Below are 144,179 nucleotides of genomic sequence, written 5' to 3'. Positions count from 1 at the left end.
GTTAAACATGGTAGAAAATATTGGGAAGGTGTTTGAGAAAAGTACATGAAAAAGTTAAAATAATGCTTCCTCTTTCTCATGTAGTGAAACTCCTCTGGTCATAAAAGACACACTATAGCTGGATCTGCCATAGTGTGTGGTGCATGTTAGAACAATTACACACTCAATTTCATTTCTTTTTTTTTTTTTTTTTGGAGTTTCATATACAGTAAATGTGTGACAAATGCCTTTTGTCAGAGCTTGGAAGTTGAACTATGTTTGTGACTCAAACCCACATGACAAGGCAGATGGATAGTCGACCTCTGCATGTGAGGACGTGTGATAGTCCAAAAAAAAGAAAGGATTAGTCTCACTCTACTTGACATTCTTATCATTGTGCACACATTTGTTATTACTAAATCCATCCATCCAGTGTCACGTTGCAAGTCACATTTCTGAATTGAATTTGATCAACTTCTTTTTTTAGTCAGGGCAAATGTACTTGAAAAAACACTTTCAATTAATATGTTTTGCTTTGATCATTCCATACATGTTTTCTATATTTTTATTGGACTGTTTTATAACATATTTTCTGAGTTTTTTTAATGCCTTCCCATGTATGAGCAATGAAAATATACACATCTTATTAGCATGGTATTTTTTTTTTTAAATATCAGTAACGTAATTATATTAAAAAAACATGCTTTGCACCCTACACACGTTTACATTAGCAAGTAATGAGCAGCAATGACAAACAGAAAACACAGGAGCAGGTCTGGAGAACGTTGGCCATAGTTTCTGCATCAGCAATGAAAAAAGAGCAAATTTCTCAATCAATAGCCCAAAATTACGAGAAGCCACACATTGTGTCCTCTCTCTGGTTCTGACAAAGTTTTGATTTTGATTTGAATTTATAAAAATTCAAAAGACTTTTTTCTCCACAGGCACCATCTTCCACTGTTAAAGTTTATTTAAGTAGAAAAAAGCAACAGACTGCAATTTTATTTTCCTAATTTAGCCTATTGAGCGCCGCGCCACACTTTAATAGCTGTTATTGACCTACTATTGATGTTCTGGCACCTAGCGCCGTCTTCAGAGTTGATGACTGAAGTTCAAAAGATATGTCAAGATTTTTTCCAAAAAGTTATTCGTATTCAGAGTTGAGCTACAGACATGTCTAAGTCGATTTTCTGCAGTAGGAACATACGTATATTGAGCCAATATACTGCTTTATTAATAGTCCTAGCTGTGATTATCTCATTATTTGCTGCAAATGTAGTTTTAATTTAACAGCATGGCCTCCACAGCTTATAAAATAGCACTTGATCCAGCACATTATGTGATTTTGCATTATTATCTCATAATGTGGGTGAAATATTTTGCTTTTAATTTGCTTTGTTTGATTTGTAAAATAATGGCAATGTTTTTGTTAACACGATGCGCTCTTCTCTAAAGAAAACATGCAAACAGTTTGAAGGATAAGCTGACCAAGCACTCATCCGCTACACTTACAGTTTACAGTGCTCATAATTTTATCCAGAAAAAAATTCACTCTTCCACATTGTCTCCGCAGTGTCTTAGCTTAAGACTCTGTCCCCTCTGATGTCCTCTGTGGACTTTAAAGGGACGATACTCTTAATTAATTAATCATGTCATATTTAACATTGGCCTCAAATAGTAGCTCTGTAGTTTTTTAAAGTATATTTACAGTCCAGAATATAACTTTTAGTGTGACATATTGTGGTTATAACAAACAGGAAGTCAACCAGTTGTTCTGGACTTAATACTGGACACAACTCCTGAAGTAAAGCTTAAGTCCAGAGTTACGTCTGTTTTGTAAACATGTGCACAATTTCGGTATTAAATCCTCAACTCAACCCTAAACCCAACTCGGAATACTGCCCTCTATATTAAATCATTTGGCCTGTTTTATATTTTTACCCATAATATAATTCTCCTCCTGTGTTAAACCAGAAATCCTCTTGATCTAACTGTAGCTACAGGTACTGAAGTGATCAAATACAAGCTTCGCCAACAAAAAGAACAAAGAATACCCCACAATATTTCTGATTAAAACATTAGCGTGGTGAGACGTGTTGCTTTTCTGGGTGGTTTTCCATAGAAGCTTCATCATATACTCTGTGTATGTGTGTGTATGTGTGTGTATGTGTGTGTGTGTGTGTGGGTGCGAAAAAAGGCAGTTGCAATTACTTATTAATTTCTTGATGTCAGTAGAAGAATGGTTGTTTTCTTCATTCGCACGCTAATAGAGATGTTCTTTTCCAACCTAATCACCCACTATTTCATGACAGCTAGCAATTTAGAAGGTCGAAGGCTAATATATGCTTCCTACAAGACACGTGAAGCTACCACAACTTATCGACTTGCTTCTTATGCGACTCCAAAAGAATACAAACAATTTATGCTCTCATAGACCCTCAACTATGGATGACTTTTGGGTGACACTTTTACTATTGGATTTTTTTGACAATTTATTTTTTTTATACATGTAACGTCCTTTGGTAAACATTTAGTAACGTTTGGTGTCACTGAACACTGCCTGAATGTGACTGGTATGAATCATGTTCCACAGTTGTTTAGGAATCCTGTATGCAGTTGCTCATTCCACTCTTATGAGCCAGCAAACCCATTCATACATATTCACACACACACACACACACACATTTATTACAGTAGATCACACGAGGAATGAGTCACTTTTCCACAGGCTTAAGATTAAAGACATCAGGTGTGATCAGGTAGCAGTGCCACCTCACCGCTCCAGGGTTCAATCCTGATCTCGGGTTACTGTCTGTGTGGAGTTTGTTTCACACGTTCTCCCCGTGTCTGCGTGGGTTTCCTCTGGGTTCTCCGGTTTCTTCTGTATGCTAGTAGGTGGATTGGAGACTCTAAATTTGCCCCGTGTGTGAATGTGTGTGTGAATGTGTGTAGCCCTTCCAGGATGCATTCCTAATCCGGATCCAGCGTGACCCTGAGTGGGATAAAGTGGTTACCAGAAAAAAGAATGAACGAATGATCAGGTTGGTTTTTTATTGTGTGTGACTGAGCTTTTTCACAGACATCTTAAATTGTGTCTTAAAATGAAAGTGGTGGAAAATTGCACCTATTCATCTTTCTGTTTTGAAAGAAAGAATAGTTCTATAGCTAGTTACATTTATCACTGAAGCCTTCAGAAAGAAAAAAACAACAACTTTTTGAAATCACACCACCAAAAGTACCGAGTGCACTGGCCAAGTGTGTAATTCTTCCCCCTCGTCAGTAGACATTATGCCTGAGAACACACTCACGTCTCGTTCCTCCTCCTCAGAGTGCATGACCAGGCATCTGATGTGTGAATCATGGACGTGTCACTCCGATTTGATCTAATCTCTGAAACTGACACATATCTCTGTCCCTTATGCTTGCTTTCTCCTCCGGCATGGACATGAAACGTCTTTCATCTGGATCTCAGTCTGGATTGGACGAAGCGTCCACACGTGATCTCTCGTTCCTTTCCTTCTCTTCTGTCTTTTCCTCCATTAGCACATAGAGATCTAACTGTTATTCGAATAGTGGTAGGATATTTTGCTGTACATGATTAGCTATTTGCTAAGTTCATCCTTCATCATCCTTTCACTCATCATTCCTCTTCTCTCTTCCCTTTTCCTTTTCCTGTTCTTCTTTGTCCTTTTCTTTTCTCACCCTCATTAATCTCCTTTCTCGTTATCATCCCTCTTTTCTGCTCCATTACTTTCTGCTCCCTTTTTGCACTTCTCTTCATCCTTCACCTTTTCTGTTTGCCTTTTTCTCTTTCCTTCATTCCCATATTTTCTCTTTTATCATCTTTCTTTTTTTCCTTTGCCCTCCTCTCCTTCATTTCTCTCTTCTTTTCTCTTCTGTTCTCTTCTCTTCTCTTTCTTGCCTTTTCTCCTTGTTTCTTCTTTAAACCATTCATTTCTATCTTCATCTCTTCTCTCCTTCTTTCTTCTCTTCTAGTTTTTTCCCATGCCTTTGCTTTCCATGCCTTTGCCTTCTGCATTTTTTTCCCATGCCTTTGCTTTCTTTACCTTTGCTTCTCTTCATCTTTCATCTTTCTCTTTATGCTTCTCTCCTTCTCCCTACCCTTAATTCCCACATTTTCTCTGATATTGTTTTCTTATCTTTCTCTTTCTTACACTCCCTTATTTTTTCTTCATTCCTCTTTCCCCAACCCTTGTCATCTTTTCTCACATTACATCATTCTTCATATATTCCTTCTCTTCTCTTCTCTTGTATTTTCTCCTCATCCCTCTTTATCCTCTATGTCTCTTCTTCCCTCCTCCCTTTTATGTTTTCCACTTTTCCTACATGCCTCTCCTTTCTTTTCCTTTGCTTATAAACCGCACTTCACCAACATGCTGTTGCCTTCGTCATTCCTCCCCCATCTCTATTGTTTTCTTGTATTCCCTTCTTCTCCTTTGTTCCTCTCTCCTTCCACTTTTATCTTTGTTTTTCACCCTTTCTCTTTTTTTTTAATCTGTCTCCCTTTATTTCAATTTCATACTTTCTCATATTCTCTTTGTTCATCTTTTCTCTTCTATTATCCCCATTTCTTTCTTTCTCTTCTTTTCTTATATTATTCTTCATCCCTCTTTCCCCATGCCTTGCCTACTCTTTATTTCTTTCCTCCCATATTCCTTCGCTTGTCTTGTCTACTGTCTTCTCCTTTGCTTATAAATTACACTCCACCAGCATGATGATTCCTAACGCTTTCATTTGCTGAGCCACAAATAGTGTTGCAATTGAAATCAAACTCCCTACCTATTCTCTTTTTCCTTGCTGTCTCTATTAAACACCCACGAATCAGGCCTGGCTTGGCCATTGTTTTGAAGTAATGATACGTTTTCCCGAAAGAAATCAAATTTTGCTTTTGCATTGGAAAACATGGGCTAGAGCGGTAGCGTGCTTTTGAAAGCAGCTTCACAGACAGACTCAATTATGAACACAATTACACAGTATTCAGATCCTGCACAGGGGGAATTTTCCAGCCTGGTTTGCTGGGGTGAAGAGGATGATTATGAGGGTGATGGACTGAAAGAGTCTTTATTTGTGCCATTGTAGGGTTCTATATTATGTATCTCGAGATGCAGCCTGTTTTTTCCCCCTTCTTCGTGCATGTGCAATAAAGCTTGCGACCTTGAATTCGATGCAGCATAGCCCTCAGCCACTTCAAACAGCACACTCCAGTCCAGTCCCCCAGAAAACATATTATTGAACAAAAGCTGCATCATGGGGGCTCATTTAATATTCAAAAGGCCGCCTGAATGACCCTTGGGGCATGGTGCATTTCACACAGAGCCAAACCTAGATGAAAGAAGATGAAAAAAAAACAAGTTCATGCTTTTTCGTGCACCAGAGGGACTGACTTTGAGGGATTTTAGCCAAAGGACAATTCAGTGCAGAGGGAGAAAGTTAGTGTTGTGTCTGTGATTTAGCTAATCGCATTAGTAACACTGGGGACTGTAGGAATTTTTATTAACTCTTAAAAAGAAGCAGCTTCTAGTTGCAGAAAAAACACCCTCTGCACTGTCTGTATTTTTTTAAACAAGAAAAAAAGGCTTCCTCATCCAAGTGCTTTAGATCAAGCCCTACTTACATAACACACACCTGTGCAAGAACACTATACACCAATCCAGTGTGCTAAACCATTCGCATTTGTATTTGTATAATGTATTTCTTTCTATAGCGATACATTAGATATTTTTTAAAAATCTGTCACATAGACTATATTGGACTCCACAGAGATAAAGTAAAGGATTTTTGTTTATCTCTGTTTTCTTCTGTTTTCCTCACTATCTTTCTCTCGCTATATTTCTCTCATTACTCATTGTGAGAGTTACATTCATTTGGCAGACAGATTTATCCCAACTCCAAGTGAAGTGATGCAGGAACTGGCAGTGCTACAAGTGCGTCAGGATTACGGTTCCACCAACTGACCAGAAACGTGTGCAAGATAGTTCTGAGAAAGACGAGAGGTTTACAAATACACACAGCCCACTGACAAATCATGAAAAATGGGTGATTCTCCACTGCTGCCTCACATACTGCTGTGGATTATGATGATAAACTGAATCTGATTGCCAGAACACAGCCATGATATAAAATGGAACTTAGAAATGGGCCACTTTTGACTCAAAACTGATATTGCACACCAGCAGATGTCTAGATTTCACTACATGATCATATTTTTGTCACTGAAGTGGCCAATATCCGCCCCAGTGTCACAGTAAGAATCCATTTGACTGACATTACCGATGACCAACCACAGAGTTTTTTTTCTGTAGCCTGTCAGCCAGCATTTACTCAACACTAACTCCTTCAAACAAAACTCTTAAATAACTTTTAATGATAATAGCATGATGGTTAAACTTTTCTCCCTCACAGCTTCAGAGTCTCTGGTTCAATCCTGAAAGGTTTGTGCAGAGTTTCACATGTGTCCATGTGGGTTTCCTCCTGGTTCTCCTCCAAACTCTACAGAACATGCCTGTAGGTGGATTGGATTTGCTAAATTGTGCATGCATGTCTGTATGCATGGCATCCAGTGATGGAATACTGTCTCATCCAGGGTGGATTCTTACCTTACGCCCAACATTCCCAGGATAGGCTCTGGATCTACCCTAACTCTATGAGATGAGAAGAACTTTTGATGATGGAATGCTGTGAACTTATCTTGCTTGGAAAAGCTCATTGTGTTAAAATGACCCGTGGCCCGTGGCCCGTGGCTGAATGATCTGAAGCGTAGACTACACCGGCATTAAACATTGTTGGTTGCAGAATTTGGCCCAAATGCAATGTGATGTAAAAAGTGTCATCAACGTACATACATACACATGCCATAGCTATAACTGATCTTCCACTCTAAACTCTTTGAACTCTTGGATTTGGAATTATCTGCTATTTACGAGCCATAACAAAGCCATACTTGAGAGTGCTAGAGAGTCACAAGTATCTGATTTGTAGATATTGACACATTTCGCTTTTCTGTCGTGCTTTGAAATGGTGTATTGATTCACAGTAAATTGAAACCACAGTTTCTAATATATGAACCAAATATCATAGCCAGGTTTCAACAAATCAACCAAACATAAAGCTAATATCAATACTGCAATGAGGCAGTGAGTCTGAGAACTATTGCAATGTAGACTGTCTAATGGAATCCTGTACTCTAAAGGCTATAAAGAAGTGAAGCCATTTTATCCACAGCAGGGATTTAGTGCTTTCTATAGAACACTGTTAATAGTCTGTTGCTATTGATCTGCTGAGGTGGAGGCTGTTATGAGATTCAGTCAGTAGTGGGTTGTGACGAAATGGCATGTAATCTGATGTCTGGGTTACTTTATGTGGTTGCTGTAGCACAGACTCATTAGTGTAAATCAAATAAGTGTATATAAATAGAAATGTCATAGAGAAAAGGAAGTGAAGGAGTCTTCATTGTCCAGCCTTACGTGTTTCCTCAATACTTGTAGCATCGTTGTGCTAGAGTTCACTTATCCACAAGCATTTCAGCATTAAAGCCGTCATGCTAACTTGGCGGCAGAGAACTGCCAATATCTGTTGGCCAGATCCAGATTGGTGAAAAACATATCTCGCCAATCTTTTGGCAGATCAGTGGTTGGGGTTGGAGTTTTTTGTTACGGTCAGTAAGGATTTTTCTCTAATTTTACTTGAAGAATTGTTGGTATTCTTCACTGACAAAGCACTTTCTTTTTAAAAAAGTAACATGGCATAGGAATTCCTAATGTTTGAAGTTATCTATAATTGAAGTGTTGAAAGTTTTTGCTACACAATTGACAAGTGACAATCAACCAATCAATATTGTTACAGCCATTGGGTTTTACTCAAGTGAAATAATTACTTTTATTAATATCTTATTTATTTGTCACTTATTTATTTATTTGTTACTTTTGTTATGTTCCAGATACAATGTTATAATAGATATAATCACCGCTACATTAGCCAATCATGGGCATCATGTATGCAGAAGAGGGCAGATAGAGGGCAGAAGTGTGTCACGTAGCATGAGCAGCAGTTTGATGCGATGCGGCGGGCTTCAGGGGAAAGGTTTATCTGACCTGAAACAAACTGTTCATGGCCTCTAAAGAAACGGAAAACATCTTCAACAATGGAGATGGAACTAAATTGGACCTGCCTGATCCATCCTGCCTTACTTCTGGTTGGAGTTCTCATCAGCTGGAGGTCGCTCGCAGCTGCTGAGGGTGGCCCCACATGGACGGCCTGAAGATCATTGGGATTGCTGGAGATGATCAGGATCAGGATGCAACCTCAAGAAGTGCCCATCATGCATCTCACTCCTCTGAGCCATTGAATGAGACATTTCTTTCGATTACACTGAAACTCTTAGCCCTAACCATATACCTTCTGACCTGTCTCTATTAGTAAATGTAAAAGAAAACCAAACTTCCCTCGTACCCAACAGGATGTGTTACTCAGGGTGCAATTGCCTGCATTGAGAATTTCTGTCCTTAGTATATTTCTTCTAATAGGTGTCAGAGGTTTCAACTGGCTCAGATTTCCTACGGCACTCCAAGAACAGAGCCTTAGCAAGGTCCAAGTTCATGTAAACAGTTCTTTTAATGTTCTTCTCTGGACAACACATGAAACCTTGACTCTGTGCAGCCCTCGAAACAGAATGCCAATAGAGGGTGGAACACCAACAACTGGGCGAAAATATCAGCAGTGTTAGTCAGTGAGAATTAGTTTCCTTGTGTACTTGTTGGATATACGATGTGTTCCAATTCAGAAGTGTGAATTACAATCAATTGTGGCTAAAAGTGGAGGTTTTGAAGGCTCCTGTCAGCACAATATACAAAATATTTGAAGCCGTACTTTGGCGAAAACTATTTTTCCGCTGGCTATATTTTGGCTTGCCATCTAGAAAAATCAATTGAAAATTTATGTGACTTTTCTGTAAGAGTAGCTTCCTAACTACAAGTTTGTGGACACCTGACCATCACCATCCTATGTGTTTGTTGAACATCCCATTGCAAAACCATGGGTATTAATATGGAGTTGGTGTTGGAGCATTAGTGATGTTAGGGACTGATGTCAGGTGAGGAGGTCTGGGGTGCAGTCGGTGTTCCAGTTCATCCCAAAGGTGTTCAGTGGGGTTGAGGTCAGGACTCTGTGCAGGACATTCGAGTTCTTCCACTCCAACCTTGACAAACCATGACTTCATGGTCCTCGCTTTGCATACACAGGCATTGTCATGCTGGAATAGGTTTGGGCCTTTTAGTTCCAGTGAAGAAAAATCTAAATGCGACAGTATACATGGAAAGAAAGTTTCCATTTACAAACTTTGTGGGTTCCTTGGTTTGTCTTTCTGAGGGAGTGATTAAAAATTCTTTGAAGAACTCTATACCATAGGGTTTCCCTTTCAGAACAGATTCCAGGATCCAAAAGTTCCCTTTGTTTATAAGTGTAGATGAAGAAACAAACTACCAAATAAATAAAGCACATTTTAGATTTTTGAAATGTTTACATATTTCACTGCTAATTACATTTTAAAGCAGTTTCAAGTTTTCTTTCTGAAAAGGAAGCTGCATAATATCAATGTCTTTGGGCACATTCTGATCCTAACACTTATATGTGGACTTGATGGGCCTCCAGAGGCTCATCAAACAAACTTCACTTGTTTCATTTTACAAGTCTGGGAACATCTACGAAACAGCAGTGGCTTGGATTATATTCATCCTCACTTTGGGGAAAACATGTGTAATGATTAATGCATAAATGTAAATGACTTGGATTCTTTTAGCGGAAATGGGAGACCAGTGTTAAAAACAATATTGGACTGCAGCCATGGATGCTTTTAAAAAGAATGGGAAATTATGGTCCTGTTATCTTCTGGCTTTGTGCCTTGTGTTGTAGAGATTGTAAGAGACCTATTTTACGCTCACTGTCAGTGCAGTAGGTGGTTTTTAAGTGCAAAACTATACAAGGTATTATTCAGTTTGATACCTCGTTCCATACACTGTGAAGTGCTAGCCGCTCGGCCTTCATGTTCTCGTCCAGCCACCCAGACAGCTGGTGCTCTCACTGAATACTAAGCAGCCTTCTACAATGGAGGTTGCCAGAGCAGTGAGCATCTCTTGGAGGTGCCTGTGGAGCACGATAAGGTGATGAGACGTTCGTTCTCACGGTCCAATGAGGAGAACTGTTCCAGTCTCATGGCTGTTGGCAGGCGGACATCTTGGAAAGTGATGGAAGGGTGTCAACAATTCATCTGCATCAGTGCGGTTGCTATGACTGCAGAGCATACAGTGTGTTTGTGTCTTAATGTTTTTACACACTGAGTGGGTGTTTGTGTGATCCTGTGTGGATCTAAAGAGAACAGTGGGGTTGGAAGGTATTGAGACTTCCATAACAATAGAGGCACACAGTTCTGAGGGTCGTGTGTGTGTGTGTGTGTGTGTGTAATTATGTGTGTGTATATGTATGTGTGTGTATATCAAGAGATTTTAAAGATTGAATGAGAGTGGATCTCTGGTTAATGAAGCATCCTAAAGCATGGTCATGTACAGAGTCAGGTCAGGGTCGTGTGTGTGTGTGTGTGTGTGTATATCTTGTTTAACTCAAATGTGAATTTATATTTAATATAACCAACAAAATCAGCTTCATTCATGTGTATTCTCACATTGTCCATGTGCTCTGTGTGTTTGAGTGTGTGGTATAATAATATTGCTCTATAATATAGCAGGCTAATAAGCAGGATTGTTCAAGTCTAAAGGCAGCATACATGCATGCATTCAGCATTCCATGCACGGGAGCCTCATCTCGTTGTCATCATCATCTATAGGTAGGAAGTGCACCCAGGAGGATTTTGTGTTGTTTGGTTGCCATACCAACACTATGCTTTGCTGCTACCCGAGACAAGATGCAGAAAGATGAAGAAGCCTTGCTTACAGCGAAGGAGCAATAACAGCATACAGGAGAAGCACATGAGCTCGACCGATGCATTGAAGTCACCATGTCCACTGGGACAGGAAGAGCTTCCACCTCTGTACCACAGCAAAACAAAAACATACTATTACTGCTGCTTCTGCTCTATTAAAAAAAGTAAATAAACTCTTTATATGCCGTAGAACTTAACAACAAGCCTGAAATTGATCCACTAGGCTAAACCAAGAGCCCAAATATTTTGCTACTATAAAAAGATTTTCTGGAGATTGTCTTAAGTAATGTCTTTACATTCCTTGAATAACATACACTGAATACAAGATCAGAAAAGAATCAAATTGCTTTGTAGGCATTAAATGAGGCTCTTCTGTTTACTTCCTGTTGGTCTCCTTGCCATAATGGCCATGTTGTAGTCATGTGACCACAAGAGATAAACAAGTGTTCATTGTGATGTTAAACAGACAAAAAAAAAAAAAAATCTCACAAATGACAAAACTGCTGGTTTTTCGGCAGTTTTACAAATATATCATTTTTGAGTTATCACATTATTTAACAAGCATTTAATAATTATCATTAACAAATCATTAGTTACAGTTTTGCTAAAATAAAATTTCTTCTAGGTAGTTCTACTCCAGAACTCTAGAGAGATGTTTTCTCAATCTCTCGACCTTTTAAGGATTCAACTCGAGTTGTAAGAATGTGAGTTGAGCTGATAAAGTAATGGAAACATGGCAGCAGGGGTTCCCCCGAGGGGAAATGGAAATGGGAAGTGCACAAGGGTAATGTAAAAATGGCTTTGGAAAGAAAGATTTGTGTCTGGAAATCCAGCCCATCTAATCCAGCCATGTAAAATACAGCACATTTAGGAAAACAATGTAGGCCAGGACTTTTAAGTTTTGTGTTTTTCAAGTTTTCATGTTTATAATGTATATATACACTTGGACAGGGGTCAGCATGGGCACTCTGCCTGGTCTGTGGATATGGTCTACAGTCTGTGGATTGTGCTACAGTAGCTCTGCATTCTTTTTGTCTAACATGAAATATGACAAGGAATCTATACCTACTTTGATACCCTGAAAGATTACGTTAAAGATACTTTTTCATTTCCAAGCTACTAACATAATGCTAATGTTTTTAACTTTCCTACCCTGGTTTTTATCTAGCCTTGCAAATGCCACACTTCATTATCAAAAACACTGCATCACTTACACAAGTCTGGTTATCAGCTGCCATCTTGGAATGATGAAACGCCGTCCTTTCTGCGCAGACACGCAAGGCTATGTTTCTTGAGACAAAGCATTGAGCGTAGCGTATTATGATTGGCTGGATTGAAAACTCACATCTGGTTGGCTAAAGAAAACGTCTTTTAAAAAAAACCCTAATTCGTGAATTGGAGCCTGGCAGGAAAGTCTCAGTATAGGCACTCACAAATCCAAAGTGATATACACACAGACGATCTGCAAATTCAGATTCAACAATTAATTCATAAATGTAAAAACATTCCGAAATTTACAAACACAATTGTGTATTTATGAATTGTGTTTTGCATTTGTGAATATAAATTTATTTATGCATTTGTTAATCGTATTTTGTGAATATGAATGTGTGGATTGCTGTTTGCGAATATATTCAAGCTTTTTGTGAATGTGAATTAGCTTACACATTTGTGAATCGGATTGTATAAATTTATTCGTTTTGAGACTATTCTATCTCCATAAGAAATTGCTGTGCGTCGCTTATCTGGGGAAGAGATGGCACCAGGATGCACTATGGGAAGAAGTCAAGCTGGCGGAGGCAGTGTGATGCTCTGGGCAATGTTCTGCTGGGAAATTTTGGGTCCTGGCATTCATGTGGATGTTACTTTGACACGTACCACCTACCTAAACATTGTTGCAGACCAAGTACACCCCTTCATGGTAACGGTATTCCCTAATGACGATGGCCTCTTTCAGCAGGATAATGCGCCCTGCCACACTGCAAAAACTGTTCAGGAATGATTTGAGGAACATGACAAAGAGTTCAAGGTGTTGACTTGGCAGATCCTTTAAGTCGTGTAAGTTGCGAAATGGGGCCTCCATGGATCTGACTTGTTTGTCCAGCACATCTCACAGATGCTCGATCGGATTGAGATCTGGAGGATGTGCTGGACAAACAAATCCGATCCATGGAGGCCCCATTTCGCAACTTACACGACTTAAAGGATCTGCTGCTAACGTCTTCGTGCCAGATACCACAGCACACCTTCAGAGGTCTTGTGGAGTCCATGCTTCAACGGGTCAGAGCTGTTTTGGGGGGACTTACACAATATTAGGCAGGTGGTTTTAATGTTATGGCTGATTGATGTACATTTATTGTATTGTATATAAGTTTAATGTTTACATTTAAATCATTTCAGTATTGCAATGAAATGTTGCCTTGCATTGCTGAGAACAGCTTAAGCCAAAACCATTTGAAAACCAAAATGAACAAGTTTTTTTAAAAATCTATCTCATCACCAGTCAGAGGGAACCTGAAAGTATGATTGATGTTATACAATATATTCATGGAGAGTAAAGATGATTGAGCTTCACTACTCTGTATGATCATGTCTGCAATGCACATACCTCTGGAGACTGAAATGCTTTCTGTTCCATCTAAAAATTAGAGATTAAATTGATTTATAACTTTAAAATGAAAGTCCAAAAAGTGTAATTTTGGCTTTATGGGAGATGTTCAATATCACGACATACATCTTTAAATACATTCATAGAGTTGGATGAAATAGCAGCTTTTTACTTTCTCATAGGCAGAGCAGTATCACAGTATGTAATATCTCTCAATGTGAAATTAGTTTTTGGCCGTCTACATGCAGACAAAAGTTCGGCTGACAGCCCATTTTTTTCATCTGGCAAGAATAGTGAGATGAAGAAAACATCTTCAGGCATCACACATAATTTCTGCTGTCCTAATAAGGGTTTCTTATGAATGGTGGAACTCTGTGGCTAAATATTTACTTGTCAATAAGTATTGTACCTTCAGGGTCCCTGGTGGTCTAGTGGTCTCATCGCCATGCTCCGGGTTCAATTCCCGGGCAGGGAACCAAACCAGCCACTGGGAGTGTACTCTCAGTGCCGGTCCCAAACCCAGATACAATGGGAGGGTTGTGTCAGGAAGGGCATCTGGCGTAAAACCCGTGCCAAATCAAACATGTGGACCAGTGATCCGCTGTGGCAACCCCTAACAGGAGCAGCCAAAAGAACAAGAGCAAGTACTGTACCTTCACCATGGACAAGACTTTTATTTCTTTGTCTGAGAATATGGAAATTTAATTCATACTAACTAAGTCTAAAGGCAGTTATTGAATTCCATAAAAATATTTATACACAACACCTCAATCCCTCAATCTAACCCATTAGTAAATTTTAGATCATAGACGGAACTCCTTTTTGCAGAGGGAAGAATTTGTGGTTATGTCTTACCCGTATGGATACCGTAACACCTTCAGGCAGAAACAACCAAAAAAAAGTGGTCAGATAAATCTATATAAGAACATCTTTGGTAGGACTTTGATGTGTATAATCCTGAGAATTTTGTAGTTAGTTCTAGTTTTGAATTTATTATTTTATACCACAGCGCTTGAGTCTGATTCATGAGAAGGTGCTGATTAATTTTCTATAACAGCAGGTCTGACAGTAGTTTCAGCTACAACGCAAATCACAGGTTTATATTAATCATTCTAATGTAATATCCTTTCTATAGTAAAAGTTAATTCACCTGGACTTGTATGCCAGACACTCCACATAAGTCTAATAATAATCTAATTTAAAAATGTGCTATTTAACAAACAAAAATGTTAATCATTAATATGGTGAAGCATTCCGTTAGGAGACTTTTATATAACATTCAAGGAAGGAGTCACCGTTGTCAGTGTTTTGTAACAGTCAGTAAGTTTTCAGACACAGTAAAAGTCTTCAGGACTTTGTTATTTCCAGTTTATTGGTAACATGACAAGCTGCATGTTACCAATAAACTGTAACTTCAAGTGAGAGAAAAAAGAGAGGCTGGTGAGGGAACGACTGTTTACAGCTGCTATAATGTAAGTGATGACAGGACCCAACTTGTTTAGTGGATGTTCCACAACAATACATGTGACTGTAAATAAATAAAAGGTACAATGTGTCATTATTTAATTAATAAAAAATTATAAGCGTTGGTAAATTGCTATAGAATAAGAGGAATAAAACACTTCAGGATGTAGGAATATAATCAACTTCAGGGTGGTAACAGTAACTCTGCTTCACGTCGGATCACTCCACCCCTTCACTGATTATTTTTCTATGTGTGTTTAATTCATTACTTAAAATTATATTATTTCTTTTTTGATTGCTGTGTGATGACTGCTTGTAGCACTCCAGAGTACTAACACATACTCTAATCCTTGTGTTTAGTTATGGCTTTCTTTGTCTTAGCTCTTTTTTTTTATCAGATGTACTCTCACTTTCTAAACATTGTCTAAAGTCATTTTGGATAAACATGTCTGCCAAATGAAAAAGAGACCAAACCAATCATGCACACAGACATATAAAACATCGGTTCCCTGACCCAGAAAACCCCAACATCTTACACAGCTATAAATAAGGGTCTAAATGTGGCTTTGTCTTATTGCGTGGCATCTACTGTAAGAAGAATAGCCGTGCTGAGTAATTGCAGTACAGGGAGAGTTTAGTGAGAGACGTGATAAATAATAGAGGATAGGTTGTAATTTTTCCGAGGAGCAGAATTAGCGCCCGGAAGCAGAGGAGCTACACAAATAACCCTGACAACGTCACACTGACTGCTTATATATACAGTACATGCTCCATTACCTCCAAAAGTGTACCTCCCGTAAAGAATTAACAGTGACCCTGTGAGAAATTACTACAGCTCCGTAGCACTATGGCTTTGTGACAGCTAATCAAACTCTGTTATGATTGTGCTAATCTATAACTGTTCCAATTAAGCGGAGCCCACTTGCAGTTAGTTATAGAAATCAATGGCAGTGCAAAAAAGCCTAAGGTTTCACGTTACCTTACTTTTGGATTTCATAAATTATTTTCTACTTCAAATATTAAAGAAGAGAAATAATACAGAAGAAACTTTATTTGAAGTCCGTATTGATAAATCATAACTTTGCCAATAATGATTTGATTTAGTATTTCTTATTCTAGTAATGCCACTAAAGCTCTAGTGAAATACTTTATTCCACAGCACTGTAGACTTCTCAAGTCTAAGTTTATTAGTCAGAAAGTTTATTAATTTTCTATAACTGTGGCTCTGACAGTAGTTCCAGGTTTATATTAATGCGTTTGTTCTAATACATTATTTTTTCTGTTGTTCACAGGGACTTGTATGGCGGATGCTCCAAATAATCTAAGCCTAATGATTAACAGTTAATAAACATGCTGTTATTTTTACAAAGAAAATTGCATATTCATTGATATGGTGATGTTCTTTGTAATGAGACTTTTTCAGTTTATCTTCAGTAACTGATTTATCCTGGTCAGGGTCGTGGTGGATCTGGAACCTGTCCCGGGAACATTTGGTGCAAGGCAGGAGAATTTACAGAGCGGTCACCAGTTCATCATAGGGCACCATGCACAAGACACCGTTACATACTCAGTCACACTTGGGGCAATTTAATGGAGCCAATCCACCTACCTGCATGTTTTTGGACAGTAGGAGGAAACCAGAGGAAACCCCTATGAACATGGGGAGAACATGTGAAACTCCACACAGACAGTAACCCAAGCTCAGGATCGAACTCACATGGAGACATTGATGTTTATTTAATATTAGTGGAAGGAGTCTCCAGTATCAGCACTTTGCATCAGTCAGTAGGTTTTCCACCATATGAAAGTCTTCAGGACAGAACGCATTTTTGATTTCTTCTCGTCAACATGACAAGCTCATTAGAGGACAGCTGTTTACACTGTACTTGCTATAATGCACAGCATTAATCCGAGCAACTGATAAAAAATATGATGTGTTGTTCTTTAATTAATAACAAAATTAATTGTTGGCAAATCACGGTATAAGAGGAATAAAACTTGGGCATGTGTGGTTATAGGAAAATAATCAGCTTTACCTGATGGCCCTACTGACCTGACTTTCAGTTTTCACTTCAATGAATAAGAAATATAAACTAAACTATATGTTTCTGTCAGTCATAATAAAAGCACAGTATGCCCACAGGACATTTTGAGAAATTGTCACAACTGTTTCATAAGGCAAAAAGGATCTAATCATAGTACATTATCTTATTAGAACTCATGATCTAATTATGTTAAATTCTTGCATCTGATTGGTCAGAATGTGTTGATTCATTTTCTGTAACAGCAGGTCTCACAGTAGTGCTGGTGCAAGGCAAATCACAGTTTTATATTAATTTATTATATTATAATATGTTATCATTCCTATAGCTTACACAGGGACTTGTATGGTGGACTGTCCGTGTAATCTAATCCTAATCAAAAACAAAAGTGTCAGCACTTTGTAACAGTAGGTATGTTTTACACCACTGGAAAGTTTTCAGGATAGAAGACTTGTTTTGTGGACAGTCCACAACATTAAACATAACAATTAACCAATAAAAAGTTTGACATTATTGTTTAATTTATATTTTTAAAAAAAACTGTAATCTTTGTCAAATTGCTTTGGTCTAAGGGGAATATAACACCTCAAGACATGCTTTTATTCGAAAATAATCAATTTTTGGGTAGTAATAGCATAGATTTATGGATCAGAACAGCTTCATTTTTTTTTTTTACACACAAACACGGAGTGTAGTGTTAAATGTGTTTGTTCAGTGCTGTTTCAGATCCTAGATCCACTAGGTTTTGTAAGACACATCTGTAGTAGAGAAATGTGGTCTGGATATTAGCAGTGCTAGAGATCTGAAATCAGATGCCAGTGGGAGGCCTGGGGAATTGATGGGCTGCTTAGTGCTTCATTACAAGCTCTGCACAGTGGAAATCATGGAGACATGCCTCCATTAATAAGCACTGACTAGTCTTCCGATAATATTTCATCTCCTTAGTGCCATCAGACATGTTTAAAGTCAAGAGAGTGTCTGTGTATGTCTGCATTCTGGGCTGTACAGTGAAGGATTTAATATAAAAGCCCCTTTTTCAAGGACCTTTACACAGAATTCAAAAGTCTACTCTAAGTCCACTCTTAAGAACTGTTTTTATTTCATTGCTCCAACATGTGGACTGATACAAACATTTCCTGGATGATACCTATTGTTCAATTATTCAATTATTTAAACCCTCGGTGTAATGTAATATATAAAGTACAGATCTTAACTGCAAAAGAAAGTTAACATTAAGTATAACATTCTGTTATCACCTGATAACTAAGTGACATGGTGAATGATAGAATTCAGCATTATCACTGACACAATGACAACTTAGTCCAACATGTTTTTTCATCTGGTTTTTCAGTGCACAAACTAGGCAGCACATTGTGTAGCTGTTATTTTTAATAGGCTGTCAAGGAAATACTTTTTCAGTATGTGCCCTGTTAGCTGACTCCAGTAAATCACTGGTTTTCTCCATGAAATAATCTGTCTTAGTAATAAAAAGAGAAATGAAAATGCGATCTCATACATACAGTATGTGAGAGTGTGAGAAATCAGAACCAAATAAACTATATTCTCGAAAGAGAAAATATCTTTAGTGAAAAAAAAAAAAACAACAACGTAGGACACAGTAGGTTAAAGTGAACTGGAATGATTGGGAGGCACGTTTTGGCACCCTCAGTAACTTGGAGAGGGTAAATATTTGAGGGTAAAAATTGGTGAGTTAACTGTTCATGTTTGTCTAACCAAACTCTTAATGATATGTAAGTGTTGAAATCAAGTCATGGGTATATGTAGCTAGCTTGTTGACTTGGAGATTAGGTTAGCTAGCTAGTTGGTCTATAGTGTAATCTGATCTCACAAACTCACAAACACAAAGATTTGATGCTAGATGCATGAAAACTGCTAGTTACTGAATTGATTGAAGTCCAGCAAACAAACACGGAGTTTTATTGCAATGTTTAATTTACCTTCCATATTAACCCAGTTAATACATCCCAACTGATTTGATTATTATGAGCCAAAATGTAACAATGTAGGTTAACTGTACATTAATGTACAACCTCCTCTCTAATAACCACCATCCAAATTTCACAACCTTCCACTTTATCCCCAGACAATAGTTAATGTAAAGAAAAGTAAGATTTTCCCAACAAAGAGGAAGAAGTACCCCCAGTACAGCTAATCTTACACATGCAGTGAATTCAAAAGTTACATGTTGAGTGGATGTAGTGTGTTGCTACCCATCGTGATCCGTCCCAGCTGTGCTTCCCATCGACAGTGGCCGGAAATGACTGCTTAAATCTTGTGAATAATTAATACTGCTTTCCTCATCCTCTTGAACTAATTTTAAATGTGTTATCATTTTCCATATGTGGCAGCATCAACACCTCACAGCTCCAGGGTCTACAGTTCGATTCTGCACTTGGGTGTCTGTATGAATTTCCGCTGGGTTCTCCAGCTTCCTCCCACCTCATAAAAGCATTAGATTTGCTATGATAAATCGCTCCTACGTGTGAGTGAGTGTGTGAATGTGTATGCATGGTGCCTTGCGGTGGGCTGCCATCTAATTACTGATTAACCTTTAAAGGGGTTTCCCTTTCAGAAAAGTGTCCATGTAGAACCTCTTTAGAAAGGTAAAACTGTTAATCACCCAAGGAACCCTTGATAAGTCCTGTTTCTAAGAACGTATTACATCACAGTTTGGTGAGCTAGTAGTCCTAGTTCTTTGGGTTTTTGTCCCTTTAAACCTTACCCTAAGAGTGTTTCGCATTCCAAAAGGTTCCAAGTAGAACCCTTTTGGCCTTAAACTTCCTGAGAATCCTTAAAGAACCCCTTTAAAAAAGTGTGTAGTCACTGATTTTGACAGAAATTACCCGAAGCTACATTCAAACATTCACACACACACACACACACACACACAGACTATGCTAGGTGGAGCTTTCTGACTTGATAGGCAGCATGATTGCCAGGTAAATAGAGTCGCTTCCTTTTGAACATCTCGGCTGGATGATGATGGTCCATATCATTTAAATTTTTTTCCTGTTTACCGAGTCTAGGATGCTACAGACCAGAGTCTGTTAGACTTTTATTGCCAGTTACCAGAATGTGAGGAGAATTTCACCAAATATTACCAAAAGTGACTAAAAACACTGGCAGCCCTGACGTGTAACATTAAACATGGAGTGAGGACTTGTCAGACTAGCACAGACCTTCCTAAGAATTCAGTGACATGATTAAAAATAGTGTGTAGCTTAACAATCTGGATGATTCACTAGAATACTGAGGCGCTTTAACAAAACAGTTTTAAAACTAACGTCCAATGTTGGTCTTGTCTCCAGAACCTGGACATGTTTTTCAGTCTGGCTATTTACGACAGACAGAGTGGTAGTGAGTGGCTCGTCTCATGTTCCTAATCTACGAGTCATGCTCAGAGCACTTGGATCCTCCGCAGAACAAGCTGTACCACCAGAGATGCCCAGATGGCAGGGGGCTGGGCGTGCGTCACGGAACGCCATCTGATTGGCAATGCATCCACGCGGTCGCACAAAACAATCACACTTGACTATGATTGCATCTCATCTGCTTGTATCAGACTTGCCTGGATCAAACGAGTGGCCTGCAGCAACTGGGTTTTACATCTCACTCCAGTTGTACTGTCTTTGGTAGCAGTGCCTCAGTTTACTGCCAGCATGGTCGATGAACATTTATTTTGTTTCCCTCTCTATTTAAACACACTTTCTTGCTATTGTTCCCAAGGGCAGATGAGCATATTGCAGCTTTCGCTGTTATTCTAATCCTGCCTTTGGGACATCAAAAATCTGTATGGTGTGAGTCATTGACATTCATATCTCTCTAGCAGGAGAAGAGAAAGAGAGAGAGAGAGAGAGAGAGAGAGAGAAAGAGAGAGAGAGATCTGTACACCCCTGCCTAATGTGGGTCCAAGAGCAGCCGCCCACAGACTGTTGAAACGTCATTTACACAGGAGGAGGAACAGGAATGGTGTGCGTGCACACACACACACACACACACACGCACAGCCAATTAATCTTCTCTGTCTGATAAAACACAGACACATCACAGAATTCAGATTCACTATGTCTTGAAAGCTTGACAGTGGTTAATGTTCACCTGTATGTTCAGACTGAACTATGGTTTAGCGCTGCCATTCTTCTTTCGTCTCATTTTCGCTTTCTCACTTTCTGTTCACTGCTAACGCAATAAATAGGTGATACACACAACAAGGCAGCTTATTTTACTCGTGTTTATAGTAAAACAGTACTGCATGAGCATATTTTCTAACATAGAGATTTGTAACTGCCTTGTTGGTACTGTCTATTCTAAAGAAGCAGTCTATGAACATGGCTAAATGATGCACTATAAAATTATTATTATTATTATTATTATTATTATTATTATTATTATTATTATTATTATAGAGCTCCTGCATCCAGGCTGTGTGTGTTTGTGTCTGGAGCCATAAGGGCCTGAAGCAGGTAGGAAGCAAGCAAAGGACTTTGTCCTGAACTCTAAGGTCACTCACACACCATTATTCTGATCCACCTTGACCTATTGAATATCCAAACAAAAGGAATGTTAGTTATTTTAATATGCAATAATGTCATTAAAATCAAATAATGACTTTTAAAATAATTATTAAAAATATGAACTTCAGTGATTTTTTAAAATGTATTATTGTGACATTATCTTGCAAACCGTATGATCTCCCTTTACTTGAAAAATCACATCCATTTCACACGTACATCATACAGTATGTACGTCACATGTGACTATGTTGAACATGTTATGCTCTGAAATTGCAACGTACACACTTAAGTACACCCTACACTATATTGCCAAAAGTACGTGGACACCTGAACACCTTATTCCAGATTTATTCCTCCTCTGCTGTTATAATAAGCTCCACTCTTCTGGGAAGCTTTCCACTAGATTTTGGAGTGTGGCTGTGAGGATTTGTGATCATTCAGCTACAAGAGCATTAGTGAGATCAGGCGCTGATGTTGGTGAGGAGGTCTGGGGTTCAGTCGGTGTTCCAGTTCATCCCAAAGGTGTTCAGTGGGGTTGAGGTCAGGGCTCTGTGCAGGACACTCGAGTTCTTCCACTCCAGCCTTCACACACCATGTCTTCATGGAGCTCGCTTTGTGCACAGGGGCATTGTCATGCTGGAACAGGTTTGAGCTGCTTAGTTCCAGTGAAGGGAAATTGTAATGCTATGTACACAAATGCATCTTTTTTGGAAGCAGTTGTGTGCTTCCAACTTTGTAGAAACAGTATATCAGCTTGTGAACTGTGACCTATGCTAAGTATGTTAAATTTTCTAAAACCAAGCTGGGCACAATTTCCCAAAAAGCACCATAAAGTAATGAAAGATGATCTTTGTGCTGCGATGCATTGTGGAAAAGCGAATAAAATCCGTCCAGAAGCTTTTTTGTTTTACTTTTACACACAACTGAAGTGTAGTATTTGATAGTTAGCAGTGTTTCCAGTGCATTAAGATGATGAATGAGTGGCAATGACATTAACGCCATTATGTGATTGATGTGACTGATGATGCCTGAGAGTAAGCGTGAGCGTGTTAAGGCCACGCATACGGAGGCGCGCGCTCCGCCATACGTGGAAAAAAAGAGAAGACGTGAGTCTTTGGTGCGCAGCTGCAGCTCCCTCTCACTCCTGCACTTGTTGCCGCGCGGAGAGCACGTGACCGCGCTGCGCTCCGAAGAGGCGTCATAAATATGCAGAGAGCGCACGCGATACACAGCCCGGAGCCGCACACGCAGAGCGCGCGCTCCACTGTCGGTGCGCTAAAGAGTGCAGTCTGATTAGCGCCAGTGTTTTACACGTTCAACTGATTTGTACGATGTAAGCGCGCGCTTTTTCTTTTGTCGTTGTTTGCCAAGAGTTTTTTTTTTCCCCCTTCTCCTTGGTGTTTAATGTGATTGGATTAATCTTTGGATACGAGCGGAGAAACCGGACAGCACCCAACATCTGGGGGAACTATGTGAAGGTACAAAAAAAACAAACAAACAGAAAAACAGCAACACTTTTTTTCCTTTATAGATTGTGTAATTTGGGGTTAAAACATACTTTGTTTAATGCACTTTTTCTTGTCTGAAGTTTTGAATATTTTTTACTTATTCCTTACTATCACTTTTTAGAGATAAACTGATTTTATGTATTGTTTCCAAACAAGTGCATTATTATTATTATTATTATTATTATTATTATTAGTAGTAGTAGTAGTAGTAGTAGTAGTTAATTCTTGGTAATTCTTCTTTTCTTTTTACAATACAGCTATTTACTTAAACACCAGTGTATTTCAAAACATCTTTGAAAAAAAATTTTTTTCATAAAAATGTAACCAGTGATAACTTTCAAAACCCTACAGACAGAGTGACCCTAAATAAATAAATAAATAAATAGCCTAAACCAAATAGTGCATATCTGGTTAAATAAATAAATACTAATAAAAACCACCTCTTTTTGATTTGGTCGGACTGCGACCTCTTGTGGGTGTCTTAAACATGACGTATTGGCTGTAAATCCCAATAAACAACGCCGTCAATCAACAGTTAATACGGTTGAATTAACGGGAGGTAATCAGCTAAAATGATTCGCGTTGTTCTGATGTAATACAGCAATTAAAGTGATTGAAGTAGTATGTTCCGATAATTCAGAGCCGGCTGAGTCAGGAGTCGAGCCGCCTGTCTGTTGTGCGATAGAGACTCATTATTCACACAGACTGCATCTCATTTCTTTGAGTAGCAGCTGGTTAACGGTGATTCCCCAGGGTGCAGACCCTAGAGTTCCCCTCGGATGAGGACTGTTCCCTCAAAATAAAAAAAAAACTTGACTGCGACTTGACATTTAATCAGCTTGAATGTATCCGACACTATGTCCTTAGAGGTTGGCTCATAAAATCTGTTATGGAAAAAGTACTAAAAGCTTTAAGATACCATTTTCCTTGAGGTTTTGTGGTTATGCTCAATGTGTGTCCGAGATAAGACTCTAAATTCTAATTCATTGTCCACAATATTTTCTCCACCGCATACAACAGATTTCGCAACACATCCTTGGCCACAGTGTTCCCTCCTCAGCAGCAGACATGAAGTCTGTTCTGGATGGCGTGGCAGACACCACCTTCAGGACCATCACCTCCGGGCTTCAGTACCTTGGGTCCAATGACGCCAGCTACGATGACCCCAATATCGATGCTGATTTTGTCAAAGGCAGCTACTCCTTTCAGAAGCCACCATCTGCATTCCGCAGCAGCTCCTTCCCGGATAAAGTCGGGCCGGACGAGGAACTCATCATTAAAGGGCTTCCCTTTTATCCCACCAATGGCACAGATCTTTTTGGGAACCAGAGCCTGGGGGAGGAAGGGGCCAGTGTGCAGTGTGGGGAGAACTTCATGGACATGGAGTGCTTCATGATCCTGACTCCAAGCCAGCAGTTGGCCGTGGCGGTCATGTCTCTGACTCTGGGTACCTTCACAGTTCTGGAGAACCTAGTGGTTTTGTGTGTGATCTTGCATTCACGCACACTGCGCTGCAGACCTTCTTATCACTTCATTGGTAGCCTGGCTGTGGCAGATTTGTTGGGCAGTGTCATTTTTGTCTACAGTTTCTTGGACTTCCACATTTTTCACCGCAAAGATAGTCCCAACATATTTCTGTTTAAGCTTGGAGGTGTCACAGCGTCCTTTACTGCCTCTGTTGGGAGTCTCTTTCTCACAGCCATCGATCGATATATCTCAATCCATCGTCCGCTGGCCTACCGACGCATTGTGACGCGAACCAAGGCAGTGATCGCTTTCTGCATGATGTGGGCCATTTCCATCATCATTGCGGTGCTTCCACTTCTCGGGTGGAACTGCAGACGCTTGAACTCTGTGTGTTCGGACATTTTCCCACTCATTGATGAAAATTACCTGATGTTCTGGATTGGCGTGACCAGCATCCTTTTGATTTTCATCATCTACGCGTACATGTACATCCTGTGGAAGGCCCACCACCATGCCGTACGAATGCTTAGCCGGACCTCGCAGAAAAGTCTGGTGGTTTACTCCACGGATGGCACCAAGGTTCAGACCACCCGACCTGAGCAAGCCCGGATGGACATTCGCCTTGCCAAGACGCTCGTTCTCATTCTGGTGGTCCTGGTGATCTGCTGGGGTCCCTTGCTGGCCATCATGGTGTACGACCTTTTCTGGAAGATGAATGATGACATCAAGACAGTGTTTGCTTTCTGCAGCATGCTCTGCTTGCTTAACTCCACCGTGAACCCCATCATTTATGCACTGAGGAGTAAGGACCTGCGCCGGGCCTTTCTGGCCACCTGCCAAGGCTGCAGGAGCAGCAGCATCACGCAGCAGTTGGACAACAGCTTGGAGTCGGACTGCCAGAACCGCAACCTGCAGATCCATGCCCACCGAGCGGCTGAGAGCTGTGTCAAGACCACTGTGAAAATAGCCAAAGTGACCATGTCCGTCTCTACCGACACCTCGGCTGAAGCCGTCTAATGCCCCAGACAGTTCTGGGGCATGAAAAAGGGGAAGGAATGATAAAAGCCATGTGCTAAATATTGGCATGAGAGTGTGTCCATTTCAAGTTCAACTGTGGCTCAACTTGTCGAACAAGGGAATCCAATATTTAACTGAAGACAATAATGGACCAAGGGTTCAAATGCAGCACAAAAGGGGCAGTTCATTAATTTCCATTGTTGGATGATGTGTGCCACTGTGGCATCTTAGTATTAAAGTGCCAAAATCGTTCTCCAAAGTGAGAGCATCATTCTCAATCATGGCATCAGTTCTTGTATTGGGATTCTTACTGTGTTTGTTGTGCCATTCTTATCAGTCATATCAATCATGTGTGGATGTCGTGAATGTTCTCATGAAGGCTTACTATATTTTTATACTTTGAAAAAATCAGGTTCTTGAACAATTATATCTTCTCTCATTGGGACAAGGGGCTATTGATCTTTTTAGTATGAAAATGTTTAAGATGTACTGTATGTAGATATTGTAAATATCTGGTAATACACTGTACTATATGTATAATCCGTTCAGTAGTGCTCAAAAACGAATCGCAGATCTCTCACTATCTGTGAGATACGTCTGTTAGTAATGGTAGTGAAACATTCAAACAAAATATTTGAAAAAATTGGGGACTGTACTCCAGATCAAATATACGGTAACATGAAAAGTGTGAATATTGACTTGAATATTGTTTGTTATTGTGTTAAGTCTTAATTTATGTGGTGTTGTTCTGAGCTCTTTAGGACTCCTATCCCATTGTTGGTTTTGAGTCTCCTCACTTATCCTGAATGTTCCAGAGACAGAGTTTTTTTTTTTTTTGATGGATCGACTGTTTAGTAAAATGTGCTGTTTGCTTTGATACAGTTTGTCTTTTTAGTGCATGATGTGCTGGTTTCTTGGACCCAGGACTAGTCCAGGAGGAAGATGATGGCGAATCACCATTTCCCAGCCAGAACAAGGAATACTTTCTGTCTGGTTAACCGACCACATGGGTTACACTGAACAATAGGAGCAGAGAAAAGAAATGGACATCTTCTAGTTAAAAAAAAAAAAGTGTAAATCTTGCTATTCAGTAATAATATCAAACTGTAATGTGGTGTTTTTCTTGTGGTTTCTGTTACTGGTGTGGCCAAAAACAGGCCAGTTATGTCATTTTACGCAGAACATTTAGCAGTCTCTGGAATAATGACTAAGTTTAGGATTTGGACAGGAGATATTGATAGGTTTAAATGGCAATACCAATAATGATCTTAAGGAAATGTGAAAGAATATACGTCGGCCAGAGACTGAAAATAAAACAATCGAGTTGTACCATGTTTCGTGTATTGTGGTATTAATAGTGATGAGATCAATCCAAAACTGTTATGTATAGCATTTTTTCTTCTGTTTCCTAAAAAAGCAAAAATTTTGCAAGGTTGTGTTAACATTATGGTGTGCTGGCTACACCTAAGATAAATGTGTTAAAAAAATCAATTATGGCCGCAGTCGTGTCCTGAAATATACATTATAATTACATCTAATACACCTGTAAGAGCAACCTATTTTTACCTAACCATTCCACTGTATATATATATATTCATTTTAAGAAATAGATGACTCCCCAAAGCATGGTGAATTGAGTTCCTATGATAGGGCTGAGGTCCTATAGATGCAGATTGCAGTCACAAATTTTACATTGAATAGCACTTAATAAAAATAACCAGTTTAACCCATGATGCATTCTGTTAATCTTTCCTACGTGCTTTAAATAGTTATAAATTTGCACAAATGTGAGCCTAGCATCAGGCTAAATTACACCGTCAAAAAGGGGATCCTTCGTTGTGAATCATTTTTCAGTCAAGCTTAATCTGTGGCTCAGAACCAGCCATCTGTAAATCTGAATTTCAACATGTTTTATTAACATTATGAAGGATTTCAGTGCTGTTTATTGATAGTTACTGTATGCTGATTAGCTGACATCTACCATGATCCTTAACCTCCTTGCTGACTCTCTGCTTTTTCTGCCATTGTTGTGTGTGGAGTGGAGATTAAATACCACAAAACCTTCAAGTGGCTTCTGTTCCAAAGTGGCACATGACCTGTACATCTGAAAATATTGACGCTGTGACAACTTGTAATTAATGCTTTGCAATGTGGTCTGTTTTAAGATTTTCAATAAAGTCACAACTTACCATCAGATCTCTAATGGGTGTATTTGTGCTTTTTCCAAGTTTTCCCAGTACACGCTCTGGAGCTACTGGATAAAGTGGGTACTGAAGATTAATAAATGAGTTGACCTTTTTGGAATCTTGGGCATTTTTGCATCTGTGGAAAATACTCAGACTAATTCTTGGGCACTTCGTGTTTTATCCATATGTCCAAAGTCATCATGAAGGGCTTAATAATTACCTGCTATGCTAAATGATACTAACCACCCCCTAAAAAACTTAGTTAAAAGAAATCGTGGTTATTTCATGGACATTAAAGCACTGCATAAACATTATTAGCGGTGGAATCCATTCTCTGTCCATTTTGCTGCGTTAAGGCACCTGACTTGGGTTATAAAGAACAACTAATAAGTTAAACCAGATATGTTGGATTACTGAAACCGGTTATGAAGAGCAATGGATTCCCAGACCTAAGATTTTAAAATGTTTTAAAACTTATTTCCAATAGGAAAATGTATTGAGACATTATAATAATAACTGCTCAGTTGAGTCTAGTGTTCAGAGATAAACCTTCAAGCCGAAACTAAGCAGTCACTGTTAGTGCTTTTTGGCATCCTGATCAACAAAATTTATCTAGTATTCTTTGGTGAGCTGATTCAGATGTTAGAAAGCAAAAAAGAAAAAATAATAGGGAAAAATATCAGTGAAATATATGAAAATGAAAATGAAATAAGTAGAACTTGACACCACTGGCGTTGAAAGGGATAGCTTCACCACCACCAAGTCTAGTCCTTCTTGTTACTAATTTGTATGCATCAAATACCCTTAAAATATTCTACAAACAGGAAGAAAGCTAAACTATTTCAGACATTTGACCTTGCTGTGACCTTGATCCTGTTTGGATCAATTCCAAAATCTAATCAATTTGCTGGTTACACTGATAATTTCATATAAATCCTACAACCACTTGTTTTTGAGATATCGTGCTAATGAGACCCTCAGACAGACATGGATGGATGAATGGATGCATGAGCAACTCAAAAATATAGTATCTCTCCCACCTAGTGGCAGAGGCAAAAAATATCTTTTTAAGATCCAGATCAGTCTACTAAAAACATGCATGTGCCCTTTCCTGGCAAATTCCTTCACTTTAGACAAAATGAAAACATTTAAATGGTCATAATGAATCACTAGCATTAAAATGCAGCTTCAGTTGCTAATAGTTAGTCAAAGCTGTAGTATCGAATCAGCAGAAATGAGGTGGCAGACTCCATTCATCATGCTTTGGGGGAAATATGACACTCACAAAGGAGTCACACTCCATAACACTTTGCAGAGAGCAGCAACAAGAAGCTCATTCATCACAATCAAAATATAGCATTGCGCAGACAGCTAGGTTACATTTATAGTGCCATGAAAAAGTATTTGCCCCTTTTTGATTTCTTCTATTTTTACATATTTGTCACAGATAATTGTTTCAAATCCCTGAACAACATTTTGTATAAGACAAAATACAGTTTTTAAGTGATCACTATATTTACTGAAGGAAAAATATTTCTTCAGCATCAACTGGCCCTTTGTGAAAAGTAATTGCTCCCTTAGTTACTCAATCAACCAATTATTCAAATTGAATTGATAATTGGGTTCAATTTGAAAAGACACGCACAGGCTTGATTACTGCCTGCCCTGTTTAATCTATCACTTTAATAGAAGCTTTCCAGCAATGTGAAGTAGACTAGAAGTTTAGCACACTGCACTGCAGTCAAAAGAAATTCAGGAAGAGATGAGAAAGAAAGTTCTATCAGTCTGGAAAGGGTTACAAAATCATTTCTAAGGCTCTGGGACTCCAGTGAATCACAGTGAGAGCCATTATCTCCAAACGGAGAAAACCTAAAACAGTGGCGAATGCTCGCAGAAGTGTCTGGTCTATGAAAATTCCTCCAAGAGCACATCAACGACTTATCCAGGAAGTCAGCAAAGAACCCAGACGAACATCTATGGAACTGCAGATCTCGCTCGCCTCAGATAAGGTCAGTGTTCATGAATCCACATTTAGAGAAAGACTGGACAAAAAAACGGTATCCATGGGACAGTTGCAAAGTGAAAACCTCTGCTAACCAAGAAGAACATAAAGGCTTGTCTCACGTTTGCCAAAAACACTCTTATAACCCCCAAACTTTCTGGGATAATGTTCTGTGGACTGATAAGTGAAAGTGAAATTTTTTGGAAGGCTTGGAACATGGCTGCATTAAAGCATTTCTGTAAATTAGAGTGGTCCAAAATTCCTCCACATTGATGTGAAAGACTGATCTGCAGTTAGTGGAGTGTTTGAGGGGGCAGTTACTTTTTCATATGGGTGACATAGGTGTCGCATAACCTCTTTCCTTAAATAAATGAAATGATCACTTTTAAAAACTGTCTATACAATATATTATACACCAAACAACCATAACATAAAAACAACTGACAGGTGACGTGAATATCATTGATTATCTTGTTACAATGGCACCTGTCACCTATATTAGGCAGCAAGTGAACAGTCAGTTCTCAAAGTTGATGTGTTGGAAGCAGGAAAAATGAGCAAGTGTAAGGATCTGAGTGACTTTGATGAGGGCCAAATTGTGATGGCTAGACGACTGGATCAGAGCATCTCCAAAATGGTGGGTCTTGTGGGGTGTTCCCGGTATGCAGTGGTTAGTACCTACCAAAATTGGTCCAAGGAAGGACAATCAGTGAACCAGCGACAGGATCATGGGGGCCAGGGCCCACTGATGTGTGTGGGGAGCGAAGGCTAGCCCGTCTGGTCCAATCCCAAAGAAGAGCTACTGTAGCACAAACTTGTGAAAAAGTTAATGCTGGCTATGATAGAAAGGTGTCAGAACACACAGCGCATCGCAGCTTGCTGTGTATGGAGCTGCGTAGCTGCAGACCGGTCAGAGTGCCCATGCTGACCCCTGTCCACCACCGAAAGCGCCTACAATGGGCACGTGAGCATCAGACCTGGACCATGGAGCAATGGAAGAAGGTGGCCTGGTCTGATGAATCATCTTTTCTTTTACATCATGTGGACGGCCGGGTGCATGTACATCACTTATCTGGGGAAGAGATGGCACCAAGACGCACTATGGGAATAAGGCAAGCTGGCGGAGGCAGTGTGATGCTCTGGGCAATGTTCTGCTGGGAAATTTTGGGCCCTGGCATTCATGTGGATGTTACTTTGACACGTACCACCTGCCTAAACATTGTTGTAGACCAAGTACACCCCTACATGGTAAATGTATTCCGTAATGGAAGTGGCCTCTTTCAGCAGGATAATGCGCCCTGCCACACTGCAAAAACTGTTCAGGAATGGTTTGAGGAACAAACAAACAAAGTTCAAGGTGGTGACTTGGCCTCCAAATTCCCCAGATCTCAATCCAAACAAGCATCTGTGGGATGTGCTAGACAAAAAGTCCGATCCATGGAGGCCCCACCTCACAACTTACAGGACATAAAGGATCTGCTGTTAACGTCTTGGTGCCAGATACCACAGCACACCTTCAGAGGTCTTGTGGAGTCCATGCCTCGACGGGTCAGTGCTGTTTTGGTGGCACAAGGGGGACCTACACAATATTAGGCAATGGTGGTTTTAATGCTATGGCTGATCAGTGTATACATATATAATATGTACATACATGTTTATAATATATTTTGTATGCGGATCTGAAACAATTTATTGTGAAAAATAGACAAGGGATTCTTAAACTTTTTGCAACCAGTGACTCTTTTCAGAGTATTCAAAACTGTAGCACTTTTAATAGTTTCATTTAAAATTGTAGTTAGACTCAATGTGACATAGTTTATGGTTGTTTTTGCATCAATGAGACATGTCTTAGAAAATAAACAACTTCTGTTTTAATGTAGTTCAGTAAAAGTTTCTAATAAATTGGTGTTGGACTAAAACAACTATTATAAAATGTTGTTCATAATGATCTTCAGTGTTATAAAAAATATTGAATGAAGTAAAATTACTGTCACTGAGAACAAGAAGTCTCATAAAATAAACGAGCTGCTAAACCAAAGCTGAATGGAGTGTTATACCTCTCTATAGTGGACAAACACTGAACTGCAGCCATAAAGCTCAAACAGTACAGGCCTACAGTATGTAGTATCACATGTGGGATGTTACAGAGCATCTTTGTGTGTATTTCACCTTTTATGATAACATCAATATTATAATAATTTGCATAAATCTCTGTTTTACCAATTCCATATGTACAGTATACATATAGTAGGGTACTGTGTAGATCTCTGAGTTACTTCTAAAGTCTGTAAAGCAAAGATGCCTTCAAAAATAATGAATATTGTATCAGATAATTACCATGATGAATGACAAAGAGTAAAACAGCTAGTAAAATGAAATCAGATCATAAGTTGCTTAAAAAAATATATTGGGACAGTTTTTGAAGTCTCAGCTTGTCTAAGCTTTTTTGCCACTAATGAAACAAAAAATCCCCAACACACTTTTTTGAAACATTTCTGAAATCCTTAAGAAGTGGACTTCAAGATGTTGACTGGTTACATGTGTTGGAAAAATCATATTCTAAAAACCTCCAGGGTTGGGAGTTCGAATCCCGCCTCCACCCCGTGTGCACGGAGTCCAAAGACACGCACTGTAGGCTGATTGGCATTTCTGAATTGTCTGTAGTGTGTGAATGGGAGTGTGTGTGTGTGTGTGTGTGTGTGTGTGTGTGTGATTGTGCCCTGCGATGGACTGGCACCCCATCCAGGGTGTCTCCAGCTTTGTGCCCCGAGTCCCCTGGGATAGGCTCCTGGCTTCCTGCGGCCCTGTGTAGGATCAGCGGTACAGAAAATGGATGGATGGATGGATGGTTTAGGCCTTTTCTTCCATCCTCAGTTACATCTCTGAAACATTGTTTATTTGTAATGTATTTATTCATGGTATCAGCAAATCAAATTTTAATAACAAGACATGAACAAATCTTCATCAATATATTCTTATATTGTATAAACATTCTATAATTAATTTTTTACAGCAATAATCTCCAATATTTTCCAAATTCAAGCTGAATTTCAGTATGAACTGAAGATTTAATGTGTTAAAAAAAAACACATTAAAAATACACCACTAAAAGATAAGGTAAGGCAAATTTATCATTTATTTCCTGCAGTAGCAAGTCAGGATTAAAAAAAAAAACTCATCATCAATCTGTAAAATGAAATGAGCACAGGACACTAAGTGTAAATCTCTGTATATTCAGTAGCAGGTCAGTAAGCAATGTTCTGTAATTTCCAGTCTATTCTTAACCTTAATTTACCTCTGATCATTAAAACACAATTTAATGCACACAAATCTACCAGTGTTTCATGTAAACATAGTTGTGGGGTGTTTCATTCGTTCATTATATCACCTTTCCTTTCTCCACTTTCTGTGTTTTAAGTCTCTCCCAGTTAATCTGAAGCATCTGGTAATCTGAGATAGTAATTAGTTACAGTAACAGACACACACACACACATATATATAATCTATATATGTGTGTATGTGTGTGTGTATATATATATATATATATATATATATATATATATATATATATATATATATATATATAATAAATGTGTGTGTGTGTATATATATATATATATATATATATATATATATATATATATATATGTGTGTGTGAAATTCATTACTCTTGACACTTTTACAGTTAAAAAGTGAACAGTTAAAGCATGTCATTTAAAAAATGTCATACAGTTAAAAAATGAACAGTTAAAGCATGTCATTTTTCCTTCTCCAGGAATTTTGGGGTTAACTTCCTGTTTGACGCTGGCCACACCCCCTTGTATGACGTCATACGAATTCAGTCACGTTATAATTGGAAAGTTTAACTGATCAGTTCACCTGAGATCCCAATTTACCTGAATTCACTCTCTACAGAAATGTAAGGTTCTTAAGACTTTTGCAGCACAGAGCTGTACATTATAAAGTTATACTATAACTTCTAGCGCAGTTTTTACTGATGAATCAGATGAAGCCCATAAACCTAAAGGCGGAACCAGAGCCACATTTTTTTAAAATAAGAGTCCTTTCACACAAGAGTTGTATGTTGGTGAAGAACTTCTTTTACTTCTATCACAATTAAAGAAACCTGTTGCAAATATACATCAGTAGGCTGTTTTAATTTTTTTTTTGTATTAAATAAATCTATTTAAAAAAATTACCTGAGCAATTTTTAATCAGAATTTTTAATTTCTCCTAGAATGTGCTTGTTGTTGTTGCTGTTGTTGTTTTATAGTGATCACACACACAATCAGACTTCATACAGCATTTTATCAATTTTTTTTAATTAAAATTTACCACAGAATTGTCTATTGTGATTAGACAGGATTGAGATGTTGATTCATTTTCTCTAACAGCAGCTCTGACAAAATCTGGGTGCAATGTTTATATTAATACGTTTCCATAGTAACAACTTTTATAGACTGACCGTATAAGTGTAAGTGAGTTTTTGAATTTGTGGTTGTGTGTGAAACTGTGCCACTGTACCTCTTTCTGAAGGGTTAAAAACCCTAAAGACCGACTTACTGGAAGCATCTAACAGACAGAATCCCCAAAACAGTGAATCATTGTCATTTAATGTCATTAAATAAATTATTATGTTTTAAGAAATAAGCTTTTCAACGATATAATTAGGCAATATCGCACGAGTAAGAGTGCTGTTGTACTGAATATCATTACGATTACCTGCGGCCTCCTGCCTACAGCCGACCCACAGCCGTGCGACATTCTTGCTCGTGTGATATTAAGTATGCAGTTGAAAACTTATTTCCTAAAACATAATGATATATTAAATGACATTAGATGTTGTGTTGAATATTCAGTACAAAAGCACGATTGCGAGTTTGATATTGCTTTTATACAACAGTTCTATAAACAAGAAATTAATATCGAGTAACTGACATCTTCGACACAACTTATTTTCGCACAGCTGGAACGAGCGCTGTGTGTTGCCGTGCCAACGCACAGCCTGACCGACCGCTTGTAGTAAGTGTAGTAACCGTTTCGGTGTAAAGAACGTTTGCTAGAACTTTTTTGTAATTTTTTTTGCAGCGAACACAGACGAGTGGAGAGACACACACAGTGAAATGTCTTAATGCTGTTAGATATTAAATATCAGCACTCTTGGAATGGAACATCGCTTGATCAGTGAGATGAGTGGCCCGGAATGAGCTGTTGTATAAAATTTAATATAGAAAGATTTAAAAATGCTTTTTAAACTTTACATAAAAATGAAAGTAATCACAGACTTCTGAGACTTCACAGACACCTCACAGATCACAGCTCCCAGGTCCCTGGTTCGACCCTGAACTGTGTGGAGTTTCACACGTTCTCCCTGGAGAACGCTCAGGGTTCTTCGGTTTCCTCCTACCTCCCCACAACATGCTGGATTGGTGACTCTGCGTGTGTGTGGTATTCTGTAATGGACTGGCATCTCATCTATGATGTATTCCCACCTTGTGTTCCAGACTGATGAACTTTATACCTTTATATCACCCTGATTACGATATGCTGCTTACTGAAGATGAATAAATGAATGAAATCATCATTTTTCCTGTAATTCCTGGCCTTAATGTAAAACAGATAAAAGCATAAAGAGCATAAAATGTTATAGTAAATTACAATATTATACTTTATTATAAATAAATAATAAATAAGTAATATTATTAGATTACAATATGAATGAACAGACCATTATAAGAATTTTTTTGTTTGAATCTTTTATTTTGAAATGTCGGCACTTCCGTATTAAAGTTTCTGCCTTCGCCTTTGTTATGTGTTAATCTGTTGGAAACGGAGTTTGTCAGATGACCAACTGTTGAAATAAAATGTAGAACTTTACAGTTTCTAAGAGCAGCATGTTGCTGATGTTGTGTAAATCGTAAGGAGAAGCTGTTTTGCAGGTAACTTCTGAAAGGTTTTATAGGATTAGCATTGTTTGTAGGATTAGCATGCTAAAAGCTTTAGTAGAGAATCAGCTGACTTTTCTCTGGAGTTGTTTTCTTTCTGAATTCGGTTTGTTATTGCATGTTTAAAGGTGCAATAGTCGATTTTTTTTCAATCTCGTACTTGTACAAATAACCCGGAAGATATTTAGGATATGATAGAAAATATTAGTTGAAGACAGGATCTCAGGACAAGTGCACTAAGTGGCTGAGAAAACGCGTTTACAAAACTGACTTCCGGAAAGCTGGTTTGTGTTTGGATGCGCCTCCTGTCAATCATTTTATAGCCACACTGCAGATCCTGGGGGCAGAGAGTGTGAGCATGGGGCAGGAGTGGGGGGTATTAAGCTTTAAAATAAATAAATAAATAATAGTAAACTGTTGGAATTGTTGTATTTGTTGTTAGAGATGTAATCTTGAAAAAAAAATCGACTAATTTTACCTAATGCACCTTTAAAATGTCTTTCGGCCTGGTTTTAAATGACTATTTAAACTAAAGAATGATGAAGTCATCCTCAACTTTAAAGAATATTAAAAAAAAAAGAAAAAAAACCACGACAGGGGTGTGCTGTTAAAGGAAAATAACCAGCGACGGATTGATGTGATGCGACACACGCTGAAGTGTTTTATTCCTCTTATATCACAACAATTTTTTTGTTTTTCAGTCAAAGAACGACACGTTGCAGCTTTTATCCGTTTATATTTAATGTTGTGGAATGTCTGAGGAATCACTCAGTTATCGCTTACGTTACAGCAGCTGGAAACAGTTCCTGTTTTTTTTTGTTTTTTTTTTAATTAACAAGACCAAAAAAAAACAACCCTGCAGCGTGTCACGTTACTGAAACGCGCTACTCCTCTGAATGCATTGTTTTTACACAGACTGGAGTGTGTTACGTCGCTTGTACCACAGCGATTCGCCAACAGTTACAGTGTTTAACTCATTAATGAGCGACACGTCGCACTTTTTAACGGTTTATAGTTAGATTTAATGTCCGAGAGACAAGTTAGTTCCTTCTCACTTACATTATAGCTGCGGTAAACAGTCATCCTCTCACATCTCTCTCTCTCTTTCTCCCTCTCTCACTTTCTTGCTCTCGCTTTCTCTCTCTCTCTTTCACGCTCGCGTTCTCTCTCTTTCTTTCTCTCTCGCTTTCTCTCTCTCTCTCTTTCTCGCTTTCTCTGTCTTTCTCACTTTCTCTCTCTTTCTTGCTTTCTCCTCTCTTTCTTTCACGCTTTCTCTCGCTTTCTCTGTCTTTCTCACTTTCTCTCTTTCTTGCTTTCTCCTCTCTTTCACGCTTTCTCTCTCTTTCTCTCTTTCTCTGTCTTTCTCACTTTCTCTCTCTTTCTTGCTTTCTCTCTCTCTTTCACGCTTTCTCTCTTTCTCTCTCTTTCCCGCATTCTCTCTCTCACTTTCTCTCTCTTTCACGCTTTCTCTCTTTCTCGCTTTCCCTCTCTTTCTCACTTCCTCTCTCTCTTGCACTCTATCTCTCTTTCTCTCTCTTTCTCTCTTTCTTGCTTTCTTTCTCTCTCTTTCTCTCTCTTTCTCACTTTCTCTCTCTCTCTCTCTCTCTCCCTCTCTCTCGCTTTCTCTCTCTCTTTCTCGCTTTCCCTCTCTCTCTCTCTCTCTCTCTCTCTCTCTCTGTCTCTCTTGAAAAAACTCGGCTTGTCATTGTACAGAGAAACTGGAAAGCGTAAACTCCTCTGTCCTGTAAACTGGGAAACTTTCCAAAGCACTGTAACTGTTAGGAAGCGCTGACACTCGAGCCTCCTTCCATAAATGTTAAATAAACATCTCTTAGTGAAACATGTCACGACATTAATGATAACAGATTTTACTTCGTTAAACAACACCTCTTAAAAATTTGTATTTTATTATTAGTCTTTAGCTCATACACAAGTCCTTGTGTATGACCTGGTGCTATAGAAACGATAACGTATTAATGTGCATTAATATAAACCTGCTGTTCATGTTACATGTCACTACCTGTGCTCTTATACAGCATAATGCACACCTTCTGACCAATCAGATTCAAGAATTCGACTGTGCTGTGGTATAAATTTGATTATTTAGTGACTTGCGTACACTTTTTTTTCTGCAGTCAGATTACTTGTCTATGTGTAAACATACTAAATTTATTTCAGTTAGTAGACGACTGTCACTGCAGCTTGCTATTAGATTCAACTGGTAGGATTAAATATTTTATTGGTTGTTCACTCGGGGTATTACGATGATATCTGAAGCTCTGAGCTTCTTTTGTACGGAAGTAATAATTAAGTCTGTGTCTCTTTTGCTGCCTCGTCAATGAGACTCGCATTACGTCACGATGTTCAATAGCGTGAAATGAAAATAGTGTGATGAAGAGAAACGTGACGCTGGCAGTATTTCTAGTTGTTTTGGAGTTATTCTTTATGAAGCGGTGAAAGTTGGAAATCTTATTGGAAACTACAGAAAAGTTTGTATTGAATATCACAGCCAAGCTGTTATTGTGTCATAACATATAAGAGCCAATCAGGATTCAGTATGCAAATTCAGTCCATAAAAACAGTTAGATTTTTTTTTTTAACCAGAAGAAGAGTGTGGACGTGTGTGATGTTGGAGCCTGTTCATAATTTTAATATTAATAGAATGTAATTTTTGTTTAGTCCTGTTGTTTAATATTGTACATTTTGTAGGAGATAAGATAATAAGGAACATAAGGAAATTTCAAATAAACTAGTCAAACACATGTATGGCCTTAAAAATAAGGTTCGTATCCCTTTATATGGTGTTATAATAAGTATTCTAGCAGCTTCAGTTCCAGCATTACCCACAATGCCGCTGCAGGGTTTTCTGTTTCCTCGACATTGTAAGCGGATACTGAGATAGAGCTCACTGAAAAACCTGATACTGGCTCGTGCAGTTATTATACCCAGCCTGTGTAATTTAATTTCACCTCTAAAACAGAAACCTATTTTTAAATGTACGTGTGTGTGTGTGTGTGTGTGTTTTTGCGTGATGTATTTCTTTTTTATTTCTTATGTATTTCTTATTTACTTTTTTTTATGACAGTTTTATTTTTAAAGGGACATTTTGTTTGATTGTTTTGTGAAAATTGGCTTTAACTGCAGGTTTTATTTAAATAAAACCCTAAAACGTCCTCTTGGTCACTGAGGTTGTGATTAGAAGTAACCCACAATAATAGAAATACAAAAGTGTGTGTGTGTGTGTGTGTGTGTGTGTGTGTGTGAGTGTGTGTGAGTGTGTGTTGGGGTAGAGAGAGAATAGAGGTTACATAGAGGATGTACAATAGATATGAACCTGAAAAAATCACAAAAGGAAGATGAGATAATCAGGAAAGTGTGATAATTTACTCTTCACTCCGAAACCAAGCATGAAGTCTTGTAAAGTTTCAGTCTTTAAACAAGTCGAATGACTTCAAACAAGAGCCTGCAGCTTTTTCCTGCGGCTTGTTCAGGATAAAAGCAGATCTGTGTAAACGTCAGCCTTTTTTTCAGACGGCTATGAGCACAGGAACAATAACTTTTAAACGATTGAACTATATACTTATCTGTGTTCTGTTGATTCAGAATTTCATTCATAGTTAAACACGCAACTTAGTGATTGAATATTTTCCAATAGCTGCACATCCTGAAGTGTTTTATTCCTCTTATACCACAGCCGCTTGCCAACGCTAACATTTTCTATGTGTTCATACTTTTTATCCATTTATAGTTATATTGAAAGTCATGGAACGTCCGTGAAACAAGTCATCCCCTAAGTTATAGCAGCTTTAAACAGTCATTGTTTGCCTTTCTCGTCTTTTCCACAACATCCTCCCTCCCTCTGTAGAAAACGTAAAGTTACAGCTTTACCTCTGACTATTACAAAGCGCTGACACTGGAGACTCCTTCCAAAAAATTGCTAAATAAACGTCTCCTTATGGAAAAACTTCACTTTATCAGCAATTATACTTTGCTGAATAACATTTATTATTAGGCATATCTTATATGGAGTGTCCACTATGTTAGATCCTGTGTAGGTTGTTACCATAGAAACAACGAGTAATTAGAATAAGCGCATTAGTATAAACCTGTGATTTGTATTGCAGTCGGAAACCCCGATTGAGAATCGAGAACAGCGCTGTGGTATAAAATGTTTTTACATCTTGCCATTCACAGAGTTCTGATGTTTTATTATTCTTTTGGCAGATCCACATGGCAGGCGTTAAAGTTTTCCTCGAGTCCCTCAGGAGGGGACTGAAGGTGGACTTGATTAGGGAAGTGGCCCGGCAGTACCCGTTCATCTGCTTCGTGCTCGTCTCCATGCTCTCCTCAACCATAATCCTCAACAGGTGAGTGGGACACATGAAAAGAAACGTTACGTTCTGATTAAAATCATTGATTCATTGCAATACAAACATTAATAATCCAACAGAAACACAATGACACTTCTATAACAATGTATTTTGTTTATTTGCTGTATATTATTTGTTGTTTATATACTTTTGTTATTTAAAGTTATTGAAACTTTTGAATTCTCGAAGCAGGAAGTGTGGATTAAATTGATTTACACCACAGCGTGGTTGAATTCTCGAATCTGATTGGTCAGAAGATGTGCATTATTTCTGCATAACAGCACGGCTCGGAAAGTAGCTCCGGCTGTAACATGAACGACAGGTTAATATTATTGTGCATTTTCTCATATGTTATTGTTTCTATAGTAACAGCTCACACACAAGGACTTGATAATCTAAGACTAATAATAAACTAGTTTTTAAAAAGGCGTTGTTTAACAAAGAAAAATCTTATTGTGGATGTGGTGAAGTTTTTTATTAGGAGACATTTATCTTTCATTTATGGAAGGAGTCTTGGGTGTAAGTGCTTTTCACAGCACAGGAAAGTCTTCAGCACAGGAAAGTCTTCAGCACAGAGGAGTTTAAGCTTTCTGGTTTCTTGGTAAAGATAAGAATCGGCGTTTTTTTAAGAGCGAGAGAGGGAGAGAGAGAGAGCGAAAGAGGTGAGGGGATGAGGGAACGACTGTTTATCGTGTGTATGACGTACGTAAGAATAGGAACGGACTTTTCTGCCAGATGTTCCACAACATTAATTCTAATTATAACCCCTTAAGTGCACAATGTTTCACTCATCAATGTGTAAATGTTGGCGAATTGCTGTAATATAAAAAGAATAACGCTGCGCTGTTATATGAAAATAATCCACTTTGTGGTGGTATCATACACCATTCCGTGTTATTCCGTACATAGCATATTAATGTGCTTTAAGTTTTCTACCATGGGAAAGTCTAACACAGGGATGACGTGCTTTGTGTTTTTTCACTAACATGACAAGCTATATATACACTGATCAGCCATAACATTAAAACCACCTTGCGTAATATTGTGTAGGTCCCCCTTGTGCCACCAAAACAGCTCTGACCCGTCGAGGCATGGACTCCACAAGACCTCTGAAGGTGTGCTGTGGTATCTGGCACCAAGACGTTAGCAGCAGATCCTTTAAGTCCTGTAAGTTGTGAGGTGGGGCCTCCATGGATCGGACTTTTTTGTCCAGCACATCCCACAGATGCTTGTTCGGATTGAGATCTGGGGAATTTGGAGGCCGAGTCAACACTTCAGACTCTTTGTCATGTTCCTCAAACCATTCCTGAACAGTTTTTGCAGTGTGGCAGGGCGCATTATCCTGCTGAAAGAGGCCACTGCCATTAGGGAACATCGTTACCATGAAGGGGTGTACTTGGTTTGCAACAATGTTTAGGTAGGTGGTACGTGTCAATGTAACATCCACATGAATGCCAGGACCCAAGGTTTCCCAGCAGAACATTGCCCAGAGCATCGCACTGCCTTCGCCAGCTTGCCTTCTTCCCATAGTGCATCCTGGTGGTGCCTCTTCCCCGCACACGCACCCGGCTGTTTACATGATGTAAAAGAAACCATGATTCATCAGACCAGGCCACCTTCTTCCATTGCTCCATGATCCAGTTCTGATGCTCAAGCTGCGATAGACTGTGTGTTCTGACACCTTTCTATCATAGCCATCATTAACTTTTTCAGCAATTTGTGCTACAATAGCCCTTCTGTGGGATCAGACCAGACAAGCTAGCCTTCACTCCCCACGCGCATCAGTGAGCCTTGGGCGCCCATGATCCTGTCACAGGTTCACCAGTTGTCCTTCCTTGGACCACTTTTGGTAGGTACTAATCACTGCATACCAGGAACACCTCACAAGACCTGCCGTTTTGAAGGTGCTCTGACCCAGTCATCTAGCCATCACAATTTGGTCCAAATCAAAGTCACTCAGATTCTTACGCTTGCCCATTTTTCCTGCTTCCAACACGTCAACTTCGAGAACTGACTGTTCACTTGCTGCCTAATATATTCCACCCCTTGGCAGGTGCCACTGTAATGAGATAATCAATGCTATTCACGTCACCTGGCAGTGGCTTTAATGTTATGGCTGATATGTCTTATAGCAAAAGAGAAAAATGAGGGGCTTGTGAGTGAGTGATTCTGTAGCTGCTATAACGAGAGTGATGATGTGAAATAACTTGTTTCACGGACAGTCCACATTAGTCCACTGTAATTATAAATGGATAAAAAGCTTGACACGCCTTTTTTTTTTTTAATAAATAAATAAAATTAGTAATTTTGTAAATTGCAGTTGTTTACGAGGAATTAACCCCTTCAGGATGTGCTCTTATAGAAACAAAAGAAAGAAAAATAATAATAATAAGAAGAAAAATAGAAAAAGAAAAATTGGTGTGGTAACAGTTACTCCACTTTATGTCACTTTCATCATCATTGATTAATTTCCTAGAACAGCACACCGCCAAGTGTTGCATTCCTTACCTATTAACTTTAAAGAATTTAAATACAGTGGTTAATTACTTATATTAGTACATACGCTGTTGCTGAGTTTTCCAAATTCTCCTCGTCTCTGTAGATATCTCCATGTCCTGATGATATTTTGGTTTTTCCTGGCTGGAGCGATCACCTTCTACTGCTCGCTCAGTCCCAACAGCCTCGTGCCAAATGTCCTGATCTCCATAACGACCAAGGATAAAGTAAGAGCCTGCCTTTAGAAGTTCTTGTTATTTCCTCATTATGATGAGTCTTTGGGAAAGCTGACTTGTTGCTGTCTTCCTGTGTGTGTGTGTGTGTGTGTGTGTGTGTGTGTGTGGTTCACAGCAGCAGGAGCAGCACGAGCTCTTCCCACAGGGCCACAGTTGTGCAGTTTGTGGGAAGAACAAGTGCAACCGACACAGGTAGAGTATTGCAGCACTGTCGTTCAAGCACAGAGCAGCAGCGGTGAACATTTTTGTTTATTCATTTGATACAGTAATTTATAAGTGATACATTTTCTCCAAGTGTGTATACAGTGGCCATTGATAAATCCCACGCCTTCTAAATAACTTTACTCGTGCACTGTTCTGCCACGTTCATATGGTAAAGAACTTCCCTTTAATAAAAGCCCAGTAACCTGTTTGATGGCGATACGGCAAGGAGTAGGTCAAGCTGAACTTCACCAATGAAGAACAGATACTGTTGCAAACAAAAAATTGTTTATTTGATACTTTTACAAGAAATTTGCCCAAGAAATAAATATGAATTTTTTTTTTTTTAAGATTTTATGGTTATATAAAATGATTATTCATTTTCTATTGTCCTAATTACATTTAGAAAACCAGTGATGGCATAAAAATCCCTTAAAAATTATTATTGTCCTTTCAGCTGGCGTATTTAGAAATATATTATATTACATTATTCATTATTCAGCTCAGAGCTGGTTGGGAAATGCCAGACCTGTTTTCAGTTTCTGGATGAAATGTGCCCGAGGCTAAAAACCCCAGATCTGCACTGATGCAGTTTTTAAAAATCGACTGATGAGCCACTCTTCAAGAGTTTCTAGCGCTTCTTAAAAATACTTTTCTTCCATGCAGAAGCTGCGAGTGCCAGCTCTTCAAGCGAGGCATCATCCTGATCAATCCGTAGACGTGTCTTTTATACGTTTTTACTTTCACACCCGTCTGCACTTTGTTGTGAGCACTGAGTAATTACTCTGTCAGTTACTCTGATATGATTGACAGTAAGTGTGATGGGTGCTTCATCTAATCAGTTTACCTGCGATTACACTTTTCTACCAGTAAGGGTTTGCACGTACACATGGTCTGGAGTAGTTCTACATATACATATCCATACACACAAGAAAAACATGCGTATGCACGGTTTATGCACAGAACTATGCATACGCACGGTTGATCAATGAGACCCCTGGAGTGTTACAAGCACTAGTTATGAAGCAGACATAAGATTTTGGTTTTCATATTTATATCTTCTCCATTATTGTCTCATTTTTGGTGTTCAGACATTCATTATTTTAAATGTATTGTCAGAGAAATGTTTGTATGTGTACAGTCTGAAACATATTTTCAAATATACTGTAATAATACATTTCATAACTATGGATTATTGCCTGTTATTAAATATATGGGAGTATACACATCAGTTACATGTATTTATGTACATGTATTATGGTTAATATGTAAATTTATTGATCAAATATTATAATATATAAAATTTGAAGTAACTCTGCATTATATATTGTACAACTTTAATTATTATTTATTTATTTACAGGCATCTGTTACTTCTAAATAATTAATTTGTGGGTGATACATGTTTGTAATAAATATTTGCAACACAAAGAGTCTTACATGCATCATGATATAACACTGTATTTGTTAAATATATGGATTAGTGGAAAATCTACATATATTGATATTTATTAGTAAATTTCTAATAATCCATGTTTCATAATATCACAGTGGAATTAATAATAATAAAAATAATAACATGAGGCACCTTTAATTGTTTTTATCTATAGACCGGCTCTTCTTCTGGAAAACTACCAGCCATGGTTGGGTTTAAAAGTGCACTCGAAGGTGGACGCTTCCATCGGAGAGGTGTGCTCACTAACCACTTATAGGTCCGTTCAGTCAGCACTGTAAGGAGTACTCATAAAATCTTTAATGTTCTGCGTTTCACTGGTGTCCAGGTGCTGGAGTTGGTCCTAGAGAACTTTGTGTATCCATGGTACAGGTAAGGCACAATCACATATCACCGTTGTGTATTTTTCCCTGCAGAGTGAAACAACTTCCACATGTTTAGTTGTATGTTTTTGTGTGATCCTTGGGTTACTGCCTGCTCTGTAGTTAAGCTGTGTCAGGATTTTGTGTTGTTCAGGGATATTACAGATGATGAGGCGTGCGTGGACGAACTCAGGCAGACGTTTCGTTTTTTCGCCTCCGTTCTGGTTCGGCGAGCCCAGAAGGTGAGCAGCAGGCTCTGTGAAATGATGCTTCAGAAAATGAAATATCACATCAATTCATTAAATTAGGTAAATTAATTAGAATTAATTAATTATGTTAATAAAGTTACAATACATTAACATTATCAAACCATGAACTTCAGCATTAATAAACCATAAATGATGCTAAGTAGTTAATGCTTGTATCTATTAATTTAAAAAAAAATTAAATAAAATAAAAAATAAAAACATTTGCAGTGCAAAATTTGTAAGTGAGCCTGATCGGTGGGTGCCAATATTTAATTTAACTAATTATCACCATTTGTAGTAATCTGTAGGAATTTAATTTACATGAATTTGTTTTTAGCTAGGAGTGAAATAAACGTGCAGCTGTATTTAGTTTGACGTAAATGAATGTGTGTTAACATCTTGTTAATTTGTTAGTGTTAGTTAAATGAGCCTTAATGCAAAATGTTGCAGAATCGATAATTATTATATGAAAATAAATGTTATAAGAAATAGTCATAATGTAACAACAGAGCATATAACAAAAAGGTTATTTGAAAATACATTTTGCATAATAATTAAGAAAAAGAAAGCGTGAGAACAAGAAAGAAACTACATGTTTAGTGTAATCTTTAAGCTTTGTAATGAATTTATTTATTATTTGGGCGATTTATCATCATTATAACAATGAAGTACAGTTCTTCTTACATAATAAAAGTAATTCCTTGGGATTACATTCATACATACAGGCTTGTGGCTCTGACACTTCCTCTGTCCAGGTGAACGTTCCATCAGTCGTCACTGGCAAAATGATGAAAGCAGCCATGAAGCACATAGAGATCGCTGCCAAAGCACAGCAGAAAGGTGAGTCATGTGACGCAAATGTACATCTAAATGTGATATGATTAACACATGAAGCTGATGTTGAAGTTGAAGAGTGTGTGTGTGTGTGTGTGTGTGTGTGTGTGTGTGTGTGGGGGCAGTGGATAAAAACCGGCCCCTGCAGCAGGCGGCATTGGAGGAGTATGGTGCAGATCTGCACGTGGCTCTGCGCAGTCGTCGAGACGAGCTGCTCTACTTACGGAAGCTCACAGAGATGCTCTTTCCTTACGTCATGCCTCCTAAAGCTACTGACTGCAGGTGTAGCACACACACACACACACACACACACACACACACACTTGACACTCACACAAGGCTTGTTCTACCCAAACATGTAACAAATTGTACATAAACTCCTGAAAGTTAGCGCAGTGTGAAATGTTAGTTTCCTTAAAATAGTGTTTTGTCAACATTAAAAAGAGCTCCAGAGACACATCATTCATGCTACTAATCTGCTTCTATCACTCTTTTTGCATCCTTTCTTCATCACTTCACCAAGTCAAGTATATTTCTACCTCAGCCAAGTATATAATCCTGATATAGTGTGTGTTTTTTCGATGCTGATGTTTCTGTTAAGGTTTCTTGTGTGCTGTACAACAGATTGACTTAAAAACTGGTGGACTGAATCCCCAACACACACACACACACACACACACTCACTCTTGTTTATCTTTATGAGGACCTGCCACAGACATTAGCTAATTAATGCTATGTCTAAACCTAATTCTTACTTAACCTCAGTAACCACAATGATACACACATTGGCTTCTTTTTTTTTTAAGTTTTTAATTTTTTCCAAACGTAATCTGTAAAAACATTGTATATTTTTTTGAGACTGTCGGGTGAGTGTGAGGACATTTGACACTAAAGACCTTAGGTCAGTCTTTGCTTTCCTGTCAAGTATTTTATTTTTAGAAAAATCCAGGAAGTGCATAAGTCATATAAGGAAGGAATAAAAAAAACGACAGTGTGTGCTGTAATAGAACAAAGATCAATAACAGGGTGATGTGATGCAGCCAGACTGTGAAGCGGTGTTACTGTTACCACCAGAACGTTCCTATACCAATATATCCATAAGTGTTTTATTCTTCTTATACACAGCGATTTTTCCCAACACTAATCATGTTTATTAATTAAAGAATGACATGTCAAACTTTTTGCCGCACAGGGGCGGAAAGGATAATGTCTGTGGTCCATTGTTCTGTTTTTCCTGTGCGCTTTATAAGCAAAAGATGTTTTGTGTGTGTGTTCACGAATGTGTTCTTTTTTTTGGTGGAGTTAGCAGACTCGTTTTTAAAATGTCAGCTCTCATTTTCACTTCTGTAATCTGCATCAGCTGAATATTATCAGCTGAGAAAGTTGTCAGCAGTGAGCTTTATATGTAAGATATAATGACTGTTAAAGGAACGTTAGTGTGATCTGTGATCAAACATTACTCTGTGTTGTTCCACTTTTAGATCTCTGTCTCTGCTGATTCGAGAAGTCATGACTGGCTCTGTGTTTCTCCCAACCATGGACTTCATGGCCGACCCTGTACGTAAGGATCTAAACATCTAAACAAAGCGTTTTCACACTTGCGCTTTTGCACCAAGACTGGTCAATCTTTTGTTTCTCATCCTCCTGAAAAAGTTTGCTTCAAATAAACTCATCTGTGGTATACACGATGAATGAAAGAGATCTGCTTCTGCGACCAGATGCTAAATAATAACATTCACAAAAACAAGAAATGTATAAAATGTATAAAGATGTAAAAAAAAAAAAAAGAAAACAGCAGCATTATATTACTAAATAATAGCAGTTTTGCCTCAAGGGCTTCATCTGAACTGTAAATCAGTGTCCCACAAAACTACTTAAATAAATTATGCAATTTGTAAGGAATAAAACATTTAGGAGCATGCTGTTAGAGGAAAATAATCAAAGGTGATGTGGTTCGATGTGGATCAAAGCAAAGCAGCGTTACTATTATCATCCTAAACAGCATGTCACAAAGTGTTTCATTCCTCTTATACCTCAACAATTTGCCGATGTTAACAATTTGTATTTTTTCAATAACAACCCATACTTTTTATCTGTTTATAGTTACATTTGACGTTGTGGAATGTCCGCAAAACAAGTTAGATCCTGTTATGACTCACATCATAACAACGATAAACAGTCGCTCCCTTATCAGCCTCTCTTTTGTTTATAACTTACTAAGACAAAAAAACTTTTGTTGTGAGCTTGTCACGTTATCAAAGAAACCGCAAAGGACAAAGTCATCTGCCCTGAAGACTTTTCCATGGCGGTAAACTTAAAAGAACAGAGCTTTACTTCTGACTGGTACAAATTGCTGACACTGAAGACTCCTTCCATAAATGTTAAATAAACATCTCCTCAAAGAAAACCTCAAAGTATCAGCACTTGGGCACGTTTTTTAAAATCGATTTATGTGGCGTGTCTGCCATACAAGTCCCAAGTGCTAGCTGTTGCTATAGAAACAATAACATATGAAAATAAACAGAACGTGCGGTTTTTCCTACAGTCAGAGCTGCTGTTATATAAAATGAATCACTTTCTGACGTGTCAGATTTGAGAATACAATAACACTGTGGTGCAAGTATTAATAATGTGGAACAGGAAAGTACAGATTGTCTGCGATGATATCGGCCCTTGACTAAATGAGCCTAGAATCCATACTTGGTGTGTATCCAGGTCAAGTGTGAAAGCGCTCTTAATTTTAGTGTTCTTTAGTGTTTAATGGGATAGTTTGCACAATTTTCCACAAATGTAGTCGATTAGGCAAGAGGTTTAATATTGGAACTTTGCTTGTTCTTTTTTTAATGGAGCTACAGGTACCAGGCTAATGTAACTAACATGTAGGAAAGTTTATATTAAAATGTAACGCGCCTTGTGCAGACTACATGTCTAAATCATCACACATTTACCATGACACTGTAAGGCATGTATTAATCTATAAAAAAGTGGACAAAGCTAAAAAGCTAGTTCCTTCCTGAAGCTGGAGTCATGATTTGGTGTCACTCGCCTAATACATGACAGTAGTTCTTATATAATCTGCTATAAATATGTCTTGGTGACATTTGGTGTAAATATGAATAGTGTGTGAATTTTATTATTGGCTAAAGTGAAAGTTTCCAGACGAGAAACAAATGAGAACTGGGTTCAAAAGTTCCAAATACGTTTAAATTTGCGGCATTTTGCAGATTAATAGTTTCCTTTTCATTTGTTTAATTTTTCTGTCGTCATAAGAAACAGAAATCTACAGGAATTAAAGCTGATGTAGCACTTATGAGAGTTTGCATCCCTTCCACTAAAAGAGAAATGTATTTCTTTTTCTTCTTTTTTTTTTTTTTTTTTTTTTTTTACTTAGTTGCATTTTTGTAAGCTTCATAATCTCTACTGTTTATATTAAATAGAGATTTTGGAGTAGACGCGGTGTACGATTTACGATTGAGTTCCTGTTCCTACTTCTTTTCCAGGACACGGTGAACCACATGGTGCTCCTGTTCATTGATGACACTCCTGTGAGTGATTTCAGATTTACCTGACACGTAGTTTTTTTTTTCCTTTAAAAAGTGCTTGTTGCCTGGAGCCGTTTTTGTACCAATACGAAAAAAACTAATGACATCTTAGCAACTAAATAGCAAGCTTAGCTTCTAGATTTACTTAAATAACAGTGAAGAAAGATTAATTTCTCAGCAGTTAGTCAAATATGCTTGGGAGGAGGCTGTCTGTCTTAGCTTTGGCAGCTGAATATTGAGGAGGATTACAGCATAAACTATATAAAGTAAACACTAAGTGAACGTGAGATGGGAAACCAGCTAATGTTATTACGTTAGAAATGAAGCATTTGGGAGTGTACTGTTTTTGGAAAATACTTTGTAAGCTTACTGATACAAAGCACTGACACCGAAGGCACCTTCCATAAATGTTACAGAAAGGTTCACCCTCATTAATCTTAAATTACGTGGCGTGTCCTGTTGTTGCTATAGAAATGATGGTGTGTTATTATGATGAGTGCAATAATATAAAGCTTGCAGCCGGGACTACTGTCAGAGCTTCCGTTACAGTAAATTAACAGTAAAGCACAACAAAGGAACTAGAACAACTTGCGTAATTTCATAGGCTTTAGTGATGTAATTGAGAAATCTTCAGGTCACGTTTGCAATATGTGGCTCAGCTGTAGAAATGAGCTTCTGATCTGTGACTCATTTGTCATGTTTCTGTGTTAGCCTGAGCCAGCAACTGAGCCTCCGTCTGCACTGGTGCCCTTCCTACAGAAATTTGCAGACTCCCGCAACAAAAATCCCTCTGTAAGTCCACTAAGATAGCAATAATAAAAAGTCCTAGAAATGTATATCTGGGTGACATCAGTTGTTAGATCTTCATGTGGCATGTAGTGTCTAGTGAAAATTCCTTCAAATATTCATAGTGAAACAGAATATATACGTGTAGATCTGTGTGTAATCACGTTCGTGTGTGTGTTAGGTGCTGAAGCTGGACCTGAAGGAGATTCGTGATCAGCAGGATCTGTTGTTCCGCTTTATGAGTTTTCTCAAACAGGAGGGAGCCGTGCATGTGCTGCAGTTCTGCCTTGCTGTGGGTGAGTGTGTGTGTGTGTGTGTGTGTGTGTGCACGTATTGTGGGTGTGCGCTTTGGTAGAGAAGTGCAATAATAGCAGAAATGAGTGTGTCAGTCTAGTGGTTAACGATAAGGCATCACAGCTTTGGGGTCACTTTTAACTCCTTTAAGTGTGACTCTGTGAGACTTATTAAGTACCTACCCAACATCTCAACACACCAATACACACATATACACAAATGACATACGTTTGTGTGTTTAAATCAAGGATAGTTTCAGCTTCAGAGCTCCACCACCAAGTCCCACTGAGATACGTATTATACACTTTTCTGGCCACGAACTTCAGAATCCTTAGTTGCAATATGTTTGTACATCTGTGAATTTAGCTCATTTTTGAACATTGTGACTCATTGATGGTTTTTTTTTTTTTTTTTTTTTTTTTTTTTTTTGCAGCAAGATGTAGTTGCTGAATTGGGAACTAGTTTGTGGCATCATGTCTTTAAATGTTATTTTAAAGGTTTGGTTAAAGTAGTTAGTGGTGTGTAAATATGTAAATGTGATAATCTCAGTAATTTGATGGTTAGGTTTTGGGATTGCAATGTCAGTGATACGGCCTCTTCCTGTAACAGTTCTTGGTTGCCATTAATAATGAAACATACTAAAATCTTTAAGATCATGCTAAGGGTGCACAATATATCACTCTCAGTTTGTGATTTTGTTTATCTGGTGTGTGTGTGTTAGAGGAGTTCAATGATAAGATCTTGTGTCCGGAGCTGAGTGACTCTGAGATGCAGTGCTTGCATGGTGAGGTACAGAAGATCTATGTGACATATTGCCTGGAGGAGAGCATCGACAAGATTAGCTTCGACCCCTTCATCATCGAGGAAATCCGCAACAGTGAGTGCAGCTATACATCTTTTTAAATAACTATGCTTAATTAACTCTAATTAACTAAGGTTTTTTCAGAACAGCTTCAGTGGCATATAGTTCCTGCAAGTCTCTGGAACTGTACAGGAGGGATGAACAAAAGATTCTTCCAAAAGATATTGTTTCAGTCAGTGTTGTGATGATAGTGACGTCACTCAATAATCAACTAATCATAATTCGTTGAGCTTAGTGGTGTAGTTTTAATTTCAGATCTGGCGCCCAGTTCGTCTTATGATTAGTGTTTTTTCCCACCTTTCATTACACTGTGTTGATTGTGGCCAGATTTCCTCTATAACATAATCACATGCTGTCAGACTCTCAGCCATGTCATGAAAAATATGAAAAATTGTAGCCAGACAGAGGTCTAGAGAACCGATCCGTGGTTCTCTGGAAAACAGTGGACCGGGGTTCGCTTCACCCGTACCCCGATGTGGAAGCTGTGCTCTTTCCATTCTGTATGCCGAGTAACACGATTGGTTCAATTTGTCACATTAGTTCCACATTAGTTGTTATTGTTGTTGATGTATAAAAACACACTGTCATTAGCTCACCGTTCGCAATCTCATACGAGAACAGCTCCTCGCTTACAGGTATTTCTGCACATGACATGCCATGCACTTAAAAAAGCTCTGTTCTTCACTGCTTGAATGTTGGTACCACAGGAAAGTAATAAAAAAGCAGCAAACGGATGAACCAAGCACCTCGTGTTTTACAAACCAAAAAGTGACAATTGCGGTTCGGAAGGAATTCCTTTGTAGAGAACTCAGACTTGCGATTATGAGCCCCGCCCCCAAACAAGCTATATTTAAGAATATAGAAGCTGTGGACAACAATAATCAGCCCGGAATGGTGAAGATGACGTACATATTTCTCTGAGGATGTCGCCTACAGGGCATCATTAAAGGCTATAATGAAAAAAGAGGATGAACAGACACGACTGAAACTATAATTCTCTATGAATTTAAACTGACGTCTACATACACTCACTCACTCACTCACTCACTCAGAGTCAACTGCTCTTGTTTTCTTTTTAGTCTTCTGCCATTCTTTTAAGTTCTTTTCCCATGCTCTGTCTCTTTCTCTCGGTGCAGTTGCAGACGGCCCGTACCCAGGCGTAGTGAAGCTGCAAAAGATGCGATGTCTCTTTGAGGCCTATGAGCACGTCCTGTCCTTGCTGGAAAATGTCTTCACCCCGATGTTTTGCCACAGTGATGAAGTAATCAATACAGAGTATTTTGTTTCTTCACTGATATATTGACTTATAATCAAGATTTAAAACAGTACTAGAACAGTATCCTACACAAAGCCTTTCAAGATTCATTTTATAGTGTACCAGTGTGTTTTTTTCTGTAGCGCTTTGTACTCAAGTATTATATAGTAGGCCTAGGTGCAACACCAAAACTTATATAGTCTATTAAATCACAGCATTTAAAAAAGGGCTTCAGAAATGCTGTGATTTAATAGACTATATAAGTCTAAAATCTTTTTTTTCTCCCCTTGCAAGTGAAATGTACACACCATAGAGATCCATCCAGATCACACTCCCAATTTCTATACCTTCTGAATCTTTGACAGTATTCTGATTGAGAGGCTTGTATTTGCAGAGCAAAATGTCGGTGCGATATTGATACACTTTACACCAACATGCTTAACTAGAATCAACACAATGACTTTTATAAATTGTCCCTTCTTTCTTTTTTAACTGCTGGTCCAGCCTTGTCTGTCCCCCGCCCTTTATTGTACTCTATTGTACGTTGGTAGTCACTGATGTTCACTTGTTATGACATTCAGTGTAAAAACAACAAAGAAAGACCAACGACTGCCTGAAGGTAATTTTCCAGTGCTTTGGGAGCGATCATGATTAATTGTTTGGGCTGTTGCTCTTTTTTGAAATCAGCACAGTGGTATGAGAAAATTGCATGAACTTTTATAAGAAATAGTTTCGATTTCTTTAACTGTGCGTCTTTCACTGTTTTCGCAGTATTTCAGATACCTGCTGTGCGGTGTTGAATCTCCTCCCAGAAATGCTAAGCTAAACAGGTACGTGTGTGTGTGCGCGTCCATCAGACTGTAATAACTTACTTACTGATATGACCCTCTTGTATTATCAAAATTCCTGAGTGACATGGAGTGCAGAGTACACTGCAGCTGTTTCATTACTCGTAGTGTAGTGCAGATGTTTCTAGATTACTGCAGTAACCCCATTATGCCTGTTATTCCAGGAATTTGAGTTTGGATGATTTAAGGTAAGTTTGTCAGCATGCTTTTGGGCCAGTGTGATGTGTGACCCCTTAATCCCACTGCATGCAAGCTGCACTAGCCTGAATGCAGTCGCAAGCGCCTGTGCACTGTATCTGGCATTTTTATTTATTTATTTATTTATTAAAAGTTTTTTGTGAAATTTGAGCTCAGACAGTGAAAGTCACTTTTTTTTTTGTTACCAGCGTGTACCAAATACGACATCCGCATGGACCCTCCTAAATCTGTTCCTTAAAGAGTGGGGTGAAGACTACTGTAAAATGAATCCATATGTCTATACAGTGCCTTGCATACGTATTCACCTCTTTTCCAGATTTCTGGGATATGACTCTATCACATCTGGTTCCTGATATCTTTCCCAGTTCTTCTTGGCAAAGTTTCTCAAGCTCTTAAGTCTTGCTACAGATCAGTCAATTTGTGTTCTGCGCTTTACCCGGACCATTCGAACACATTCAGGTTCTTGGTTTTGAACCCGTTCAGTGTAGAATCTTGTTAGAACGTCAGCAGGATTTCTTCCAAGATTTCCCTGTATTTGCCTAAATCCATCTTGGCCTCAAACCTTACCAGCTTCCCAGTTCCTGCTGATAAAAAGCATCTTCACAGCATGCTACCACCACCATGCTTCACTGTTCTCAGGACAATTAGTAGTGCTGGGCTTTCAGCAACCATAACATTTTGTGCCAAGGCCATAAAGTTGAGTTTTAGTCTCATGAGACCAGAGAACCAGAGTTTGCCTAGTCTCCGACATGCCATTTGGCATTTACAAATTACTTTTTTTCAATGGCTTTCTTCTCGCCATGCTTCCATAAAACCCAGTTTTGGTTGCTATGGTTGTCCCGTGAACAGCTTCTCCCATCTGAGCTATGGATCTCTCTAACTCTTTCAGTGTTACCCTCGGCCCCATGTTTTTTTACTCTGACGAATGCCCTCCTTACGTGCTCACTGACTTTTAAAGCACAACCTCCTCCAGGCAGGGTAGGAGATGAGACAATTTGTGCCATATACATTCCATTTTTGATAATGAATGTAATGATACTATGCAGGATGTTGAAAGTTTGAGATAATTATTTTTAATAAAATCCTGATTGATACTGATTGATGCTGTTTGTTCTCTAATGAGGTCTGTGCTGTTACAGGAACAGATGTCTTTATACTGAGATTGCACACAGGTCAACTCCATTCAACTAGTTATACGACTTCTGAGAGAAACTCCTTTGCTCAGAACGAATGTTGGCGTTTCATGGCAGCAGCAAACACACAATTCAATATCATGGGCTATATATTCATAACATCCAAAATTACATCCAAATTAAGTCCATTTCATTTCCAGATGAGCACAACAAAATATGGAACGGCTTCGAATACTTGCGCAAGGCAGTGTATGAGTTTCATAAGGATTTACACCACCAGACAACCCCGTAGTAGTGTTTCACTCCGTTATGAAATGTGTGTGTGCTCTATGTTGGAGTCTATGTTGAAGTGTTACGTAATGTGAGCTCAGGGTGTTCCCTCACTTCTAGACTGTGTCCTAGTTCTGCTTCTGCCTAGAGTGCTAGCAATTAGGGATGGGTTTTCCAGACAAATTACTATTAATGATAGTTTCCTCATGGCATGTTTAACAAACTAAGTTAACTGGCTCCATTTTGTATCACCACACAGTTGTTTGGATGCATACAGATGATCGATTCGTACAGGCTAAGCCCCAGTTTTCCTATGGAGAGAGAGTAAACGAGTCGATTGAAGAGCAAAATGCCAATAACCTGCTGCCATTATACACACCTACTCTCAGATGGTGCGCTTCTTCCACAGCCATAGGCACACAACTCTTTTTATCACTATTAATTATCACAGCATGGTTATAGTGGGCTTGGCACCATTACACCATGACACACCAGTCTTGGGATCACCAGCATGCCTAGTTCATATTAAAGGGAAAAGTACAAAAAAAATGACAGAAAGTACAACGTGACAGGACTGACTGGTGTCTCTCCTATCATCCAATGCTGCCTGTGTGTACTTTGCTACAACTGACATGTAGATCAAACGTCCCGCCTCCACGACGGGCTAATATTATTGGCAGCAAGCCAGCATCCTTCAGCACAAAATCTTCACCTACATCAGGTTCCCCGTCTATCAAAACCATCCTAACACTGCGGCCCAGAGTCCTAAAGTCCCTCCCCAACACACTGAAGTGAGTCAGGGTGTGTATGTGTTTGTGTGTGCACGCTGTGGCCCTCGGGTGCTGATCTGAGACCAGTTTTACCCTAAAAGGAATTAAACGCTCAACACAACAGCCTGGTTTTTATTTTCAGCTCCTGGGCTGCTGGATTTTATCCATCACTAGGACTCTTAGCATTTTGGCTTGAGCGTTGCTTTTTGAGAAGGCGAAGCTGTTCTGAGATCAGCATGTAGGACAAGTGTCTTCATGGAAGGATCTGCCTAATTTGGTCCGCATGCTTCTCTCTGGACGCCCTCCATGCTTTGCATTTTTTTTTTTTTTTTGCGTGTTGTTGTGCCTGTTTATGGATTTGGTTTATAAATCTGTGTGAGTGTTAGAGTGTGCCTTACTAAAATAAATGTTAGAACAATATCTGATGTGTGCAGCTATACTTGACTGCAATTCATCAGCAAGTTTCAACTATCCTCAGGGTTTGCACAGCCTTTTTCATTTCATGTTCCTGTTGTTGGATGGTTTGCAGTGTTGCCTGTTTGTTCAGTCACCATTTTCACCCTTTGCCTTTTCATGCAGCTGTAAAATGTGTGTGCATGCGCAGGAACCCACCTAAACGGGGCGAGTCGTTTGGGATCAGCCGCATCGGCAGTAAGCTGAAGGGTGTGTTTAGAAGCAGCACGATGGAAGGAGCAATGCCACCCACCTACACCATGGTTGATGGAGAAGAGGACATGGTGAGACACACACATTCCTTCTCAACCAAAAAGGAAGCTCTAGCATTTTACAAACTCTGGTTACTCCTAAAAGTGAAAATCACATTTAAAGGTTTCGTTCCACTGATAGACGCAGCGTCTGCCTCTACATTTATAACCTAATCCACTCATAGAAAAACAACATCATCACTTTACAATAGGAGATGAGTTCACACTTTCATTATCAGCATCATCATCGCTCTCTGTCTCATCACCTGAGGTAAGGGTGACTTGTTGCATTTAAACACGAGCCTCATCGTCATTACTAATGTCTTTATTTGGTTCTGTGCAGAGTGTAAGCATTCTTCTCTGTTTTGATGATAATGATGATGATGATGAAAACGACGACAATGTGACATCTGATTACAAGCTGAATTGATTAGGCTTATGTCCCTTTCTCTGTGACATGTGACTATTCAACAACTTGATTAAATCGTGAGAAAAGCCACACTCAGCTAGCGAAACTTCAGATATCTTTAGGCAGACTGACTGCATTTAGCACTGTGTTTAAACGGCCTCCTTACTCAACATCACTGCAAGCAAACAGCCACAGCAAGGTTAGAAATTAGCCTAAATAAAAACATCTGCACATTGATTTGGTAAAATATATGTGTTTTCTGAAATTGGAGATATTATTGGTAGAAAAACAGAATTTTAATGCCTGGTAATAGCCACTGAAAACATTCCCTCAACATGTAATTTCAACTCGTCAACTTAGGATAGTCTTCTCAACTACCAGTTCCTTCCCCATGTAAAGAGTGCCATCAGATCAACATGGCCGCTTAGTATAAAATTCCCCTTCTATACTTTTAAATTAGTTTATGGCAGTACTGGCATTAGAGGAGTTAATACACAGACATAATACTTGGTTAAATCTGTAACACTGACCACGCTAATCAGCTGGCTGTCTAACGCTACTCATTATTGTTGTTGCTGTGCTGCAGTTTCACCCCAAAAAGCTTGCATGAAAGTTTATTATAGTAGAACAGAACCAATAACCCCTCAGGCCTGTAACTGTAAAAGTGCAATTATGAGCTTTATGTGGTCTGACGAAGCAAACAAAAGACACTCTTTTGTAAAGTCGTCTATAGTTTTCTTTTTTTTTTTTTTTTTTTTTTTTTTTCCTCTCGCACGCCAGATGTACTGAAGTGGAAAATGACATCATTACAACTTGCACATTGCCACTTACAAGGCGCCATGAATGCAGCATTAAATCCAGCCCTGGTTGCTTTGCTGTAATTTGTTTCTGTGGTGGAAATGAGAACATTTAGTCAACAAATAGTCTACTACTAGTCTACTTACAGAGAGGCATCTTCTTATTTCCAACAAGAATACATTATTTAAAAGTAAGAATCATTTCTTTGTCTGGTGAAAAAGGAAATTGAAAAATGTATAATTTTTTTATTTATGGCATCATATTTAAATTTAATTGATAACATCTTTGCTCCTATCACACACTGGTGTCATTCAAGAGATAATTGTATTGATATTTACACAATTTAGACAAACCACCATGTATTAATGCTTTATAATTTTTGACAACTGATAACAATATAAAAAGAAAACAGATCTTGGTGAAGATTTCGACTTTTAGACCCTCCTGTTTGCGTGTTTCCCAGGTGGAGGAGGCGACAGTGGTAGTGGAGGACGACTGTCCCGTGCCGGTGGAATTGGCGGCTACTCCAGGAACGCAGCGGAACCTGTCGGCGTGGATCATCTCTATTCCCTACGTAGACTTTTATGTTGATGAAGCCAAGAAAGAGCGCGTTCCTGTCTTCTGCATCGACGTGGAGCGGCACGACCGCCTGAATGGTGTGGGACAGAGTATTCACTCTGACAGCTCTGAGTGATGAATGTTAAAACGATCATGTACGGAAAATAGAGCAACTAGTGTAGCACTGTTATCCATACAGCAGATAGCGCTATACAGCTAAAACATGGAGCAGAAATCAGTCGAGTTATAAGGAACTGCGTAGCATTTTACTTATTATCATTACACCACACAGCTCTGTGCACAAAGCTGTTTTCAGGTCCAGCACTGCTGCGGGAGGTTTAAAGAACACAAAGCAGACTGAGGGATTTCACTCTTCTGTAATAGAATAAAACAACTACAGGCTTGAAATGTGTAAAAACAAATTTATGTGCTTGTTTCAACTGGAACATGGAGTTTATTTTTATTCTAACACAGTTAAAATGATCCAGACTGTCTCTCTGTCTTTCTCTCCCTCTGTCTCTCTCCCTCTGTCTCTCCCTCTCTCCCTCTGTCTCTCTCTCTCTCTCTCTCTCTGTCTCTCCCTCCCTCTGTCTCTCTCCCTCTGTCTCTCTCTCCCTCTGTCTCTCCCTCCCTCCCTCCCTCTGTCTCTCTCCCTCTGTCTCTCCTTCTCTCCCTCTGTCTCTCTCTCTGTCTCTCCCTCCCTCCGTCTCTCCCTCTCTCTCCCTCCCTCCCTCTGTCTCTCCCTCACTCTCTCCCTCTGTCTCTCTCTCTCTCTCTCTCTCTCTGTCTCTCCCTCCCTCCGTCTCTCCCTCTCTCTCCCTCCCTCCCTCTGTCTCTCCCTCACTCTCTCCCTCTGTCTCTCTCTCTCTGTCTCTCCCTCACTCTCTCCCTCTGTCTCTCTCTCTCTCTCTCTCTGTCTCTCCCTCACTCCCTCTGTCTCTCTCCCTCTGTCTCTCCCTCTGTTTCTCTCTCTCTCTGTCTCTCTCTCTCTCTCTGTCTCTCCCTCCCTCCCTCTGTCTCTCTGTCTCTCCCTCTGTTTCTCTCTCTCTCTGTCTCTCTCTCTCCCTCTGTCTCTCCCTCCCTCTGTCTCTCTCCCTCTGTCTCTCTCTCTCCCTCTGTCTCTCCCTCCCCATCCCTCTCTCCCTCTCCCTCTCCCTCTGTCTCTCCCTCACTCCCTCCCTCTGTCTCTCTCTCTCCCTCTGTCTCTCTCTCCCCGTCTCTCTCTCTCCCCCCTCTCTGTGTCTCTCTCTCTCTCTGTCTTGTTTTAGTGGGTCATGAGCCAGAAAGCTGGTCAGTCTACAGGAGGTACCTTGAGTTCTACGTCCTCGAGTCCAAACTCACAGAATTCCATGGTACACATGATTTTCTCTCTGTTTTTAGCCCCAGCTCTCTTTAGCTTATTTAGTAAGCATTTTATCTGTATTCTTTTTTGTGCTCTTTTTCTCTCACGCAGGTTCATTCCAGGATGCACAGCTCCCTTCCAAAAGAATTATCGGACCAAAAAATTTTGAGTTCCTAAACTCCAAGCGTGGAGAATTTGAGGAATACCTGAAGGTAAACTGGTTTCTGTTTGCAAAGTCTTTTCTTAGAAACCTAAACATTGGAGTACTTGTTATGTCTCAGTGGGTGTGGAACTATATTTTGACTGGAAAACTTGAGACCACAAATGAGTTGTGTTATAAAACTGTGTGTAACGAGTCTAGAAAAGATGCATGAAAACTCTCTCACCACCAAATTAAACATAACTGTAAACAGATAAAATGTATGACGTGTCTTTTTTTTAATGAAGAAACGTCATTGTTATCAAATTGCTGTGGTATAATAGGAATAAACACCTCAGGATGTGCTGTAACTGGAAAATAATCAACGTCAGGGTGGTAAATGTAGAATCGTTTCACGCTGGGCCACGTCACACCACATGCCTGTTGATTATTTTCTTACTACAGCGTGACTCTAAGTAATTTATTACTTATTTGTACTGGTATAAAATGAAGAGATGAACTGAATCAACGGGACGTCCATTCAGAAACAGAGGCTTTGTTTATTCCTAAGTCTATGATTTTTTAAAAATATTTATCACCACAATGGCCTGTGACTTCCTGTTATTATAATTTATTTCCGACATGTATAATATAATTTTCCTGCATGTTGTGTGTTTCCAGAACTTGTTGCGACACCCTGAGCTGAGCAACAGCCAACTATTAGCAGACTTCCTCTCCCCTTATAGCACAGAGACGCAGTTCCTCGACAAGATGTTGCCTGACGTCAACCTTGGTGCGGAACGCTTTCATATCTCTTATGTCTGCTTGCGACACTACTCACTGACTCATATGCATAAGCTCATGAGCTCATAAGTTGTTTAAGCTTAGTCGTTTATGAATATTAAGAGTACAGAAAGTTGTAAGAAATCACCGTAGGGCCTTTTGTTTGTTTGGTTTGTTTAAAAAAAATTATGCAGTTAAAATTATGAGAATTATGCAGTTTTCCCCTAGTCCAAAATGTAGTTAATTAGACATATTTGGATTGTCCGAGAGTTGCAGTGTTCAGCTTCACAATGACGTCCTGTTCTATATTATAGATTACAGCAAGGCCTAGTCCAGACTAACATGGGTCATTTTGAAAATTTCCACTTTTTTGCATTGTTTCCCAAAAATTTTTATAACATTACTCAATAACCAATGTAGTTTAAGGCATATATTTTTTAAAAAAAAGTTTCGATATACTTCTGTTACCTACTGAAGTATATTAACTTTGTAACTCTAGTGCAAATGGAAGAAGCAAACTTTGAACACCAAACATGTCTCAGCTGCCTTTTGTGGTGATTTGAAAATTCAATAAAATAATTTTTTCACTGATCTGTTCCTTTAACCCTCAACTATTCAAAAATATGATTAGATTCTGACTCACGTGTAAGTCGCATGAATGAACAATGCTTTTATTTTGTGTTTGGAAAGCACAGAATAGAAGAGCTACTTAATATATACACTCATCAAACACTTTATTAGGAATACCTGCAAATTCAAGTAATTATCCAATCAGCCAATCATGTGGCAGCAGCACAATGCACAAGAGGTCATACATAACAGGTCAAGAGCTTCACATCAATCATCAGAATGTGGGAAATGTGATCTGTGGGTACAGGCTTACTGAAACAGATGAAGATAAAAAAAAAACGTCACATTCTGAGATGCTTTTCTGCTCGCCATGGTTGTAAAGAGTGGTTATTTGTGTTACCGTAGCCTCCCTGTAAAGCTCGAACCAGTCTAACCATTCTCCTCTGAGCTCTCTCATCAACAAGGTGTTGCCGCGTGCAAAACTGCTGCTCACTGGATGTTCATTGTTTTGCGCCCCACGCTGGTAAACTCTAGAGACTGTTGTGTGTGAAAATCCCACAAGATCAGCAGTTTCTGAAAAAGTCAAACCAGCCTGTCTGGTACCAACAAATGTGCCGCAGTCAAAGTCACAGAGATCCCAGTTGCCCATTGTGATGTTTGGTGTAAACATTAGTTGACACTTTTGACCTGGATCTGCTTTATTGTATGCTGATCTGCTTGATTGCATTGCACTGCTGCGACACGGATGGCTGATTGGATAAATGCTTGAATGTGCAGGTGTACAGGTCAGTGATTGTATGTTGCATTTATAAACATTTCTATCATTTCTGCATTGTTACTTTGCAGGAAGGATTTTTAAGTCGGTACCAGGGAAACTCATCAAGGAGGTGAGTGGTAAAGCGTGTACTTTATTACTTCATTAGAACAAACTCCCACAATAATCGCGTCTGTAAGATTTCTTACAAAATATCAGTCTGTCTGTAATCTGAGATGTGATGAGGTGTTTTGTCTGTGCAGAAAGGACAGAACCTGGAGCCATTCCTCCAGTCCTTCTTCATCTCATGCGAGCAACCGCGACCCAAACCGAGCCGTCCTGAACTCACCGTGCTGAGCCCCACTGCTGGCAGCAACAAAAAGGTACTTGTGCTAAAACATTACACATTTCTTTGCAGTGGTTGGACCAATCAGATCACAGCACAGGTGGCAAGTGAGAAAACCATCATGCAAGACAAAGTGCCAGTCTTGTTTGCGAGCAAATATAAGGAGATTTATTTACTTAATTTCCAATATAAGGAGATCCGTTACCAAAAGTACATCATTGCAATGTTAACTGAAATAATTTGTATATTTCTGGAACAATCATCAGTATGCAATGTGTCATCACACTTTAACTGTCAAGTCGCACAAGCAGCCCTGCTTCAAAACCACAGTGAAGGCGAGCAACGCCTTTTCTCTCCTTTTCACCAGAGTTAAAGCGTCTTCTAGGCAACCACACTCATTAGTCATTAGCTAGAGCTGGTAAGAGTGTTCCAGTGTACAATGTTGCACGAGCTGCTTTTTTTTTTTTCACAGCAGCACAAAAGGAACTCCTCACAGAGCTTTTCTGTTTAAAAAAAAAAAAAGTGGCAGGGGTGGAGTAAATTTTTTTGTTTTGTTTCATGCACATTCAATAACATTAAATGTAACTACAAACTAGTAAGTACCATGTGTAGTTCTTTATTTAAAATCCTTACATAGAGTATAGCGTTGTAAGGTGAAAAATCAGTTCCTGTGGATAACAGTGCAGTTTCCATTCTGACTTTTTTTTTTTTTAAACAATACAGTTCAATGTATTTACTTAGCAGATCCATTTATATAAGATTATTTAGGCAGAATACAGTCTAAGCATATAGATGAGCAATTCATGGTTAAAGGTCTCACTCAAGCTTCTTTGGTGGTGGTAGTAGTTGAGCTCACATCCTCCTGGTCACTTGTACAACACCTTAACCACTGAGCTCCCTGTACCAGAGTGCAATAAAACTAGTGCATTAGAGACAAACCTGGTTGATTTATTATGAATAATCCCAGAAGATCAGCAGTTTCAGAATCAGAAATACTCAAACCAGTCCACCTGGTACCAATATCCATACCACGATCAGAGTCACAGAGATCACGCTTTTTCTTCATTCTGGTGTTTGATGTGAACATTAACTGAAGCTATTGTCTTGTATCTGCATGATTTTTGCATTGAGCTGCTGCCACCTGATTGGCTGATTAGGTATGTAATGAATGTACAGGTGTTCCTAATAAAGTGGACGGTGAGCGTCATTACCTTTGTGTCAGCATAAGTGACTTTTTTCTTTTTCCTCTCCTCCTTTAGCTCTACAACGAGCTTTTTAAAAACAACGCTGATCAAGCGGACAGCACGGACAGGAAGCATAAGCAGAACTATTTTTTGGAGCGTATGGAGCTGGAGGGTGTTTATGACTACATGATGTATGTGGGTGAGTAACAGCACGTGTGTGTCTAGAACTAAAATAACACTGTGTCTGTCCAACTTGTTTTGCTTTTTATAGCAGTGCAAGTAATGGATTTTACTGTAAAATATCAAATACACTACCAGCAGTTTTGTTTAAACGACCTCAGTTCAGGTACTCTTAAATCTGAAAATCACAAGCATCATAACCAAGACTGAGTGAATCAAGAAATATGCATTGAATTGAATATTGATTCAATATTAATTGAATTGAGAAGCATTAACAATAACGATCTAGATCTAGCTTACCTCATAATTGTTTTACAGTTAATACAAGCATAGTGCACCTGCCTTTAATAAAGCACTCATTTAGTCCCATTAGGATCTGAGAGCGAACAGTTATTAAGTTTCACTAGATGTAGGTCACTAAAATTTAGGACACTTCAGGACACAATGGATTGAACCTCACCAAAGTGGATAGAGAGATATGATTTCTTTTAAGTTGTTATACATATTTGGTGTATTACGCAAAGACTACATTCTGATTAACCAGTGGCATTAAGGTGCACACCATACACATTTTTTGGACACGCACATCATCAGCATCTTTGGCAACAAAAGGGCAACATACAAGAAGAACCTTTGTGGCTGGTGGTTCAGGGGCCTCTTCTGAAGATTGATAGCATCATGAATTCCCAGGACCAGGATACTTCAGCCCAAAACCTGGTTGCCTCTTCCAGAAGGTTCTGACTTGGCCATAGACAGAGCTTTCATCAAGATGATGAGCCAAACATACTTCGAAATCAATACAGCCATGATTTAAAGGAACACAAAAAACAAAGATCCCTTGTTAGGCATTTTAGGAAGTGACTCAGTGCTGTTATTCTCTCTAGTTCAGGCATCAGGAAGAAATTCATTCAAATTAAGGGTGGAGATTACTTCGATAATTAGCGATTTGTTTAAATACAATTATACAAGGTCCATGTATTTTTGAGCTCAAAATATTACTTATAGCATGTTTCATTATTTTATATATTAATTATTGCTCATTTTCATGGTTTTGTGTTGTGTTGTGGATGATATTTAATAAATCAGCATTCAAAAGACCAGATCTATGCCAAATATTTTGAACTTTATTGTAATATTACAGCTGGAGAAACGCACACACACACACACACACACACAGACACACACACACACACACACACACACACACACACACACACAGTATACCTCCACTCATCTCTACCCACCAGGACAGTCGAACTGTTTCTATACTGGTTGCAGCTGCACAAGCACGCAACCCCTCACAACCCCCCCACAAAGTCAACTTATTCACACAAAAAGCAGTTTGGTACAGATTTCATTCACAGGAAGTCTCGAGTAGTTTCACAAATTTCATACAAATTATTAAGTAATGCATATGATTGATTATTGATTAATTATTGGTCATCATTTAACTTTCATGTAGACAAATGCTTATTTATTTCCACAGCATGAGGAATTCTAGGGGCACCGTATATCATTCATAGCTGCTTTCACACTCAACTGTCTATGTGTGTGTGTGTGTTTGTGTGTGTTAGGTCGTGTGGTTTTCCACATGCCTGACTGGCTGCACCACATGCTCTCTGCAGGCCGCATACTCTTTAAGAAGTCTCTAGAGGCGTACATGGACCAATACCTCCAGTACAAACTGGACCAGATCCTACAGGAGCATCGCCTCGTCTCCTTAATCACTCTCCTGAGAGGTCTGTTTTACTTGCTCATAAACTCAGTTTTGGTACAGATGACTAATAGAAAGCCTGTCATTCGGTGCAAACTGGCTTTTTGCAATGCTTTCTTTTAGGAGATGAGATTAGTAAACACACCCAGTGAGACCGCAAACCATTTTCAGCCACTCTTTATGCCTGGTGCAAAGCTGTAATAGTAGCTCTGCCTCTTGGCTAATATTTAGATATAAAGAGGAGGAGGGGTCAAGAGCTGTGTGATGTTACAGACTTGTTTTTTGTAGGTAGATGTTTATAGAGGAAGCGGTCAGCAGCTTTTGCTGAGAAGTGAAACCGCAGTCCCTGTCTCTGCTGGCGTATTTGTTTAATTTCATGTGGTGCTGGTGGCATTTTGTCTTGTATGAATTTATTTTTATTGTTTATTTATAAGTCTCCCAGACATTTAGAACAAGTGGAAAGGGTGACCCTCTGTGAACTTTTCATTCGTTGGCATGCATTGTATCACTGCATCCATTGTGCTGAATACTGGATGAAAGCTCTGTGTCCCCACCAGATGCAGTGTTTTGTGAGAACAATGAAGAACGCTCCCCAGAAGACAAACAGAGAAGAGCCAAGCAAACATTTGAAGAGATGATGAACTACCTGCCAGGTTGGTAGTGCCATGCTTAAATTTGATGACATTGTACTGTGTGATGAAAATCAGCCCCTCTAATCTCATCTATCAGCGGACCACCTCAGATGGGTTGGTTCATTCTGTCACACTGGCGTAGTATTGAGGGTTGAGTGTTTCACTGGTATGAGAACATCAAGAATCTCAGTGTGAAAAACAATCCACCAATCAAAATGATCCAGCCAGCTGATGTTAGTTAAAAGCTAGAGTAGGATTCTCTATTTTCTGTCCAGTTAGAACAAGGAAATCATCCAACTGGCCTGGAAATGGCGTCCAGATTTATGGACGTTTACCCTTTGCTCTTTACTCAGCGAGTAAGAGTAAACTACCAGAAATCTGACAGCAAGATAATAAAACAACAATGAAATCACTCAGTGCATTTGAGCCAAGTGCAAATAAAACCATAAATATGGCTGCCTACGATTGAGCCTTGCTGTTGCCATAACTGGGCCTAAACTCAACCATATTTGGCCGATCCTCAGCTGTCTGGATCCAAGCCTGGAACTGAGAAACTCAGAAGATAACTCTTTCAAACTGTACATGGAATAGGTCTTTTAGCCTTTATCTCTGTAGCTGCTACTGTATAATGTAAGTGATGACAGTTAAACAGTCGTTTCCTCACCACCCTCTCTCATTTTCTCTCTAAGTTAATAAGGCAAAAAATGCAGCTTGACATGTTACAAAGAAACTGCAAAGTCCTCCTTCCTGAAAACTTAAATGAACACCTTCACCCCTGACTGTTACAAAGCTCTGACACTAGAGACTCCTTCCAAAAATGCGAAATAAGCATCTTACAGAAAGCGTCATCATTTCAGCAGTTACACGTTTTTTTTCCTGTTTATGTGGAGCATCCAACATACAAGTCCCTGTGTAAGTTGTTACCATGGAGACAATAACATATCTTTATTTTTCATATTATTTAATTAGTGCCAATAATATAAAATAGCTGGTTTTCACAAAATATTCTCCATGGTATTCTTATTCCCTGACCTAGTGAACTAGCATGAGGATCCTCCTGGTACTCAGGAGCACGAATAGGATACGAACGTTTTTCTGAAGTTAAAAGATTTTCATGAAAACCAAATTTCTCGCGTAAACGCTCGTACGACGATTTGAGCATAAATCTGTTCGTATCCTGCTTGATAAATGAAGCGCAGCGACTGCTGATTGTCTTGTTAACTGGATGTTTCTGAGACACCCTGTCTATCACCTAATGACAGTAAGCTTTTTGTTTTATTTCTGAGGAAGATTTGGTTTTTTAGTGGCACGCCTCAATTTAAAATAAATCAGTCGGAAATGATCTTGTGGCTCTACGCATCAGTGGTTACTAACGTGTGATTTATCTGATGTTAGATATCGTGGGTAAGTGTATCGGGGAGGAGAACAAATATGAGGGTATTCAGCTGCTCTTCAACTGCCTACAGCAGCCTCTCCTCAACAAACAGGTAAAGAGAGCGAGATTGTGTGTGTGTGTGTGTGTGTGTGTGTGTGTGTGTGTGTGTGTGTGTGTGTGTGTGACTGTGTGAGAGAGAGAGAGAGAGCAACTTGGTGAGCAATTATAAGATGTGGGTGATGTGTCATTATGGTCTCTTCTTGTTTTTAGATTACCTACGTGCTGCTTGACATTGCGGTTGAGGAGCTTTTCCCAGAGCTCAGTGCGGTAAACCTCTCCCACTGTATTAACGATGTTGTTATGCTTACTCTTTCTTCACTGCAGACTTGTGATGTCATTACAGATCAGCGTTAAAAACCTGTTTTTTCCCTCTCTTTTCTCTCTTCACACAGAAAGAAAACCCAAGAAATAGTCGGATGTAAAGAATAATCAGACGCCCTCCGGAAATTTAAATGCTCTGGAGACATATCGACATTCCAGTGTTTATTACTGCAGTGCTGAAATAAATGTATTTATTATTAATTTTAACACACTGGTAATCTTTGGGTTTTATTTCAGGATGTTTTCTGCTAATGGAAAAACTATAAACCGCAGAGAAAACCAAATTAATTTTTAGTATTCCTAAAAAAAGTTTTGGAACATAAGGTATATTTTGGATCTGTTCTTGCTTAAGCACTTTAAAGGAAAACCTCACTAGACTCTTTCAATCCTGCACTACTGTAGACAATACTTCTGACAGAGCACTCATTATATAATGTGAAAACAAACACCAACTGTGCTGCAAAAGTTTGTGAACCCCTTGGAATAACCTGGATTTCTGCATTAATTACCAAAATGTGGACTAGCCTTCATCGTCATAAGACTAGTTTATACTTAAACTAATAGAACACAACCACTTGTACTTGTTCTCGTCAAAAAAAAAAAAATCTGTATGTCAGACTATGTACAGAAGCTAGTCAGTTCAATTTATTTATCGCCTTTCTAACACGCTGTAAAAAAAAAAAATGAAGGGGGAGGCAAAAAAGACGGTAGGTTTTAAGTTAACTCTTATAATGGTAGAAATAACTGCAGTCATGAGCGTTTTTAGGGGACGACGTTCCAAAGTCTTGGTGCTTTGGCACTTAAAGATCCACCTGCCACCGATGTCAATCTGTTGTGCTGTATTCGGCTAAAACTCTCGATTTCCGACCCCCGAATAGGAAAACCAAAAGAAAACGAAGATCTTTAACTGTTTAGCTGGAGAGCTTTGTTACTTATGGGATGGATGTTAAGTGTGAATTTGGGAATATGCACTGAGATTGACTGCATTACAAAACGTCAAACCAAGTGGCATTTATTTTAAGGAACGATACTACAAGCACAACATTTTCAAGCAAAACATTTCCCAAATAATATACTGTAATTTTTATCTATGTATCAGTGTATTGTAAAAAAAAAAATTCAAAGATGAAGGACTTGCGAATGAAAGCAGACAACGTACAGGCATAATTGATAGTAAAATTAAGAAAAACACAGAGAAACAGCAGCAAGGATTGTTTCAGACATCAATGAGAACTACCAGATACAACTTATTGCACAAACTGTTCAAAACAGGCTCAATTAGCATGGATACAGAGGGAGAGTAATGTGGCGGAAACCTTTCGTCAGCCTCAGAAATAAGAAGGCAAGGGTGCAATTTGCAAAAGAACATGCGCAGAAAGACAGCAGCAATAAGAGAAGTATCTTATTTTCAGATGAGTTCAAACTGAACTTGGATGGATCTGATGGTAGAGTGTTTGTGTAAATAAAGCCAGGAGAAAAATTCCAACCAAACTGCACCAAGGGTACTATTTAGAGGAAACATCCATCAAAGCTGTTACAGAAACTGGTTGTTTCCAGGCCCAGACGTTGGCAAGACATTCTGTGAAACAAACTATGGTGAACTAAACACTAAAACACTGTAACTGTGATCTTTAATGAAGCCAATATTGAATGTCAAAATAGTTTGTTGTCTAATTATGACAAGTATATGTATTATTTTTATATTTCTAAACATAATCTATTTTTTTGGAAATGTTTTGCTTGAAAAGTGTGCTTGTGGTATCTTTCACTGGATTGACATGTTTTCTAATGCAGTGAGATTCATACATTTTAAGTGTGGCTTACGTGTCCAAATACCTTTTGGGGCCACTGTACATTAAGTTACAAGCTTGTTCCTACTAGCTATGACAACACTAGCCTGTTGACTTTAAAGATGATTACTGAGTGTTCATCCAGGCACAATAAGAGAAAAGGCTTACAAACGAGAAATTTGGACATGTTGGCGCTCTCCCAAGAAGTAGGTGTCCTGCAAAGACCACACTAAGAAAACAGTGTGCAGAGCTGAAGGACAAAGAACCCAAAGGTAACGTCAAAAGTCTTATAGAGATCTCTAGAAGTTGCTTTAATCTCCACTCCAAGTGTACACTATTAAAAAAAAAAACAACATAAACAGGTTTTAATGAAAGAAATATGAAAAAATAAATATTGCTGCATGTCTCATCTCGTCTCAAAAAGTCCAACTGTACATTTTTGGGACCGCTGTTTATGAACAAAAGAGGGACAAGTACTAAACACCAACACCAAGCTCTCATCCCATGTATGAAACATGGTGGTGGGAGCATCATGGTTTGGGCTTTCTTTGATGCCTCTTTCATTGAATAAGCTGTTACAATAAAACAATAAAAGATTTGGATTCCCAAACTTTTTTTGGGCAAATGACCCCAAATGGACATGAATTTTCTGTGATTTCAAAACATTTAAAAATATTAGCACACAAAATCCATCTTCAATATGTCTAATATTAATTTGTGCAATGAATTAAACAAAAGAGGAGAGTGTGAGTTTCTCCTGTGACCTAAATTTGTAAATCATATGACACCACATGGGGTCGTGACCTCTAGTTTGGGATCCCCTGCAATAATGTACTATAAATTATTATTTAAAAAAATGCTATTATAGAAAATTAACGAAACCTTCTGACCAAGGTGAGAATTCAGAGCTGTAACAGTTTTCACACACATTTATGTGACTTTAGTTTCAGCTCTATTACCAGTTATATATGGAGCATTTAAATGCGTCCCCTCTGCCCTTTAGCACACAAAATTTAGATCAGTTCAAAGAATTCATAGTAAAATTCCACTCTGAAAAGTGCATGCAGCTGCCGCTGTGCCCCATGAAATTGGGGACTTTTTCTTTCAATTACCATTTCATTTGCAAAGGAAATTATACAGTTCTGTATTATAGACAGTGCTGATATTTTCTACATCTGAATGAGGCAGTGTCTTAATAATAGGCTTGCAGTTACAGGAAAATGGGTAGCACAAGAAACAAAGTAAAGCCTTTAGACTGAATGCCGAAATAGTTGGCGCTGTTAAGTGAAACTCCCCTTTTTGAGGTCCCCAACTGCACCTACGGTGAGATACTGAAACAAATAAAGCAAGCAAGCTCAAGGTCAGTTCAGTGCAAACAGCAAAAGATGGCCACAAAGCACCTTTTGTTCCCAAATGGCTCCCTGAGAACTGTGTTTTTACTGAATTACAACGACTTCCTTCTTCAGCCAGCTTCCTACATGGCCTCGACTCACAATATTCTTAGATCTAGTTGAGGAACAAGTGAACCTGTTTTTTTTTTTTTTTTTTAAACATAAACTGAATACAGTCATCTAACATAAAGACAAATTCATGTAAATACGACAACATTACATTACATTCAACTGCTGAAGAAGTGAATACATGGCAGCAGATTGTTTCTAAAATATATTTTTAGTTGTTACTTCTTTAGAATGGCATTGTGGAAGCTAACCTTTTTTATTGTGTAGTTCATCTTGTGATTTAAATCATCGATACTATAGTGAAAACTGTAAAAATCAATATGTACTATTTAGTAGTAATTTACTAAATGTCAAATAAATACTAATACATTGTAACAGACCAATCTTATTGCTGACATTGTTAAAAAATAATAATGTTAAGATTAATTTTAAACCTTCCTGATTTTTTTTCAGTTTGATTATTAGGTTTTAGCAATCAATATTGAGATAAAAATCACTGACTGTATCTTGGCAGAATGGCATGTCTATACATAATTTCCCAGTACAATCTTGTGTCATTTACAAACATTACTCAAACACATTAATAGACAGAGAACATAGACATAGAGGTTTTTCTTATTATACAAGACAGTACATTACCTATAGCAAATCTCTATAAAATATCACAATCTCCTCAGTCATTAAACAGTAAAAATAACAAAGACTCTGATGTATACAACTGAGATACAGAGGACGTACTGTACTAAGCTCACAAGCTTAAACGTGAGACCCAGAGCAGCACAAAGAGCAGTAAAGCAGTCAGCTGACTTGAGATTCCAACAGCAGAATTAACGAGACGGATTCGTCCCTCCACAGATGGATGGACCCTCTGCCTGTCTGAGATGTAGCCAGCAAAGACGGTTATGTCAAGGTCACCTGTGGGGAAATTACATGTTAACTAAACACATGTACACCTGCACCACATTTATTTTTCTAAACAAGAGATCTGTTTCCCACTTCTGTCTGGATTTAATCATGTATTGTGTCTGAAACAATGAACTACATAAACAGTTGACAGTGTTTTCCTTTTTACTCGACTTTTAACATTTAATCCTTGAGTTCAAAAGAGAGTGAGGTGATTTAAGACTCCGCCTGTTATGACTTCCCTGCATGTATTTTCTGCCTTGATGTCTAGACTTTCCAAAGATCTTGATCATCTTTCCAAATGGATCAAATTCCATTATAATGCATCAATGATATGAGAGCTTTTTTTAATGTCTTAAAAAATGAGCAATGAAAGTTTTTTTACGCTGAGAGAATGACGATCCACTTTCTACAAAGAATTTCACACCAGACACCTGAAACTGAATAAATCATTGGAACATGCCTATAAGTTATAATTCTATAGTCAAGGATCTAACCCTAAATTTAAAGTGAGTAAGGAATAAAACATGATGGGTCATATAGTATATAGGAAAATAATCAATGACAGAGCTGACGGTTTTCCAAGAAAAACAGCAAAGTGTTTTATTCCTCTTATATCACAGCAATTAGCCAACTTAAACAATTTCTATTTTTTTTAAAGAACTACAAGTTTTACTCTTTATCCATTTATAGTTGGTTTTAAACAGTCATTCCCTCACTAATACCTATTTGTCATGTTACTGAGAAACCTTCCATCCTGAAGATGCTGGAAAACTTAACAACAGTTAAAGCACTGACACTGGAGACTCCTTCCAAAAATGCAAAACAAACATCTCCTCACAGAAAACCTTACTTCATCCGATCACCATTTTTAATCTGTTCATTCTGTTCTTAATCTGTTTAATGTAGTTTCTGCTATACAAGTGCCTTTGTTTGTCATTGTCATAGAAGCAATATCACATTAGAATAAGCACTTTAATATAAACCTGCTATTTGCATTGCAGAAGACACTACTGTCAGATCTGCTGCTAGAGAAAATAAATCAACACCTTCTAACAGATTTGAGAACTCAACAGTGTGGTATAAAGCAAGTTAATAACCGTATATGAAACATTCATGTCTGAGCTAGCAGACTTGTTTACCATTTCTGCTTAGAAATTATATTGGATTTTGTCTGCATTAATATACATTTTCCTCTTTTAAAAGTGTTCACCACTCTTCACCACACATCTTTAACATATGTCTGTCACTAGTCTAAAATCGCCAGACCAGACCGAAAAGATTGGAGATTGCATCCTCACATTAACTGTGTGTATGTATATTCTCTAGTCATGAGATGTACATCATGCTCTGTTGCTGTTTCTCATGAAAGGTGTTCACTACATTTCATACAGGCTGTAGTGAGGGCTTAATATCCTTATGTAATGTTACATGCTTACTAGATCAGTGTAATGAACTGCGGTTTGCATGCAGACTGACTCACCACTGTCATGTTTCAGCTTCTCCTCCTTGATCATTGAGAAACCATCTCCTCCATCCACTAGATAGGATGGCATGATGACCTTGTAGACTTTTTCAGGGACCACAGGCTCGTACCGCGGCACTCGACACTCAGTACACAACACACTCGCCTTCTTCACTCGCTCACCAGGGGGCATACTCAGGTCATACTCTAACTGAAAGCCTGCACACGCGCACACACACACACACACACACATACTATGAGGATTAGTGACACCCGCTTGTCTGGGTATTAACACTTATCAGAACAGCTGAGTCCTTCCCACGGTTCGTCTTCGGTTTTCACAAAGTCAAAAAACATTGATAAGTTTGGGGTTGACCACAAAAATGTGTGGTAATCTTGCAGCTACAGCAGGGTAGGAAAGTCTAAGTGTTTACTTCTAGGACTAAATATACATTTGGGAAACAGCACATGTCCTCCATTTAGTTTCTATTGCCTATGACTGCTTCAACACTACTACTACTACTACTAATAATAATAATAATAAAAATGGTGGGAAGATTTTGAACTTTTGAAATGGGTGGTTTGTAAGCTATGAGAAACGGAGTCACTTTTGCAATCTGTTTTGCAAACAGGAAGTATGCATTTGTGAAGAAAAGATGGTAAGGTGCTGTACTTCTAATGCACTCTTTATATTCTTGAGCTTTTTTTTTCTAGCCACTGAATACAACAGACATCTTGGCTACACATAGTTGATATACTTCGAATATGATGTATAGACATGTATAGATAGATATGATATGAAGATATGCAAAGTGATATCATTTTAGTCTCAGCATCTCTTCTATAAATAAATAGAAGTGATTTAGCTTTGTAAAGTTGAAAAAAAAAAAAAAGGCAGATTCCAATAAACATCTCCAAAGCTGTCCCAAAAGCTGGCATGAATTAGTTATTGTTATTGTTATACTGTTATTCTTACTTGTATTCTATACTTTCTATAATAATGACTATTGATCCACATTCAGAAAAATAAACCTCCCATAACTGGATATTATCACTATGGTGGTACTCTCACTCTTATACAACAATACAAACTCGCACAAAGCAGCTTTACAGAAATCTGGATAGATTAGAGCCTTAATCATGAAACCAAAGGAAACACTGATAAGGTAATATTCCCTGAAATGAGATCAGGAAGAAAGCTGGAGAGGAACCAGACTCCAAAGAGATCACATCCTGTTTTGAGTGGCCCCAGATAGTGTGAATATAATCATTACAGTATACAGAGTTGGATTAGCATTGTGTTCACTGGCATTGCTGGGGATGGAGTCACTTGGGGGCCGTGGAGATGGCTTGAGCAGATCTCATATGGGGAGTTGTACTGTGGTGGCTTTGGGGCTGCAATTGCTGCGAGTAGTTTTGCACTCAGGTCTCCATCAGTGGACAGGTTCAACAAAACAGACTTCATGTGAAAACTGTAATCAGTTTCCTGGTTACACAATTGCACTATTTGTCAATGCAGTACACAGTTATAGAAGGGAATTATTTATAATCGCACTATCCATTATCACCCAGATGAGGATGGGTTTCCCTTTTGAGTCTGGTTCCTCTCAAGGTCTCTTCCTCATATCGTCTCAGGGAGTTTTTCCTTGCCACAGTCGCCTCTGACTTGCTCATTAGGGATAAATTCACACATTTACAAATTATTTTGATTTTATTTGATTTGAATGTATTTATTTCTGCAAAGCTGCTTTGTGGCAATGTCCATTGTTACATTTTGCGCTATATAAATAAAATTGAATTGAATTGAATAAGACAAACAGCACTGGGTGTGTTAAAATGATGTTTCGTGATTTTTAAAAGTATTCACTTTCCCAGGTGACAGTTACATACTAAAGACACAACACAAACCCTTGTGGGTACCACCCCAGTTACAAGAAATAGTACAGTTTAGTACCTCTTTTTGTGAGACGGAAAAAACTGACAGATAATTACCTGAGACCTGTAGGAACTCCCCAGTATTTCCTCCATATCTGTGTACACTGTGCTCGAAGGCCCGGAGCAGTGTAGAGCCTTTCAGTTGAACCAGATCATACGTTCCACCAAACGGCAACACAGCGATCACATCCTCCATAGTGATGCTACCTGAGATACAAATTCAACCACACAGGTGACCATCCAGCTTTCTATTTCAAACTCCTAACCTTTTTTTAATGGAGTGAATCCCAGTGAAAGGCGCCATCTTAAGAGCCATTCCACAAACCTCATTAGCTCAAATGAAAGTGAAGTGAAAGTTGTAAGATGATGTGTGAGTTATCAGATCAACACAACTAAAGACCTCTGTACTATAACATGTCCAGGGGGAATGTGAATCCATTTACAAGCATACACATGAACACACATCTTAACACAATTAACAGTTTCTCCGCTATTTGAATATAACTACATGGATACGTGACAAGCTTATGTAATCTACGAGCGACTTAGCAGGTCAATTAGTTGGTTAGCAAATTAGATATGCTAGACAAACTAGATATCGCTAGTCAGTTAGCATGTTGACCCTGACTCTGTATAGGTTTCAAAGGAAAGACCTTGCAAGACACCAAGGAACCACACTGTCTTTGCTGAAGCTGAATGTGTTCATAATGAAAATCCTCTTATGGTGAAAGTGGATATTTGTGTGCAACCCTGATGTGAAATACACTTCTGCACCATGAGGGGAAGCCTGTGAGAGTTGAAAACTGCATTGGGACACAGAGCTGGTAGATTTCACATCTCAGTGTACCTGGATATGTTGAGATCTACACTGCGTCAAGATCCTGAACCTTTAATTCAAGTGAAGAAAGCATCTGTCATCTAGTGATCTTCACTTAGCAGTTACATTTAGTGGATAGGCCAATGCACACAGAGAAAAAAAGTAATAATTAATTTAATATGCATCTGAATGCATATGCATTCATTCATATTTAATAGCTGCTTTATCATGGTTAGGGTCATGGTGGATTCAGATTCCCAGGAACTATGTCAGACAAGATAGCGTGTACATTGCTGGGCAACACACACACACACACACACACAAACACACAAAAAACACACAGAGGGGCAATTTCAAGCAGCTAATCGACCTACAGGGATGATTTTTAAACATGGGAAAAAAACATAAAAGTGCCAGGAAGAAACCAATAGAGACATAGTAAATACAATTTTCAATTCACAGAGAAAAAATGTGCAAACATGAGAGCAGGATCAGACCTCAGAGCTGTGAAGCACTAACCCTTCCATCTGCACCTACATCTGAATAAGACAAACCAATTAGCTTCACCTTAAGAGGCTGTTGATTAAAATGGAATTTGGACAAACTAATTCTGATCAAGTTTTGACCATGACACCTCTGTTGTTATGACCATTTCTTTGCGTGCGTTTACAGACGTTATGGGTGAGAAGTTTGCTTCAGAAGGGAAGTTTCAGGTTTGGCAATGCACTGTTGTGGTGTTCTTTTCTTATGACACGTCACCATGCTGTTGCATCAGTAAACAATATTTGTTTATTTGTAGCAGCCTGGGAAAACCCTTCACACATTTTTGACCGTGTTTGATTTTTCAACTGTATATAGTTCTGAAAAACTACAGGATTTCCTGACCTGAAATATCTTTTTCTTTTGCACATACATCAACCAGAAGTAAAATTATAACATTTTAAAATCCATTTACATTTTAAAATCCAAAATTGAAAAGGGATATAATTGCATTTAAATATTTATGTGAAGGAGCAGGTGCGTTGCAGCCATTTTAACATCCTGATTTCATTGTCCTGTGTAACTCACCACACACACACACACACACACACACACACACACACTTAGCTAGCGAGGGTTTAGACATCTTTGGGCAGAGTGACTGTTTACTGCTGCATTCGTTATTCTGGCTTCTTACACAACGTGATCTTGGAAGATTAGGAAACAACCTAACTAAAAACATATCTACATTGTATTGGTATAATGTACTGTTTTTATATTTTTGTACAATAGAGATGATTGGCAAAAAAAAAAACCTTTGGTTTTGATCAAAGTCTGATTTTTCGACTTTTGGGGTTGTTTTCCAGACTTCCAACAGCTTTTTGCAGACTACCACACAAACATAAAAACTTTCTCTAAACCAGTGGTTCTCATAGTGGGGTCTGGGGTCTGTGAAGAATAGCCAGGGGGGGGTCACAAAATATTTTTTTACAGTGCTGAAAATTACAAACCATTAACATCATTATTAAGTTAGTTATATTTATTAAGTTAACAAATTAAGTTATAGTTATTAGCCTATTTTACAGGTGAACTGAACTAAATGGGTTTAAACTAAACCTTATTACCTCATTAACAAGTAGGTCTATAAATAATGGCAGCCTAAATCAAATGACAATTTTGATAAAAGTTTGTTCTATGAGTTTTATAAAAAACTCATAAATAGCCAATATATTACTGTACACATTTAAATAATGACCCTGATTTTTCCAGATATAAATTTCTTTTATTTTACAGTTTAAGGCTGTTAAATCTGCTAAAACCCCCTGCTTTAAACAACACGGATACTGTTGTCTCAGAAGAGAGGGTTTTATAATCTGAAGTGCGCACACACACACACACACACACACACACAAACACTCACACATACCATTTCTGCTTCTCTCATCAATGGGGCTCCGTATACCTCCTCCATTTAAAATACAGGCACTAACATGGTTCCACTGAAAGTCATCTGGATATTTGATGTTGTGATGGACCTGCGACAAGGAACAGAACACCACAGTGGTTCTAACTATAACTAATGAAAATTTTAATTAAAAATCTATTACACATAAAATAATAATGGTAATAATCAAGACCATCATGCATCCATGGACAGCATAAACAAGAGCACTTAATGGCATGAATATTGTCTGATGACTGACCATGGCATCACAGATCAAGTTTCCCAGGTTGCATTCACGAAATCGACACTCTTCAAATGTCCCATTAAGATAGACCAGAGTCTTCCCCACGAACTGAGATGAGTAATTGGCCAAGTTGACCTTCCAGGACTCCACGTCTGCCTTAATGCTGGGATCTATAAGAATAAAAACAGGCTTATATATACATATTCATATTAAAAAAATTATTATAAACGTTTTAACCCTAGTGTCTTTGGCTTCCATGTACATGTATTTCAATAAACTGAGCATGGTTAAAAAAAAAAACAGTGATCTGTAGCTGAGAAGTGAAAAAAGGATGGTGAGAGGAAGCAGACGGGCCCCAACCACATTCAGATCAAATCTGAAATCACATCTGTGTGCAGAATGTCTTCTGAAAACACACTCTTGTCACACTTTGTCTCAAATGAACTACAACAGGCATGTGGTGATATGTGAAGAGCAAGCACGTGTGTCTCCAGTAGCATGGCAGCATGAAAACTAGAGTGCTGATGAGAAAATGACGAGCTTCTCTGTATCATGCTGATCATGACGGATCCCTGATGGTGCTGGTGGTGACAGTATGATGGTGTGGGCAATGGTTACACCCCCTCCCCCACAGTGAAGAACATCTGAACACTGTTGCTGAACAAGGTGATCTCTTCACACCTACAGTTAATCCTCACTCAGATAGACACAACTACTCATTTTTACTGTACTAGTCGACCACTAATTCAAAAAAAGTAGTTATATGTTAAGCAAAATAAAATAATAATAATAATAATAATAATAATAATAAAAAACTTTCCCCAGCATGGTCTTGTGCATTTACTATAGAATAGACATATATTTAAAAGTATATTTAAGCTGCTTTCTTGACCATCGGTGTCACTGTTTTTCCCTCTTCTGACTAGATGATATCTCCCCACAGTGGCTTATATATATAAGAATGTAATATATTGTATATAATGAATGTATTTATCAGCTATTCGAGTAGTCTGTGCAACCGCTAATAGACATGTACTGTATCTATTACCAATAGACCAACATAATAATGCACCAAAGAGTTTTAGGAACATAACAGCAAGTTCTCATTGCTTCAGCAGCCTGCACTGCTCGCAGATTTACCCCAAACTTTGTGAAGCAAGACTGTTCAGCACTCAGCGAATGCAGCCATTTCTGCATTTCTGCAACATTTGTGCATCTTGCTGAATCCATGCTGAGGCTAAATGCTAACATATAACAACTGTTTTCCTGTGTCTTTATCAAATGACATAAAAATGAGAATGTATAATTGCTGATATGGTGAGGTTTTCTGTACGGAAACATCTTTTTATGGACGGAGTCTCCAGTTTCAGCACTTCGTAACCGTCAGAGGTAAAACTGTCCTGCCACCGGGCAGCTGATTTTGTGTTTTCTCGTCTATATTAACTAAACAGATAAATAGCATGCAGTGTCCTTCTTTAATAAATAAAAATTGTAATCATCAGCAATGATTGGCTTCACTAAACTTGTTTAAACAATAAACATTTGCATTTCTATTGTCTTGTACAAGTCGTTATTGTATTTTCTGTTATGTTACTTCCTTCTAGGTCTAATAAATACATTGTGACCAAAACCTCATAATGAAGCACAGAGAAAGTTAAAAATGTCTGACATTCAGAAAGAACAAAGCACACTGCCTTCAAGACCCAACTTCTTCTTCTTTACATGCCAGATGGTTTCATTTACTGCTGACTCAGAAGGACTTTGCACAGCTGATGGAAGTGCTGTATATATATATATGTGTGTTTGCGTATTTTAGGAACATAATAGCAAGTTCTCATTGCTTCAGTAGCCTGCACTGTTTGTAGATTTAACCCAAACTTTGCAAAGCAAAACTGTGTAGCAGTCTAATATGCAGTGAATGTAGTCATTTCTGCAACATTTGTGCATCTTGCTGAATCCATGCTGAGGCAAAATACTAACATATAACAACTGTTTTCCTGTGTCTTTATCAAATGACATAAAAATATATATATTAAAATATATATATACACACACACAATTGGGTCATAAGCTTATATACGCCTTGCAGAATCTGCATAATGTTAATAATTTAAACAAAACATAAAAGGGTATTTTTTGTATTTTATTTTTTAATTAGTACTGCCCTGAATAAGCTATTTCACATAGCAATGTTTACATATAATTCACAAAACACAATAATAACTGAATTTACACAAATGAACCAGTTCGAAAGTTTACATACGCTTAATTCTTAATACTGTGTGTGTTAACTGGATGATCAGCGACTGTTTTTATGTTTTGTGATAGTTGTGCATGAGGCCCTTGTTTGTCCTGGGCATTTAACCTGCCCACTGTTCTTCACAAAAATCCTGCAGGTCCTGCACTTTATTTGGTTTTCCAGCACATTCTGCATACTTGACCCCTGGCTATGAGATCCAACGTTTCACACTTAGGACAATTGAGGGACTTGTAAACTTATAAATACAAATAATTACAAATATTGCAAAAGGTGCAAACATTCACTGATGATTAAGTAGGCAACACGAAAATTTTGAACAAGATGATCGGTGTAAATTGTTATTATTTTGCCTTCTGGGAAACACGTAAATATCTTGTGTAGCTTCTGAAGGGCAGCACTAAATGAAAAAATAAGATCTTTAAACAAAATAATTTATATTAATAATTTATATTAAACATTTTAGATTTCCAAACATTAGTTTTCCAGCACAAAATTAAATGTTACAGAAAAATGTTTGTATGTCAGTAAAGAAAGCAGCAGATTACAGAAGAGACACTTTTCAGGCGAAAAACATAATGAAGGCTGCAGAAACAAGAAGCAAGTGCGACAGTCAGCGTCTCCAGAAGAACCTTAAACCTCAAACTTACCATCTAATTTTCTTATAAAACTGCACAAATTGTACCTTAAAATTTAAAAAAAAAAATTTTAAAGCAAAGGGTCGTCACACCAAATATTGACTTTGTTTATTTTATTACTGTTTACTGCTCTTTATAGTTTTTTTAATGTAGAAATATTTAATTAATATAATTACTAATTTCATTATTGTGCTTATATATATATATATATATATATATATATATATATATATATATATATATATATATATATATATATTTATATAAAATAAAATAAAATGTCTACTTGTGAATGTGAAAACTAACATTTGTAACGTGTTTAGAAAATAAGTAATTAAGAAGTTGTTTGAATCAGAAGTAGAGAACAGTCTCTGTACTCTACTTCTCCAACTTGCACATCAGGACACATTCACTGCGTTTTATCTAAAACTGAGAACGACAGACACCGTCTAATAAAAGCCTCACATATCTGGTAAAAGGTTTTCATCCAGCACTCACCTTCAGTTATGTTGCTATCCAGGAGGATTGGATTTCCTTCGGCTTTTAACAAGTTTCCATTAGAATCAAAAGTCACTTTGAGATAGCCGAGGTATTTCCCGAAAGCATAGGCCTGGACCACGGGCACCTGACGACCATCATCGGACTGCACCATTAATGGGTAGGGTCCTGCTGGAACCTCGCTAGACGGGGGAGCCCCTGTACACACACACACACACACACACACATTTTACTTGTATACAGCCCTATTCAGCAATTCAGTAGATTTCTGAACACACATTCAGTTCAATTCAATTCAATTTTATTTGTATAGCGATTTTAACAATGGTCATTGTCACAAAGCAGCTTTACAGAAATAAATGGATTCACAAAAATATATTGTAAATATTTGAATTTATCACTGTGAATATATCCCTAAATAATAAAATCATTGTCATTTTTTTTTCGCAAAACAAACAGCGTACTATCATTTACTGTTCTTGCCTATAGTTTAGCAGCTTTGTTTGTCACTGCAAACAGTAGAAAGATATGATAAAACCTTCAGTGCCACTAATTTTCTTAAACTTTCTCAAACTAAGCTGTGGAAGCACTAGGAAATCACTTTCACATTATTTTCAAGGATGAAGGTAAGTTGGCTTTGTTTTCAGCACGTCCATTGTTCTTACAAAACCTGACTTCTAAGAGAAAAAAAGAGCTCACAAATGCATGTAATGATCTTTTTTTTATAATGAATGGATAATAAATGATATTATAAATAATATTATAGTAGAAGGAATAGTCCGACGCTATATTTCTGCATTTCAGGGAATCAGATGACTGGATTGTATTACTGGAAAATGTGATTACCCCACCGTGAAGCTAGAACAAAAACATGAAATGCAGTGGGTCAGGTTACAAATGTCATTGCACAGTGTTCTTCTGAGAACTGGGATGCATATCAAAACAATTTTGCACAATAATGCACAGAAGTTAATAAATGGATAAGATCCCACACTCTCAGTTCTCACTCTTACTGCTGAATCATTCATTTATAATCTGGAATAGCGTTTATGGGGTTTGTGTTGCAACGATGCAAGGACTTACACGATCCACAGACTATACCTTTTGCTTGCGAGAAGTCATCAATTTGCGTGACAGCAATAATGTCAGACTCTGAACGTGATAATGTGTTAAATCTAACACAGTCATTGCTTACATACAAAAAATTTCATTATGTACCTGTGAATAAAAAAGTGTTGGTGTGTCCTCCAATCACCACGTCCACGCCACGGACCTTTTTGGCGATCTCTTTGTCCGTTTCAAATCCAGAATGGCCGAGAGCGATGATCTTGTTAACGCCCAGAGTGATGAGTTTGTCTACCTCATGCTGCAAGACAGTGACCTCGTCCTCGAAACGCAGGTACGGCCCTGAGGCCACAAGGAACAAAATAATCCTCAAAAAACTTGAACTAAACCAATTTAAGAAATGGCTTCTGTTTTATTATTATTGACACATTTTGTTTTTATTCCTAATTTTCATCTTAAATTCTTAAATAAAGTAATATACTTTGCAGGAAGATAAATAAAATCCTTACCATTATTAAACACAAATGTCTATTCAATTATAAACGTGTCTTTTATATTCTTGGAATACAATTTACAATTAAACATTACAAATTAAATAAACCAAAATGAATAAAAATGATATGGACAGACTAAGAAAAAGAAAGTGTTATGAACAAGTGAATCATAAGAAAACAATATGAAAGAGTGAATTAAAGTAAAGAATTTTGAAAGAACGAATCACAATAAAGCATTATGAACGAGTAAATTAGTGTACAGCAATAAGAAAGTGTAAATCAAAATAAAGCATTAGGACGGAGTGGCTGGAACAATACATTATGAAAGAGTGAATCACTATAATGCATTAACAACATGTCAGTACAAATGCTTCTCCAAGGCATGGCTAGTTCAACTGACTTTTTTAACACGATTTAATTTTTTTCTTTTTGATGAATCTATTAACAAGAATAACTGTAGATCAAAGTACCTGGCATTGACAGATCGGGTGTCTCCCTGGATGTGTATCCCACTATGCCGACTTTCTCAGAGCCAATGTTGAAGATTTTATACGGTAAATAAGATCCACTAAGCTGTGAAGCAACAGGTTCAACAGCCTTGATGTTAGCGCTGAGCACAGTGCAGTTCACCTCCTTCAGGAAGGGCTTGAGACCCTCCACTCCATTGTCAAACTCGTGGTTTCCTAGAGCCTAAAGGTGGAGTTGCAAAAATAAAAAAACTGTAAATGCAAAAAAAAAAAAAAAAAAAAAAAAAATTGGTCAAGCGAGGTTTCGAGTATCGTACCTCATTTTGCTTCGCAAAACAAACCTCATGATGAACAACTGTATGATTTCCTGAATAGATCATTTCACTGAAAATTATACAGTCTGAAGTTTAGCTGCCATGAAACAAAATTGTATTAAAACGAAAACTAACCAAAGCGCTAACGTCACTATCCTTGGCAAACAACAAATACAACCCTCTAGATAATCCGAAAACAGCAACCCAAGAGACCTAAAAGCAGCTGTGCCCAACCTGCTCCTAGAGATCTTCTGGCGTAAATCACTGAGGTCCACCTGCAAATCTTTCACGCTTATTACAGCCGTGAATTGAGGGCCAGCTCTAAACCTGCCACGCTTATTACAGCTATTCAAAGGCTTCGCTTAGCATCAAAGGCTTTGCTAGAGGCAGATGTAGGTGTCCACGGGACACCATAACTCCAGGAACAGGACAACAAATCTCTCACGCTCAAGGAAACGTCTTTCGGAAAATACGAACCGCATGGGGGAAAACGCCTTCACTGTTTACGTGAGATTGGTGTCCCAAACCACCAGTCGAAAATGTGCAGGCCGCTATAATGACGGCCCTGGTGATTAGTAGGTGGAGGTACTTCCAGAGGTCATACCAAGTCCACTAGCTCATCAGCACCCTAACATTTTCCAAAGCCTCCACCCGTAACCACAGAGCCAACAGCAAACAGCAAACACCAAGGAGTTCCTCTTCTGGTAATGATTATGGAAATGTCCACACAAACATATGGCTTTGTGGAAGTTTCCTCAGAGAACAAAAATTCTGGATTAGGTCCATATCATGACTCAAGTTCTCAAGTGCATTGTTTTTTTTTTTTTGAATAGAAAAGAAATGTTCAAAATAAATTTGTGTGAGAAAATGACTTCAGCTTTTTAGTGAAAAAAAAAAACCCAAACAAAAACAGAGAAGCTAAACTTTGTTTCTGTATTTTATTGCAGTTTATTTTAGTGCTCAGTTTTGTTCTGCTCACACACTTTTCTCTCTCTCCTCCCTTCTGCTAAGTGGCATAGGTCCAGCCAAACACACACACATCCAATTTCCAGGTCAACTCTCACACCCTTGCCGTGCTGCAGACATTCCTAACTAAGGACTTCTCTTTGGAAAGAATTTTGTTATAGACACAGATTTAATGTAAATATAATTGGCTTTGTCCAAATTTGGCTCATCCTTACAATCTTAACTAAATCTATACATCGATATACACCATACACAGAGTACGCGTGTGTAGATTCTAAAATAAAATTGTTTTCAATTTGGAGATTTTCTTATCTGAGAACCTTGAAGTCTGGAATTTCTATCTTCCACCCAAACACACTATCATCTGACATTTGCAGATACAATCTCACACCATAGCTGAGGACAGAAAATACTTTTCCACATCCTTCATTTCTTAGAATTATGTAATGCTGTTAAATTCTCAAATCTGATTGGGGAGAAGGTGTTAATTAATGTTCTCGAACAGCAGCTCTGACAGTACTGCTGCTCCAATTCAAATCCCAGGTTTATATTAATGCGCCTCTTTCTTATACGTTATTGTTCCTATAGTAGCAACTTACACAGGCGTACATGTCAGACACACCATATCTAAGACGTAATTTAATAAAAAATTAGCATTTAGCAGAGAAAACCTATCATTGTTGATGAAAACCTATCATGCTGAAATTTTCAATTAGAGTTTTTTTTTAGATGGAAATATAGATGGAAAGAGTCTCTGTTTTTCATTATGGTACTTTGAGCTTTGCAGGTTCTCAGTAATATAACAAGCTGTATTTTTTTTTTTTCGTATATCTAAATAGCTTCATGAGAGAGAGAGAGAGAGAGAGAGAGAAAAGAATTTCTCTCATAGACTTTCCAGAACATTAAATGGAACAGGAAACTGTAAATTCTGCACCAGTGAAGGATGAGTTAAAGCTACACCTCCTTGTGGACCTTCCTTGGACTCTACTGAGGGGTTTATGAAGATATACCTGTCATGGATAATTCCATGCCAAGGCTACAAAAAATGCAGTTTTAAATTGTTGACTTCCATAAAGTCTATATTCATCTGCTCTGACCGTAACTTAAGAGACTTTAAATTACATGGTATTACTTGACCATCTAAATTAAAGGGAGCCTGTTACACCCAGCTACACCGCCCAGAGAAGCAAAACATGCTTTACCTCACAGTATATAACATGATAATAAATTATTTGTAAAGGATTTTTTTTTTAAAGATATTGCTCTATAGTATCTGTGTTGTGCAAATAAATATATATATATAGAACTGAGTAACATGCAAACAATTTTACAAGCATTGTGACACTTTATTTTTATGTTATTTTAAAGTTATTTTTATGGCCTTCATTTAAACTTCATTTTAGAAATGAAAAAACAAAACCAAAAAAAAAAAAGACCAAAGACATTTAAGCTCATTAAGGTGTAGACTAACCATGACTTAGATACAGGACAGGCTACAAGAGTTCACCCAGTGTTGTTTATACAGTGAGGGCAATGCAGTGTTCAAGTTTCCCAGTCTGAGATTATAGAGATGTTAATATTATTTGAATATAATTTTACAATAAGTGATTCTAAGAGTTTAATATTTAGCTGGACACAAATATTTCATTTTGTTAATTAGCATTTCTTTCTGAGTTAATACACCACTTTAAGTGTTGACTGGTTGATTGAACACAGCAATAGTAACTTTGGTAAAGACATGATTTCACTGTGTCTGTTTTCATACACTATTAAGACAAAACTACTTAGAAACTACACACACACACGCACACACACACACAGACGCACACACACTCCAGAAATTAGCACTGTACTTCAGCACAAGGACAGCAGATGTAGTAAATATTTAACGTTTGTAAACAAAGTTGCTCTGTTTCTCTGCAGACTTTGTGTCCTATAGGCAGGTTTTGTTTAAATAGCATGAATAAGGGAACATTCTGGTGCAGTTGTCCAGATGCTGTCCCTGAAACAGCTGCACGCATTTCTCCTGCACTTACCATGGCATCGTAGCCGAGTTTGTTCATGAAGTACGCCGCCTCGCTGCCTTTATAGTAGTTGAACCACACGGTGCCCTGGAACTGATCCCCGGCGTCCAGCAGGAGCACGTTCTTGTCGCTGCGCCGGATCTCTTTGATTTTCGTGAACCGTCGCGCGACGCCGGCGAAGCAGCCGCCCTTCGTGCACTTGCCCGAGTCCTTGTTGGTTTCCTCTACGCGGGCGTGCACATCGTTGGTGTGCAGAAGCGTGAGCTCCCAGTTTGCCGCCACGAGCCTCCAGCTCGCGCACAGCATCAGCAGCGGGAGCAGCGCGCGCTCCGCCGTCAAGTCGCGCATTCCGTGGCGTCGCAGGATTTCGGCAGCGCGTGAGCGCAGTGCAATGCCTAACACCACGCAGCAGCATCGAGCCTAAATGCAGCGCGCGAGTAGGCGGGGAGAGCAAGAAGGATGGGTGTTTCTTCTCCCTTACAATGGAATAGTGATGACTAACAAACCGACGACCTTCAAACCCATAGAGCAGCTTTTACACACTTACTGTAACTCTTCTTAACCCTTTAGATAAGCATGTCAAAGTCATTTTAGGAAACAGGCCATGTTCAACTCTTATATGTTCATGAAAAGTACAGTAGGAATGCACAAACCGTTTGAACATACACTATATGTATGGTATAAAGTATGTGGAAACCTGATCATCACATCCAGATGTTGGCCTTCCCAAAACTGTTACCGCAAAGTACACAACTGTATAAGACATCTTAGCATTAAGATTTCTGTTCCCTGGAACTAAAGAGGTCCAAACCTGTTCCAGCGTGACAATGCTCCTGTGCACAAAGCGAGCTCCATGAAGACATGGTGTGTGAAGGTTGGAGTGGAAGCACTCGAGTGTCCACAGAACCCTGACCTCAACCCCACTGAACACCTTTGGGATGAACTGGAACTGGAGCCTCCTCGCTCAACATCAGTGTCTGACCTCATTAATGCTCTTGTTTCTGAATGAACACAAATCCCCACAGCCTCGCTCCAAAATCTAGTGAAAAGCTTCCCAGAAGAGTGGAGCTCATTATAACAGCAGAAGAGGAATAAATCTGGAATTGGATGTTCAACAAGCAGCACATATGGATGTGATGGTCAGGTGTGCACAAACTTTTGGCCATATAATGTTTATCAAATCATATACAAAACAGATTGACAGACTGCAATTTATTACCATAAAAGTAAATGTTCCAAAGTTTCAGAATTATGGTTTTACTATATGTGAAACCCCTAAGTTTGAAAGGAGACATGGGGAGCTATGGTGGTGCAGTGGGTATCGCTGTAATCTGACTGTCTGTACTGTGTTTTGCATGTTCTCCCCGTGGTCCTGTGGGTTTCCTCTGGGTTACCTCTCCGGTTTCCTCCCACTGTCCAAAAAAACATGCAGGTAGGTGGACTGGCTATGCTAATTGTATGAATGCTGATGGTTATGCTCCTTGTGCTCTGCGATGGACTGGTGAATTCTCCAGGGTGAATTCTTCCTCCTTGCAACCGGTGTTCCTGGGATCCACTGTAACTCTGACTGAGAGTCAAAAGAGACATGGTTACATGACATCATTAGTACAATTTGTCAGTAGCTGGGTTTATGGCACTAGCTAACAGAGACAAGGTCTTTTACAGTTTGAAAAACAATAAACTACTTGACTTGGGAGCAAAGAAACAAGTAAGTCTTAGTGACATTATCAATATATTATTTAAATATCTCTTGTCTGAGCTGTCTGAAATTCTCGTCCGAGTTAAATACCAGCAAGACACGTCACCTTAGAGTCTAATCTATTTTGTTTTTTTAAACTTTTATCTTCATTTACATACATAAATATTCAGCCAGTTCACAACAACAGATAACATTTACAAGCTTATTTGTAGCACTGGCGTCAGCATAGGTGCGGTAGATATAGCTGTATTGTAGATGATTAGCTATGGAATTTGACCTCATGGTCTATGTCCCATGTTTACTCGACCAGCTGGCATCCTTTTGGCCAATTTCTTCAGGGAAAGTCCGATTCCACTTTGGGGGTGTGTGTGTGTGTTTTTTTCGTCATCTCAAATGATATCGACTTTGAGGTCTATAAAGGTAACACCCACAGACCTGTTACTCACTCAATGTTTTTTGTTTTTCCTCACTATTCTGTGGAAACTCTAGAGACTGTTGTGTGTGAAAATCCCAGGAGATCAGCAGTTTATGAAATACTCAAAACAGTCCTTCTCTAACCAACATCCGTGCCACAATCAGTCACAGAGATGGCACTTTTGCTTCATTCTGATGTTTGATGTGAACATAAACTGAAGCTCTTGACCTATATCTGAACGATATGTTGCATTGCGCTGCTGCCACATGAGCAGGTGCACAGGTGCTGCTAATAAAGTGGATGCGTGTGTATATGTCCTGATATGATATGTTCTGTATTTCAGCTTGAGGTTTTTCTACCAAAAACCATTTCCTCAAGTCTAAGATGTCATAGTCTACATTCTTAAGGAAAAACCTGAAATACAGCTAATATACAGTTTTCGAACAGCTTTCCTGCGCAGTACATTGTGTTTATGCTTTTGAATACCACAGCAAATGTGGCTGGCCAGGCCTGGAAGCAGAAAGCCAGGTTTCCGCCTTTAAACACACAATGAATGGAAGAGTCCCTCTGGATAATTATTATTTTATTTATATATTTTTTTTTTTGCACTGAGCAAAGTCTGCTGTTCATGAAACTTATGCTGCACCACTAGGCTTCAGTACCATTCTTAAAAATTGATCATGAGGATTTTTCTTGAAAACATGAAGCCCACATCCAAAGAACACAGTGTGCCAGCAACCGTTGTCTTTAATGTCTTTAATGCTTTTTGGTTTACTTTGGATTTCCACAGGCTTAAATATTTGGATTAAACACTCCACTACACAGTCAGAGGTACCAACATTGCTAAGAAGAAAATCCTAGAATGTAGACAGAAAAAAAGCTCCATGCTAACAGCTTGAATGTAAAAACACTTTATAAAATTTTTATAAAATTAACATAAGTGTGTGACCAAGCTTTAGTCTGGTGTCGCACATAATAATAAACTGTATTATATGAAAGTTAAATATCAAACAAAATGACATATATATATATATATATATATATATATATATATATATATATATATATATAATTTTTTTTTCATTGATGAGGTGCACAACACCTGTGTTTTGTTTTACAACTGCTACCACAAACAAGGACGACCTTCACGTCCCATGTCCTTTCCCCTTCTGTGAATTGGCTATGTGTGGTGCAAATAAAGCAGGCCATACCTCAATAAACACCATCCCTACAGTGAAATATGGTGGTGGCAGCATCATTCTCTGGAGACACTTTTCATCTTCAGAACCTGGGCTTCGTGTCCAAATTGTAGAGAATTGCTGGAGCAGAGTACAGGTGGAAATTCCAAGAGTACCTGTTTCAGGTAAAAAAAAAAAAAAAAACAACAACAAAAAACTAAAACTAAAAAGATTTAAGCTTGGGAGAAACTTCACCTTTCAGCAGGACTGTGGTCTCAAACACATGGCTAAAGCATTGCAGCAGTGGTTAAAAACAAAAAGGTGGATGTTCTACAGTGGCCAAGTCAAAGTCCAGATCTGAATCGCATTGAGAATCTGTGGCACTGTTTGAAAATTGCCGTCAACAAACAACATCCAGTGAACCTGAAGAAACTGGAGCAAATCTGCCAGGAAGAATGGGTGAAAATCACTCCCAAACAGTGTGCAGAACAGGGAGGAACTTACCACAACAAACTTAAGCTGTTACTGCAGCAGAGCGTGCTTCTACCAAGTACTATGCAGGCGGCATTTTTTTTTCTAAAGATCTGCTGACAAAAAAATTTTGATATTGAAAATTCATTTTAAGAACACATTTGTTTGCAATAAACGTACTGGCTAGAACAAGTCGTGTAAGTGTCATTCGTTTAAGGGGGCTGAATCTTCTGCAGCGTTTACAAGATAAACAGTGTGCATATAGCCACAAAGGCATTCAAATATTATCCTGCTGCTTTGGCATTAGTGTCCTCGTACCAACAGGAGTAAGACACTAAACATGCAGCTAGTGTATTTTTAACACAATGGTGTCGTCCTGCTGTTAGATTGTTCTGCTTAGGAAAAGAACAGGAAGAGCCACTAGCAGGAAATGGCTCTTCTAGAAAAGATGGTCTAACAAATTAACAGATAAACAGAGGAAAAAGTGGTGAGTAATAATTTCTGTATTTACAAGTATAGGTTAATTGTAAACCAAAAGTGGGTAAAGTAGCTCATGATATAACAAGATGTCCTCCTTTGGTAAGGGACTTGAGCTACTAAGGTGTTGGAGTGCCAACTCCAAGGTTTACAAGGTTTACAAGGTTTCTTTTCTGACACTGGATGTATTTTGTTCTTAGATGAGTAACAGAGATGAGGGTTTTTTTCAAAGCATTGAGTTAGCAAATACACAAAATGTGGTTAACTAGCATCCATGCTAATGGTATGAGGACATTAAATACCTTCTAAAGATTACCTTCAAGTTTGTTTTTAAATGAATAATTTATTAATCTACAATTTTTGATGTATTTCTCTCTATAATTTGGTAAGTTATCTCAGTCATTATAGCTGAAAAAGAAATAAGAGAATGTACTTTTCGACTTGCAATTATCTTCAGGAAATCTGGATGATGCAACATCCTGTTGAACATCCTGCTGTGTCTTGTAGAATGTTATAAAGCAACTTTTTTCATAACCTATGAAAATGCTGTTAAATGGATTCACACATTAAATGAATTCATTAATTCATAATTAAGTATTTTAATGACTATATATAAGGTGAATAGTAATAGTAATAGGTTGTGAAGGACAGGTCCCAGTTTATTTGTAAATGAAATATCAGTGGGACGCAAATGGGGCCCAATTGTGGAATCACACAACAGGCCAGGTTTTTTTCAAAATGGTGGAAATCCTGATATATCCACCATAGCTTATTTCTCAGTCCCGCTTGCATGTTTCACTGCAACAACACTGCATCTTTAAGACCAAATATTTGTATACAGAAAGCTTGCTGTATACATGGATGTCAGAAAGTTTAAAGAGGATTATACACATCACCAATGCAGCATAAACTCCACACATTTATAAACATATGCTATGCATTAGTAACATTTTTAAACTTTTCCCAACTGATTCCAGAACAGATACTATTTAAATATTTGCAAATTAAACATACGCTTTAGGTAATTATAATATATGAATATACTAATGTTTGAACATTACAAGCAAATATTAAACATTTCCGTCTCATAATTTGCTGATTAGTGGAATCTCTTTCTTATTTCTCTCATACCTAAAAATATGCAACATTAAAAGTCTTTCCAAATTGATGTGAGATTTCAGAGCCATCACTATTATGTTTAATTTTTTTAAATTATGTGTGGCGGTCTGCTGCAGCTTAATTCTGGCAAAAAATTTATCAGTAAAAACAGGGTTCTGATCAAAACTGGGTTTTTCTGCCTAACATACTCTGACACTTTCATGCTTTAAAAAAAAAGAAAACCCATAAATCAAATCAGAATGATTTCATGCCTTAATAAGAATGCAGCTTAATAAACGTGGCTGAAAAACTGGCTGTATTCTATAATGAAAGGTGGCTAAAAATGTTGACATGTCATATGCTAAAGTTTCTCTTTTCACACATGATTCTGGAAATGCTAGAACTTCATCTGTTATTGAGTAACATATTTAAGTTCGAGAAAGGTTTTCAAAACTTTCTAAAGTAGAAAATGTCCAAGTTTTAACAAGTAAATGGTTTTCCCAGGCATTTTTGACCCTGGAACTTTCATATACTCTTAACTTTAGATTACGTGCACATCTATGGGCTTTGGAATGTTTCTGTCTCAACACGTACTCACTGGCATTCATGCAATTTATCTAATCAGCTGTTTGCCAATTATGTGTGTGTTAATGCATTTAGACATTCCATTACACATGTCTATGGGACCGGGGGGTGATGTGTGTCCATGTGCATCTAAAATGGCAGAAAAATGGCAGTGTGTGTGAGTGTGTTAATTAATAATTCCTATAAAGTGCATTTATCATAAGGGATATATTGGAAAGTAACAAGGTCAGCTTATATCCTCAACTTGTAAAAACAACATATAACTTACACATGTAACTTTAAATGTAAGCTTGGCTTGTTTTCCATTCACTAACATAGGAAAGGGTGGGGTTAATTGTTCTGCATCCAGCCACTACAGGACATCAGAGACACTTTGGCTTCACATTTAACCTCCCTGTTAAGAAACCCATGTATACAGTCATTGGTGTTAATGTTTTTAGACATCCCATTACCACTCTTTACAACCGCGGTGAGCAGAAAAGTATATCAGAATGCACAACACATCGAACCTAGAGATGAGCTACAACAGCAGAAGACCACACTGGGTTCCACTCGTGTCAGCCAAAATGAAACTGAGGCTACAGTAGGCAAAGGCTCAGAGGAACTGGATTGATGCAAAAACATCACCACTTTCTTTTTCTAATCCTTAACTCTTGTGTTTTGGTGTCCATGATAGGAACCTGATGTGGTCTTCTGCTGTTGTAGCCCATCTACCTCAAGGTTTGATTTTCCTTCAAGAGCAAGTCTTCAGGACAGAGGGCTTTGTGATTTCACTATATTATGACAAGCTGTACTTTTTTCTTCTTATCTTCAAGAGGGAGGAAAAAAAAGATGCTGGTGAGGGAAAAAAAATGTTTCTCAGACATTCCACAACCTTCAACACTACCCTGTTGTTGAATATTCTCCTATAACACCGTCCTGTTGTTCTTTTTAGTGTGTTGGCAGTCAGTAGCCTGAAAAAAACATTTACTTTCACTGACACTTCAGGTGCAAATACTCAAGTTCTCTTTGGGACAAGCCATAACAGTTCAGCATAATTCAATATCTTTGCATCAGCTACAAAAGCTGCAGTTGACACAGATAAAACCATAAACACTTTTTTTGCACCCTTTATGGTGCAAAATGCAGATTCAACTGTTACACCAAAAAAAAAAAAACAACAGGAAATGTATTTGAATTATGCTCTGAATTAGTAGAGCTCAACTTGAAGGTTCCTCTTTTATATTGCTGCTCTTGGTCTGAGGAAAAAAAAAAAACAAGCCTTATATATGTTTGTGTAGTCCATCAGAATGAGTGCTGCACTTTTTGCACTTTATGCAGAGCGCCTGGTTTGTGCTGTGCACTTTGATCCTTAAGCCATAATTCATTCCATATTTTTCTTTACAAAATTGACCTCCACTGGTGTGAGAGGAAAAGCAGTACCTCTGGTTTCCTGAGCTATGTCCATGTCTGTTTGAAGCCCTGGCAGACATGGAAGGAAAAGAAACAAGAAGGTGATTCATCTGCATGTTGATAGTCAGTCAAGAAGATCAGAGGTGAGACCAAGTCATTGTTTTGCAATTTACAAGTAAGTCAAGACTGATAAGTCCAAGTCAAGTTACAAAGAAGTCATAATGTGCTCTTTACCAAATTTAATGCCAGAGTAATAATTAGTATAATAAATTTACGCAAATCATGCAGGCTTTTTAAAATTGGTTGTTCATAACTTTCTAGACAAACTTTATAACTCAATGGAAATATATGGGTATTTGAAAGACAAAACTATGACTATAATAACTGAATATTTCAGTTCAATTTCACATGAGATGCAGTGTAGCCTATCCTCACTAAGTGTACACATCTATCTCACTTTGCGCAACTTCAAACACAGAACAAGATTTTAAGTGATGATTTTGTATCTGATATTCTTGAACTGCAGGTTCTACATGTTGCAACCCTTTTGTTGATGCAGACAACATCATCTTTGTATGGGAAGGCTAATATCTTTGGGAGCATGGCTACCATAAAGTGCCTCTGTCGTCAGGGAATGAGTACTCTTTCAACTTTCTCATCTAGTGCAAGCTGATTGGCTGTCTGACTGGTTGAAAGCTCACCTTGGAAATGAAGATTGATGCTGAATTGCTGAAAATTAATTGTTTGTTGGGCAGAAAAATAGTTGATTCACTGCAAATTTTAAATGTATAATTTTTAATTTTGAAAAAATCTTTCCAAGTCAAAGGGCTAGAGTCCAAGTGAGTGTCAAAGTCAGTGTCAAAGTCAAAAGTCCACAAATTTGGGACTCAAGTCCAAGTCATATGACTCAAGTCACAACACTGTGATAAATTCTTAGAAACTTCCTGGTAATAGCTTTGCTTAATGTGTAAGCCTGTATACATAAACCATTTGCACATAGCCTCTTTATAAATTTTGTATACTCAAATATCATTGAAAAGTAACAGTAAAACAGTAAAGTTTGGAGCTTTGCTTTGGATCACTACCTTGCTGGAAGAATCAGTTGTGACCAAGTTTGAACTTTCTGGCTGATGTCTTGAGGTGTAGCTTCAGCGTCCTCCTCCCTCCCGCCGTCTATTTTCTGAAGTCCTTTTCCAGCAAAACACCCCACATGATGCTGCCACCCCCATGCTTTACAGCTGGGATGGTGTTCTTTGGATTAAAAGCCTCAACCTTTTTCCTCCATACATAACACAGTTTGATTTTGTTTCATCTGGCCAGAGAACACTTCTTCAAAAGGCTGGTTATCACCTGCAAACTTCAGTCTGGCTTTTTATGCCGGTTTTAGAGTTGGCATATAAAAAAGAGGGCTTCTTCCTAGCAATGACAGCCTTGGTGATGTAGGACTCTCTTAACGGTGGATCTAAATTAAAAAAATAAATTGAAATAAATCTGTCTCTAATTGACTGTTTTAAAATGATGTCTATTGTGAAAAAAGTAGATGCCTTAATTGACTTGCCCAAAGAAATTGTGATAAACAGAATATCTTTAGCCTAGGTGTATGTAAACTTCTGGCCTCAACTGTATCTGTCTAAACTGCCTATTTAGCTAATTAGTGTATCTTATTCAGTAACAGATTACATGACTTACTTTACTGACAGCTTTCCATTTAGTCTTGCTGGTTGAGGCTGCCTCTTTCAATTTAGCTTCGGTATCCTAAAGTATGTCTCCAGGACACCTGGATCCAGATAAGCACGGAAACTAATGTGGGCCTTAGTGTACTGGCACAGAGGCGAGTATGAACTCAGCATGTTGTCATATACATGCTGCATGTTGTCCACCTCAGACTCTATGACAGGACATGCTGTCACCACCAGACCTGCACCACCAGTGGGATTTAGCCCTTGCTTCCTCTCTACCTAAAGAGAGCAAAACAGCTGCACATTTGGCCTTTAATCTGTCCAGCTCTCTCACCTCCTCATCTGTACAAAGTTCAGCTACCAAGCTAATGTTATCGACCTCGATCCACGCCATCATGCTAGTCACTTTGTAGCTCGCTAACTAGCTGTGGTGGCTGCTGACCAAGCCCCCTATCTCAGCACCACTAGTTACATTGCCACTTGGAACTTTTTTTTTTTTTTTTTTTTTTTTTCAAAGTTTCAAGTCTGTAATGCTCTACTGGAATCATGTAATGTTTCTTCTGAATACCAAACATGTTAAACAGAAAAGTCAAATCATTTTTTGCAAAATTTGCACTTTGAGTGGACAATATCCGACTTAGCTCATTTTAGTGTCTCCTCTGTAGTTTTTTTGACGATGTCTGTTACTTCATTGACACTGACACTGTGACTGCATGTCTATATGCCTACGAGCTTCCTCTCCTCAGTTCCCCTTTTTCTCATACTCTGTTGTTTCATTTCATTTTTTTTTTTTTTTTGAGAAAAGGTTAAAGGGTGACCAGTATTTAACAATTCTGCACAGTGACCTACAGTGTTTTGCAAGAACAGGGTTTGTAAACAATGAGGTATTTGTGCAATTTTCTCTCTCTTTTGTCTATTTCCATTTTCTGGTTTAATATGCTTTCTGTCCTAAAGAGCCAAATATGGTGTTTGTTTCAGGGGCAAGTGTGCCTTCTCAACACGTGTAAGGCATAACCGAAACTAACATTGGAGACATCACTTTTCGACGTGCCCGATTCTTTCCCACCACTTTTTGAAAGTGTAGTGTGTTGAAAACTGTGTAATAACAGCTTGCTTTGACATGTCATTATAATGGCCAATTTAGTCAGCCTGCTGGTCAATGCTTTTTTATTTTACCAATCAATCATTACCTTTTACCTTAAAGTCAAGCAGCTGAGACAGATAAATTTATGGAAGAAAGCTACATAATATTCTGCCTAATTTGTGCCACAAAGAATGTGAACATTTCAACTTGAGGATAAAATGCTGCAGTAAGTTGTGGTTACTGCTAACAGCTAAGCATAATTTTAACAATATTCTGTAGATTCTGCATAAAAATTCTTTGTATTATTCAATTATTCATTCATTCATTTATCTTCAGTAACCATTTTATCCTTTATCAGGGTCACGGTGGATCCAGAGCCTATCTCAGAACATGGACACAAGGAGAACTTGTACAGGAACTCATGCACAGAAACCACACACAGACAAAGAGCTAACCAGTCTGGCTTTCTGTCTGTTTGACTTGGCATAATTTTGTGTTTCTCCATGTTTTTTCCCCCCATATTGTACAATGGTTTGAGAAAGGTGCTATAACAATTGAACATTCTTCTTTTTTTCTTCTTCTCAAAGTTACTTTAAGTTCTTGAAGGTCATCACAAATGTTACAAGGGGTTGAGTTTGAATGAATAAATCACTGAGATGTGTAGTTTGGTGTGCGGTTGTGAGCTCCTCTCATTCCCTCCATGCAGTGCAGCAGTGACATTTTCCTAATGGTATTATTTCCTATCAGTATTTTAGTGGTAGAAACAATCAGGTGTCTGGCAGCGCTAAAATCAAATGCATTTTCTGTGTTCTCTGTGTTGGATCACTCTGTTTACATCAGTGTGTTTGCATCTGTGACAACTTGAAAACTGACAATTTGGTTATTTTATTATTTAATAAACATTTAATTAATTCTATTACTTATATCTACGGTTCTCAAAGTGGGGTCCGGTGACCCCAGGGGTCTATGAAACATATCTAGGGGTCCTTGACTTTTTTGAAAAATTTTCTTACAGTGGTGGAAAAAAAAACAACCCATCAAAATTGCATTGATTATTGAATTCAACTTTGGTCCCAGATAGTTATTATCCTGTGTGACTGGTCATTTGAATTAAATGGGTTTATGGGTCATGGCAGTAACCCTAGACTGCCGTCAGGTTGAAAGAAGCCTTAATACTGACGTTGGGCACCTCTGATTCAACTGACAGGTTTCGGAGAGCCAGAAGGGCTGCAGCTGCTGAAGCGAAAAGTCAGGCATAGGAAGAGTTACAAGAGGCCGTGGAAAAAGACTTTCAGGTGGCCCCAAACATATTCTGGCAAACCATTTGATGCATTAGGAGAGGGAGGGGAGCTCATGCACAAACTCTCCTGAATAAGTGTGGGGGAGTGTTGGCCTCTCCTGGAAGTATTTTTGAGCAATGGAAAGCTCCTTAAACCAGAGGACATCTCTTCCGTTTGGGAGGCAGCACCATAAATCTCTGATATTTTAAAGTTCATCTCTGTGGCTGAGTTTATTATTGCTTAGAAAATAGTTAGAAACCTTCATAGTGGCAAGGCTGCAAGGGTGGATGAGATACACCAAAGTGGGTTCAGACCTTGAATGTTGAATGGTACACCACATCAAACGTCGTCTCGTTGATCTGGCACCACATTTTGATTGTATATGTATTTGATTGTATTGTTTATATTGTATCCAGTTGTCTTAATGGCAATTCTCTTCACATGTTTAGAGATCCTCCTAATAGCAGGTATGTTTGCGTGTGTGTGAGTTTGTATTATAGAAGGAGAAAGTGTAATAATCTTTAATTTTGATTTAATTTAATTTTAATTTTTATTTATTAATCTAAATTTTAGATTTACAAAGGACACTAACACTTACATATTTTATCATCCTCTTCAAGTGAATATGATCTCTGTAATAGAAATATTATTTCTATTATTATGTTTAAATTTTTTTAAATACTTTTATAATATTGTTCCATGTTAATTAAAATTTAAGCATGGGTCATTTTGACTCAAATGTAACATATGGGCTAAAGAGAGAATTGTCTGTAGCTTACACAAATGTAGTCTAAACATGGCATACAGTGATAACAGGTTTTCTGTCTGTCTGATTACAGGCTAAATGACTTGTGTGAAGTGATGTCTCCCTTCTTTTTAAAATATTTAGCCTCTGCTTTATGTTAGGCATTTCCATTAGATTCCATAGATTACATTAAAATCTAGTTTTCACTAGTTTAAGGATAAATAAGCACATTTTAAATAAGCGATTGACCCATGTGTAAGTATGTATTAGGGATTTAACTGAAAAGTTTAAGGACTAAATAGTGACTGAACATAACAAACACTAGAGGGCAGAACATGTTCAGGAATGAGGTGAGGAAATATTTCTGCTTCGATGAGACACAAACCCGACTGATGGAATGTGAACGCTGAAATGTCAAAAGATAATGTGGATCTGATGTGTCTCAAATGGCATCACTGTACATCGTTACACTGAATTTTACTTTTCTTTCCATTTGATGGCTTGTGTGACGACGCCCTTGAGGAAGACACTTAATGAAAAGTTGCTACAGGGTCATGACCTCTGAAGGAACACAAAAGTGCATTCTCAAAGTCAAAAATCTAAAGAGTTCTTCAACTTCCTTCATCCTCTCTGTCTCCAAATGAATGAATGAATTAAATGAGAGGAGAAATGAATACTTTCTGTTCACACTGGTTCTCTTTTGGAAAATAATAGTCAGATGATGGCTCCTAGCTCCTAATTTACTCTTGCTTTTATAAGACAAGCATGCTATATTTGACAGCAAAGGGGAAAAAAAACATTTTCTTCTTCAGTCCATATTTTCTATCCCAAGGATTTCTATATTTTGATATTACACATATATACATTTTTAGACCTTATTTTCCTCCAATTTAGTCATTTAGATAGTCTTTGCTATTGCAAGCTACAAATCAGAGACAGAGAGAGAGAGAGAGAGAGAGAGAGAGAGAGAGAGAGAGAGGCTAATATGCCTGAATGAAATTGGTTCTCCTGCAACTTTAACCGATTCCATATATGAGTTCACAGATGGCCACAATTTGCTAATGTTGTTCTAATCGGCAAGGGAGAAACAAATGCCATCCTTCACACCTCAAAGACAATTACGGTCTTGTGGCCTCCTGATTTCAACTGGCTGTAGCATTGTGAGGATGCCGAATGTACATTACAACAGATCACTATAAAATGAAAATTGATGGCCTGCGATAATTGGACGACCGCTGCCAAGTAAACAGAAAATGAAGGTTAACACTGTCAGCCAGTTCATAAAATCATGGCAAAAAAAATGGCAAAGAACAAAGCAACACCACCTTTGAGGACTTTGGTAAATCAAACTGTGACATTACAAAAATCATTGAAGAAAAGAAATACTACGGCTACTTTTACTAACAAGTTAGTATCATTGACTTTATATTGTGTTATAGCACAGCGCTGTTGAATTCTCAATTCTGATTGGTTGGAAAGTGTACATTTTCTATAACAGCAGCTCTGACGATAGTTCTAGCTGCAAAACAGATCCCAGGTTTATATTAATGTGCTTACTCCCAACTATATATACATACATAGCCATAACATTAAAACCACTGACAGGTGATGTGAATAACATTGATTATCTTGTTACAATGGCACCTGTCAAGGGGTGGAATATATTAGGCAGCAAGTGAACAGTCAGTTCTCGAAGTTGACGTGTTGGAAGCAGGAAAAATGGGCAAGTGTAAGAATCTGAGCGACTTTGATTTGGACCAAATTGTGACGGCTAGACGACTGGGTCAGAGCACCTTCAAAACGGCAGGCCTTGTGGGGTGTTCCCGGTATGCAGTGATTAGTACCTACCAAAAGTGGTGAACCGGCAACAGGGTCATGGGCGCCCAAGACTCACTGATGCACTTGGGGAGTGAAGGCTAGGCCTTCTGGTCTGATCCCACAGAAGAGCTACTGTAGCACAAATTGCTGAAAGAGTTAATGCTGGCTGTGATAGAAAGGTGTCAGAACACACAGTCTATCGCAGCTTGCTGTGTATGGGGCTGTGTAGCTGCAGACCGGTCAGAGTGCCCATGCTGACCTCTGTCAACTGCTGAAAGCTCCTACAATGGGAACATGAGCATCAGACCTGGACCATGGAGCAATGGAAGAAGATAGCCTGGTCTGATGAATCACGTTTTTTTATGCAACATGTGGACGGCTGGGTGTGTGTGCATCACTTACCTGGGGAAGAGACAGCACCAGGATGCACTATGGGAAGATGGCAAGCTGGCGGAGGCAGTATGATGCTCTGGGCAATGTTCTGCTGGGAAACCTTGGGTCCTGGCATTCATGTGGATGTTACTTTGACACGTACCACCTACCTAAATATTGTTGCTGACCAAGTACACCTCTTCATGGTAACTGTATTCGCTAATGGCAGTGGCCTCTTTCAGCAGGATAATGTGCCCTGCCACAATGCAAAAACTGTTCAAGAATGGTTTGAGGAATATGACAAAGAGTTCAAGGTGTTGACTTGGCTTCCAAATTCCCCAGATCTTAATCCAACTGAGCATCTGTGGGATGTGCTGGACAAACAAGTCCGATCCATGGAGGCCCCACCTCACAACTTACAGGACCTCAAGGATCTGCTCTTAAAGTCTGTGCCAGATACCACAGCACACCTCCAGAAGTCTTGTGGAGTCCATACCTCGACAGGTCAGAGCTGTTTTGGTGGCACAAGCGGGACCTACACAATATTATATATTTATATAACAACTTACACAGGGACAATGGAGGCAATTCACTAAAATGAATAAAAAAAGTATAATTACTGATATGGCAATGTTTTCTGTGAGGAGATGTTTATTGTGTCCAGTGTCAGCACTTTGTAACACTCAAAGAAAAAGCACAAGAAAGTTATTTCAACTATAAGTGATAACAGAGAATTAACAGATGTTGCGCAAACATAAAATGTAACTGTAAACGGATAAAAGTATAATGTGTCTGTCTTTATTAAATTAAAAATAATTTTACTTGCCAAATTGTGTGATGAATAAAATGCTTTAGTCCATGCTATTATTGGAAATATCATCATCTTTGTGGAAAGCAAAGTAGTGCTGCATCACAGCACCATGTTGTTGAGTATTTTCCCAACACAGCATGCCCCGTCTTGTATTATTCCTCACTTATTGTACAATTCATCGTTAGACAGCTTTTTGTAACACCAAGCTAGCACTAATTCTAGCCATTATCTCTGTTACTTTATATGTGTAAGTTTGTGTTCAGTTATTTCTGTTTAACTTAAACTTACCCTTGTTTCAGTCTTTCTTGCAGCACTTTCTTAGCCAGCTCTTTCTCTGGCTCTGTGCCTGGAACGGACTCTGATGCATGGTATATTGGATATAATCATCTGCCAAATGAATAAATGTAAATGTCTTTTCCATCTGCTCATCCATCCAGATATGTGTTAAGATCAAAGGTTGATAAATGGCTGTCTGTAAAAAGTATATATGAACACACACACACACAAGGAGAAAAGTAAACTCAGTGAAGCACACTGAGTAGAGTAGACATCTGAAGTTGTAAACGATAATAAAAGATGAGAACAGAACGGATGCGGAGGTAGAGGTGGCAGTTCAAGAATGAGTCACCTTCAACAAACTCTCGGATTAGAAGGAAAATGAGAGGAGAGAAGAGAGAGAGCAGAGTGTTAACAGGGACTGTGCACTGCCATCTGCAAAAGACAGAAAGAAAACCATACTGTAAGAATGAGTGGATGGGTGAAAACTCAGAGACACAGAGGTCACTTGTGGTAATAAACAGTAATATATTGTATTACTATATGTATACGTATATGTATATGTACACTTTAATAGGAACATCTGTACACCTGGTCAGTCATGCAATAATCCAATCAGCCTATCATGTGGCAGCTGTGCATTGCATAAAACCATGCAAATGCAGGTCAAGCGCTTCAGTGAATGCATCAGAACAGGGGAAAATGTGATCTCAGTGACTTAGTTGTTGCATCCAGATGGTTTTGTTAGAGTATTTCAGAAACTGATGATTTCCTGGTTTTTTTTTTCACACACAACACTCTTTAGAGTTTACACAGAATTGTACGAAAACCAAAAAACATCCAGTGAGTGAAAACGCCTTGTTGATGAGTGAGATCAAAGAATGGCCAGACTGGTTCAAGCTGACAGGAAGGCTACAGTAACTTAAATAACCAATCTTCATGACCATGGTGAACAGAAAAGCATCTCAGAATGCACAACACATCACACCCAAACCATAAAGACCACATCAGGTTCCACTCCTGTCAGCCAAGAACAGGAATCTGATGCCACAGTAGGCACAGGCTCACCAAAACTGGAAGAAGACCAGGCGATGAACTGAGTGTAGCCTTTTGCTGTTGTAGCCCATCCTCCTTAAGATTTGGTGTGTTATGGTTTCGGAGATGTTTTCAGCTCACCACGGTTTTTGTGTTCCCGTAAAATTCGTGTCAGCTCGAAACAGTCTGGCTATTCTCTTCTGACCTCTCATATCAACAAGGATTTCCTAAGAGAGAGCAGAATGTGTATAGGTGTTACTATTAAAGTGGTCAGTGAGTGTGTCTGAGATATACTGTATGAGAGAGAAAGGGGAAAGAGATTTGAGTGAATGTCAGGTTTTTTTCCAACCTAACCATTCTGAAACAAAGTAACATTTGCATTACTGATTTTGGAAAATAATATTTCTAATGTATTCAGTGGCTTGGCATTTCAAGAAATAATGCCACAATTAGGCAAATATTGTCTGGCAGACATAGGACAAAAAAAATGCTTGCGCTGTGAGTCAGGGCAAATGGTTTTTGTTTTCTGTTAAAGATGAATTGCAAAACAGTGCTTTATATTCAGGTCCATAAGTATTACAATTTTGATAAATTTGCCTCTGTACACCACCACAATGGATTTGAAATAAATCATTCAAGATGAGATAGAAGTGTAGACGTTCAGTTTTAATTCAAGGGGTTTAACAAAAATATTGCATTAACCATTTCGGAATTACAGTCTTTTTTTTTTTTTTTTTTACATAGTACCTCCATTTTCACAGGCTCAAAAGTTATTGGACAATTGACGGATAAGCAGTTTCATGGCCATGTGTGGGCTGTTTCCTCGTTATTTCATGACAAATCAATGTCAATGCAAGTGAAGGAGGCCATCATTAGGCTGAAAAAACAAAACAGGCCTATCAGAAAGATAGCAGAAACTTTAGGAGTGGCCAAGTCAACAATTTGGTACATTCATAAAAAGAAGGAATGCACTGGCAAGCTCAGAAACACCAACAGGCCTGGAAGACCATGGAAGACAACTAAAGTGGATGATCGCAGAATTCTTTCCTTGGAGAAGAAAAACCCCTTCACAACATCTAGCTAAGTCAAGAACACTCTGGAGCAGGTAGGCATATCATTGTCAAAGTCTACAATGAAGAGACACCGTGAATATAAATACAGATGGTTTACCTCATCATGCAATCCGCTGGTAACACTCAAGAACAGAATTAGACTTAGCTAGATTAGACTTTGTTAAAAACCCTCTAAAAAAGAGAAAAGGTCGACCAGTTCTGATGCAAGATTAACTTGCACTAGAATGATGGGAAGAGAAGAGTATGGAGATGGAAAGGAGGGGCTCATGATCCAAAGCATACCACATCATCGTCAAACATGTGGAGGCAGTGTTATGGCATGGGCGTATACGACTGCCAATGGAACTGGGTCACTGGGGTTTATTGATGATGTGACTGCTGGTAGAAGTAGCAGAATGAATGAAGTGTATAGAGCTAGATTCAGTTCTGCTCAGATTCAATCAAATGCTGCAAAGCTGATAGGAGATCGCTTCACAGTACAGATTGATAACAACCTAAAACGTACCACGGAATCAACCCAAGAGCTTGGAAATGGAATGTTCTTAAATGGCCAAGTCAGTCATCTGCCCAATTGAGCATGCTTTTCACTTACTGAAGACAAAACTGAAAGTAGAAAGACCCACAACCGAGCAACAACTGAAGGTGGCCGAAGTAAAGGCGATGTCCATGGGTTCCAGACTTCAGACAATCACTGACTGCAAAGGATTTACATCCAAGTATTAAAAATAATCCTAATATTTATGATTATATTAGTTTGTCCAATTACTTTTGAGCCTGTGAAAATGGAGGGACTCTGTAAAAACTTCACTTCAGTCACATCTTGATTGCTTCATTTCAAATCCATTGTGGTGGTGTAAAGTTTGTGTCACTGTTCAAATACTTATGGAGCTGACTGTATTTGTTGTGTTCTACAAATGCAGACTTGTACTTGATTATAGATTCAATGCTTTTCCTTGGCAAACGAGCCAAAGGTGGATGAGATTGCATTAAGGCTTAATTAAGCCAACTGGATAGAAACTCCATAGGCCACAACCCTGTGTAGAGTGGATTGGATGGCAGTAAACACGTAGTTGCTTGTGGTCTTGCTCATGTCTATAAACTCATTTAACTTTAGCAGAGGCAATGTTCATGTCTCAATTCATTAAGCATCAATGTTGGTTCTTGGTCTGCTTAAAATTCCTGTACCAGCAGCTCAATATATCCATTAACCATTAAAGATTATTCAGTCATTACCTCATTGAGTCATTCATTCATCTTCATTAAATGCTTAGTCAAGATCATTGTTATCATAAAGCACATTTTTCCATAACTACTATGAATTATTCATTAACTATATGTGACATTACAGGAATGAAGTTAAGATAGCGAGGAATGTACTGTAAGTATGCCAGAGTTTATGGGTTAACGTCTCACACAAGTGATTATTATGGCGTATTTCCAGAGGTGTAATGATACATTATGACATGATGCATCATTGCTTTGCAAAAATGTGACGATGTGCATCGCGGAAATGTGCAATCCACATTGTGAAAATCAGCTGTTCTATTAATTATGCATCTAATGCAGGGGCACTGTTTGAACACCAGAGGTCCCAATTTGTGCATCCCATAAAATCATGTGATCACGTTCTTTCATGGAGAGCCTGCGAGATCTGCACTCCAAGCCTGATAGCCTTGGAGTGCACCATCAACCAATATGCATTATACATTGTATGGTTACACGACCACAAACAACACCAAAGGCTGCAGAAATCAGTCCCTTTAGCCGGCTTTGGAGCTCTATTTCTACTAAAGGGCTCATTATGTATCAGTCAATTATTTTCAAAGACCCACACCAGCCACTTTGCTAATTCAACAAAAAATTTTTGGGAGCATTTATAAATTTATTTATTTATTTTTAAGATATGGTGAACTAGCAGTATATTTTGTTAGTTTTATACAAACAAAAATGCACATTGTTTTGCACTGTCTATGATTCAGAAATAAAAAAGAAGTCTTTTCAGTCATAATGATACGTCTTACAAATTTTCTTTCTTCAAAATAGTCTGAGAATGAAACTGAAATCATTAAGTCAGTATCATGAATCGAATCGTGATTGGAGTGCATCGTTACACCCCTTCTTATTTCTGTGATTAAACATCACCCCAAAACAGAACAGTTTCAAATGATTTATTTCACATATAATTCTTGATATCCATCTTTCTCACTGTAGAAATGATATTATTTGATTTTATACATGACTTTGGTATAAATATCATGGTATCAGACATCCGAGCTCAGGATCCTGGAACTGTTTTACCTTAAAAGATTGTCTGTGTGTGTATACTTCATCATTTGTTTGGGAGCATTATTTAAAAAAAGTTTGTCAGAAGAATATTTTTAATATGTGCTGTTCAGACATGCCTGAATGGCCCTTTGCTGTCACTGCATGTCTGAAGCCCAGTTTCAGAAGTCCCTTGTTTCTGGGGACACAGGTGCCATACAGCTGCTGCAAAATAATAAATCAGGGAATGATAAATAGACAGTGTGCTTCCCTCTATCTCTATCAGTCACAGTCTGTTCTCTGTCATCTTTTGTGTTCATGAGAACAAAGTGCATCTATGTTTGTCATGAGAACAAAATACATGAATAGTTAATGAATTGGGTCAGTGTCATTGTTTTCTTTTTCTTTTTTTGTGAAACATTCATGTTCCGTGACACAACACAGACCAACTGCTTTACATTAGAACAAATACATTGAACCTGCCCAAGAATCATCCTTCCAGCAAATACGTCCAGCATCTGGCTACATTTATGTATGCTTAATTTGACAAGAGGGGATAAGTATGAACAAAAATTCCCACTAGATTGACCTCATTTCCTTGGAACAACAACGAACAAAGTTATTTAGCTACTGGATCTAGACAAAAAAAAAAAAAAAAAAAAAAAGAAAACCTAAATTCAGTTCAGGGCTTAAGCAGGGAATAGCAGGTCGCTGTAATCGACAGCCCAAACACCTGAAGGGAAATGTCTAAAAGGACCTTAGAGGATCCTGAAACCTGTTCAGACCTTTATAGGAGATGTATGCAAATCATATTAGCATATTCTAAAAGTCTGGAGGATATGGTTAAAAAACTGTGCAGCAATTAAATGAGTGAACAAAATGAAGAATGGGAAAAAATAACCCGCAAGACGTGAATATATCTCAAGCTCGGTGCTGTCTTCCTCATTTTCTGGTAAAACCTCATTCCTTTGTAAAAGAAGACCAGTTGTGATAAACAAGTGTAAATAATGCACTTTAAAAAATGTTATTGATACAGTGACAGGCACTGATTGCATGGTCAATTACAATTAAATTCTCTTCTTTTGTTATTTCTCATCCATAAAACATAGCAAAACGAGAACAAAATATGAAGAGTGAGAGAACAGTAAACTTGAGTCTGCTTTTACCTAAATGCCAGATTCTGAGTGGCTTGTCTAATTAGTACTTCTGGCAGGAATTCAGACATGGCCGTTAGGCTGGTGTCATTTTGAGAACGATAATATTCCTCCACTAGTTAGCACTATGGGAATTTCAGGTATTCATTTATTCAACTAAAGTGATCAGTTACTATGGTGTGCACTGATTGTCAGAATTTAAAGAACAGGCTTTTGCACTTTGACCTGTTTCCATAAGTGTTCATTGGATTTTATATCTCAAGGCATAAAACACTGGGTGGATTTCACAATGATGATAGTAATTACTGACTAATTAATGCCGTTTAGCAGCTTGCTTATTTAACATGTCTGTAATTATTCTGGTTGTAATTATCACTCAGAGAAGATATTGAGAGCCACCCAGATGGTGTATTCAAAAAAAAGTGTTTTCAGTAAGAAGAAGAAAACATTTGTTGGACATATTGTCACAAAGCAGCTTTATAGAAAACCCAGACGTAAAGTTAAATCCTTACTGTGTAAACTAGAGGCAACGACGTCACGAAAAACTCAAAATCTTCACGATGGATCCACAAGTGAGAAACCTGCAAGCAGAAGTTGAGCATCAAGATGAATCAGATAGAAGTCATGAATAAGGACAAATTTATAACAAGGTGATGCTTAGGGTTTGTTCTAAATCATACATATTTCTCACAAGATCAGGTTGAAAACCATATGAACCGCAAACTAAAAGTAGTTTTGCAATCTGTGCACTGCCTAGGCTCTAGGCCTTTCCTTCTCGTTTATAGTCAGCCTTTTCGATACCATCTGTGCATCATTCCCAAATGATGCTTGTAATGAAATGCAGTTTCCAAATGTACTGGGGGAACAGACACAATTTAAATTCAAATATATCCCATTAGCTGAAAATGAACGTTTCTGAGATCAGCAGAAAGACATAAAACAGGAATTTATACAGCGGTGACCATATGTTAATTAGGCAAGGAGTGTCTGTGTTCATTAGCATACACTATCACTCATTATCAGCGACACATTATCATAGAAGATCTGCTAAATTGGCAACGCCCACCAGTAAAAGGTGGGCCTGTAATCAGAGGGAATTTTGGGGACTGAGGGGAAAAGAAGAAACCGTTCTATGACCCTTCTGACTAATTTTCTGTGACTGAGATTAATTAGAAATCAGTATGACAGTAATAATATTTGTTTAATTTTATTTTAGTAATATACACAAGACATTTGGATGACAAACTGTGCAAGTAAGGTTTTGGGAAACCACAAGCCACCTTGCACCTCAGCACAAATTCTACAAGTCTCTGGGGCGATGTGCTGGAGCGAAGGACAACACTGTTCTAAAAGATCCTTTAATCTGTGTTGTGATGGTGGTGGAGAGCACTGTCTTAACACATCTCTCCAAAATCTCCCATGTGTTCAATTGGCCACTCAGCGTTTTATATATATATATAAAACATCTCAAAAACAGCACCTTTGCCAGCATTTTAGCTCTCAATGTTGTGCTGTATAAAAGATAAAAAGATATGCTAAAGAGATAAAAAAGGAATAAATTCCCACCTCCTCTATTCCACCCTGTCTTGTTTTCTCCCCCCCAGCTTTCTTATAGGTAAGTCCTTTTTATTTAAAGTAAGTAAGAGTAAGATAATCTTTTATTTGTCCCGCAGTGGGGAAATTTAACACACTTATTAAAACCTTTCACACGTCACTAACACACTAACACCATGAAGGTTTCCTTTAGACGTTGTTGTACATTTCCCATAAGAAGTTACTACCCTTTGACATTTCCATGAATTTAAGCCTGAAAAACGCCCTCAATGCCCAGGGCCCCAGACAATTTCCTTCCTTGTACTGTCGCTGCACAAAATAAGAAAATACACAGAAGCGTCTGCTCTGGACACAACTCCTATTACTGGGCCATAGTCATAGTAGGTGAATGTTACATAAAAGTTTTTGTTATGGGGAGAAGTCAGTTTTCTGGGCGCTCCAATCAGTTTATGGAAATGATCTCCAAGATTGCCAGATTTTGAGTAGAAGCATCTGGTTTTTTTTATTTTTTTTATTTTTTATTTTAGTAACCATCCTGTACAACACCTTTAAACACAAACATTTGACTTCAAGCCTGAACAAAAATTTGGGGTAGAAAATATGGACTGAAGAAGAAAATGTTTTTTTTCCCCTTTGCTGTCAAATATAGCATGCTTGTCTTATAAAAGCAAGAGTAAATTTAAAAACAAAAAATAAAAAAAGAATAACATGATTATGTACAAATAAGAAGATAGGAGTCAAATGTATTGCCACATACAGCTACATGAAGAAACCTAGTTGTAATTATCACATTAATCAAGGCAACTCGCTTAACCCATCTTAATTTGGAAATGTATAAAATAGCACTTGACCCAGCAAACACTATTATCTTGCATAGATTTTTTAATATCGTGCAATTACTTGTGCACAAAACTTAATAAAGCCAAAAGACATACTAAATTGAGGTCATGAAATCTTGTGTGCGCTTGTAGGCTAATTTGCTATTTGGAATTTTTAAATGAACAAATTAAGTCCAATTAATTCATTAATGATCAATTAATGCTAATGTTCTCGTGCAAAAAAGTAAACCTTTGCACTGACTATGAAGAGATGATACTATTAATGAATTGTTATTTAATATTTAATATTGACCAGAATTATGACAAGGTTGTTTCATTTAGCTATATGGATTGTTTTTGTGTGTGAGCTAATATAAGCTAAAAGCTACAATGTATAGGATTTGGTTGTTTTTAAAATAAAAAAGAGCATCATTATTGAATCAGGAGACAAAAATGGCTCATTAATATGAGTTTCCTGATCTGTTGTGACTCATCCTGACAATCCTATAACAGTAATTCATGTTCAGTGTTGTGTCAGGTGGGAAATATGGCAGCTCAGATACATCAAACATCATCGCACATCAGCATCAAGCAGGAAAGAGGTTCAAGAGTGACTGGCAGGAGCTGCAGCCAATCAGGAAAGAGAAGGTGTAAAAGTAACCAAACAGGAGCGAATGAGTCTGATATTAAACTATAAAATGAAAATTAATTCACAATAACATTGAGTTTTATCTTTTTTCTTGCTCAACAATTCAATTTTATCTGTATAGTGCTTTTAACAATGGACATTATCTCAAAACGTAGCTTTACAGAAATAAATACATTCGAATTAAATTAAATAAAAATAAATTGTAAATGTATGAATTTATCCCTAATGAGTAGGCCAGAGGTGACGGTGGTGAGGAAAACCTCCCCGAGATGGTATGAGGAAGAACCCTTGAGAGGAACCAGACTCAAAAGGGAGCCCATCCTCATCCTCAAAGCCACCACAACAATCACAGTCACAAACCGCAGTACAACTGCCCATATGAGATCCCCAAGCCACCTTCACAGCCCCCAAGCGGCACCATCCCCAGCAATCCCAGTGATCTTCACGGTCCATGTGGTGCCTGTACCCCCGGCAGCAGGGAGCAATCTTGAACCGATGAGAACTCCAACCAGAAGCAGGTCAGCAGGATGGATCAGGCAGGTCCAGAGAGCAGAAGGGTCAGGATTACTGGTATCTCAGGAGTAGCATGTATAGCTCAACAGAGAGAGAGAGAGAGAGAGGAAGAGATTGTTAGATAAGATTTTGTGCCGTAATGGTTAAGGACAATGTACATTGTGTGCAGAGTGCAAGCAGGGTCTCCGGCAAGACTAGCTATGACAGCATAACTAAAAGGGAGAGCCAGAAGGTAACAAAGACATGAGGGTGCCCTGGGATATAAAGCGGCCAGCCACTCAATTGTCAACAAACCTGAGTGAATGCTTGAGAGTGGGGGGGGGCAACATCCAAATATCCCAAATATTGGAAGGCTGTTCTATAACAATGGGGCTTTGTAAGAGAAAGCTCTGCCCCCTGCTGGAGCCTTCACTATTCAAGGTACCAACAAGTAGCCTGCAACTTTTGATCGAAGTAGGCGTGGTGGATCATAAAAGATCAATATGAAATTTGATTGGTAGCCAGTGCAGTGTGGATAATATAGGGGTGATGTGGTCATATCTTCTGGTTCTAGTAAGGACTCTCGCTGCTGCATTCTGTAACACCTGGAGCTTGTTTATGCATCTACTGGAACATCCAGACAGTAAGGCATTACAATAATCCAACCTAGAGGTAACAAACTCTATTAAAAACTAAAAAACTAAAACTAAAAACTAATTTTTCTGCATCATGTGGTGACATTATTATTCTTATCTAAGCAATATTTCTGAGATAAAAGATGGCTGTCCTAGTGATATTATCTACATGAGCTTCATATGAAAGACTGGAGTCAATAATCACACCAAGGTCTTTTACTCCTGCACATGATGAAACAGAAAGGCCATCCAGAGTTACTTTGTAATCAGAAAGCTTACTTCCAGCTGTGTGTGGTCCTCGTACAAGTACTTCTGTCTTGTGTCTGTCAGAATTATGTAGAAGGAAGTTAATAAGCATCCAATGTCTAATGTCCTTTACACATTTCTCAACTTTATTAAGCTGGTGTCTGTCATCTGGCTTTGCTGAAACATACAACAGTGTGGCATTAGCATAACAGTAGAAGCTAATACCATGTTTACGAATAATTTTGCCCAGAGGTAGCATATATAAAGAAAAGAGCAATGGGCCTAAAACAGAACCTTGCGGATCACCAAACTTTACCTTAGTATGCATAGAGAAGTCACCATTTACATCTACAGACTGATAACGATCCAGATCCAGGAGAAGGCCGCTCCCTTAACTCCAACAACATTTTCTAGTCTATCAAGGAGAATAGTATGATCAGTGGTGTCAGAAGCTGCACTAAGGTCAAGCAACACAAGTAAGAAGACACAACCCTGACCAGAGCCAGTGGTAGGTCATTTACCACTTTAACCAGCGCTGTCTCTGTGCTATGATGATAAATCCTGACTGATATATTTCAGGAATGTTATTCCTATGTAAGTATGAGCATAACTGCTGTTCTACAACCTTTTCTAGGATCTTGGAGATAAAGGGGATGTTTGATATTGGCCTATAGTTGGATAATTGACAGGGGTCAAAGTCAGGTTTTTTTAATCGGGGTTTGTTAACTGCTAGTTTAAAAGATTTAGGTACATAGCCAGTCCTAAGGAAAGAATTGATTATTTTCAGAAGAGGTTCGATTGCTTCTGGAATTATCTGTTTGTAGAAAGATGTGGGTAAGGGAACATTTGGTGGGAAGCTAGTGAATGATAGTCAGTATTTGTTATTATTTTGGATCTGCTTTAGCTCATTTTGGCTGGCTAGTGGCTAACTGTGCAAGTTTGATAAGTTATGTCTCTAGTTATGGTTTCCAAAGTCATATTTTAAGTTTTTGGTTTTGGGTTCAAATTAACTTTTTTATTACGAAATCAAAAGCACGGCTAGTCAAATGAGGCCAACTGATGCAACACTGATCTGCATTTCGAGCGTGATTAGACAATACAGTTCCACCTAAAAAGGCCAGAGCTCTGGAGGATGTGAGAACGGGGCCAAGGAGGTCTGAGTCCTGATGAACCTCTAAAGACTGCCCAGCTGCACCAATATGAACAACTGCCATCGAGGGAGAACAGAAATCAAACGCTTTTCTCTCTGTTGTGGACCTGTCTCAGCTGCCAGATAGCCACTTGGGCCTGAGCTGCATAATTCACATCCTGCTTGGCTCATTCTATGCCCTCCGCGGCTGTGTTTGAAGTGAGCTCTGGGTCACCCATCCAATTACCTACGGGAAGTGGCAACAGATGTTTCATTTCTGAGGTTTTTTCCCTCCCATTTCAAAAACCCCTGAAGTGACTTGAATGAAGAGGTGCTCATGCACGTCATCTAATGTGGAGGATTTGTAATGTACGTAGGTTCATAAAGCGAAACTGTGTTACTGGGTTTCGACATAAAGGGAAAATTCTCACCTTAAGCTTTAGAAATGGCTTTTCAGAAAGAACACTTTAAAGAACGTTTCAGAGAGCTAGTCAGTGGGCATGTTCCCATTTGAAGGTTTTTAATTTTTTACATTTTTAAAATGTCATCAATGAAAAAATCCATTATTTACTGTTATATAAGTATTGAAAAGAAGGTGTACCACAAAGAAGACACTGGAACATATTCTAGCTACAATTTTATTTATTTATGTTTGCATCTGTAATAGCCTGCAGAAGAAGTTTATTGCATAGGAAAAGCCCTTACCACCTCGCCATTCCTTGTGGCTCGAGGATCTTCTCTCTTTTCTTCATTTAGCGAAAAGTGAATACAATCTCAGAGACTCTACAGCACAGTTTCACAAAAGATGGGACTTTTTTGTCTTTTGTTAACTTTGTTAAAGCTACTCTCTTTCTTTTTCTTGCTTTCTTCTTCTGTCACCTTGCTCAATAATTGTAGAATCCTCTTCTACAATTTTTATTTTATTTATATTTTATATTATCTACAATTTTTAGTTTTATTTTATTTTATTAATTTTTTAATTATAATTTATTTTTATATTTTTTTCTTTTTCTTAGTATCCCTCCATTTTGGGGCTTGTATATGGGGTGGGGGTATGCTGCTATTCTGTTTCTCTTTATTTGTTCTTAAAATAAAATATTACATTTAACATTTTATTTTATTTTGCATTGATGTGCCTTCTAAATAAATAAATAAATAAACAAACAAACAAACACAAAGTCAGGTCCATAAGTATTTGGACAGTGACCGTTTTTGTAATTTTGCCTCTGTACACCACCACAATGGATTTGAAATGAAGCAATCAAGATGTGATTATTTCAAGGGGTTTAACAAAAATATTCCATTAATCATTTAGGAATTACAGCCATTTATTTCATAGTCCCTCCATTTTCACAGGCTCAAAAGTAATTGAACAGTTCATTAATAAGCAGTTTCATTGCCAGGTGTGGCCTGTTTCCTCCTTCCTTCATGACAAATCAAGGATATAAAAGGTCTGGAGTTGATTCCAAGTGTTGAATTTGCATTTATTAGTTGCTCATGGGAACTCTCACTATGCAGTCCAAAGCGACGTCGATGCAAGTGAAGGAGGCCGTCATTAGGCTGAAAAAACAAAACAGACCTATCAGAGAGATAGCAGAAACTTTAGGAGTGGCCAAATCAACAATTTGGTACATTCTGTACCCCCCCCTTTTTTTTTTCTTTCTTTTTTCCTCCCAAATGTCTGCAATTTCCATTCTGGGTTCAAATTAAAAATTTGCATGGATAGGAAAATAATCTTTATATTCATCAAAGGTCAATGTTTACACGCCTATAACATTTCAAAGCAGAATATGTTGGGTCTAACAAACTAGGGCAATTTCTGTGGCTTTCATATGAATGAAGAAAGTAAAAAGGCTACAATCAATAAATCTGCCCTTTAAGCTGACCTTTAAGCATTTATAACTTTTCATACAAGCTGGCTCTCAGAAAAATCGAGACTGAACTTTATAATGATCTCATTTACACTTTCAGGAATCTGAACACGACATACTTTTAACTTTGAAAAAAAAAAAAAAGAAAAGAGAATGAGTCACTGATCACTCAGTCTCTGCCTCTCATCTTAAATCCAAGAGCCTGATGACCGCAGATGGTGGCCTTTAGATTTAGTAGAGATTTGGGAGTCTTTGAGAGTGTAGGACGGTATTAGAGAGTGAAAGACAGAGAGAGCAACATCCCATAGAACCTTCTCCTTTGTCTCATTTGGGCCACGGCCCAGTTAATAATATAAAGCTGTTGGCAAAGAGGCAAGGGCAGCCTGTAGCACGTCTCTGATCTTCAGCTTGGTATGCTCTCCATGGTCTTTCTCCATCCATCTCTGCCTGTACCTAACAGCACTTATTAATCAGGGGCATGAAAGCTCTCAGAAGTACAACGAGAGGCGTTTAACCTTTATGCTCTGTTCAAGTCACAGTGACCCATTTGATGAGAAAATCCATTCAATGAGAAAAGCAAGTTTTCCAGTACTTCCTCAAATGGGGAAAATACAGGTTCTGTAAACCTGAAAGAAATAAAGTGATTTCAGTCCATGATTTTAGTCGCTTATTATCTCTGATTTACACCCCAGCTATCATGAGGATCCCCAGACAACATCACTGTTAATTAATCAACCAGTACGGCACAGCTATGCATTTTCTTTATTAGAATAGTATTTGAAGAAATGAGCACAAACACTGGCGCTACTAAATCTTTTACCTCTGAAAGCGAAAAGGGACTTTTTCAAGCTTTTAGAGAGTTTGTGAATAAGACCAAACTGCTGGGTTTTCAGCTTGTAACACTGAAGTAACACTGATGGGGAACTGGTGATGGTTGGCCACACCATCGGTTTCACTGCATTGTGCAAATAAAATTTCTGTGTTTCATTCATTATCACTGCATAATTCATCAACTTTTGACTTCTTGTTGCACATGGAAACAAAAGGGCTCAGCAGAGGTAAATTTTAGGCAAGAGCTGTTGCCTGAAATCAAAGATATCTAAACATGCTCAATATGCTCAAGTAGAAGATGACCAGCATTTAAAGGAAATCTACAATTGCTTTCAAGTAATCTACCACTCTAAGACCTGTGCTACTTCATCATATGAGTTCTGAGCCTTCCATCCCAGTTCAGGTTAAGTGCACTGCTGGAACATGTTGCCTCATAGAAGTGCATCCCATTTTGTCTGGAATGAGATGTGGCAGATAAAACCTCGAGACTAGGTTCACTCTTTTGCCTTGTCAGAACAACATAGGAGAAAAGAAATTTGCACTCAAAATGACATTCAGGTGAAAGCCAGGGCAAAAACGGAAATGAAGAGAGAGTTCTAGGAGCTGCTACTGGATGAGAAGTATCCTAAACTAAGATGATGTCCATTTTACTTGTTTGTCTGCTTTGGATCTTCGGATTAACGTAAACTGTTGTGTGTAGTAGTGTAGTAATATGGAGTTGGTGTTCTGTGAAGGCTTTCCAATAGATTTTGGAACGTGGATGTGGGGATTTTTGCCCATTCAGTCACATGAGAATTACTGATATTGGATGAGGAGGTCTGGCCTGCAGTTCCAATTCATTCCAAAGGTGTTCAGTGGGGTTGAGGTCAGGGCTCCGTGCAGGACAGTCGAGTTCTTCCACTTGAACTCTTTTAATCATTGTCTTTATGAAGCGCGCTTTGTGTACAGGCGCACTGTCAGGCTGGAACAGGTTTGGGCCTCTAAGTTCCAGTGAAGTGAAATTGTAATACTACAGCATAGAAAGACATTCTAGGCAGTTGGGTGCTTCTGACTTTGTGACAACAGTTTGAGCAAGGCTGACATATGGATATAATGGTCAGGTGTCTACAAATCTTTGGTTATATAGTGTATTTGTATTTGAGTTTGCATTTAAGTACAGATCTACTATGAGAGATGAGCATCTTGTGGCCTGCCTGAGACTTGCATCCAGCTGTTACTGCCCTGACCATGAAAAGCAAGTAGCTGCTTCCCAGTGCAAAGTCAAAGTCAGTGAGATCACAGAGAGATTTTTTTCCCCAATGTAATGAAATGAAGCTCTTAACCCGTATCTGCATTGTTTTATGCATTGTGCTGCTACCATTTGATTGGCTGATTGGACTTAAGAGGCAGAACTGACAAAATTGTGATTCACGCCAAGCTGTTAAGAGAACAAATCTAAGCTATACTGACACAATGGCCCACACTTGGACATCCTTTTAGATAGATGGAGGCATAGAGAAATTAGATTTTCTATCCAATGTCATTCTGTTCAGGCTACTACATGTCATCCTGTTCTCCTCCTCATTCACACACACTCTCTCTCTCTCCTGATTCTGTCTCACCTTCTCTTGTGATTTCCTCTCACGCACACATTCTTCTCTCACCCTTCACTTTCTTCCTTCTCTTTTTCTTGAACCATAGCTCCCTCACTATGTCTCGCACTGTCTCTCACTAACACTTCTTCTTTCCCTCACTACAAATACTTTCGCCAGTTCAAATAGATTCCCGCTGAACTGTTGAATGAAACTGTTTACTTGACACTCTGTAATTAATCATCATTTATATGCATGTTACATGCAATCTGATCCGAAGATCCGAAAGCAGCAAAAGTAAACAGACACAAAGGTTTAACTGGCTATTACTTTTTTTTTTTTTTACATACTTGATTATTAGAAGAACATTTATGGATATATTAGGCAAATAAAAGAACAGATTTGCCTCAGTGGTTTTACTCTACTGCGAATGAGGTGTATACATGAACACTTTTATTCCGATTATCAGTCAGATTATTCATTAATGTAAATGCTGAATGTAAACCCTTCCTCATTTGTTCGCTTTTCATTATTCTGTCTCTCTCTGTAGTGAGAGCCATCAAGTGATCTTAGAGGATTCACATATAAAATGGTGTATCATCACTGTACACCACTGCACCACCAAACACACCAAAGAGACTAGCAAATCCATCACACAATACACACAAATTACAGTTATTATATTTCAGCTTATAGATGATTCAGATCACTCACATCGGAAACCTTGATTCGAGACCAGCTTTACATTCAAAACTGAAAACGTCTTTTTGTTAGCCTGCCCAATGATCTATCATTGCATTCAACTTACCTTGAAGCTCGGAGTTACATCATTTTCAATCTCTGTGTGTTTGAGCTACAAAGTGATGGAAAAAAAAACATTCTTTTGTCTTTTGTTATCAACAAGCTAGCCAGCTAACTGTGATGAGTGAAGTATATTTTCCTCAGTGTTATAAATTTAACAATCGAATATGTCTGGATGTTGATTGAAGCAAATACTTGTACACACAGTATAACTCATTTAAAGGTAAGAGGTGCTACTTTGTTTATGGTTGATTTGTGAGCAGCCATGTTGATTTGACATCACCTGCTGAATTTACAAGTTGGAGGGGACCATCCCAACATCATAAGTAGGAATTCTGGGGTCACTGAGTAGGAATTCTGTTTTTAAGATTAAGATAAAATCTGTTTAAGATTCCCTTTGGAAGATGCAACCAGGTTTTGGTGATGCATGGCAATGGGATCTTACTATTTACTGTCTGTTGTAGATGCTACTAACCTGCACTTCTGTTTGCCATCAGACCGCTGCAGCAGGTCCAGAATGCAGCATGCCTTGTTTTCAAACTTCCCAAGTTCTCCAACATGAGGATTTTATGTTTTTTTTTTTTTTTTTACAGAGATTACAAAGCACTTCTTTAAGTCATTCTCAATAAGGACGTCTGCTGAATGCTATGAACATAAATGAAATGTACATATGCACACGGTACTTACAACCTTCTCCTCTTGTTTCTCTGTAGCCCATTATTCAATTCAATTCCCGAAAACTCAAGGACTAAAATGAAAGCAGGATTTTAAGACATGTTGTACTGAACAGCACACACAGACACAGAAAATCTAATTCCAGTAAAAGTGACATCCTCACCAAGATTCGTCCCATTACTTCTGTCTGTCCTCATTTCTTATCTCCTGTAGTAATATTTTTTCCACATTTTATTGTCCTTTATAAAAAAAATGACAAAATAGGCTGCCGCATAAAACAAAACAGAATGAGACTCTGACAATCAGACTTCGTATATGTGTCAAACAAAATAGCATCAGTGTTATATTTCATTCAAATCTGAACTATAGATGCCTTGGGAACAGAGTGTAAAATAATAAATGTTTGTAGATTGCTTGTATGATATCAAACTTGTGTAGTAGCAAAGTCTAAAGTCTGCACTAGTTCAAGCAGTGGCTTAACAGAAGCTATGTGGAGAGTACAGCAGGCTTTTTTAATGATTAGTTAAACATTTATCAGTCTTTTAGCAGGCCAAACCAAACTAAAAATTTGTTTCTGTTACGCTGATTTTCTTCATACTCACTAGCGTATATGTTTCGAAATGTCATGTCCATGACACAGCTGATTTACATTTAGCGACACCCATAAAACTCTATAAAAGGCAAAAAAGCTCACAGGGATGAAAACAAAATGATGACTAGAAGGCAAAAGAGCGCCTCCTAATGAAAGGCATGCACTAAATCTTCCAGTACTGCAGCTCAGCCATTGCAGCGCATCGGCTACCATATACACACGACAGTGCCAGAGCCAAGTGAGCAAAAATGGCAATAAGAGGAATGGCATATCTCTCTCCAATCACTAGCCAATCATGGGCAACTTTGAGCTTATGTATGCAGAAGAGGGCAGATAGCTCTTTCCTCTGAGTGTGTTATACTTCCTGTGACTCTGAAAGAGTAGGTTTAAAAAGATCTGTTTGGCTCCTCGTGCTGAGTAATGCGCCAAGCACCTAAAGGAGGAATCTGTGATAAGTATAAATGGATAAAAAGAATGACATGTCACTCTTTAATTAAGAAAAATGTAATTGTTGGCAAATTGTTGTGATATACAAGGAATAAAACATTTCATGACTTCCTGTTATAGGACAATAACCTGCTTTGGGTCGGGCTGCACTACACCATCTCATCTTTGATTATTTTCCAACAACAGAACACCATGTCATGTTTTATTCCTCACATAATGGCTCCATCAGCTGGTGATGATGTGGGGGAAAGCTGTGTGTAACACCTTGCTCCAAAATCTCCCATAGGTCAGTTGAAATCTTGTGACTGTGAAGTAGCATATGATTTATGCATCATTTCTAGACATCATTTTCATCCTCATCACTGACCTCATGACCTGCTGATGGGGGCGGGGTCATCCTGGAAGAGACCACTCCCATCAGGATAAAAATGTTTCCTCACAGGATATAGCTGATCAGTCAGAAAAACTTTGTATTGATCTGAAGTGACCTTTCACTCTAAGGAGACAAGGATGTGTATGGGTATGCACACACTGCATAGATGATTCTCCTGTTTCTAAAAAGATTTGCCCTGTCCTGAGTCATGGGTCACCCTCAAGGTGTGTACGTGAGAGTTTTAAGTGTGAGAGACACACAGAGCAACAGACAGTGATAAATAGAGAGACAAAGAGTTCATGAAAGACCACAGTCTCACACACATGCACTTAGATGAGATTTCATTCACAGCTGAATGACCAGTTTTATAAATCTGACAAGAAAATTGCAGGGGAATAACGATCATTAGATACGAAGCTCTCGATTCAATATCACTGTGTATCAAACAATGGATTCAACAGGCTGCATAAGGTGTGATCCAGGACATATGTGACTTAGTATAATGCTTAAACCAACAGTCTCACCTAGCACAACTTCTTTCATCCTGTGACTGTAGGTATAAAAAACATAGATGACGCTTTAGGTTAAGATGGGCTAAGACTTGGGTGTTAAAAGTGTACACCTCTTGCTGATTGTTTCCATTGAGGTGTATTAAATTAAGGGCATCTATAAAGTTTTTTTTTTTCCTCAAAATGTTGGTCATTTGTGGCCAGGAGCCAACGGAGCAAAACTGGCTGTGCTTTCTGGATGGGAGGGATGGCATACTCTCTCTCCTGTCAATCACAGCAATACTAGCCAATCATGGGCATTTGTAAACTCATGTATGTGGAAGAGGGTAGATAGCGCTTTCCTCAAAAGAACAAGAAATGACTTTTCACAGGAGAAAGCTCAGAGAATGTGTTTTCATTTTATAAGGGACTTATGTTTATCATGAACTAAGTAAGATACACTATATAGGGAAAAGTATGTCAAGGACAGACACTTGACTGCCACACCTACATGTGGGTCTTCTCCAAGCTTTTGCCAAAAATTTGGAAGAACACAATTTGGAATAGTCTATAATCTTTGCCAAGGTTGGAGTGGAAGAACTCGAGTGTCCTGCACAGAGCCCTGACCTCAACCCCACTGAACACCTTTGGGATGAATTGGAACACCGACTGAACCCCAGACCTCCTCACCAACATCAGTGCCTGACCTCACTAATGCTCTTGTGGCTGAATGAACACAAATCCTCACAGCCACACTCCAAAATCGAGTGGAAAGCCTTCCCAGAAGAGTGGAGGTTATTGTAACAGCAAAGGGCAACTAAATCTGGAATGGGATGTTCAACATGCACATATGAGTGTTATATTCAGGCGTGTACATACTTTTGGCCATATAGTGGTACTTTTATGTAATCTTGGAAGTGCTGATAACTCTTGGAATCTCTAGTCTGATTTATTGTTCTTAAGCTGATACAGTCTTTGTTTAAATAAGCCTAATTAGCAGTAAAACATTTGTTTAAGAGAGGCAGGTCTTGGGTGGTGGTTAATTTCTGGCCCCTTGTACATTTATATTAGCGTACATCTCACTTCTTTACCCAAGTTTCCAGCAGGTAGACTTAATCAAAATACAGACAGTGCAGGCCCAAAAAGTCTGTCTTTAAGGCTTTTCAGTGTTAGAAGGGAACAGCTTTACCTCTGACTCATACAAAGTGTCGACAGTAGAGACTCCTTTCCAAAAATGGAACACCTTTTTTTTTAAAAAATTCCATGTATGTGGAGTTGTGTGCAAGTTTGTATTGTAGAAACTAACACATTAAAATGAGAGCATTAACAATAACCTGTGATTTGTCTTGAAGATGTAACTTCCGACAGAGCTGCTGTTACAGACATTTAATCAACAACTTCTGGCCAATCAGATCGCACTGTGGTTTAATAAACTAGTCAGTGTGATTACAGTCAACCTGAACACACAGGGCTCCATGTCATCAGAGCTTGATTATGACTTACCAAGTCACTGTAAAATTTATAGTCATGTGAGAATTAATGATGACTAAGTGCGCAGAGTCCCTTGAGCAAACACTACTGGATATGTATTAAAAATTTAACTGAAGGACATGTTCTTTAAGAACACAATCTCCTGTCATGTCCATAAAAATCTATACTTATTTTTACATGACCTGTTGTGTGTTATTGACTACTGGGGTACTGTGCAGGATGATTTTTCAAACAAGCTTTTCTCCACTGTATTTTGATTTTACAAAGTGAATCAAGAATCAAGCAGGGAGCAAACATGTACTCCTCTTTAAAATAACCCCCTGTCTATGATAGTACTTTTTAATTCATAACATAAAAAGACGTCAAATGTCAAGCTCTTATCATGGGCTCTTGAAGTATGTTTATATATTTCCGGTCCATCAGTTCGACAAATCTCACGACCTTCGCCGTTCTTTGATCCCGTTCGTCCATGTTCAATGCATACAGTGACTCACTGTAACTCAAGCCAAGCATGTTTGCTTGTGATCTTTAATTTCGGTGTTAGCGGGCATTGTTAGCTCTGGGGTCATTAGCCTCGACCCCCCTGGAATACTGCTGATATGCAAATGACCTTGATTACGCCATGTTCTGTATTTCTGCCCACGGTTATGTTTCCATCACTCTCCGCAGCATTTTTTTCTTTTTTATTACCGTTAAGTAGGATTGTGCAGCAACCAAGCTTCCGCACATCGTGCCCCAATTCATCTTGTGAATTCTTTACAGAAAGTCTTAATCTAATTATTATTATGTACAATTCAGAAGTAATAAGACATATATATATATATATATATATATATATATATATATATATATATATATATATGTATATATGTTATTTTGCCTGGGCTTAGTTCTATTAGTCATGGTATAGAAGGTAAAATACGGCACAATCTTTCTGGATGTGTGCGTGATATTCATGACTGACATGATGGATTGAAACGTGAATGTATGGAAGCCCTGAAGGTGTAAAACGTTTAAGTGCTATGTCGTTATTTTGACTTAGTATCTCATTATTTCAAGATACAATACTATCACGTTATGACACAGTAACTCACTTGTTATTGTGACTTACTATCTCATTATTTCGGCTTAATAACTCATTATTTCAAGATATTATCTCAGGATTTTGACTTAGTATCTCATTTATATTTAATAATTTGTTACCTCAACTCACTATTAGAGTTACGTCATTAAGTCATAAAAATGAGTAACTCAAAATAATGGGATACTAAATTAAAATAACGAGTGGACAGGTACGTAAAAGCTTTATAAAGATTTGAATTGTTCGAAAGGCTGACTTTACATAACAAATCAAATACTAATGATTAGATACTCTTAATTTTTGTCATTACAAAGTAAAAGAGGACAGCAAAGGCAGTCTTGACCATTCTCATAAATCAGTATGAGCCTAATTTCACATGGTTATAGTGATATTATCTGGCTTTCAAGCAAATGAATGGCCTATGATGTAGCTTACAATGCTAATGATGCTAATGGCATTAATGGGGGAATTAAGGCACCTTTTTAGCACAGGTTTAGTTTATATATATAAACTAGCTTTCATGGAAAGCGCCTTGAGAAAGCAACTTTTAAAGGCGCTATATAAAATAAATGTATTATTATTATTAATATCTAACAAATGCTTGTGCGATATTCATTTTTAAATTTACCATTTAAAAAAATCAAGATTAACAATTTTAATCCTCCACAACCAATAGCCTAAAAATTTCAGGGTTGAGTGTTGAGTATACAGGATAATATTATCAGCTGCGCAGTCGGGAACTGCTTGTTGGCAGTGGCAATCGTGAAAACTCAGCTGGATGATGGATTCCAATATAATCCTTTTACAAGTCCGTTTCTAATGTCCTCACAGATGACATTTAGTCTGTGTGACCGGTCAAAATCAACAACAAGAACAACAACCACTAAATCGTTCTAATGATAGAAAACCAATTTGAGCTTTTTTTTTTTTTTTTTGCCAAACATTTTTTGGGACCATTCCTAATAAATATAACTAACTTATGTTAAATATATAGTTGACTAATGTTGGCTGAGCCAAACATGCATTGATAGATTTTATTTCACATTAATGAGCTCAAATTCTTCTCTATTTACGTTGACAGAAAGCGAAGGTGTCCCGGGACTCCAGTATCAGTTAATATCCGAGAGGTGAAAACACCTGCGCAAGTCATTCCAGACTCATATATTTATTGGCTCATGTGCTATTTTTAGTGTGGGAGAAAAAGAAGACACTTTTTGTCATATTTTTGCATGGCAACTCTGTAATATAATTAGAGTAAACATCACTTGATATATCATGGCAAGGTAAAATAATGTAGAGATGATTAAATGGTTACATTGCACAAGCCTACATGCTGTAGAACCTTTAAGAGAGTTAGAGTAAAGTGTCAGTATATACATGTCAGTAAGTCTTGAAACTGTTCCTCTTTGCTGATGCTGTTTGTGAATTTTTGACCTACGCTGCCATATGTTGAGAAAAAACATTTTGTGACTTTAGTTGACTTCGACTTCGGCATTCCTCCTTCAGACACTTTCGCACGCATCTCATCACGTATGGCAGAATTCTTATCATGGATCTTTTTTTTCCTTCCATCATGAACTATGGATTCTAAACGACTGAGCTGCTATACATGCTTGCCCTCATCCATCCCCACATCAAGGTCTTGTAATCCGGACAATTCTCTGATTGGGGTAGTTCTGGAGCTAACCTGGGTCACTCATGTAGGTTCCTCGTTTAACATCAGGAGGAGCGGGGCATTTTTCTCCACAGGGGCCATTCTGATGCTTGTTCGTTCTGTCGTTGGTTTGAGATTAATCTACTGCAACACGCTCCTGGCAGGTTTTCCCCCTGCGTCCCCTCAGACCACCGCAACAGCTTGTGTGCCTTGTTTCTTTAAGCATTTCCACACCACACCATTGCAGCATACTGCACACTCACTGCTGCTTACCTAAAAAGGCAAAACTGGACCAGCCCCCACCCACCTGAAGGCACTTATCAAGCCCTTTTTTTCGAGGCTCGATATGACCCACCATCCCTCAAGACAGAAAGAAGACATGCGTCAGACCTCCCCTAGCTGTCTGAACAGCTGAGTCACTGGCTGCCTTCAAATGAAGACTGAAGACCTACCTCTTCACTAAACACTTAACTGAGCTTAAACTTACTCCAGAGGCAAAATAACAAGACATTGGCTTGTACTTTGTTTTCAATAATTCCTCTCTAAGTGGGTTAATAGTATTCTTCTTAGACTCTTAGTCCCTGTTTGTACTGGCATGTGGATGTTTTTTTTTCCCCCCAATGGAGACTTCTCTCTCAAAGACATACGCCAGATCACGCTATATAAATCACTGACTGATTATTTACAGTTTATCTTATTTTCTTATTTTCTAAGTTTCTGGTTAAGGCTGAAGATAGTGTGGCTACAAATTTGACACTGGGACATTATAAGGTTCTCAACAAAGCATGAACTACTGAAAATACAGAGCCTGAAGCTTGTTTCGGTGGTGTATTAATGTACGCATTTACACATCTGCTAATGTTCTTTCTACTTCTATTTGTATATAGGGTTCTGATTTTGTAAAAATCCCAAAACTGAAACTTGCAATTTCAAATTATGTTTTTTAAAGGCAAATCTTACCATCAAAAAAGTAATCAGGATCAGGATTGAACCCTGTATATAATTCGAATATGCAAAGCGCACATTCAAATATTTTTTTCAGATTCCAAGTGTCATATAAAAAACAGCCTACAATTTACAGTGCTCTTTTTCTCCTAATGGTTTTTTCAGAGCGACGATCGAAAGAAAAAGAAACATTAATATTCCCAAACCTCTTGTGATTTGCAAATAACATTTTATTAGTCCTTGTCTCCAGAAGTCCTCTTAGAGAAAGGTCAGCACTGAAAAAAAAAAAAAAAAAAAGCCCCACGGACTTGTAGTACCTTATGTAATTCATGCAGTTTAAACTCTGAAAGACAAACCTGGTAAAGAGGACACTGCTGTATATTCATGGGTGCGTTTTCGCTGACGTGTCCACGTCAAAATTATCATTATGACTTAAGGACAACACGCATCAGAATCTGAAATGCCTTCCTTTTATCAATTCAGCGACGGCCTTCTTGACATTGAACGTACTGAGCTTTCTGCTGAGCCAGCAATCCTTAAACAGGAGATTAAACTGCCAATGCGTTCAGGTTGTCAATACACTTTTCATCATATTTTTGGAAGTTTTATTTCCAGGCCAGTGCGCTGCTTGATTTTCAAAGAATTTACACCAATATGAAGGTAGCTGCAAGCAACGAACTGATGTGTATCACCTTTGTCTCAAAAAGTAAATTAAAAAAAGGTAGGCGAGATCAATAGATCAGCTCAAACCTTCATACTCAGTGAGTGTTCATGCCATGATGGTTTTGCTTTTTCCATTCACCAAATCCTTGGTGAATGAAAAAAACAATCATGTCTTATAAAATAAATCATTTGTTCCATTTACATTTTAATTACAGTTCCGTTTACATTGCCATTTATCATTAGCACAGACCATTTCAAGGTTGTCCTTGATACCTGGTCTGAAAGGCATCATAGGCATTGCTCACGACTTCTCGTTAATTGCTGTCAGACTCAAGGATGTAAATAATTTAAGTGCTTAAATGATGCCAAAGAGATGGTGGCTAAAGAGAGATCATTTGGTTGCTATTAGTTTTACGTCTGCTTCTAATCTTAAGCTGTGACGTGACTCCTGATCATTCACTAAATGCCAATTTTTTAACTGAAACGATGGAGGCACATGATGAAATCCATGATTTATTCATCATGGTCCATTAAACGTAAAACATCCCTTTTGACTTTCTCAGAATTCTCTAGTTTTCATCTCCAAATAGGTGAAATATCCCCAAATATCTCCCCCCAAAGCCCTGCATCACAAGCTGATACACCCGGCTTTACCAGCAGTGTCGGGCGGAGTCCTGTAAAGCTGTTAGAGGACTCGGTATGCTGAGACAGGGCCCAGGAGACAGCAGTTTGTTTGACAGATGTTAAGAATATAGCCAGATTCTCTTCTAAAATGCACCTTCTTTCAGCTTTATACCTTATCATGATTACATCTCTCTTTCGTTTTCCCTCAAGGTTCTCTTTCTTTCCAGGTCACAATTGAAAGTCCTCCCATGTATCCTTGACTTTTCATTTGAGGCCTGATTTGAACACATTTGTTTGCCCAGCTTCCAAAAACCAATCATTTGGAATGTAATTTTCTGTGACATTTTGCTACTTGATTGTGAGTGAACAGAATAGAAAAAGAAAGTCAAACTTACAATAGCAAAGCTAACACTAAAGTTCAAAGAGTTAGCCTAAGTTCAGCTTATGGAAAAATTTGTCTTTAAGGAAAGAAAAAAAAAAAAAAAAAACATTTGCAAAAGTAAAGGTGGTAAGAATGATTCATTGCTAAGCTAAGGCTCTTGACAATGGAAACTGCAAAATGCTTATTTGTCTTCCCCAGAGGTCAGAGAAAAAATACTTGTTCACTTGTTTATTGTTACTTGTCACTTGTAATACTTGCTCAGTAAGACTTTAGGTTTTAACTGGATCTTTGAGCACTTAGGATCTCAAAACATTTTACCTTTTAACTCATAAATGTGTTTATAATGGCCATACTCAAAACTGGGTGCCAAACAGAAGTTGTGCAATTTCATTGGCAACATCTGTACATTTACAGAAAGTGATTGGACTGGATAAGATGTGCATCTCTTAGATAAAGAAACCAAAATCGCAGAAAGCTCTGGAAAAGGTACCAGGCCCATAAAGACGTTACAGATCAGTGGAGACGTCCTTCTATGCTGATGGTACAAGCCAAAAGTGAGTCCTCAGGACAAGAGATACAAGTCCACCATAAGTAAGAAATACACCTAGAATATAAAAGTCAACAAAAAGAAATCAGGGATAGTTATTGGACTTGAACATGAGCAGTGATACCAAACTGCAAAACACTTTAATGTATGAGATCTGTAAGTAAGTGAAATATCAAAGCAGTCGAGGTGAATGCAAAACTAATTGTTATCCAGAAATGATTGTTATCATGCAATTATTTAATCAGCTGATTATGTGGCAGCAGCACAATGCATAAAATCACACAGATACAGATACATAAAATGAGGAAAAAAGGGATCACAGTGACTTGGCATGGTTGCTAGTAACAGAAAGGCTCATTTAAGATTGAGAAACTGCTGATCTCCTGGGATTTTCACACACAACAGTGTCTAAAGTTTACACAGAATGGTGCGAAAAATAAACATCCAGTGAGTGACAGTTAACACGGCAGATATGCCTTGTTAAAGAAAGAGGTCAGAGAGAATGGCCAGACTGGTTCAAACTGACAGGAAGACTCCTCAAAATAACCAAATAACTCAACCACTGGTTACAACCGTGATGAGCAGAAAAGCATCTCAGAATACACAACATGTTGAACCTTGAGGCAGATGGGCGACAACAGCAATAGATTACATCAGGTTCCACTTCTACCAAGAACAGGAATCCGAGGATACAGCAGGCACAGGAATTCTAACGTGAACACAGACGTTAATGACATTTTAAACAAACTTTAAAGAATTTTAGTAGGAAATAAATCTTGTGCCAGTGAAGTGGCGTGCTGTCATGTGCAAGTCATTCATGGTTTTCCTTTAAAGAAATAATAAGCAACTGAGCAATTTGCCATAAAGTAATAAAGAAAAAAAACCAAATCATAATAAGAAGAAGAACTACTTGGAAGAACTCCAGATAGCACGTGTCGACATGATGTGTGCCATTTACGACAATCTTAACGACGTCACACGCAGCACCAGTCATGCTCTGTCAATCCTGTAATTGCCAATTTCAGCTCCTGCCTCTTTCGAGGCCATTTTGTCTTTAGTGAAATGCTCAATTGGGTTCAGGATAGGTGACTGACCTGTTCCGTCTGGTGCATTCCACTTTTTTGCCGTGAATGTCTCCACACTTCTTTAAGCAGTTCATTGTCCTGCTGCAACTACAGCACCATCCATTGGGTTAAGGGGCATCTAATAAGGGTGCTGTTGTAGAGAATAAAATCAATCCTGCTGCTGGTCACGTCAATATCAATAAAGACATGTCAACTAATTTAAAAAAAAAAAAAAAAAGGAAACAAAGTGATGCGGGAACTTTCTCATTTAATCCAAGACCGATCAAATCCTGCTTTGATGCTGGGGCAACTTAAGAGCTAATGAATACTGCTTTTATAATGAGGCCTTTTAACAAACACATGAATCATAGAGCCTGCATCGGAGGTTTCATAATCAAAAACGTTGTTTCACCGTGACGATGCTTTAAAACAAGGCCCTTCGCAAAGGCTCTTCAGTGATCTGCTCGTGATCAAATGAAAGCACTGGTTGTTCTTATTAATGCTAGACTTTGCTATTTTTGCAGTTCAAGAGTGGGCAGAATTGTTCAACGTGATTCAGCTTGGGGGTCTGACTAATTTTAAGGAGCTTCGAGCAAATTTCATGCGGCTAAAAATTCAAGACACCAAAGGTTTTGCAGCAAAATCTCATCCTTACACTAGTAAGGAATCTCGAAGCCGTGCTGTTATAAGCTTAGATTACTGTATGTGGAGCATCTCCTATACACATCCCTGTGTGTGAGCTGTTACTAAAGGAACAATAACATATTAGAACCAGCACATTAATTTATTTTTACAGTTGGAACTACTGTCAGAGCTGCTGTTATAGATAATAATCAATACTGCTGTGTGGTATAAATATGAATAAAACATATTGGTAATATTAATAGGGTTCAACAATTAAAGGAAAAGAGGAACCATGAAAATAATTACCAAATGGTTCAGTTGATGCTGTCAGTCTATGTTGAGCAATTTATTAAGTGAAGCTCTTTTTACACACCACCCACCGCGACTACGCACATCAGTGCCTGTCTGCGGCTTCAGAAAAAATAACTAACGTTTTGACAAATGATCAAATGTAAAACAGTTTTATCATTATAAACCAACGAGCTGGAAAATTACATGCTGTGTGTTTAAGATTAAGTTCTGATCATTTTTTTGCTTGAATGATGTGAGGTTCCTGGAACGTGAAACGGAGAAGGAGTGACGCAAAAATGCTCAAAACTGCATTCATCGGATTTAAAAACTGTTGTTTAATGATAGACGGCTAGGTTTATGAATGGTTCATGAGGTTTGTCAGTGCTGGTGCGTAATCAGTTTAAATAACCAAACAATGATTTATACTTACATATGATGATTACTGGCAAAATGAGTTAAAGTTTCAGCTTATGTCCCTTTATGTCTCTCATAAATATCTTTTTTTTTCAATGGCAAAGAATTTTTCTGTGTGAAATCATAATAAATCTAATAAACCTAATAAAGTCAGAATATTCACCTCCGGTGGTGTAGAGAAATTAAGCTCTGTGTAACTGAGGACTGTATGGGAGGGTGAGTAGAAAGAAACCATTGCTCAAGAAGAGCCATATGAAAGCATGAGAGTGATCCAGGGACGGCGTGCTTTTTTTCATGCTGAGACCAAGCATGAGATAGTGTATTTGGGCAAGTTTCAAAGCGCTCTGTGTGTTGCAAACCTAACGCAGGCCATATGTCAATTAACACCATCCTTACAGTGAAATATGGCGGTGGCGGCATCATGGTCTGGGATATTTTTCATCCTCAGAGCCTGGGCTTCTTGTCAAAATTGAAGGGAAAATAGATGGAGCAAAATACAGGACGATATTACAAGAGTACCTGCTTATGTCTGCTTAAAAAAATAAAAAATAAAAATCAAGCTCTAAATCCCACTGAGGAGATGCGGCACTGTCTAAAAATCGCAGTCAACAAACAACATCCAGCCATATTGATAAATGTGATGCGCTCATGCATTCTGCGTGGATGTCAGACAGCATCAGGAGCGAATTTGTAATTTTATTATTTATGCCACGATCTGCTGTCAACCAGTCTTGCCATATTAATAACATAAATAAGTGCGGAAAACAAAATAGCTTCATGACAGTTTCACTTAAAATCATTTATAACTTTCTAACTCCAGATCTAGCCTTCCATTTCTCCTCCAGTACTTCATCGGCTGTCATGGAGTGTAACTTTGTAGCAAACAGCTGTCAAAGAGAAACAGAAAAAAATGCATTATCCTGAATGGTTAATTTTGTTTCTCATCACAGCAGCTGGTAGCCAATAAAATTTGATTAAACATCACATTCATATAATGTTTCAGGCAGTTACAGAATCATACAGATGAATCATAATGATGATTATTCACAAAGCAAGTCACTACCCTAAGGCAGACTTGTTCACAATATATTACATTCATAAATATGACCATTAACGTATATAGAAAAGATTTAAAAGATTCGTTTTTGTTGTTTTGTTGGCACTGAACACTAAACAGGTGTGTTTAAAGGAGTTTTACTTTCATCTCAGTGTCAAAGCTTGCTTCTGGGTTCTGCGTGCAACATTCAGAAAAATAAAGTAAACCTAAGAAAGCAAAGCAAAAAGCGAATAAAAAAAAACAGCCTTAAGTAGGTTGGAAAACAGCCACATGTGCGGCCCCTTTGTAAGAAGTATGCATGAGAATAAATAAATAAATAAATAAATAGAATAAATTAGTTGCCTTTGTAGTTTTTCAATATCGTTGTAGAAAAGATTAAAAGTCCCTTTGCTTTCTCAGGTTTCTCCGTGGGAGAGAAATAAACCCCGCTCCCAGGACAAACTGACGTCTTGATGTTGCACGCCAACCTCTAACTTTTTTTTAAGTAAAATATCGTAATATCAGAACATTACATTTGTTTAAATTCAGAAGTAATCAATAATACACTTCAAGATGTTTTGATAACATTTTTCTTGAAATTCACTGGATATGCCTGTTAATATCTGATTTTATTGGCCAAATGGTTCAGCCCTAATTACTGATTATTATGGCCATATTTATATGCATGAAAATCCATACTAGGTCTAACAGATTGTAGGCTTGTCACAAGCTAGTTATGTGACTGCTCCCGAAAGCTATGATTAGACTTGATCTGCAATGCTGATCCAATTTCTCAGGCTATTAGACCCTATTAGACATTAACCTCCAGTCTGGGTTCATTTGCAAAAGTAAATAATATGGACAAGATGCAAACACAATTAACTCTATGTTGTGTCTGGGCCAAAATGACCTTTTTTAAAGTATAACAACATTTTTTTTTCTGACAGGACACTTTATGTGCTTCAGAAAAATAGCATTTGTATTAATATGTACAAAGATTATGTTGTTTTGTGTAGAGGATATAGAGTATAGAAGATAGAAGACATAAAGTATATAGAGTATATAGAATATGTAATGAATAAAACACGATGTGGTGTGCTGTTATAGGAAAATAATCAGTGCTAGGATGGTGGGGTGGCATCATGCCATAGCATCCACCCAAAGCTGATTATTTTCCAATAACAGCACATCCTGAAGTGTTTTATTTCTTTCCTACAACAGCAATTTGCCAAAGATGACAATTTTTAATTCATTATTGATTGGGTCATGCTTTTTTTTTTCCACAATCAGGAAGAAATGGCCTGGGCCAAAGAGGAATTTAAGGTTAATTCACGGTAAACTGGAGTAAACAGTCTGGATATTGAAACGTCAGAAAGAAAACAATAAATGAATGCAAAGATAACAGAAATTGAAATTGAGAAAAAAAAGGAGAAATACTGTACATTCCACTCAAGGCTCTTCCGCTTGTCATTGCTGCTCTTTTATGGTGTTGCCAAACAATTAAATCAATATACCGATCACTTAACTTGGATTTTTATTTCATGCTGAGATCAGACATCAGCCAAAAGGGAACTCTGATCCTCCTGCTGTCTGTGACATGTCGATTGACAGACAGGGAGAAGTGGATATGTTCTCCGCCTTTACATAACTTCTCCTTCTCTGTCAATTCATTTTTCTCCCCCTCCCTTGCACTAACGCAGCACTAATAATTCACATTAATACTGCCAGCTGCCGTGGATATAATCTCGTTATCTGGTCAACACTCAAAAACATGGCAAATTAAGACAAATGAGAAGAGGTCAAGCTGAATTTTCCAGCACAAATTATAGCAGATAAATCACGAGAAAAAGGGCGAGAGAGAATAGTGAGAGAGTCTAAAACTTATAAAATGAGTTGGATTCAGAAGTCAGCTGATGACTTCCTATTTCTCTCAAGCCGTCATAGAGGTCCTGGCCCTGTTAACACGCAACTGATGAGGTGACCCAATAAAGCCGAACAGGGTTCAGTCCAAGTCCAAGAACACAAGGCCAAGATCTGACGCAAGACGGAGGTTATGACCTGCTTTAACGAGTGCCATTTCACTTGTGTGGCAGAAGAACCTAAATTTAGGCTGTAAAATGAACCTGTGGAACATTTTAATATACAGGAAACAGACTGATTTTTGCACTTCAGTTGTTCCAAGATGAAAAATGATAACAGCTTTTCAGGACCAGTCTTATGCTGGAGAAAATGCAGCATTTTGGAAATTCTGTAATTAATTAGTATTGTATGTAATGGATCAAGGGTGCAATTTCAAAGCATTGGTACACCCTTACAAAAAAAGGTTTATTCAAGTTTACTAAAAGTTTACTACATGTTTAATAGATGGAGAACTACTAATGTACTAATGACTTACTACTAATGTACACATGGAGAGAATTACATCACACTTAAAATTTACTTCCAAGGATGGATTGTACTAGTTTCTACATCTACATCTACATTTGTGCAAGATGGCTGCTGGGCTGTTTGAAGCATCGCTTGTGCACGTCCTCAGAAATTAATGTTACAGATCCGCATGGTGCAACAGCAACGCAAATAGTGGGGCAGTATAGCACCCTGAGACACAGTGCACACAACTGACTAAACCAAATAGTGTTGTGTCTCAAATCAGATACTTATATACTGTCCTAAAGCAGTTAACACTAACTGGTTTTCCTAGTACATATAGTGTTTGAATGTTAAAAACCTCTTAACCTACTGTACCAAAAAAAGACTGTTTTGCATACGTGTCATCTGAATATCCTAGATTAGCAAAGCTTTTAGATTTGAGATTTGAGACACAGCTCATGACAACACTCATGACAACAGCTAGATAGGGAAGTTTTGGCTGTGACATGATGTTTTCTCTGAGGAGATGCTTATTTATGGAGTTAAGTTAGGCTGAACATTTTCTGAAACAGTTTGGCTTTGAGGTTTCTCAGTGAGAGAACAGCTTTTTTTGTGGACATACCACAATATTATATATATATACATATATATATAATATATATATATATATATATATATATATATATATATATATATATATATATATATATATATATATATACAGTTAGGTCCAGAAGTATTTGGACAATGACAGAGTTTTTGTGATTTTGCCTTTATACACCACCACAATGGATTTGAAATACAACAATGTGATTAGCGGTGTAGATCATCACTCTACACTTCAGTCTACACTTCGATCACATCTTGATTGTTGTATTTCAAATCCATTGTGGTGGTGTATAAAGGCAAAAACTCTGTCATAGTCCAAATACATCTGGACCTAACTGTATATATATATATATATATATATATATATATATATATATATATATATATATATATATATATATATAAAACTATAAAGAGATGAAAATTACAACGTGTCATTCTTTAATAAATAAAAAACTGTTGATAAATGGTACAAGAGGAATGAAACACTGGCATCACATTGCACTCTCACTTCATTAATGATGATCTACACCGCTAATGCTATCTTGATTACATGGGTGAACATGAGGACAAAGTTTTCTGTCAAAGAAACAAAAAAAAATATATTATGCAGTAGCTTCAGGTTTAGAGCAGAATGGAGCTCAAGAATCATAATCAGGCGACGTAAATCACATGATGCGCACGGAAAGATCGGCTGTCAGGTTTGGCTAATAAGTCTTCCAGAGCTATAGGAAAAAGAAGACAAATTGGCCCAACAGTCTGGGCATAAACATTAAAAGCTGTTGGCATTCAGCATAAATAAAAATATGGCCTTTTGTTGAAGTAAAACCACAACAATGCAGTCTTGTCCTTTCTTTTCCCTGTGATGCTAATTGGATGTTGCAGTGCACTTTAATTTATTTCTGCAAAAGTCACCGTCCTCATTTATTATTCAAAACACATAAACCAATCAGTTCAGCTGCTCATTTTGGATCTCCTATTTCATTTAATAATGCGGTACCTGAAAATGGGAAGAAGGGAGGAGAAGTCCATAATATATGCCTGATCTGGTATGCTTGGTTAGAAAATGATATACATTCACCTGCCACTGTACTAGGAACACCATATTAATACTGGGTAGGACCCCACTTTGCTCTCAAAACAGTCTCAATTCTTTATGGTACGGACTCCACAAAGTGTTGGAAACATTCCTTCTGAAATTCTACCACATCCCAAAGGTGTTCAATTGGACTCAATTGACTGGGGAGGCCATTGAAGTACACTGACCCTTGTTCATGGAACCGGTTTGATACAACTTGTGTTTTGTGCCACGGCACATTATCATGCTGGAAGTACACATTACAAGATGGGTAAACTGTGGCCATAAAGGGATGTACATACTCAGTAACAATACTCAGATACTCAAGCATTCAAACAATGCTTGATTGTATTAAGGAGCCCAAGAAAACATTCCCTACATCATTACACCACCACCACCATCTTCATGTCGCAATAGATATCAAGCTTCTTCAGACCAGATGATGTTTTTCCAATCTTCAACTGTCCAGCTTCAGTGCCCACTGTAGCCTCAGATTCTGACAGGAGCAGAACTTGTCTGAGCCCATCTGCTTCAAGTTTCAATGTGTTGTGTGTTCAGAGATGTTTTTCTGTTCACCATGGTTGTAAAGAGTGGTTATTTGAGCCACTGTAGCCTCCATGTCAGCTCGAACCAGTCTGGCCATTCTCCTCTTGACCTGCATCTGTATCCAACTGAATATTCATTTTTCCATTCTTTTCATGTACATTCAGAGGAGGAGCCTACTTTCCATCTACTTTCCAAGTGCTTTCCATCTATACCATTCTCTCCATTTGCATGTAGTGCATTTGTTGTCCTTTTTATAAAGCAAATGGCTTTATGAGATGATCTTACTCAATGAACTCTATGCACGGTCACTTCTGCGTTTTTTTCTCAGGGAGCGCGTTTACATCTGGTGCTACGCTGGAGGCCATTGATCTTTACCTAGAGCTGTCAAAATGACTGAGGAGAAGATGACTTTTTACACTCGCTGCTTACAAGAACTTCCCCGGATTACTGTCAGTGATGTTCATCATGGTGAGGCTGTTAGCTGTCACACTGTTCAGTAAAATGGAGAAGACAGCAGATTCTAACTATCACGATAGCTATCAGTTTAAATGTCTGCAGTTTTATAACTGGCAAAAGTAAATTGCTGCATCTGGTGTGGTTTCATTTTATCCTCTTTTGTAGTTGTATATGAACCCTAACAGCCTATTTGTCTGATTTTTTGAGCAGATGCAAAACATCTTTCTCTGACACATTTTAGTTTCCCTTGTCCGTGTTTACCAAACAGACAAAGCCATGCTAGCTTGTCATGCGTGGAATACCCTGCTCACGCTACACCCTCCACGCTACACTGTGGAATACCCTGCTCACGCTACACCCTCCACGCTACACTGTGGAATACCCTGCTCACGCTACACCCTCCACGCTGCACTGTGGAATACCCTGCTCACGCTACACCCTCCACGCTACACTGTGGAATACCCTGCTCACGCTACACCCTCCACGCTGCACTGTGGAATACCCTGCTCACGCTACACCCTCCACGCTGCACTGTGGAATACCCTGCTCACGCTACACCCTCCACGCTACACTGTGGAATACCCTGCTCACGCTACACCCTCCACGCTACACTGTGGAATACCCTGCTCACGCTACACCCTCCACGCTACACTGTGGAATACCCTGCTCACGCTACACCCTCCACGCTACACTGTGGAATACCCTGCTCACGCTACACCCTCCACGCTACACTGTGGAATACCCTGCTCACGCTACACCCTCCACGCTACACTGTGGAATACCCTGCTCACGCTACACCCTCCACGCTACACTGTGGAATACCCTGCTCACGCTACACCCTCCACGCTACACTGTGGAATACCCTGCTCACGCTACACCCTCCACGCTACACTGTGGAATACCCTGCTCACGCTACACCCTCCACGCTACACTGTGGAATACCCTGCTCACGCTACACCCTCCACGCTGCACTGTGGAATACCCTGCTCACGCTACACCCTCCACGCTACACTGTGGAATACCCTGCTCACGCTACACCCTCCACGCTGCACTGTGGAATACCCTGCTCACGCTACACCCTCCACGCTACACTGTGGAATACCCTGCTCACGCTACACCCTCCACGCTACACTGTGGAATACCCTGCTCACGCTACACCCTCCACGCTACACTGTGGAATACCCTGCTCACGCTACACCCTCCACGCTACACTGTGGAATACCCTGCTCACGCTACACCCTCCACGCTACACTGTGGAATACCCTGCTCACGCTACACCCTCCACGCTACACTGTGGAATACCCTGCTCACACTACACACACAAAGTCACAACTGATATTACTGTCAACTGGTGATAGTTAGGGGACGTGGTAGAATGATGACGTATTGCACAAGATCTCACAAGCCTATTATATTATATGACTTAAAAACATGTCTAACTGTTATGGTGAAAAGGTTTCTGTGAGGAGACGTTTGTGTAGCATTTTTGGAAGGAGTCTCCAGTTTCAGCACTTTTTTAACAGTCACAGCTAAAAGCTGTAATTTTATGTTTTCTGATATGGGAAGGTCTTCAGGATGGAGGACTTTGTCTAATTAACTTAAAGAGAAAATAAAGAGTCTGTTGAGGGAATGTAAGATGTAAGTAATAACATGTTGTACAGTGATGTTTATTATTAATTATATTATATTACCAGACTGGTCATCCTTTAGGCACTGCACAAAATTGACATCTTGGCAAGCGGAAAATCTTATATAGTCACATTTATATAGTACTTCCTATTATAAGATAACGATAAATTCTTATTTATTTATTTATTTATTTATTTGTAATTTCAAGCTTAGAATAGTCTTGTTCTATTAGCAAATTTTTTACTAATTTTAGTCTATTCTTAATCTCAGTTTTTTGTTAAAGGCTCATAATTAAAAACACCCCTATGTGGTCATTTAAAAACATTGTATTATTACTGCCCTATGAGGAATTAAGAATTGCATAGAGATAACACTATTGCTTTTTTCTTGGTGAGATCATTAATGCAATCATTAATCCAAGGCGTAACTTTGTATGTTGACCTAAGTACAGTGGATATAAAAATCTACACACCTCTGTTAAAATTAAAAGTCATGTCAGGTTTTTTTTCCACCTTTAATGTGATATAGCAACCAACGAAATCAAATGAAAAACAAATAGAAACGTTTTAGGGAAAATGCTTTAAATACATTACTAAAGTTTTGTCTGATACACAAAACTTTGATCAGATTCCCTCTTATCTGATCTGCCCACACTGGCACTGAAGCACTGACAGCCTACCATGTTAATATCAATACCACCACACTGACACCAACCCTAAATTTTATTCCTGCCTAACAACGAGCAATCATTCCATCAGCACTAAATCAGGATGCGTATCATTACTTCATATAAGCGCTACAGGAATGGCTCTCGCTGCTGCCTCATAAATAACATGCATGCTAACAACACAGTTAGACCGGGGTCTCTGTCCGCGAGGTCACCTTCATGGCGTGCTTGTATCTATAACTACCTCAGAAGCTGACTGTATCAACACTCAGTTGTCATGGTTCAGGGCAGAACTCAAATTGCCAGGGTCATATCAGCAGTTCTGTGAGCCTTTGAAGAACCATAAACTGAAGCTATCATTTTTAAGGTGTTATTATCTGTTCTTCTGATTAACACCAATAACTGGCTCTGAAAGAAAAATAGGACAATTTTTAGAAATGTAGAAACTGTATTATTAGATAGAGACTGATTAGGGGTTATACACACTAATCAATTAGACTAATACATTCACTAGCTGCTGCTGCGTGAGAAAAACGGTTAAAAAAAGAAAAAAAAAAGCAGTTTAAATGTAATATTTCAGACTAGATGAAGCCGATTCTACAGTCAACTGCACACTGTTTAAGGCTACGCTGGGAAAGTAGGATTTTTTGTCTTTTGCTTTACTGAAGCGTTTTCACTCTGATACCACTTTGTATAAACTGCATTCAGTTTTTGTTTTGACTATGTTAAAGACGACTGGTCAACTGGTCCACTATTTATTTATTTTTTTTTAATTAAGCCTGTTGGAAAAGATGATTAGTCAGTAAAAAATAGAAAAACAGTCAAAATGAATAGGCTTGCAACCCTTTATATAGAGTACATCTGTTTACCAAATATCTAAAATATACTGTATAGCACTTGTACAGTATAGTACAGTATGTGGACATCTGACCGTCACACCCATATGTGGTTTTTCCCCAAACCATATCCACAAAGTTGGAAGCACATGATTGTACAGAGTATGCTGTAGTGTTACAGTTTCCCCAAACTGGAACTAAGAGGCCCAGACCTGTTCCAGCATGACAATGCCCCTGTACATAAAGCGAGCTCCATGAAGACATGGTGTGTGAAGGTTGGAGTGGAAGAACTCGAGTGTCCTGCACAGAGCCCTGACCTCAACCCCACTGAACACCTTTGGGATGAACTGGAACACTGACTGCACCCCAGACCTCCTCAGCTTATTATTATTAACAGCAAAGGAGGATTAACTTCATGTGATGATGGGTATAATGTGGGCCTTGAGTTTGTATTTTAGGATGCTACAATGGACAAGTCTTGGTAGTGGACTTTCTGTAGTAGGTTTTTTTTTTTTTACTTTTTATTTTTTTTTCTATTAACCATCAAAACCTAGTACAATTTTTTTGAAATTGTATTTGTAAAATAATATAAGAATATATAACACATCAAGGACTATTGCACTATCAAGTAGAGATCAATGAACATGGCAACATATATTTTTTTAAACCGCAAGAATTGGTGTGGACACTATTTGTCTCAGTTATAAGCACTGTATCTGTACTGAGTAAAATAAATTAGGTTTGCTAAAAATAACGAAATGAAACCATTTCCTTGTGGTTAACCATTTCTCAGAGTTTACGATCGTAATGTTTGCGAAGAGGTCATTTTTCCTCTTCCCAAAGTGCGAAGTGCTGATATGACAAAAATATTAGATCATGATACTTACAGACGTTTCTGTGATGTGATACACAATCTGTATCGCAATTATAACGTATAGGTTTGCTAAGAAACTGCCAACAAAACATTGGTACATAAACACATTACAAAAATAAATAATTTAACACTGAAAAACAGGATCAACTATTTTTTTTTTTATTTTATAGTTTTCAGATATTCAGAATGTTAACACCTAACCTGCTTCTAATCCAAGTTTGTCATTGTTAAAAAAAAAAAGTACTGATAATATCTGTGAGATCGCAGAAAAGTGTACCGTGACATATTTTATCATGATATTGATATTGCCGTGGTGCCCAGCCCTAGCTGCTCTGCTGCGGACATGATGTTTCTAAACTGCTTGTCAAAAGTTAGAAAAAAAAAACAGAAAAAACATTTTCATTTGATTTTCACAATCCCAACCATGCCTCTAAGCTCTGCTGGTGATATCTGGAGAGGAAGGAGGCAGTGAGGTCTGTAATGGAATGACCTGCCCAGTTATCTGAACTTAACCCAGGAGGCAAGCTGCTCTGGGAAAAGATGGAACCGAAAGTTTTGAGGTGACCATCAAGCTCCATAAACCTGTGTAATATTTTAAGTGACAAAAGTGTGAAAAATTGGTTGTTTGATGTATGTTCCGTGTCTGTCGTTTTTGCATAGGCTATTAGCAGCACAAGCTAACTGTACTAGCTACAAATGCAGTTACACCAATGATCTTGTTTTCGTCCAAGCTTTATTTTCCTTCATAATGTCTCTATACACATTTAATGAGATGAATATGACAGGCAGTTTTTTGTTTTTATTCCCTTTTTTTAATTTTGAGTCAAGCAGTCTATAGGAACTAACTGCACGTAGAAAATAAAGTTGTGAGTGTGGGGATGAAAAAAATTTGCACCATGTGCACCATAAGATTGGTTTGAGGAATCATACGAGCAGTGTTGGGTAAGTTACTCAAAAAAAAGTAATCTACTACAAATGACTAATTACTACTTTAAAATTGTAATTTGATTACATTACTGATTACTACATGTCAAAAGTAATCAGATTACTAATTACTTTACTTTCAAGTTACATTGAAAACATCAAACGTAAAAAACTACAAAGTGAAACTCAGTTCTTTCAGTAATTTAATTTTGACTGAAAAATATTACAGAAGTAATATTTTTACTTAAAGATGTAATCAATCTCTAGAAATAAAACTAAACATTCTTCATATAAACCAGCCTAACAATGAAAATTGTATCTTTAAATGTGTCTGTACAGTGTATTATATTCGCAAGTACGTCTCTGAATGACTGCGATTCCACAGTGGACAAAGGCAGCATTTCCTCCACGGCGTATGCTGCTATGCCCCTCTTCACTTGTTCTGAAGTTACTTTCCCTCCCGATCCTGAACAAAAATCCAATTTAACCTGTTGAGGCTTGGTTGGGCTGCTCTCTTCTTGGGCGTGGGCATCCTCCTTGGCGACGAGTTTTGTCGTGGAATGCTTTCTGCCTAAGTGCTTGTTTAAATTGCTTGTTTTTACGCTCAATGAAATCAAAATAATGTCTGTATTTCCACTTGAAGAAACAACCACCACACTCTGCATCCATTTTAGCTCGCGTTCTCCGACGATTGATTAAAGTGCAAGCTCGTTAACTGATGCTGCCGCGCAAAACGTGATATTTAATTGCATTTTAATTATTTTTTAAACACTACATTTGTAACGCTAGTAATGTAATGTTATTGACATTGGTAATTGTAATCAAATTACATAAATTTAAAATGTAATGCGTTACATTACTGCGTTATCAGGAAAAGTAATTAGAATACAGTAACGCATTACACAGTAACGTTATTCCCAACTCTGCATACGAGGCAATCATTTGCATAAAGTTGAGAAGTTTTAAACCTGCATGTTGCTTGTCGCGCTGTTGCTTTGTTGCTGAAATCGCAGCTCCGTGTCATGCGTGTACATAGAAAATAAAAGGTCGAAAAATGATGCCTGTTGCTTTGTCGCTCACTAGTGTGAACGTACCTTTATTAACTTCAAAAGAAAGAAAAAATTGAGTCTGGTGAGGGAAAGATTGGCTGTTATAATGTGTTATAAAGTGACTTGTCTTGCCAATGTTTCCATAACATTAAACATAAATGGTAAAAAGCATGTTTACAACAACATGTTCGCCAACATTTTTAATCACTGGCAAATCAGATTATTATTGGAAAATAATCAAGTTCGGAATGGTGATAGTAACTACACTTAGGATCGGGCCACATCACACCACCCCTTCACTGATTATTTTCAAAAAAAAGCATGCCCATTTTGTTTTAGAACGCTCCTTGTGGTTGGGATACCTGCAAATATGTATATATATATATATATATATATATATATATATTATATATAGATAAGATAAGATAAGATAAACTTTATTAATCCCCGAAGGGAAATTCAAGTAGTCTTGTAGATAAGTAAGAAAGAAGGTAGTGAGAGTAGTAAAAAAAGTAGTGAGAGTAGTAGAAATCAGTGAGAGTAGCAAAGTAGTGAAGTAGTAAAGTAATGAGAGTAGTGATTAGTCATCTGCCATTGGCTAAGGTGTTGTAGAGCCTGATGGCAGTGGGGATGAAGGATCTCCTGTATCGTTCAGTCCTGCAGCGCAGTGAGGTGAGTCGTCCACTGCAGCTGCTTCTCTGGTCCATCAGGGTGTTGTGTAGGGGATGGTCAGGATATTCCACAATGGCCTCTAGCTTTTTCTGTGTGCATCTCTCCACCACGGCCTCCAGTGATTCAGACCTCATTCCAGTCACTGCAGAAGCTTTTTGCACCAGTTTGTCCAGCCGCCTTGCATCCTTCTGCTTTATGCTGCCTCCCCAGCAGACTGCAGCATAAAACAGCACACTTGCTACTGTAGTTTTGTAAAACATATGTAGCATCTTCCTGCAGATGTCGAAGGACCTAAGCCGTCTTAGGAGGAAAAGCCGTCTCTGCCCTTCTTTATATTGTACATCTGTGTGAAGTGACCAGTCCAACTTATTGTCCAGGTGCACACCTAGATATCTGTAGGCTGGCACCACTTCAATGTCCGCACCATAGATGCTGACTGGATAAGGAGGGGGTTTAGCCCTTTGAAAATCCACTACCATCTCCTTGGTTTTAGAGGTGTTTACTAGGAGGCAGTTTTTGTGACTCCAGTCACTGAAGGATTTTATCAGGGCTCTGTACTCCTCTTCCTGTCCATTCCTGATACATG

General features: G+C 38.3%; 3 protein-coding genes across 8 annotated transcripts; 2 read left to right on the top strand and 1 right to left on the bottom strand.

Annotated features, from left to right (window-relative positions):
- Nucleotides 1-22,709: 22,709 nt before the first annotated feature.
- On the top strand, nt 22,710-27,767 carry cnr1 (cannabinoid receptor 1). Its single transcript, XM_026917345.3, has 2 exons — nt 22,710-23,057; nt 24,108-27,767. Exon 2 carries the CDS (start codon nt 24,156-24,158, stop codon nt 25,569-25,571), a length of 1,416 nt encoding a protein of 471 aa, XP_026773146.1. The 5' UTR covers nt 22,710-23,057; nt 24,108-24,155; the 3' UTR covers nt 25,572-27,767.
- A 7,777-nt stretch (nt 27,768-35,544) lies between these two features.
- On the top strand, nt 35,545-67,937 carry snx14 (sorting nexin 14). 5 transcript variants are annotated; one of them, XM_034302194.2, is made up of 30 exons: nt 35,545-35,698; nt 39,929-40,071; nt 42,677-42,797; nt 42,925-42,998; nt 44,617-44,695; nt 44,788-44,831; nt 44,976-45,063; nt 45,825-45,909; nt 46,029-46,185; nt 47,385-47,460; nt 49,404-49,448; nt 50,157-50,237; nt 50,413-50,527; nt 51,247-51,402; nt 52,524-52,648; nt 53,414-53,472; nt 53,655-53,678; nt 56,466-56,598; nt 58,236-58,428; nt 59,599-59,682; nt 59,784-59,884; nt 60,493-60,604; nt 62,011-62,051; nt 62,182-62,301; nt 63,524-63,647; nt 65,203-65,367; nt 65,900-65,995; nt 67,370-67,461; nt 67,620-67,676; nt 67,802-67,937. In XM_034302194.2, the coding sequence occupies exons 2-30, from the start codon at nt 39,935-39,937 to the stop codon at nt 67,829-67,831; spliced, it is 2,814 nt and encodes a 937-aa protein (XP_034158085.1). In that variant the 5' UTR covers nt 35,545-35,698; nt 39,929-39,934; the 3' UTR covers nt 67,832-67,937. The 5 variants fall into 5 exon arrangements, with proteins under 5 accessions (XP_034158085.1, XP_053087656.1, XP_026774173.1 ...); XM_053231681.1 differs by having other exon boundaries at nt 42,922-42,998; nt 65,254-65,367; XM_026918372.3 differs by having other exon boundaries at nt 42,922-42,998.
- A 789-nt stretch (nt 67,938-68,726) lies between these two features.
- Nucleotides 68,727-96,277, bottom strand: nt5e (5'-nucleotidase, ecto (CD73)). Of its 2 annotated transcripts, XM_053231682.1 has the most exons (13): nt 95,996-96,277; nt 95,392-95,768; nt 94,337-94,375; nt 90,317-90,459; nt 87,004-88,558; nt 83,691-83,910; nt 82,880-83,068; nt 81,662-81,859; nt 78,284-78,438; nt 78,007-78,115; nt 75,341-75,490; nt 73,367-73,567; nt 68,727-71,895 (listed from the first exon to the last, which is right to left on the bottom strand). In XM_053231682.1, exons 5-13 carry the CDS (start codon nt 87,337-87,339, stop codon nt 71,729-71,731), a joined length of 1,725 nt encoding a protein of 574 aa, XP_053087657.1. In that variant the 5' UTR covers nt 87,340-88,558; nt 90,317-90,459; nt 94,337-94,375; nt 95,392-95,768; nt 95,996-96,277; the 3' UTR covers nt 68,727-71,728. The 2 variants fall into 2 exon arrangements, with proteins under 2 accessions (XP_053087657.1, XP_026774181.1); XM_026918380.3 differs by lacking the exon at nt 94,337-94,375.
- Between the last annotated feature and the right edge of the window lie 47,902 nt (nt 96,278-144,179).

Source organism: Pangasianodon hypophthalmus, chromosome 30, assembly GCF_027358585.1.
Source record: "Pangasianodon hypophthalmus isolate fPanHyp1 chromosome 30, fPanHyp1.pri, whole genome shotgun sequence".
Taxonomy (NCBI): domain Eukaryota; kingdom Metazoa; phylum Chordata; class Actinopteri; order Siluriformes; family Pangasiidae; genus Pangasianodon; species Pangasianodon hypophthalmus.
This window is presented reverse-complemented; position numbering and strand designations above follow the sequence as displayed.

Excerpts from the sequence above, each read along its gene's own strand:
- cnr1 (XM_026917345.3), top strand. The coding sequence starts at position 24,156 with ATGAAGTCTGTTCTGGATGGCGTGGCAGACACCACCTTCAGGACCATC.
- snx14 (XM_026918372.3), top strand. The coding sequence starts at position 39,935 with ATGGCAGGCGTTAAAGTTTTCCTCGAGTCCCTCAGGAGGGGACTGAAG. Across the intron at positions 56,599-58,235 it reads TTGATGGAGAAGAGGACATG|GTGGAGGAGGCGACAGTGGT; the intron begins GTGAGACACACA and ends CGTGTTTCCCAG. Across the intron at positions 58,429-59,598 it reads GCGGCACGACCGCCTGAATG|TGGGTCATGAGCCAGAAAGC; the intron begins GTGTGGGACAGA and ends GTCTTGTTTTAG.
- nt5e (XM_053231682.1), bottom strand. The coding sequence starts at position 87,339 with ATGCGCGACTTGACGGCGGAGCGCGCGCTGCTCCCGCTGCTGATGCTG. Across the intron at positions 81,860-82,879 it reads CAACACTTTTTTATTCACAG|GGGCTCCCCCGTCTAGCGAG; the intron begins GTACATAATGAA and ends GTGTGTGTACAG. Across the intron at positions 73,568-75,340 it reads GGAGTTCCTACAGGTCTCAG|GCTTTCAGTTAGAGTATGAC; the intron begins GTAATTATCTGT and ends GCGCGTGTGCAG.